Raw genomic sequence first — 144179 nt, forward strand, 5'->3', positions numbered from 1 at the left:
ATAATCTCTCTTATAGGTTTATCTTCTGTTATACTTCCTATATCTACAATTATATGATATCCTGTGTTTACTAGTATGTCTAAAAGCTCTAATAAAGACCCTGCAATTAACCACAGTTTAAGTCTCATCCCTGACCTGCACAAGATCATGACAACACTATAACCCTATATTCACACAAACATACTCCATACAAAAACACTGCTCAGTGCTACATACAACCCTGCAAGCATGGGCAAATGGTAGAGATCCAGCTGCCAAAGCATTGCTGGAGTTGCACGACAGATAGGGATCTACCTTTTACCCACCCTTGCAATAGTGGGGCCCAAAACCATTATTGCACCAGGGCCCTTTCTACTTTAGTTCTGCCACTGCGAGGGGGTGAAGGGCATGATTGCATGCCAGGGAGTAGGGGGAGGCCCAAGCAAATGCTTGCCCAGGGTCCAATCACTATTAAAGACGGCCCTTCTTATAAGAGCTGCATTATGGCTGCCAAAAACTTGATCAGTTCCTCTAATCACATCTCATTAACGTGACTGCTGCTGGAGGCGCAATCTTTGAACATTTGCTGTACAGGGTTTATAGGATAATTCCAGAACCCTCAGACTAGAATTAGTAACTACTGATGGGAAAGTTGTTGCTTGTTTGGCATATTTTGTCATAACAATTTTTTTTTAAAAAGGGAAGTGACCTCCAGCATACAGCGTCCTTTAATTCTATCTTTCTGTCTATTTGATGTCCGTAACTTTAAAACATTTTTTTAGTATTGTATGTTTAAAAGTTCGACACAAGATGTTGGCACTGGGGTGCACCTGCAGCTGGAGCCCAAGATGTATTTACAAATCTGCAGTACTGACTGTTCAGTGCTACGTGGCTTCTAGGCACCACATACATAAATAGCAAATATACTGAAAACATTTACAATGGTGTTGTGCCCCCCCCAATTCAAATGTGGTACTGACCTCTCTGAGTAGAGGTGCTAAGCCACACCCTCATTTTAAGCCCCACCCTCATTGCGCCTGGTAACCTGACTGAGCTGGAAGGTGAGCAGACACAGGTGAGGGGGCTACATAAAGGCACAGGAGAGGGGCTAAAGAGGCATAGGAAGGAAGGAGAGCTACATAATGGCATGGGAGGGGGTGGGGCTACATACAGGTACAGGAGGGAAGAGGGCACAGGTGGGGAGGGGTGGGCTAAAGAGTGCATAGGAGGGGGAGCACAAAGACACAGGTGCTGGGGAAAAGGGCTCACAGAGGGTCTGGGGGGCATAGAGCGACACAGGAGCTAAGGGGAGACAAAGTCACACAGAGTGTCTGGGGGCACGTAGACATACAGAGGGGCTGGTGGGACAAGGAGGAACCTAGAAGTACTAGGGTGGGGGGTGTGGCAAAGACGCACAGTGGGGCTGGGGAAGCAAAAAAAGACACACAGAGGGTCTGGGGGCAGGTAGACACCCATAGGGGCTGGTGGGACAAGGAGGAACCTAGAAGTACTGGGGGGGGGGGGGCAAAGACGCACAGTGGGGCTGGGATAGCAAAAAAAGACACACAAAGGAGTTGGGGGAAGAAACAGACACCTGCTGGCGGAAGAGAGAGGCCAGCCGGCTTGCCACAGCAGCCAGACTGCCTGCCAACCACAGCAGCCAGCCCGGATCGGCCCTGGCGAGACACATGGTCTGCAGCTCTGCACCTGGCAGAGTTACGGACTGAATATCATGGCCATTGGTATTTTAGGTATTTTAGTCTGGGAAGGTTGCTCACTTAAATAGCCTATCATTCCACACAGTATCACCCCCTACACACACATTGTCACATTGTTTTTTTTTAGCTGTATAAGTTAGTTTTGGAAGTTATTAGTGCCCCTCCTTTCTCCCCCCGGCCCGCACGTTTTTACTGTTTTATCTTATGTGCCCCCCTTTTATATTATTCCTAGCAGGGGTGGACTGACCACTCACAGGGCCCCCCTCTTGGTCCTGGTACAAGATTTTCTAGTCCCCTGCTACTCGTCTCCCCCTTCTTGCTGCTTTTACACATATATTATGTGTAGGCTGCCCAGCACACAGAATGGCTGTGTGAGAGCCACACAGCCCTGACTCCCACACTAAAAGAGCCCACAAAAATGGCCAGATGTACTTTTAAGGAGTTAATCCAACCAAAAACAGTGTATTAATAAACACTGTTCTTAGATGGAGTAACCCTTGCTGGCGTGCCTTCCCAGCAATTAAAGGATCACTATAGTGTCAGGAAAACAAATCGGTTTTCCTGACACTATAGTGCCCTGACGGTGCCCCCACCCTCAAGGTCCCCCTCCCGTGGCGCTGAAGGGGTTAAAAACGCCTTCAGCCACTTTCCTTAATCCAGCGCTGGGCTCCCTCGGCGCTGGTGACCTCTCCTACCCGTCTGACGTCACCTCATCCCCCCCTGCTCCTACCTGAACCCCCCAGTACCCACCTCAGCCCCCCTGTACCCACCATGGCCCCCCCAGTACCCACCTCAGTCCCCCAGCTCCTACCTCAGCCCCCCAGTACCCACCTCAGCCCCCCAGTACCCACCTCAGCCCCCCCTGTACCCACCACGGCCCCCCCAGTACCCACCTCAGCCCCCCTGTACCCACCTCAGCCCCCCAGTACCCACCTCTGCTCCCACCTCAGACCCACTGTTCGTACCTTAACCCCCCTGAGAGACAGGAATTAGGGTATTGGGTATTGTAAGTTAGGAGGTCTGCTCTATCTTTTTTGGTGATGGTATTTATAGTGGTGTTGAGGCGGGTTGGTGAGTAATTTTTCTCAATACATTTTTCTTTTAGATAATTTGATTGTTTGTTAAAATCTTCTATTTGGGAGCAATTCCTTCTGAGACGACCAAGGTTTGTAATGGCAGCTAGATCTTTCGATAGCTGTGTTGACGCAGACCTTTTTAAAGAATGTTTTGGTGTGGATGGTGTTGTCTGTAATGAAGATGTTGAGGTCTAAAAAATTTATAGATTCCTTACTTGTTTCGTGGGTTAGGGTAATGCCTCTATTGTTGATGTTGAGGTGGTGGATAAAAGAGTTAAAAAGAGCTTCTGTGCCATCCCAGATAAAAAACAAATCGTCTATATATCTAAAATATGTTACAAGGTTCATACACCAAGCTTGCCTTCCCCATATGGCTGTGGATTCCCAGTCGGCCATAAAGAGGTTGGCGTAGCTTGGCGCGAACCTTGTACCCATCGCAGTGCCTTGTTTTTTTTTTTAGAATCTTTATTTTTGTTGTGCATGGTATGACAGTAGGCTTATTCAGCCACAATAGTATTCGTAAGCGGAAACAGGCATAACATTCAAAGCATGGCATACGAATATACTGCACAATTTTTTTAAGTTTTGTTGAGAAAAAGCGTTTTTACAAGTATGACATTTGAGTATTGGCACATTTTTAAGATGAACCACAAAGTTTCCACAATAGTCATAGCAGCTTGCATCGACATATATCAGCATATAATGGAGTTTAAACAGTGGCATGCATAGTCACACAAGTTTCTCTCTATATTTATGCAGGGTACAACAGTTATCGGTTATTGTCTAGCTAAACAAAACATCCAACTTAACCTTTACGATAAGGCACTGTAATATTGTAACACGCTTGGTTTTATATTTGAGGAACCAACAGAGTAGTATGTGTGGCTTGGAAATATAATTTGAGATTAATGCTAGACAGCGCTGCTCGGTTGTCTCGAGTGTGTTAGGGAGGGGGATGAACAAGGGACGTATATTTCCTACGCTTCATGGAGGGAGAGGGGGGACAGGTTGTCATTAGCTGGAGAACATAAGGCAAACAAGCATCAAACTTAACCATGTCCCTAGTCAATAAGGCAATCGGGTCCGGCATATCGGGTACTTCTGGCGTGACCTGTGCAGCAGAAGGTACATTCGCGATCAGCCGACACCCATCAACGGGAAGTGCAGAGACCTTGGTAGGTGAGTTGCAAAGTCCCACAACGCCGTCCGAGAGATCTGCCATCGGTGTGGAGGCTTGCACATGTAAGCACTAGTCAGCTGTATTGTCCCTGATCCGGGCTGTAACGCAGGTTTGGTGTTAGCTGGGTGTGTGCCGGTTGGCCGTTCGCCCCTGCTCGTCAGTCTTGCCTTAGTGGAGCCGGCGGTGCGGTGAGCGGGAGATGACTTTGGGCTTCCGTTTTGATTGTGGTGCCATGTTGGTTGTGGGCATCTGTGGCCCTGAAGGGTGGTGGACGGTCCGCCGGAGCTTCCCGTGGGTGGCTGTGGTGCCTTTGCATGGCTTCCAACAGGCCGCTTCGTGCGGGTAATGCCCTTTTGTCGCTTCATCTGCTGAGTTCCAGCGCCCTGCACGCTCCTCCGCATCGGCAGCGCTGTGCATGGGTGTCCCGGCTGCTTTTTAGGGGGTGCGCTATGATTCTTTGCCGGTGAAGAAGGCATCGGTCTGGGATGTGAGCGCCTTGCCTCCATTCGTTCCCAGAAGCGCAGGTAGACAGCATCAAATTTAGCCTTGAAGGCCGTCGCCCATTCCTCAGCGGTTTGCTGCTGCAGGTCAGTAACCCCACCGTCGGCCATCTTGGCTGGGCCTCGTGGGCCAGACTGTGTGGTGTGGCGCTGAGTTGCGTCCCAAAGGTGGGTGCTCGCCATATGCTGGTGGACCGGGATAACCCCCACCTGTCCAGAGGGGGGGGAACTGGGACCCTTCCATACCGAGGTCCTCACCCGTGGTGGGGGGAGAGCGGCCGCCTCTCCCGCTCGTCCGGTATCTTTTGCTCATTTCGCCGCTTGATGGGTATCATTGCCCTCCGCTTGATGTTCCCTGTCTATTGCTGGGTCTTTTGACCCGATTAGTCTCCGTTTTGGACGGGAAAGGTGGCTTTATTTTCGGATTTGTGCCGGAGCTCCTGAGGTTGTCAACCACTCGGCTCTGCGGTCAGGCCCCGCCCTCGCAGTGCCTTGTTTTTGTAGGTAAAAGGAGTCAAAAAACCAAAAATAGTTGTTGGTTAAAATTATATTACTACCCCAATAACATCAACACTCATTTGAAAGAAAAATCCAAATTTTACCCTTCCTACTGCAAATCTGCACCCCTCATGTTCGAAAAACTTGTGTTAAAAGACTTTGAAAAAATTAAATATAACAAATATGACTCACACAACCTCACCCATGCCGAGCGCAACACACTGAAACAACTACAAGAAGACAAAGATATTGTCATAAAGCCGGCAGATAAAGGAGGTGGGATCGTTATCCTATCTAGCAAGATGTACATAGATGAGGCACATAGACAACTACACGATAAGGAAACATATAACCAACTACCCTCTGACCCCACCCCTACCATCCAAATTACCCTATCCACTTTTTTACAAAAAGGCTTGGATTCTGTCATCCTAACCAAAAACAAATACAACTATCTTAATATCAAATACCCTAAACTCCCTGTCATAGATTTTTTTACCAAAGATACATAAAAATATTAATAACCCCCCTGGCAGACCCATTGCGTAAGGGATAAATTCCCTATTCTGCAATCTGTCAGAATACATTGACATACTCCTCCAACCATCCGTTAAATTAATGCGCTCTTACCTAAAAGACTATGTCACTACTACGTTTTTTAGACAAATTCAAATGGCAAACTAATTAAATTTAACTACTTGTGATGTCCAATCCCTATACACGATTATACCCCACCATATAGGATGCCAGGCAATCAGAGACATTTTAACTAAAGAAAACAGAATCCCCCCAGCCCAAATAGATTTTATTTTAGAGAGTATTAATATCATTTTAACCAACAACTATTTTTGGTTTTTTGACTCCTTTTACCTACAAAAACAAGGCAATGCGATGGGTACAAGGTTTGCGCCAAGCTACGCCAACCTCTTTATGGCCGACTGGGAATCCACGGCCATATGGGGAAGGCATGCTTGGTGTACGAACCTTGTAACATATTTTAGATATATAGACGATTCGTTTTTTATCTGGGATGGCACAGAAGCTCTTTTTACTCTTTTATCCACCACCTCAACATCAACAATAGAGGCATTACCCTAACCCACGAAACAAGTAAGGAATCTATTAATTTTTTAGACCTCAACATCTTCATTACAGACAACACCATCCACACCAAAACATTCTTTAAAAAGGTCTGCGTCAACACAGCTATCGAAAGATCTAGCTGCCATTACAAACCTTGGTCGTCTCAGAAGGAATTGCTCCCAAATAGAAGATTTTAACAAACAATCAAATTATCTAAAAGAAAAATGTATTGAGAAAAATTACTCACCAACCCGCCTCAACACCACTATAAATACCATCACCAAAAAAGATAGAGCAAACCTCCTAACTTACAATACCCAACCCACCACCAACCCCATGCCCCTTTCTGTTGTTTTCAATTTGAATAACAAAAGTGGCCATGTCAAAAAAATTATCAAAAAACATTGGCACCTCTTAAAAGAAGACAAAGTACTTAAAAATATTATACCTGACAAACCTAATGTTGTCTTTAGAGGTGCCCCAAACTTCAAATCCATTTTAACCACCAATTTACAAAAGAAACCAAACCTACTTTTAATTCTTTTATGCCCAATGCCAGTGGCTTTTATAAATGTAAAAGATGCATCGGATGCAAAAACACAGACCCCTCCGTCCCTTCCAAAACCACCAGTTTTAAATCTAATATCACTAACAAAACCTATAAAATTAAAGATTTTATCAGTTGCGATACCAAAAATGGCATCTACTTGTTGGAGTCCCCTTGTGGTCTCCAGTATGTAGGCATGACCACAAGAAGTCTTAAAGTGAGACTGAGTGAACACTGTAGAAATATCAAATAAGGCTACCTGAATCACTCAGTCTCCAAACACTTTTATACACATAATAACGACATAAGACACCTTAAATGCATCGGCATAAAAAAAATGTATAATACCATGGAGAGGTGGTAACATTAAGAACATATTAGGTAAAGCTGAGATGGAATGGGTTTTTAATCTAAAAACTCTTACCCTATCTGGTTTAAATGTTGATTTTGACCTGTTCAATTTTATTTAAATTCCTATATACAACCCTTATCTACATGCTTTTATTCTTTATGTTTGGACCTAACCAACCCTCATAATAATAATTTTTAATTTTTCATCTATGCCTTTCCATTTATGTATCTTGTATTCTGTGTTATTTTTTATTTAATTTTATTTTTCTTTTATCTATTATTTTCATTTAACATCTGTAATATATTATTACTCTGGGGTATAATTTAACCCCTATTTAAATCATTATGTTTGTGATTATATTACCCCCTTTTCATGCATACTCCATTTACATATATCTCTGTATCTCTGTACCTTTAAACCATCTACTTATGTGTTATTTATTTTTTCGATATGTGACGTATGTTTTTTTTATTTATATTTGTTTTTTATGAACTTTATAAAACAATTTATTTTTTTACTTTTAAAAAACAACTTTCTCACCCTCGTTTTTACATTTAAATAATTTAAATGGACTCATCACCTTTATAACATCACTCCCATACTTTTGAATCCTAATTTTTAAAAGTGTTTTTAAAAATTGTCTCTGATTGGCCAATTACAATTTTGGCACAATTTTCTAATTAACATAGCCCTATTTAAACAACCCCTGCCAGGTTACTACTTTTATCCCATTCTGAAGAAGCCACTTATGGTGAAACGCGTTTATGGGTATTAATTCTGTATTTTATTGTGTATTTTAGATCAATAAAAGTTTTTTGGCTACTTTATTGTACCAATCCTCTTTTTATTGCACTCTCTATGCACTTTAAACTTTTTTTTACCTATTCCTGGCATTTTAACCTCTCCTGGTTACTTTTACTTCCACTGGCAATTTTAAAGTTCCAGTACTCCAAGAAATCCTAGGTGGGGATCATACCACCAGCGCCTATCCATAGAGCAGTACCTCTGCTCTATCTTTGTATTATTTTATTTCCTCTACTACTCTCTTAACCTATCACAATTGAGAGCACTATTGCTGCTTTTTATTCTTCTATATTGGAGCCTTGGATCAACAGACGGTGCTGACGGACGTTTCGCCGCTACATATCCTATAAGTGGGAATTATACCGCTGTACGCTATCCACACCAGAGCTGGCCATAGCTCCCTCAAATGTGAGTTTTTTACCTCTACTTATCTGCACACTGAACCACATCAAAATTGAGAGCACTATTGTCGCTTTCTGTCTTTCTTTTCCGAGTTCTGGACTACCAGAAGTTCTGGACTACCCCCTCCCTACATATCCCATAAGTGGGGATTATACCGCTGTACGCAAACCACACCAGAGCTGGCCATAGCTCTCTTGAATGTGAGTTCTCTACATTTTGTTACCTATCACACCCTGAACTTTCCTACTATACCATTAGTCGCCTCTACCTCTCTTGTATTTACATATACCGAACGGTCTACACTAGACGCATCCACAGAGGAACTCTATCAAGTATCCTAGACCATCTATTGGCACCCTAGCAATACTTTACTTGACTATCTACCCTTATTTGGCGCAGCCCTTCCATATCTTTTTATAATAGACAATCACAGTCTGCTTAAACTAATAACACACAAAGAATTACATGTTGCCATGTTTTTATTGAACACACCATGTAAACATTCACAGTGCAGGTGGAAAAAGTATGTGAACCCCTAGAGTAATGACATCTCCAAGAGCTAATTGGAGTGAGATGTCAGCCAACTGGAGTCCAATCAATGAGATGAGATTGAAGGTGTTGGTTACAGCTGCCCTGCCCTATAAAAAACACACACCAGTTCTGGGTTTGCTTTTCACAAGAAGCATTGCCTGATGTGAATGATGCCTCGCACAAAAGACCTACGATTAAGAATTGTTGCATAAAGCTGGAAAGGGTTATAAAAGTATCTCCAAAAGCCTTGCTGTTCATCAGTCCACGGTAAGACAAATTGTCCATAAATGGAGAAAGTTCAGCACTGATGCTACTTTCCATAGGAGTGGCTGTCCTGTAAAGATGACTGCAAGAGCACAGTGCAGACTGCTCAATGAGGTGAAGAAGAATCCTAGAGTGTCAGCTAAAGACTTACAAAAGTCACTGGCAAATGCTAACATCCCTGTTAGCAAATCTACAATACGTAAAACACTAAACAAGAATGGATTTCATGGGAGGATACCACAGAGGAAGCCACTGCAAACAAAACATTGCTGCATGTTTACAGTTTGCACAAGAGCACCTGGATGTTCCACAGCAGTACTGGCAAAATATTCTGTGGACAGATGAAACCAAAGTTGAGTTGTTTGGAAGAAACACACAACACTATGTGTGGCGAAAAAGAGGCAGAGCACAACAACATCAAAACCTCATCCCAACTGTGAAGTATGGTGGTGGGGGCATCATGGTTTGGGGCTGCTTTGCTGCGTCAGGGCCTGGACGGATTGCTATCATCGAAGGAAAAATGAATTCCCAAGTTTATCAAGACATTTTGCAGAAGAACTTAAGGCCATCTTTCTACCAGCTGAAGCTCAACAGAAGATGGGTGTTGCAACAAGACAATGACCCAAAGCATAGAAGTAAATCAACAACAGAATGGCTTAAACAGAAGATAATACGCCTTCTGAAGTGGCCCAGTCAGAGTCCTGACCTCAACCCGATTGAGATGCTGTGGCAGGACCTCAAGAAACCAATTCACACCAGACATCCCAAGAATATTGCTGAACTGAAACAGTTCTGTAAAGAAGAATGGTCAATAATTACTCCTGACCGTTGTGCATGTCTGATCTGCAACTACAGGAAACGTTTGGTTGAAGTTATTGCTGCCAAAGGAGGTTCAACCAGTTATTAAATCCAAGGGTTCACATACTTTTTCCACCTGCTCTGTGAATGTTTACATGGTGTGTTCAATAAAAACATGGCAACATGTCATTCTTTGTGTGTTATTAGTTTAAGCAGACTGCGATTGTCTATTGTTGTGACTTAGATGATGATCAGATCACATTTTATGACCAATTTGTGCAGAAATCCATATCATTCCAAAGGGTTCACATACTTTTTCTTGCAACTGTAGTCATTTTTTAATAGTCCTTAAGAAATTTCCTGTATAGAAATGAAATGTTGATCTTTTTATTGACTTATTTACATGAAATAAAGGAATACAAAGATGGCCTATCCTATTAAAATATATATTTTTCAGAGGAAAATGCTATTATTTTAATATCTTACTAAGTAAAACTCCCTTAAAATCGAAAAATAGATCCAATTTATTCCTTACTAGGGAAATATTCAGTGAGTATAAATGTCAAACTTTGTTCATTAATAAATAAAAAATAAAAATAGCGTCTGTACCATTTGATCAGGACAGTAGATAGAACGATACCTATTGCGCACTAAAACTGTAACAACGTAACCAGAACCTTTTCTATAACACTCGCCATCTTCTCCCATTACAGCCATCATCTCCACAGACTTATCAACCCTAGAACCAGCAGCCACCAAATCCATCTCATTCTGTATTTCTAATGTATGCCAATACCCATCACTCTAAGCTTCTCAGACAGGTTATTCACTAAATTGAGAATTGTCAGAATTAAAGTCAATTAAAATGTTCACTTTAAAGTAGCTGAACTCAAAACAAAGCCGAAATGCAAAGTTTTTCCAGTTGAGTTATTTTTTTTTGTCAATCTTTGTTTTTATTGAGGCGTATGATGGTTCAGTACAGAAAGTAAAGTAATGGGTTAATGCATGTAAAACATAGTTTGCATAAGTGATGTACACAATAGTTGCATGTATTCCCAAGAATAGCGGCCTCTCTTTTTTTTTTTCTTTTTTATATTTTAACAGTAGAGTTGTCATTACAGGTTAAACAAACTAAGCAATTAAAACAATGAAGGTGTGCTGAACGAAGTTGAATGTGACCTAGTTGGTAGAACAGTAGCACTATTACTAGCAGCAACACTACCAGAAGTATCATTATTACAGGCTAAGCAAGCTAGACAATGACGGTTCGGTTAACTGAGTGGAATGTGACCTCGCTAGTAGGACAGTAATATTATTGCTAGTGGTGTCGTCACCATTAGTATCATTATTACAGACTAAAGCAAGCTAATCAAGCTAAACAATAAGGGTCCGTTTAATTAAGTTGAATGCGATCTCGTTTGTATAACATTAGTATTATTACTAACAGCATCATTACCAGACTTTGAGCTATGCGGAGGCTAAAGATTAAGTGGCTAGGAGGCAGAGAAGGAAAAACAGGGGGAGCATGCAGACATTATATACTGTGTATGATTTCTGGGCACATGCTTAGATGTGAGGTGGTTAACATCACCCCTTAGGCCCTTATAGCTGCACCTAGAGGACAGTAGTAGGGCTGAAGCGTTAAGACAGGAACATTTTATATTGTACAGGCTAACCCTTGCTGAATCCTGCCTATCACAAGGGGTCATGAGAGGGACAACAGAATCAGCAAAATTAAGGTTTCGCCGTTTAGTGTGGGCTGAAGTATATTCACACTGAACTAATCACAATTAGAAAATTTATGCAGGAGTCCCAATATACACAGTAATTGCTTAGGTTAATTATGCCCCGCTTGGTGCTGCATGTTGCCCAGTGTAACATGCCCGCTACGTCCCGGTGAGCATAGGTCCTGCTAGCTGCACCCCGTGGTGTGTGTGGTTAGTCAACCATGCTGATCAAAGTAGCTTACATAGATGTTTCGACCGGCTGTTTCAAAGATTTTGGCCCAAGTCCAGGTTAAGCACTTGTAAGTCCGCGTGGTAGTAGCTAGCGTGTCCGTTACTTATCCCCTGCCCGTCTGTACACTCAACCGGGCCTGCTGTTGCGTCTCGAGGTGGATATTGCTAGTCTTCAAGTTTCCCCAGTGTTGTGGTGGCGCTGTGTCCTTTGTAGGTGCTCGTGCCCTTGATCCCTTCAGCAGGATCGAGGGCCCTGGGTTCCGATCCCATTCTTCCCCCAGGGTGTATGGCAGGCTTCAGAGGGGTTCCTCTGTGTGAGCACCCAGCCCAGAAGAAGGGCGAGCGGTCTCGTGGGCGGTGTCGTCCTCGTGAGTAGTTCAGCGTGCAGGGTCTTCGGTGCTTTGTGCCTGGAGTGTCTCCGGGCTTGAGTCCTTCGTTACAGTGTGGGCCGTCATATGTGTGCTGCTTTGTGTTCCATGCCAGGTGGAATCTGTAAACAGCCTTAGACTCTGCAGGTCGGACCCAGCACCCGTGGCCTCCGCCATCTTGGCTCTGGGTTTGCATGGTGGTCCAGTAATGCCTCCGAGTGTAGGCTTGGAACTAGGACCGGGATAACCCCCCCGGTCCGGAGGGGGGGGGGGAACAGGACCGGGTCCGCCGTTGTGCCTTGTGCATGACGGGCTCCGTGGGGCAGGATAGTGAAGCGGCAGCCGTCCGCTCCACTCACCGCCAGGCCGGATCCCGCTGGTTGCTGCAGGTAATCCTCCTCCGGGGGACTTGAGCTCCGGGAGCAAGCCTCTCCCCGGCTCCGGTAGCCCCTCTTCATTGCAGGTCGCAGTGCTTGGTCGTCTGGGTCCGAGAAAGCCACAGTTTATAGCGTGGATGGGGCATGTTAAGCAGGAGCTGCTCTCCCCTGCGACCGCTCGGCTCGGCGGCCCGGCCCCGCCCCCTTGAGTTATTTTTTGTTATACTTTTAATTCACTATAACTGAATTATAAATAAAAGTGTAGAATCTGCATTTGGCCACAGCAATAGGCAACATGCACAACATCAGCTAGAGCACCAGATTGCACCCACATCATCATATTGCACCCACAGGACTTTTCACATCACAGCACCAGGTTGCACTCACAACCTCCCACAGCACTTTATAAATGCCAGAAATAATAATAATGTGCCCCAGAGAGGGGTCTCACTAACAGAGGCCATCTCAGTATTAGAGCAGAGCTTTCCAAACTTTTCACATTGGTGACACACTTTTTCAGACATGTATCCATTTCCGACACGGTGATGGTCGAGACAGCGTTTTATTTCTTCTCTTCTATTTGCCCTTCTTCAGATCCCCTCTCCTGAGCCCTTGTTCTGTCCCCCACCCCTCCTATGCCCTTTTTTAGTCCTCCCTTGCCCCTTGTGCCCTTGTCTTTCCCCTTCCCTATGCGTGCTCAAACTCACCTCACTCCATGTAGAGTGGCCGAGCAGGTGGACCACTCGTAGATGAGCTTCTGTTTCTCCTACCCAGTCTGATAGGAAGCAGTTCTGTGCTCTCAGTGAGCACTTCCTGCTAGACCGGGTAGGGGGAAACAGAAGCTCGGCCACACTACATGAAGCGATAGCAGGAGGGTAACGCTGTGCAATGTGCTCCCCTTTCTGTCGGACACCTCTGTGCGACACATTCAAACAGTGTGGCCGACACATGTGTTGCACCACAAAATTCAGAAAGCTGTGCATTAGAGTCTTTTATAAAAAAAATCCATCTTCACCTGTGTGTCTCTTAACTCCACTTTTGTGTTTCTTATCCTATTTTTCTAATGTCTTAACTTGTATCTTACCACCCATTTAGTGTATGTTATCCTCCATTTCTTTCCCCATTCTGCCCACAAACATTCACCTTTTTCTATATTCTTCCCACTTTGTGTCCCCTAACTTCTCTATTATAATCAGACATACAACAGTATACAGCCAGCATTTTAATCGTATTTGCGGTCGTTTCATTAGACACACACCTACCACTTTCTTCATATCCCACCAACTTCTGCCCCTTTTCCCATATCCCCTTAACACACACCTTTAACTTGCTCAATATTTTGCACCACACCGTAAATTGCTCCATATGCCCCCTCACCTTTTGTCCCTTTTCTAATACTTCCTATGGAGGATCCACGAAGGACAGCAGGAGTATGGGGAAGGAGGAGCCAAGCATGACAGCAGGAGGATCCGGAAGGAGGAGCCAGGCAGGACAGCAGAAGGATGGGGTAGAAGGAGACAGGCAGGACAGCAGGACAATGGGAAAGGAGGAGCCAGGCAAGACCGCATGAGGATGGGGAAAAAGGAACCAGGCAGGACAGCAGGAGGATGGGGAAAGTGGATTCAGGCAAGACAGCAGGAGCATGGGGAAAAAGAAGCCAGGCAGGACAGCAGGAGGATGGGAAAGGAGGAGCCAGGCAGAACAGCAGAATGATGGGGAAAAAGGATTCAGGCAAGACCGCAGGAGCATGGGGGGAAAAGGAGCCAGGCAGGACAGCAGGAGGATTGGGAAAGAGGAGCCTGGCAGGACAGAAGGAGGATGGGGAAAGAGGAGCCAGGCAGGACAGCAGGAGGATGGGAAATGAGGAGCCAGGCAGGAAATCAGGAGGATGGGGAAGGAGGAGCCAGGCAGAAAAGCAAGAGGATGGGGAAGGAGAAGCCAGACAGGACAGCAGAAGGATGGTAAAGGAGATACCTGTCATGACAGTAGGAGGATGGAGAAAAAGGAGTCAGGCAGGAAAGCAGGAGGATGGGGGAAAAGGAGCCAGGCAGGATATCAGGAGGATGGAATGGAGGAGTCAGGCAGGACAGCAGGAGGATGGGAAGGAGGAGCAAGGCAGGACAGCAGGAGGATAGGGAAGGAGGAGCCAGGCAGGACAGCAGGAGGATGGTAAAGGAGATGCCTGTCAGGACAGCAGGAGGACGGAGAAAAATGAGTCAGGCAGGAAAGCAGGAGGATGGGGAAAATGAGTCAGGCAGGATATCAGGAGGATGGGAAGGAGGAGCAAGGCAGGACAGTAGGAGGATGGGGAAGGAGAAGCCAGGCAGGTAAGCAGGAGGATGGGGAAGGAGGAGCAAGGCAGTGCAGCAGGTGGATGGGGAAGGAGGGGCCAGGCAGGGCAGCAGGAGGACAGGGAAGGAGGAGCCAGACAAGATATATCAGGAGGACAGGGAAGGAGGAGCCAGACAGGATATATCAATAGGACAGGGAAGGAGGAGCCAGGCAGGTTATAAGGAGGATGTGAAGTAGAAGCCAGTGAGGAAAGCAGGAGGGTGGGAAGGAGAAGCCAGTCAGGACAGCAGGACGGTGAGAAGGAGAAGTCAGGCAAGACATCAGGTGGATGTGAAGGAGGAGCCAGTGAGGACAGCAGGTGGATGTGAAGGAGGAGCCAGTGAGGACAGCAGGAGGAATGAAAGTAGGAGCCAAACAGAAGAGCAGGAGGATCCTATGTGAATACGTTTTCCCCTCAGGATGTACTACAAATCAGCGATAAAGTATTACATGCATTTACAGAAAAATAACACCAGTACCCAGTATGCATACCTGGATGGTCAGGTTGCACTTCTCTTGCTGCTCCCCCACTGGATCCACATCACCTGAGAACAGAGCACAGCACAGAAAAAAAAATAGCGGCCTTTGCATTGCTGGCATTTCTGCAATATCGGCACCGGCCATACAACCTTAAATACCGGCTGTGCTAGTAAAGTACCAGTTAGGTGGCAACCCTACATGTGAGAGATTTATCAAAGTGTCTGTTCTAAAGAGTGGTACAAAAATGGAAAAAGGGAGGAGTCACCATTAGAATATGCCTGCTGGTTCCAGTGGTTTCATGATGATTGCCCCAATTCTAGTTCTTTTGACCACTCTTTATAACAGAACACTATGATATATGTTTTCTCCACCAATGCAGTGTGTGTCCTGTCTGCACCTGAACTGGATTGTGACGATATTTGATAAATCCTAAATATAATGGATTGGCTAGTGATGCTTCCTTGGTCCCCTATGATAGGATGCTTTAGTGTCTTAGCTCTCGATTACTTGAAGATACAAGTTCCTAAAAATCCACTTATCCATCTTTCTATATAGCTAGCTAAATATGCTTTACAGCTTGGGCCATATAAAATTATGTATATCTGTTGCTACAGTCGAAATAAAATATAGTTAAAATACTATATAAAGGCTCTGCACTCACTACTAAATCCAGAATAGAACCTATGTGATCAAAAGAGACACAGTGGTGGTAATGGGGAGAAAACAGGGTGTAACCCCTAATTAATTTAAAGGACCACTATAGGCACCCAGACCACTTCAGCTTAATGAAGTGGTCTGGGTGCCAGGTCCATCTAGGATTAACCCTTTCTGCTGTAAACATAGCAGTTTCAGAGAAACTGCTATGTTTACAAATGGGTTAATCCAGCCTCTAGTGGCTGTCTCATTGACAGCCGCTAGAGGCGCTTCCGCGCTTCTCACAGTGATTTTCATATAAACTCAAAAAAACAAAAGCACATGTGGTATACTAAAACATATCATTTTAAAAAGGCCAATTTCAATAAATTAAGAGCAGCATTACAATATATTGACTGGCATAAACTAGTGAAAAAACAACACTGAGGATCAATGGATCATCTTCCAACAAATATTAGAAATGTACATTTCTCAGTATGTACCATTGGGAAATAAATATAAAAGAAACAAATTAAAACAAATGTGGAACAGTACAAAAAAATCAAGTAAAAAAAATGGCGCTATACAATTAATGAAAGTAATTAAAATATCACAACAAAGGCTAGCAAGCACTAATAGAAGTGAAAATAACTCTAAAACCACTCAAATAGTATGTGCAGAAAAAAGTGCGCTGTGCCTTTAAGTGCTAATTTAACAATTTTAAATCAGTCTGTACATAAATTTAATAAAAGGATAATGAATAAAGTGCAAATACAATAGGTTATATACTTAAAGTGCAAATATATTAATTCCAACGTTATATATTGAGTGAATTTGTGCTTTAGTGAAATATAACCAAAGGAACAACTTACTCCTCACAATATTGAAACAGCTGCAGATGAAGGAGTAATTTTTAAAACGCTCCACATATAAATAAAGGGAATAAAAAGACAATATAGTGTAAATCCATATGATGAATATAAATCAAAATAACAAATAGATTGGCAACTCACAATGGCAGAGCAGAAGAAAGTCTGCTCTAGCTTATGATGCTTTGAAATCCTTTCTGTAGGATTCTGTAGAAGTCGGATGGTGTGCTTTAAAACAAGCAGGACGGCACCAGAATCAAAAAAAGCCCTTTATTGGTTCAAAACAATATAAAATTAATCACCCCTCTCCCTGGAAAGCTTCGATAGATCTCCACACACTTTGGACTCGCGGCATGCACTTGCGGTCTTTACAGTGTTAGAATGCTTCCGGGAATGGGAGGTGCTAGTAGCACGTACTGACGTCGTGCGTCCAAAAAACGTGATGACGCGTTTCGCCTTGGCGGCTTCCTCAGATCACGTTCAGGTGGTTGCCGTCACTCACATAATATACCCATCACTGTGGGCGTGGTTTCTTTTTAAATGCACATAATTAGTCCCAATAATAAAAACAAGTCCGTGAACTCAAGGGCATATCGCCTAAATGTCTCTTTATGGAAATGTCTCTTAATGCAAAAACGTCCACTATATGAAATGTAAACTGATAATATCATTGGATCAAAAGAAAATAATGGGTTCAAATATGCATATACAGATAAAAATATCCTACTTCAAGAGGGATAAAAAAAGAGAGAGATAGATGTTACTTAATAGAGAATTACAAAACAAACACATAATAATATAGACCAAAAATGAAAAAATGTATATTTAAAATCTATTTAAAAAACAGAAGAAACATTAGAATAGTACCAGACAGAAAGGACTCATCATAAGAAATTATATAAATCAAATTCTATGTTAAGTCCATTGGGCTCTAAGGTACCTAATTTATGCACCCATTTCATTTCTTCCTTCCCAATGTCTGCAATATAATCGCCTCTCCAAGATTTTTTAACTATCTGAATCCCTAGAAATGTTAAGCCACTAGGACCTTGTTTATGGTATCTTTTAAAATGAGCTGAAACGCTGTGTTGTTCAAAACCCCTTTTTATATTGTATATATGTTCATACACTCTTTTGTGTAAAGGGCGAATAGTCCGGCCCACATATTGCAATCCGCACGGACAAATTAAAAGATATATAAGATTTTTACTAAAACAAGTTATGAAATCATTTATTTGGAAATCCTCTTCTTTTTGCTTTGTTTTAAATTTGCTAATGCCTTTAATAGTTCTATTTTTACTGCATTTGCATCCCGCACATTTCCCACATGAATAGAAGCCATTTTTATTATTTTTTAAAAAAAGTAGTAGTTACTTCAACTTTAGGGTGGTTAAAAGTTAGCATACATTTAAAACTTGGTGCTCCTCTAAAAGTAATAAAAGGTTTGTCAGGGATCACTTTCAATAGCTCTTTATCTTTTTTAAGAAGGTGCCAGTGTCTGTTTATAATAGATTTCACTTTTTTATTATCATTATTAAAATCTAGGACCAAAGGCATTAAAGTTGAATTATCAGATCTTTTATTTGTATTACATTTGGAAATTAATTCATGCTGATTTAATGTATTGGTCTCTTCAAATGCTTTTTTAAGTAATGTGTCAGGGTATTTCTTTTGTGCAAATTTGTCTAAAACTATCTTAGCTTGTTCTTTAAAAATATTATCATCAGTGCAATTTCTACGGATCCTTTGTAGTTGTCCTTTTGGTATATTGTCTAACCAAGGCGTATAGTGTCCGCTGTTATATAAAACATAGCTATTAGCGTCCACTTTTTTAAAGAATTTTTTTTGTTTTAAGGGTATCCCCTTCTGTATATATCTCCAAATCTAAGAAATTAATACTCTTAGTACTAAATTGGCTATTTAGTTCAATACCCCAGTTGTTATTATTAATACTAATTAAAAAAAATTTCAGATCACTTAAAGTTCCCTTCCATATAAAAAAAAGGTCATCTATATACCTATGGTATGTGACCAGGTTCGCTCCCCATGCCGTACTATTAAAAACAAATGTGGCTTAGTAGAGAAGTAAAACAAGAGATTAAAAATAAGAAAAGGGCATTTAAAGCATTTAAATCGGACAAATCAGATGCATCTTATAAAAGATATAAGGAAGCAAATAATGCGTGCAAAAGGGCAATTAGATTTGCTAAACTTCAAAATGAAAAAATGATCGCTAAAGAGAGCAAAACCAACCCCAGAGCATTTTTTTTTAACCCCTTAAGGACACATGACATGTGTGACATGTCATGATTCCCTTTTATTCCAGAAGTTTGGTCCTTAAGGGGTTAAGTACATAAATTCTAAAAAAAAAAACAAGAATGAAAGTGTAGGTACACTAAAAACTGAAACGGGGATGTTAGTTAATTAAGACAAGGAAAAGGCAGGAATTTTAAATAACCTTTTCTCCTCCGTATATATTAAGGAAGAACCCATGGCTATAGATGTGTAAATGATTGCTACTAAAAACTTGGAGAATAATTGTAATTGGTTAACTCAAGACAAGGTGCTGCAGCAACTAAAGAAAGTTAATATAAACAAAGCTCCAGGGCCTGACGGTATCCATCCACGGGTACTTAAGGAACTAAGTGTAGAAATAAGTGAACCTCTGTTTTTAATCTTTCAAGATTCTTTTCTTTCAGGAAGTGTTCCGGAGGATTGGAGGAAGGCAGATGTGGTTCCTATATTCAAAAAGTGTTCAAAATCCTTGCCTGGAAATTATAGACATGTGAGCTTAACTTCTGTGGCTGGGAAAATATTTGAAAGGTTATTAAGGGATAATATTCAAGAATTCCTTGAGAAGAACATGTTTATCATCAAAAATCAGCACGGTTTTATGAAGCACAGGTCATGTCAAACTAACTTGATTGCGTTCTACTCAGAAGTAAGTAGAAGTATAGATCAGGGTGTTGCAGTGGATATGATCTATTTGGATTTTGCCAAGGCATTTGATACAGTTCCACATAATAGATTAGTGTTCAAACTCAAGGAAATCGGTCTAGATGAAAATGCTTGTTCTTGGGTAGAACATTGGCTTAAAAACACAGTACAAAGAGTTGTCATTAATGGTAAATTTTCAAGCTGGACAGAGGTGGCAAGTGGTGTCCTTCAGGGGTCTGTTCTGGGACCCCTTCTATTTAACATGTTTATAAATGATCTTCAAGACAGCGTTGAAAGTCATGTTTCGGTGTTTGCAGATGACACAAAACTCTGTAAAATAATACAATGTGAGCAAGATATTACTTTGCTGCAGAGGGATTTAGATAGACTGGGGGACTGGGCACTCAAATGGCAGATGAAATTTAATGTTGAAAAATGCAAAGTTATGCACTTCGGCGTAAAGAATACACAAGCAACGTATACCCTTAATGGAAGCGAATTAGGGAGAACACGAAAAGGACTTGTGAATTGTTATAGACGACAAACTATGCAACAATGTGCAATGTTAATCAGCAGTGGCCAAGGCCAGTAAGGTATTGTCATGCATGAAAAAGGGCATTCATTCTCGGGGCAAGAATATAATTTTGCCTCTTTATAAATCACTGGTAAGACCACATATTGAATATGCTGTGCAATTTTGGGCACCTGTTCTAAAGAAGGATATTATGGCACTAGAAAAAGTGCAGAGGCGGGCTACAAAATTAATAAAAGGAATGGAACATATCAGCTATGAAGAAAGGTTAACAAATTTAAACCTATTTCGTTTAGAAAAACGTCGCCTGAGAGGGGATATGATAACAATATACAAATATATTTGGGGCCAATACAAACCATTGTGTGGAAATCTATTCACAAACCGGACTTTACATAGGACACGAGGTCATGCGTTTAGACTGGAAAAAATACTATTTCGTCTAAGGCAAAGGAAAGATTTTTTCACTGTAAGAACAATAAGGATGTGGAATTATCTGCCTAAAGAAGTGGTTTTATCAGAGTCCATACAGATATTCAAACAACTACTAGATGCATACTTGCAAAAACAGAATATTCAATGATATCATCTTTAAATGTAGGGTAATAACTGCTTGATCCAAGGATAAATCTGATTGCCATTCTGGGGTCAAGAATTTTTTTCCTAACTTGTTGCAAAATTGTGCTTCAAACTGGTTTTTTTTTTACTTCTTTTGGATCAACAGCAAAAAACAAATGTGAGGAAGGCTGAACTTGATGGACACAAGTCTCTTTTCAGCTATGTAACTATATAAGAAGACGCCAGCGTCCATAGGAAAGCATTAAGAATGCGCATTCAGCCGATGACGGGGAAAGGAGGAGTAGAGTTCCCCGCGCCGAGGGACCCTGGCGCTGGGAAAAAAAGGTAAGATTTAACCCCTTGCTCTCCATCCAACGTGGCAGGGGCATCCTCAGAGCACTATAGTGCCAGGAAAACGAGTATGTTTTCCTGGCACTATAGTGGCCCTTTAATTGGTAGGTAGTAAAAATAAACAATGCTAAAGAAAAAGTGAAAAAAACCAAGACAAAAACTACCAGCAGGTGTCTCCCAGGAGATGCAATTAGTAAGTAATATCGAGGTGAAGCCATTTCACTGTAACATATAGTGATTATAAAACTTAACTTATAAGGTTTATAGTTAAAGGGATTCTCCAGTGCCAGGAAAACATATCTGTTTTCCTGGCACTGGAGGACCCTCTAGTGCCCCTCTACCTCCCACCTTGTCTTGAGTTAACCAATTACAATGATTCTGCAAGTTTTTAGTAGCAATCATTTGCACATCTATTGCCATGGGTTCTCCCTTAATATATACGGAGGAGAAATAGTTATTTAAAATTGCTGCCTTCACAAAACTCTTCACCAAAATATTAGCCACCCGACTTAACAACCTGATGCCTACACTAGTGCACCCCGATCAAACAGGGTTCATACCGGAGCGAGAGGCTCGAGACAGCACCCTGAGAGTCCTCGCTATACAACATTTAGCGAGACAAAACAGATCCCCACTCCTTCTATCCACGGACGCCGAAAAGGCATTCGACCGAGTAGACTGGACATTCTTGAAAACGGTGATACGTCTCTTGGGGTTTAACGTCAACATACAGAAATGGATCGGAGCGATCTACAGCACCCCGACGGCGGCGGTACGCGTCAACGGAGCCCTGACGGAGTCCTTCCCAATTCGAAACGGTACGAGGCAGGGCTGCCCCCTATCCCCGCTATTGTTGGCACTAACATTGGAACCCCTGTTGGAGGCAATCCGACGAAATATTAATATCTCAGGCTACACTGGGAAAACCGCCACCCACAAGGTTGCAGCGTACGCTGACGACATGTTATTCTTCATTACACGCCCAAGACTCACCTTACCTTGCCTAATGGACGAACTTGAAAAATACGGGCACCTCTCGGGCCTCAAACTTAACCTAAGCAAATGCGAACTGCTCAACATCACGGACCCGACGGGGGAACACAGAGATATAGCCTTGACCTTCCCGTTCCGGTGGTGCCAAACCCAAATGAGATACCTGGGGATATGGGTGATGGCGCACCCCAACACCACCTACCAGAAAAACTTCCTTCCACTCCTCACGCGTATCCAACATGATCTCCGAACATGGAATTACCCACACATATCGTGGTTCGGCCGCATAGCGGTCATCAAAATGAATATACCAGACCTATATTTGTTCCATACCATCCCAGTGGCATTGCCGATGACCTTCTTCGCAACACTAAAAACCGCATTCCTGACCTACGTCTGGAGAGGATGCAGACCACGACTAAGATATGAAATACTATGCAAGACCAGGAGACAAGGCGGGCTGGCACTCCCAGACTTACGCAAGTACCACCAAGCGACAGCCCTACAACGGATACTGGAGTGGCACACTAACCCAAGATACAAACAGTGGGTTACCTTGGACAAGGAATCATGCGGCCGATCCATTTTCGCATCCCTATGGAATCAGAAAACGCCACGAAACAACTATCCCAGCGCACCCTCCCCGGCGAGCCAAACCCTCCGAACATGATGGTCAACAATGAGGAATACGGCGACCATCTCCCCAACACCCAGCCCGATGACCACGCTAACGCACAACCAAACACTAGGAGGAGGACTACCGATCAAGGCCTGGGACTTTCTACAAGGGGCGGACTTCATCCCACTCGCTAACCACCACTGGACTGACCCCCCTGGAACAACTGATGGAAGGCCCACCAACGCCCATGCGCAGATTCAGATACTCCCAGCTGACACATTTCTATCACACACTACTGAACAAACAAGAGGTGCACAGAACCCTCACGTGGTTTGAGGACATCTGCGACAAAAAAACACCAATCCAGAAACCAACGGCGACGCTCTACCAATACCTAATCACGGATGGTCAGCAGGCAACACGAAGAAAATAAAGAAAAATGGGAAAACATCACCGACCAAGTCTTCACCGACGCACAATGGAAAAAAATCTCATCCTTCATCACAAATCTACGATTAGTTCAAAATACCAAGAAATGAACTATAAGCTATTGACATTCTGGTACAGAACCCCACATCGCACATACAAACAACTCAGCTGACTGAATTACACAAAGCTAGGACATAAGACACATGAAGGAGAGGAGGGAGAACAACATAACTGGGATGGACCTGGGAGCCCATCACACACTGAAAACAAACGCCACTCGCTCCAACCACCCACGACTACAAGACAACCTTGTCACGAGAGCTACACCTACATATCAATTACTGTTTACCCAAAAATACACTGCGCAGAATGCAGTTTACAAAGGAGCACAAATTAAGGGATCGGAACCTCGGAGCCCTTAGGAACCACCGACATATGTGCCCATATGGATATTTCATACACATCACTAATACCTTTATATGCAAACCCAACATAGGACCTACGTAACCCGCACGATCCATACTGCGAAAGCATATTACAACGAGATAATCCTAAACAAAAAACACAACAGTGTACCCCACCTGAGAAGACCTAATCTCCTCATGAGAAGATAAACCTCTATTAGGACCTGCGAGTCCACTATATTTCAGATATATGCTCTCATATGTGACCTGTGTGTCACCACACTGTATTAAGATACTCAATAATCCTCCTAATTGAACGAAATCGCAACACTCATATGGGACCTGCGAGTCCACACTGCTTTTCGAAGTAATGATGAAAAATATACAATAAAAATATATTTACGAAAACACTTGGGAAAGCCACAAACACCAAAAAAAACAAGTTGCTCACTGCAGGGTACCACAAGCAATTAGAACTGAAAGAGACAAAGCAACAATACCTAAATCGGACTCCAGATGCTTAAGAAGTATAAATATACACAGTCCTGTAAAAATACCCTGTGGTATTACACTTTGTATAAGTGAATAATAGGTTTCAACTCTAATCTCTGATTATTAAACGGTTAATTGAAATTGCTGCCTTTTCCTGGTCTTCATTAACTAACACCCCCGTTTCAGTTTTTAGGCCGCCATTCGACAAACGAACATGTGGCGGCGACCATTTTAATTCAGCTGAAGTTTTACCTTCTCCAGACTTCAATGCATTCGACAATTTGAATGCCGTTCGACAATTCTAACACCATTCAACAGTTCATTCGACAATTCGAATGGTTGGCGTTCGTCTGTTTGTACTGACTTTAACATGGAAAATAGACCGGTGTTCTATCATTTCACTATAGCTTGTCAGAATTCTATACCGGAAGTGACGTTTCCCAGCTGGAGGAGGAGGAGGAGGCGTAGAAGGTCAGGTAGGTGAAATTTTCAGCCACAGTACGGGGAGAAGAGGCCGCCCATTGCGCATGTGAAAAACCAAGCAGTCGTCCACCGGGACACACTGTGCCTGGACCAACAAGAGGGGGTGTGCGGTAGGGGATGTAACGGGCCAGTGTGCACGCCGGCTAAGTACTCCCGTCATGCACACAGAGCGGGATACACCGCACGTGCGCACCAGCGTCCAGGGAGAGACGAGCATTCATCCAATCTCCCTGCCCCACACTGCAGACGCGCCTACCCAGCAAGGACAGCCTCGCGCACAGACACCGCACGTGCGCAGTATGGGGGTAGGGAGGTCTGATGGTCCCTTTCACTGTCAAATCTCTATACCCCATACTGCGCACGCGCGCACAAAATCAGCTGTGGCTTGCCTGCGGACACCGCGCGTGCGCACTTAGGGGTATAGATATCTGATGGCCATTTGTGCTTCTGAGAAATCTCCTACCCCTTAGTGCGCATGCGCTGTGTCCGATCCTCAAGTGCATCCTGACATCTATCAGGTCAGTCTCGCTCCCAACACTCAGCCATCCGGGGGAGGGGGGTCTGTGCAGTATGGGGGGGGGGGGGGGGGGTTGTGCAGTGTGAGGTGGTCTGTGTAGTATGGGGGGGTCTGTGCAGTATGGGGGGGTCTATGCAGTATTGGGGTGGTCTGTGTAGTATGGGGAGGGTTTGTGCTGTATGGGGGGGGTCTGTGCAGTATGGGGTGGTCTGTGCAGTATGGGGGGGGGTTGTGCAGTATTGGGGGGGTCTGTGTAGTATGGAGGGGTTGTGCGGTATGGCAGGGTTTGTGCAGTGTGGGGTGGTCTGTGCAGTGTGAGGTGGTCTTCTAATTCTAAAATTATGGGGGGGTGTGCAGTATGGGGGTGGTCTGTGCTGTATATTGGGTGGTCTGTGCTGTATATTGGGGGGTCTGTGCTGTATATTGGGGGTGTCTGTGCTGTATATTGGGGGTGTCTGTGCTGTATATTTGGGGGGTCTGTGCAGTATATTGGGGGGGTCTGTGCAGTACATGGTGGGCTTTGTATTAGGGGGCTGTGCGTTAGATGTAGGAGGCAGTCTATTAGGGTGCTGTGCGTTAGTTGTGGGGATGGGTGGTTGTGTGTTAGATGTGGGGGGGGGGAGGGCAGTGTACTAAATAGGGGGCTGTGCAGTATGTGGGGCCTGTGTGTTAGATGTGTACAGCCCTAATTTGACTACAAAACATTTATTTCAGAGATCTCAGACGCCATGGCCTGCTTTTTGCTACAAAAGCCCAGCCATCTAGTCACTCAGCAGGGGTGGATGAGAAACTGCACCCCAGCCAGAGGGACTGTCCCACATCTGCAACCAAATCCGTCTGTCACTGAATTCTGTAATCTCCGTGTCTTTGTGCATTATGTATGTATAGTACTCCCAATTCTTATATTTAATACGGTGTGTCTCTCACAATCTTTGTGTCTGTCTGCTGTAAATATGTGGCACGCAAGTCTGCATGCACTGTGTCTGTTATGCCATTTTACTCTAACCATTATATTTGTGTGTATGTCACAACTTTGACAAGCATGTTCTCCTATGGGGCACGAAGTACATAAAGAGGAATGAAGAAGCCCATGTTTGAGGCTCGCGTCCAGGGTGGATTATTGAAGTGGCACCTGTCATGTGATAAGTTTCTCCTGTTTGCATGGCGATATCAACATTGTGTACTGTGATCAGAGGTAGGTAACCTTAGGCAGTCCAGATGCTGTAAATTACATCTTTGCCAGCATTATGGGAGGTGTATTCCAAAACATCTGGAATACCGAATGCGTATGAGGTATGAGGTTCGTTGCCTCACTGCGTGCCTCGTCGTTCTCCTACTACCCAGCCTTGTTAAAAACACAATATGACAAATAACATTTTCTATTTCGGGTAGTATGAGAGAGAATTGTTCAGACGTTGAAAGCCTATGATCTTCCCATCTGGCCCACTTGGGTAGGTAACCTTGTGTGCCACAGGTAGCCAAATCTGACCTACTGCGTTGTCAAATGGCCAAGCAACAGTGTTCCTGGACAACGTAAAGTTTTTGTCATGATGATTATTATTATTGTTAGAGGTACATAATAGAGAGAAGAAAAAGGTATGGGTCCCTTGATAATGGACCATCCAACTAAAAGGGCCTAAGCCTAATTATAATTACAGAAAGTTGTTCCCAAAGGATGTTGGATAGCCTTGTTTAATTAAAGAGCTTACGTTTAATATAAGTTTACAAAAAAAAACAAATAACAATTAAAAATGTAGGAACAACATATTGAAACAAGAACTTAAAGACAATGCCCTCTCATATTTCCAGTGCTAAATCATATAGGGAAAATCATTTATTAGTTGCTAGGGTATTAGTAGAGTGGCATGTCCACTAAAAGTCTTAAAGTAGGAGCAAATTTGTCTCTACACAGGAGGTAGTTAATATAAGTCTACCTGTATCCACAAAGAACCACAAAATGTTGCAACTAGTGTTAACCTCTTGTGCCTCAGTGGCAACACTATATCGATAGTAGTGTTATAGAGGAGAGCTCAATATTATACAGTGAATGGAAGTATGAAAAGTGTAATTCAATCTGGATTGTGCACACAGCATGCACGTTTACCCCCAAGTTACCCAGACACCCTGAAGGATATGACTCCCGACTACACTCTAATGGAACTATGACATGCTGAAAAATATATAGCCGATGTGTAGTTATAAGGTACAAAATCCTACAGGTAGTAACCCAAAATCTGGAGGAGAAAACCACAAACCAAAGGGCACACAGAGGGTTTGGAGGGGGTTAGAGGTGCACAGAGGGCTGGGAAAGGGGAAAAAGACACACAAAGTGTGTGGGGACGCGTCTCCGAAAAGGGGTTTCAGACGCTCGACAACCATGTACCACTGCCTGCGTTAGGGAGACAAAATGGCCATTCACTAGAGCACGTGTGTTCAGTTAAACAAATCGCAGCCACCAAGGGAAAGCACTTGAGCTAATTAGTTATTTGAAGTTAACAAGCCAGGGGATGGTCGGGGGGTAAAAAAGAGAGACTCTCGTCATTATTCAGGAAACAGGGGGTGGGGGGAGATGGATAACCGAATGGAGAGGGGAACAAGTCAATTCAAGAACGGACGGTTCACTTGCTGCCCAATAATTTCCACCCCTTGACAAGGTGCCATTTTAATGATATAATCAATGTTATTCACTTCACCAGTCAGTGGTTTAATTGTTGTGGCTGATTAGTGTATAGTGAAATTGATCCAATTTTTGATTACTGTTCGCAATGTATGAGACTCATACAAACACCCTTTCCAGGAAGGCATGTTCCCTTTTAACATTTGCTGACTTTTTTCTATTTTCTTTCTTACTTTTCCTCTATCTTTATTTCTATTAATCAATTGATCTTCATGCCATCTATTATGCACATTATCCACAATTAGATACTGAATCAATTGGAAATAATAATACTTTTATTGGAATAAATAACAATGCTAATATGATGATTCCAGCGAAGTCCATCCATGTCTATCTCCAGCTTTAAATCCTATCGGAAACCCAGTCAAAATCTTTGAATAGCTCCAGCTCTACATCAGATAGTGACTCAGACTCGCCTGGCGGTGTCAGAATGGGGGCGCATGATGTGTACATTCTATTAAAGTAGCGGACGTCGTCTGGTCCCTCGATGGATGGTACGCATGGCGGCCTGACACTCTTAAACAATAATGCGAACCAGTCTATTTGCTGTTAAAAATTCAAAAAGTTTAAGGGAAAAGGATGAGGAAGATAAGTAGTGTGTACTCTTATACAATCAGTAAACTAAGAATATAGAATAATAGATATGAAAATAGGGGTGGCTTTTCCATAGGGACAAGGAGATGCTGGGTATAATTTTCCTATGATCCCTGAATGATTAAATATAAAATACCGTATTTATCGGCGTATAACACGCACCTTATTTTCAGAAGGAAATTCCAGGAAATTTCCCCCCCTTCATCCCATAGTGCTCCCCCCCTCCCATAGTATTCTCCCCCCCCTCCCATAGTATCCCCCCCCCCCTCCCATAGTGTTCCCCCCTCATCCCATAGTGTTCCCCCCCCTTTCCATAGTATTCTCCCCCCCTCCCATAGTATTCTCCACCCCCTCCCATAGTGTTCCCCCCCTCATCCCATAGTGTTCCCTCCCCTTTCCATAGTATTCTTCCCCCCCTCATCCCATAGTGTCCCCCCCCTTTCCATATTATTCTCCCCCCCCCATAGTATTCTCCCCCCCCCCCCCTCGCATAGTATCCCCTAGTGCACTTTCCCTCTTGTCCCATATTTACTTACCTGTCTTGAAGCGTGGGCCGGCTTCACAGCGTACACCGCGGTACTGGAACTTCAATTTCAGGTACCGGTTTCCGGCGGGACTGAAAGGAAGTGTGCACACAATGTGCACACTTCCTTTCAGTCCCGCCGGAATCCGGAACCTGAAATTGAAGTTCCAGTACCGCAGTGCGCGCTGAACACCGGCCCACGCTTCAAGACAGGTAAGTAATTATGGGATATCGGCGTATAACACGCACCCACGATTTTCCCCCTATTTTCAGGGAGAAAAAGTGCGTGTTATACGCCGTTAAATACGGTACATGAACTCCAGAAATATTGTATATTTGGTTAAAAATCTCAACTAAAACCTAATATTTATTTAGCTGCTAGAATGTGTCTTTCTATTTGACATACTTTAAAAAAAGGGTGGCTCTTCAGATCCCAGGCATCATTCTCGCTGGCTCCTAGACGGACTTTGGGATCTTTATGCAAAAGCTGTAAAAGAAAATTTAGAAAAATGGAAAATGTTATTTTAACTGAAAAAAACTGAGAATTAAAGGCATTTTCTTGCAGGTTCTGTAAAATCTTATTTTATGAGCTCAGGCTGTATACGTTAGTACAGAGCTCAATGAACAGAAGGCACCATATCGCCATGGCATCGTGTTCTGGTGCCCGGACATAGCTCTGCCCTGATCGATGGTATTAGTCATGCTTATTATTTCATTCACCACATGGAATTCTAACCGGTTTTATTCTGTAACTAGATCCATGTGTTTGTGACTGCTTGTTGTTCTCTGTTACAATCTAACACACCGAATATTCACACAGGACCAGCTGTGTTTCCAGAGCCTTACAAATCAAACTGCCCGAGCCCACATTCACACACAATGGAATCATTATAGCATGATAAGCCATAAGAGTAGTACTGCTTAGAAGCAGGAACTTTAATCCTGGAGGGTCCAAGAACGAGCTAACTCAATCTATCTAAATTAGAAAGCACTATGTGTTGGCAACTTACACTTCTTAATATTGATCGTGCTTCTGCAGTCAGGAACCTCGGATAGTGCGGCGTTGAATAGACAATATTATACCTCACCTCTCTTCTGTTACCTGAGAAGGGATACTAATAGAAAAACTACAGTTAGAAAAAGTGCAGGGTTGGCATGGGATCTACGGTGGGTAATGTCTAATGTAAATGGTTTGCCAAAGCAGAACCAATAAATATAATATAAATAAACTGAGAGAGTATTATAGGGTTAAAATTAAACAAAGTGGACAGCACACTTGTGTGATATGAATCTAGAAAAAAAACATTCACCACAATAGTTAACATTCTAGTGGTGTGTGCGGATAAATAAATAAGGACATGGGCATGTCGGGGGACACAGAGAGGGGAGGAAGGTCAACAAAGCACTGGAGCCAGTGTTCGTACAAGCCCTGTCAGGGAGAGCGGGGAAGCAGGGCAAGAGCACAAGCAAGAGTGTTTGCTGAGAAAGTCACCCAACGATCGTCCAGACACCAGGTGAACCTGCAAGACAGTTGACTCCAGGGATATTTCCATCCCACATATGTTGAATTACCTGAGCCAGTTGCACATAGGCTCATTAAGTGTAATGCAACAATAACATTATTTTTTATATTTATTTTATGTTCAAACTGTATTACACTATTTGGAGTATTTCCCCTTACAGAGACATTTGGGATATCATATACATGGTATATTCCTTATTTTTTTACCCTTACACACCACTAGTGCTCACTATTGTGCTAAATGTTTATTTCATAGATTGATATCACACAAGTGCGTTGTCCACTTAGTTTAGTTTTTATGTCTGAATATATTTGTAAAATTTACTGATTGTTTTCACTGTGGAGATTAGCAGCACTTATCGTTACATCTACACAGCGCCTGTTTGTACCATACATCTGTTTTTTGTTTTTTTTTTCTATAGGGTTAAAATAAGTTTGGATAAAGTGAAGAGGGAGTTATTGGGTTCTGATATTTAGATACACAGTATAATGAGCTGTAGTAGTTATGGTGCTCAGGTTTCCCTTTAACCCCTACCAGTCTACAGTTTGAAATGCTATCACTATTATCAATGGACTGTTTGACATCACACAAGGTATTTTTGGTTTATAAACGAGGAATCCTACAAATTGGTAAAAATGAGCTATTCTTACCATTCCACACAGCATTATATAAATAACTGCACCGAGACTCCACCAGTCAATAGATGTTGTGTATGGTTTACCGCAAACCATTTCCGGTGCCATGTAATGCAGGGTGCCACAATATGTTCTGTCTTGTTCTCCATATCCCATCCCTCAGAAAAAGAGAAAAGATAAATGTGCATCGGTAAATATACTGATAGATGTTGACACTTCCTTTCAGTCCCGCCGGAAACCGGAACCTGAAATTCAAGTTCCAGTACCGCGGTGAGCCCTGTGCTGCCGGCCAACGCTACAAGACAGATCTGAGACTTTAACTTATAACAAAAGACTAAGACAACATCAGATGGTACAACATCAGATTCCCAGTAGACAGGAATAAGCCCTATGAAGTATTGGTAATTTTAAATATTTTAGAGTGCTCTCACCATTTTATATTTCACTTTGTTTCACTTGTATATGTGTTGAGTGGTGCACGTAGGTGATAGCAGCACCAGATTTTCACTTTTCCCAACACTCTGTTTCTATTGTATGATACAGATAGATGTTGCTGATATACAGTATATGTTATAAGTGATATTAGAATATTGCTGCAAGGAGTTGGTGCATTGCAGCTGCAGATTCTCTCTGTAATTTTGTATAAAGTTTTACATGGTGTTTACGAATCTGTGGCTGACAAGCCAACCAATCAGAGTGCTCTAATGAGAATTCAATGTGTGGGAAAGCCTTTATAAAGGCAATTCCCACTTTAAAGCTTCATATTGCACTAGCCCTCGCAGGACAAAGAAAGATTTATTTAAGTTGTGTCAGGTTTATAATTTTGTGGGCAGGTTTTTGCAATTGGGATTTGTAAGTGTTACATTGCAGGATGATGGATACTAAAGTAGCCTTTTTGGGGCTGAAGATAAGATTTACAAGAAAAAAAGACTTCAGAAGAGAAGTATAATTTATTTTCTTTCAAAGATATTAGTTTTAATGCCTCCCTCCCAATTTTATTATAATGAAAGGGGTTGGTAGGTGTAATTCATTGTAAAAGAGGGGATTGGGGACCCAATAGTGACAATCAATTTTGGGGGAGGGTTGGACAATGGCATGTTCAACCCCCATTGTTTAAAGGGACACTATAGTCACCAGAACAACTACAGCTTATTGAATTTGTTCTGGTGAATAGAATCAATACCTTAAGGCTTTTTGCTGTAAATACTGTCTTTTCAGAGAAAATGCAGTGTTTGCATTACAGACTAATGATAACTTCACTGACCTCTCCTCCGATAGCTGTTAGAGATCATTTCTAGGTCATGGCTGCCTAAAATGCATCCAAACATTCAGTGTCTTCTCCCTCTACATGCAGACACTAAGCTTTCCTCATAGAAATGCATGGGTTCAATTAATCTCAATGAGGAGATGCTGATTGGCCAGGGCTGTGTTTGAATTGTGCTGGCTCTGCCCCAGATCTGCCTCCTTGACAGTCTCAACCAATCCTATTGTGAAGCATTGTGATTGGCTCTGGCAACAACTTCTGATGATGCCAGCAGGCAGCTTGCTAGTCTGAGACAAACAGCATATGCACAGCTACAGCTTCAGGCTTGAATACAAGTAAGATTGTGCTATATTTAGGGAGGCATGAGGGGCCCAGGGGGGCTAGATGGTGGTTTTAACACTATAGGGTCAGGAATACATGTTTGTGTTCCTGATCCTTTAGCGCTCCTTTAAATATTTAGAGCCCCTACCCAGCACTAATGAATGTGGTGGGGACATTAGGTTCTCCCAGTATAAAATGAGTAGCCTTCCACCAACTGTCGACCTGCATTATTGATTTTTAGCCCCCCACCAAATGCCTACAGGTGGGGATACAAGGGACTATGTGCTCCCAATTATTTACTATGGACATTGGCTGCCCAGTCACTAGTTTTAAACAGTCCCTATGGCAGTTAAGGGAAGGGGGAGGTTTTAAACTTCCTTATAGTCATATGGGGATCTTAATGGTCCCCACAGGGTTTTTATTTATATATTTTGACCAACTGCAACATAATTAACCCTTGCAGTTGCCAAGGCTTTAACTATTTTCATTCTGGTTTCTATAAATGCCTAGGGGAAAGAATTTTGGAAAATTTCGCTGCATTTCTGACAAATTTCAGTCAGATGGGTTTGCCCCATTAAGTACGAAGCCAATCGGACTTTAGTGAGTAACGGTTTGTGTTTCATACATACTTTTAATTCGGTTTGCAGTTGGATGTTATCTGAAGGTAAAGTAAAATTCTGCAACTTTGTGAGAAATGACTTTTGTTTAATATAAACTAATTTTTACCTTGTTTACTAAGACCAAAGTCTGTAATTTTGGCAAATCCATCTATGTCAATTACAATGTTTTCCAATTTGAGATCTCTGGATTTAAAATACAGAAAAATAGTTTTTATTTTTTTCAATATCACTAGAGGCACTTGAATTACATGGTTTTTTTTTTAGCCTTTTTAAAGATTAGATTTAAAGACTTAACTATTATAAGACAAACAGTTAACATAATAACATAACTAATCAATCAAACCACAGACACAGCATTTTGATCACAATACATTAAAATAACACAGATAATATTTATGGGGACACTATGTATGTATACATTTGTTATACACCTACCCTTAGAAGGGTGACTTGATGCTGTCTTTACAAAATTGTGTCCAATTCAGGTACATATACACATAAATACAGAAGATATAAAATCTTTTACCTGAATTGGACGTACTACACGCAATTTTGTTAAGACAGCATCAAGTCACCCTTCTAAGGGTAGGTGTATAACAAATTTATTGAATGATCCACTCCTAAGGTGAACTGCTGTTAGCGTTTTTCCCTTTCTATTTTACTATACAAATTTGTGGTGGGTGAAAGGGACTCCCACCAGAGTGTTGTAGCGTTTTGCAATTTACCATAATCACTACCTAAGCGCCTGCAACACACAGCTCTTTGTTCACTATGTATGTTCAACTTTATTTTTTCCTGTACACTTACCTGTGAACAATATCGTTTTGATGCAAGAAATCCAGGCCGAGCACACAACACGCCGCATAAAACCTGTAGAAAAGAGAATAAGTTAGTTTCATTTTAGGGAAGGAAATGAAGTTTTTGTACCATTGAAAATTTTGATTCCACCAATCATGTGTCAATCTGTGCTCAGATATATTTCCTGCAATGTCTTGTATCTTCTGTATTAACAGTCAGCTTAATCTGTTTTTGATTTTGTTTTCAAATTTCTAGTCCACCTTAAAGGAACACTATAGGGTCAGGAACACAACCCTGTATTCCTGACCCTATAGTGTTAAATCCACCATCTAGCCCCATGGTCTCTCTAAATAGAGTAACATCATACTTGTATTCAAGTCTGCAGCTGCCTCTGACCCTGATCTGCCTGCTTGGCTGACATAGTTTTCCCATAGGATTGGCTGAGACTGTCAAAGAGGCAGATCAGGGCCAGCACAAGCCAATCACAGCCCTGGTCAATCAGCATCTCTTCATAGAGATGCATTGAATCAATGCATCTCTATGAGGAAAGTTCATTGTCTCCATGCAGAGGCACTGTACACTGTACAGCACTTTCCCATGAAGCACTTCCAGCTGCCATCTTAGGAGTGGCCAGTGAAGTTATCACTAGGCTGTAATGTAAACACTGCATTTTCCATGAAAAGACCGTGTTTACTGCAAAAAGCCTGAAGGGAATGATTCTACTCACCAGAACAGATACAATAATCTGCAGTTGTTCTGGTGACTATAGTGTCCCTTTATTACATTTGGTTAGGATGTCTAGCTTGGTGTCACGAGTCCATGAATATTGGCTGGTTTTCTGATCTCTGCAGTTTGGTGCAGTACCTCATACTGCCAACACCTTTCTGTGGTGCTGTTGCAGGCTGCTGTCCTCAGACTGAAGAGATCTGACTGTCCCCAGCAGGCCTTTCCTTAGGATGATGTTCTCCCTCTTTAGTGTAGCCCAGCCCTTTCTGTGTCAATTCATTGGATTTGTTCTGGAGTTGCTCCCTGTGTCCTGCTCCTGGAGATCATGTGTCCAGAAGGTCAGAGACCCAGAGGCCTCCAGTTTCCTCATATTAAATTTCCCTTTTCTCTTGTTTTGCATTTGTGTTACCCACTTGTTTTCGTGTAGCTAACATACTTGTTATCTTTCCTCATTGCTTTGTATTTATATGGGTATTAATTTCCTACTTACGGTGATTGCTGCTGCAGTCAGCACCCTTTACCAACCAAACTGCGACAATCCGTTTCCATAATCCCAAAACTATTGTTACTTACACAGCTCTGGTTGTGGAAAATGGCTGAAAGTTGTTGTTCCTAATATCGGTCATTAAGTCCCCACCAGCGGCATACTCCATTAAAAAACAAAAATGACCCTGAGTCTGGAAACTTGCCAACATGTTAACAAGGAAAGGATGCTGTACTTCGCTCACAGTATGTAGGATTTCCTTTTCACATATAAGCCTTGGAAATAAAAATGGAATAATTCAACTAATCACTTTTTTTTTTTGCTGTGCAAATAATAACATTCATACTTGTAGTGCCACGACAACATTTACAAGCCTAGCAATAAGAAATTGTATAAAGCTTCAGCATGGCATGTAGAGTAAACGCACATTTTTAGAATATAGTAATAACAAGCTAGAGTCATGTCTGGGTATATATTAAGATAGAGGCTTGCTAACGAGTAGCTTGTCCAGACACGGTGACAACTGATGAAGTAACATAGGGTAAGAATGCTAAATCACATGCTAAGCCATTACCCAGAGGAGTACTACTGCATCTAAAAGCTCTACCAGAGTGTCTCATCCACGCAACATAAATTATACGAAAAAAAAATACAAAAAAAAATGTAAGACTAAAGTAAAGTCAATGATAACATTTTTTGACTGAACAGCTGAAGGCAGAATGGGAGTTGGAGTCCTTCAGGAATCCCAGCAAAGCTCATACAGGAGGTGTAATGGCTATATGCTGTAGTGAGTCCCATGTTTAGCCAATTCCCAGTCTCTGGATATGAAGAATAGCTGTAATAGAACGGTGAGGCAAGGCAACTCCATAGCCCCAGGCCTTTGTGTAGGCCTGGATCCCTGATCCACGGGCTTGAGAAATGACAAAGTTGAAGTCCTTCCCATCTAAGGGACAGCAGAAGAGTGGTATGGTTTATCGCTGATTGCTGGTGTGGTTGATGCAAGGTGAGTAAGCCCTTATTGACCTTCAGCCCAGGAGTATCGTGGAAACGAGGAGCAGTTGCTTGCGGTTGAGTAATGCCCACAGGGTCCTGTCACCATCTCGCGTCTGTCGCCTCTGATCTCGAGATCGGGAATTCAGCCGGGACAGTTTTTCTCGGGCTGTTAGCTTAGGCCAGAAGTCGTTAAAGATAGCTTCCAATATTATCATAGAGTGCTCAACGGGGTCACTCCAGGGCTACTCTGTCATATTTACAGCATGCCCCTGATGGGAGAGTACCTCCACCATCCTGCATTCAGAGTTGCGTTCCAATACACTGCTGTACGATTCCAGACAGGTGACAGGTAGCGCAGTGGGGACCGGGATAACCCCCACCAGCCCAGGGGGGACACAGTAGGTCTTTGCAAGAGAGTTGTGCTTCACAGGTCAGAAGACTGGCCGCCTCTCCTGCCTGGTGCCTTCACTAAGCCTCATCGGCTCCGCCGGAGATAAAGGCATCGGCACCTCTAAAAACCGGACCGTACCATTCAGTGTTAGCAGCTGGTAGGGCACCGAATGTGTTGATTGTGAATGCAGATTGCCTCAAGAATAGGCTTAAAATAGGAGTATTGTGAGGAGCACTGTCAAGATGCAAATAGAAACATGGAATGTGACCAATAAGAACCATTCGGCCCATCTAGTCAGCCCAATTTTCTAAATACTTGTATTAGTCCCTGGCCTTATCGTATGGCTAGGATAGGATTATGCCTATCCCATGTATGCTTAAACTCCTTTACTGTGTTAACCTTTACCACCGCAGTTGGAAGGCTATTCCATGCATCCACTACTCTCTCAACAAAATAATACTTTCTGATTTTATTTTTAAACTTTTGTCGCTCTACTTTAAGACTAAGTCCTCTTGTTGTGGTAGTTTTTCTTATTTTAAATGGCAACCAGCTACCATGAGGCATAGGCCTTGCCCCCAATTAATCACTTTTTTAAAGGCAACTCTTGCACACAAATAAAAACTGACAAATAGTATCACCATCCAAAAATTAATCAAAAAATTAGGATGATAAGTACCCTCCATTTACTGACCTTGGGACTCTTTTAGTTCCAGTTATGTCTTGTTTTTTTTGGGCTTTTAAAGCAAATTTGCTCTTTGTACGCTTGTACTCAACAAGCAGAACCTGAAATGCAAAATACATATATATATATATATATATATTGTTACCTAGCATTTATCTTGACACCTTTTATATTGAAAGTGGAATTCACACCATAACCCACCTTTCCAAATGCTCCTCTTCCCAGCACACAGAGACAATCAAAATCCTGAATGCTCAGCCGAGCTCCTTGCTGAATACTGCAAAGAAAAGAACACGTTTTAAATATATTTAAAATTACATACAGTCCCCTCCCCCATGAAAAAACAAAGACCCAAAACAAAATTCTACTATAACACACAGTATACGTTAACAGCATTGATGAGAAAGATGAATATCTCAATACCCAGCTGATGATGATGGATTTTCCACATCTGCTTCTGCCAATGGAACAGCGTCACGAACTAAACCCTTTGGTGGTCCAGTGGTTTCTTCTGCAATGTTATCAATATCAATAACTGCATCTTTCTCTGTTGATGTTTGGATGTTTTTTTCCATATCAGTAGCAGCACCAGGTGGTGATGATTCCACTTTCTTATTGTCCACTGCTGACACTTGAGGCGTGTCAATTACTACAGCCTGCTCTGGAGCTGGTTGGATTATCTTTTCTGTATCTTCATCGTCAGCTGGCAGCAATGGCTTCATGCTCTCAGAGTCCTCTACTGGTAGTGATTGAGGATTAATAGCTGCATCCTCCTCTGGAGGTGGTTGGATTGTCTTTTCTGTATCTTCATCGTCAGCTGGCAGCAATGGCTTCATGCTCTCAGAGTCCTCTACTGGTAGTGATTGAGGATTAATAGCTGCATCCTCCTCTGGAGCTGGTTGAATTGTCTTTTCTGTAATTTCATCAACAGCTGGCACCGATGGCTCCACGCTGTCCGTGTCCTTTACTGGCAATGGAGTAGGGTCAGTAACTAAATCAACTTCTAGAGCTGGTTGGATTGTCATTTCTAGCAAGCTTACAATAGCTGGTGGTAATGGTTCCATGCTCACAGAGTCCTCTACTGCTACTGGCAGTGGAGCATTGTCAAAAATTCTAGCTTCCACTGGAGGTGGTTGGATAGTTTCTGTACTAATGGTGTTGATAGCTGGTAGTGTTGAATCCACATTCTCAGTGTCCACTACTGGTACATTGTCAATAGTTGTAGCTTCCACTGGAGGTGGTTGGAAGGTCTCTTCTGTAATGGTATCAGCATCAGGTGTTAATGGGCGCATGCTCTCAGTGGCTACTGGCAATATAGGATTGTCAGTAACAACATCTTCTTCTGGAGCTGGCTGGATGGTCTTTTCCGTTTCAGTATCCACAGCCGGCGCCGATGAATCCACGCTCTTAGTATCCGATTCTGGCAGCGAATGAGCATCAATAGCTGCATCCTCCAGTGGAGCTGGTTCGGTGGTCTCCTCTATAAAAGTAGCACAGAACATAACTTGAGTATTGTATATGATACACAGAGATCAATAATGTATTAATTGCTTACATCATAATCCAAAAACTCTAAAGTAAAAGCATAGGAAAAAAAAGAAGGAACACAATCTCCAAGCCTAGAACTTTATTTGAATGTATTAATTGTGAGTTATGGTTTATAATATTACAATAACCAATAATACCAATGTCGTTAATGGGAATGGCATCCAGTGAAAATGATGATCTTCAGGTAGGTATAAGTAATTTAATCTGTGTATACTGTATATGTTATAAGATGTACATCCTGCAGTATGGTTGTTAGAATGGATGTATATGTATCAGTTTCTCTACCTGTAAGATAATGAAATGTGAAACCCCACACTGGTTACTGAGTGCATTCACACTGCTTGACAAGCTTGATGTGTTCTATCACACTGGGGGCTAGTACTGGGGTACAAGGGTTCGCCGCTTGTCAGTAACCAATCAATAATAATTTCTGCCTGATAGATGCCTTTAAAGGCCCATGGGCAGTTTGCTATTTAATACGAGGCATGTTAAACATACACTTACCTTGTTTTGAGGAGATTAATTTCTTAATTGTTTGAAGCTTTGGCCTTTTCTGGGTGAAAGGACTGGAAAACGTCACCTATTCCAAAACAAGGTGAAAGAGTTAACTGCAGGAAGTAAATGATAATATCTTATTTTGCCAAACCAACATAAAAACAGACACACAAATGGAAAAGTAAACAGCTTCAAATCTGTTCTTCTACAGCTAATCACAATAAGTGAAGCCCTTTATTTAGACAGTCTATAACTTAATATAGTGTCCTTTATCTAAAAAAGTCAAAGATTGCTAAAGATGCTATAAGTGGTAATGTAGGTAATATGACGTATATACAAAGGTTTATTCAATAAATGGCAAATTGCATGAATTGAAAACAGAGTCCCTTTAAGCTAAAAATCCAAGTTACTACTATTGCTGACTTAAGGAATGCTTTCAAATCACCTATTGTTACCTAAGTTGTGCATTTCAGTTTACACTTCAGTACAGTTTGATTTATATTTATACACTTATTCACTAAGTGTGAAAATCCACTATCTTTTAATTGTAAAGTTGTGTAACGTAATCATTCTTTTGTTTTCTGTATTATTACATTAAAATATAACTATAAATTTATCGTGGCCAGAGATTGGTTCTCACCTTGATGAAAAGGGTGCCCTGTGGTTCCAGTTGTAGACACAGTTCCTGTTTGGGGTTCAACAGGAATTCTTCCAACTTCAGAGTCTTTGTGGCACACAGTGATCTCTGATCATGCCAATATAAGGATATTTCTAGCTCCCGAGACTATGTAAAAATTAAATGAACAATAGTTATTTAAACAAAAAAAGTTTTGGGCCAATCATGTTTTCGTAAGGAACCATTTCCACACATTTAAACCACATTTTACCATTTTCACATTAAAAAAAAACAAAATTATTTTTCATCAATATATTGAGGTTAGTAAATGAATAGATATAAATTTGTTTAAAGTGTTATATTCTTTGCCCTATTACTAGCCACACTACTAGTCTTCCATGTGTGTGCTTGACACAGCAGGACTTGCTAACTTTGAGAGATTAATCGCAGTTCATTCCAGGTCAGGTGTACAGAGCATTAAGCAGACCCAGAAGTGGTGGGTATGTAAACATAAAATCAGTTTGCACCTATAAATTTTCTATCCACATGGCAAGCTTGTTTATTGGGGAAAATAAGCAATTAAACAATGTGGTTAGTTAATGCTTGACAGAATGCCTTTAACTAAAAAGTTATAAAAAGTCAAGGTGGCAAATGTTTTCTAAAATATGCAATATATCACAGATTGTTTAAAAAATCCTTTAACAATATCTAGAGAAAGATAAACTAACCCAATGTTAAACAACTCTACATTTTAACTGTCTGACACATTAAGGTCCTAAAAGGTTTAGAAAAAGGAGTTCAATTAGACAACTCTTTACAGGATTTGAAGATTTATAACGTATTAATTCTACCTGGGGCCAAAAATGAATTCAAGCTAAAAAAAAAATAATACACGCATGCCATATGTACCTTATCTAAATCCAGTTTAAATGTCTTATTCCAGGATGGGTTAGAAACAGTTTTCCAACTTGTTGAACCCACTGGAATATGATCGATCTTCAGCTGAGTACGGACTTCACCTGTAAGGAAATTTCAGGAACTCAACTTAAAAGGTTAAGAGTATTTTAATTTAAAGAACATTTCTACGTAGCTTTGGTCAATACACAGACAATATAAAGGTTCATCTATTAGCTTTACACAAAGCTCTAGAGGTTTGCTTTCATCAAAGGAGTCTAATCTCCTGTATTCTGTAAAAAAAACAAAAGAAAATAAAAAAACTAGACAACTTTATAGTCAGCCAGGTAATACAGTCTGAATATAAGCAAAGAGATATATGTGAAATAACACTAGAACCAATTCACTAAAAACATGTTGAAAATGATGTTCCTGCTGTCGGTCTTTTTTGTCTAACAAATAATGTAAAGAATGGAGTTTGTACGATGAGTGAGTCCAAGTTTATATGTGGGTAGAGTAGTTTGGTGTTGACCTGCTACAAATTTTGAACAGGATATAGATCGATATTGTGGTTTTGATTTTCATTTGGATAGCGATGTTTATTGTAAATACATATTGGCCACAGATTTGGAAGAATTGTTTTACAGAGGTGTCTTCAATAAATAATTTGTGTAACCAATCCAATAGAATCAGGTAAGTGAGTTTACGATAAATAAGGCCATTGTAGGGCATAAGGCCCGTCTACCAACTTAAAATGTAGTTTGTGAGCTGCTGTATAGAGTAATGTTAAAAATGTCTTATTATGGAACAATGGCCATCAAACGATCTGAACAGGTGTTGCAATGTATAAAGCTTATTTTTCTTTTTAAAACTACTTTGCTATACATTGCAACACCTGTACAGATTGTTGGCTGACTAAAACGGTCTACTTGGTTTTTTACTTTGGAGCAGCGCCATTTTTTTTGTAAATCTCAAGACTGAGATATCTAATGGATTTCCCTGATTCTGAATAGTCTCACTACGCTAACACGTGGAAACCTACAGCATGACAACAATGTGGGACTAGGAGGTTTCCCACTGCAGCCTCGGTTTGGCACAATGGAAGAGGTCCCATGCTGCAGTCTTGGTTTGGCACACTGGATTAAGGAGGTACCATGCTGCAGCCTTGTTTTGGCACACTGGATTAAGGAGGTACCATGCTGCAGCCTTGTTTTGGCACACTAGATTAAGGAGGTACCATGCTGCAGCCTTGTTTTGGCACACTGGATTAAGGAGGTACCATCCTGCAGCCTTGTTTTGGCACACTATATTAAGGAGGTACCATCATGCAGCCTTGTTTTGGCACACTGGATTAAGGAGGTACCATGCTGCAGCCTTGTTTTGGCACACTGGATTAAGGAGGTATCATCCTGCAGCCTTGTTTTGGCACACTGGATTAAGGAGGTACCATCATGCAGCCTTGTTTTGGCACACTGGATTAAGGAGGTACCATGCTGCAGCCTTGTTTTGGCACACTGGATTAAGGAGGTACCATCCTGCAGCCTTGTTTTGGCACACTGGATTAAGGAGGAACCATCCTGCAGCCTTGTTTTGGCACACTGGATTAAGGAGGTACCATCATGCAGCCTTGTTTTGGCACACTGGATTAAGGAGGTACCATGCTGCAGCCTTGTTTTGGCACACTGGATTAAGGAGGTACCATGCTGCAGCCTTGTTTTGGCACACTAGATTAAGGAGGTACCATGCTGCAGCCTTGTTTTGGCACACTGGATTAAGGAGGTACCATCCTGCAGCCTTGTTTTGGCACACTATATTAAGGAGGTACCATCATGCAGCCTTGTTTTGGCACACTAGATTAAGGAGGTACCATGCTGCAGCCTTGTTTTGGCACACTGGATTAAGGAGGTACCATCCTGCAGCCTTGTTTTGGCACACTATATTAAGGAGGTACCATCATGCAGCCTTGTTTTGGCACACTGGATTAAGGAGGTACCATGCTGCAGCCTTGTTTTGGCACACTGGATTAAGGAGGTACCATCCTGCAGCCTTGTTTTGGCACACTGGATTAAGGAGGTACCATGCTGCAGCCTTGTTTTGGCACACTGGATTAAGGAGGTACCATCCTGCAGCCTTGTTTTGGCACACTGGATTAAGGAGGTACCATCATGCAGCCTTGTTTTGCCACACTGGATTAAGGAGGTCCCATGCTGCAGCCTTGTTTTGGCACACTGGATTAAGGAGGTACCATCCTGCAGCCTTGTTTTGGCACACTAGATTAAGGAGGTACCATGCTGCAGCCTTGTTTTGGTACACTGGATTAAGGAGGTACCATCCTGCAGCCTTGTTTTGGCCCACTGGATTAAGGAGGAACCATCCTGCAGCCTTGTTTTGGCACACTGGATTAAGGAGGTACCATCATGCAGCCTTGTTTTGGCACACTGGATTAAGGAGGTCCCATGCTGCAGCCTTGTTTTGGCACACTGGATTAAGGAGGTAACACCCTGCAGCCTTGTTTTGGCACACTAGATTAAGGAGGTACCATCCTGCAGCCTTGTTTTGGCACACTAGATTAAGGAAGTATCATCCTGCAGCCTTGTTTTGGCACACTGAATTAAGGAAGTATCATCCTGCAGCCTTGTTTTGGCACACTGGATTAAGGAGGTACCATCCTGCAGCCTTGTTTTGGCACACTAGATTAAGGAGGTACCATCCTTCAGCCTTGTTTTGGCACACTAGATTAAGGAAGTATCATCCTGCAGCCTTGTTTTGGCACACTGGATTAAGGAAGTATCATCCTGCAGCCTTGTTTTGGCACACTGGATTAAGGAGGTCCCATCCTGCAGCCTTGTTTTGGCACACTGGATTAAGGAGGTACCATCCTGCAGCCTTGTTTTGGCACACTAGATTAAGGAGGTCCCATCCTGCAGCCTTGTTTTGGCACACTGGATTAAGGAGGTATCATCCTGCAGCCTTGTTTTGGCACACTGGATTAAGGAGGTATCATCCTGCAGCCTTGTTTTGGCACACTAGATTAAGGAGGTACCATCCTGCAGCCTTGTTTTGGCACACTGGATTAAGGAGGTCCCATCCTGCAGCCTTGTTTTGGCACACTGGATTAAGGAGGTACCATCCTGCAGCCTTGTTTTGGCACACTAGATTAAGGAGGTCCCATCCTGCAGCCTTGTTTTGGCACACTGGATTAAGGAGGTACCATGCTGCAGCCTTGTTTTGGCACACTAGATTAAGGAGGTACCATCCTGCAGCCTTGTTTTGGCACACTGGATTAAGGAGGTCCCATCCTGCAGCCTTGTTTTGGCACACTAGATTAAGGAGGTATCATCCTGCAGCCTTGTTTTGGCACACTGGATTAAGGAGGTACCATCCTGCAGCCTTGTTTTGGCACACTAGATTAAGGAGGTACCATCCTGCAGCCTTGTTTTGGCACACTGGATTAAGGAGGTCCCATCCTGCAGCCTTGTTTTGGCACACTGGATTAAGGAGGTATCATCCTGCAGCCTTGTTTTGGCACACTGGATTAAGGAGGTACCATCCTGCAGCCTTGTTTTGGCACACTGGATTAAGGAGGTACCATCCTGCAGCCTTGTTTTGGCCCACTAGATTAAGGAGGTACCATGCTGCAGCCTTGTTTTGGCACACTGGATTAAGGAGGTAACACCCTGCAGCCTTGTTTTGGCACACTGAATTAAGGAGGCTTTCTTGCAGTTTATACTCCACATATATTGAAGTGCTACAGTTTCCTATGAGGTTTGCTACATAGACCCTCCTGTGTTATACACCCCTGGGTATGACATTATGTCAAGGATTTTACTGGTGATCTGAGAGGTGGGCCTATCTTATTTATATATTTTTTGTCACACTATTCCATGTTTTCTACTATACAGTAACGTTTGTGTAATATTGTATTTGTTTAATACTATTAGCATTTATTATGAATGTACAGGATTACATAATAATGTACTGTTATATATCACAATGCCATTGTTAGATACATGTAATAATAATATTTAATGGCAATTAAATGGATGATAAAAAATTAACCCAAAACATTGCATTAACAAATAATCAGGAAAGTCCAGAGCATAAAATTGAAAGTCAGGCTGGCTGTGAGCTGTGTTCAAGTCTCAGAATGGTAAAGCCGCAATCCCAAAGAAACAATGAAATCATCAATGAGTAAAGTAGTCGAGATCTCGTCTACTGATTAGATAAGACGATAATGTAAGGGGTGTTGTGAGCCAGTATTCTCCCCATGGACCAGGAGGATGTTTCAAAGGCAACTTGTAACTTGTTTAGAGGAGGATATAAAGTTGACAGATAGGATTCCCAGCTTGAAGAATCTTTGGTAAATGTTTCCTTCACTTTTAAAGTTTAGAGTCACTTCATTCAGAATTTGTAAAATAATTTGGTGGAAAAAGGCAATTGTGGAGGGATATCTGGAAATATGTTTTGTAAAACTGATCTCCTTGACAACACTTTCAGTATTGTGATTGATTGGCAGGGTCTTTGTGAAGGACGGAGAATCCTATTAGATAATAATATTTGTATTTCGCCTCCATTCTCCCCAAACAGGAACATTGCAGAGTTAAAGGATCCAAGATTCCTATACAGACCTTGTCTAACCATGACCAGTCAAATGTTACTGGACTATGATTATAAATTCTGTCAGTAAATGGTGGGATATGTAGTTTAACAATTGTAGCAGGGAAAGGTTCGATACCCCAGATATTGAGCACTGTTATTGAGCGTCACTGTACACATAACGGGATTAATAAGATAAAAATCACTGTACTAGAAAAGTCAAAAGTCTCTTGGATGTTCTGATTGCTGCCACGGTTGTTTCTTCTGATCCGGTTCATTAATAAGAATCTTCCTCGACGTGGACTCCTGCCAGGGAGAACATCTGACGGGTCCTTTAGTCTGCCAGGTACATTCTCCAGAATACCGTGACAGCCCTTTACTCGCACTTTCAGAGTACCTGTCAAACAATCAGAATAAATATTGTAACAATGGCTATTACACTTTCACATTGATGTTAAAGAAAACTTTGTGTTTGGTCTAAGTAGCACACACAGAATATGAAATGATTAGGCAGCTTTTACATCTTTATCAGAATATAAATCAACCAAAACTGAACTTACAAACAGATAAAAACTCAGTAACTTCAGTTAGTCCCTGCTTGGTAGTCAGACAAGGTTTATCTCACTGGTGCCATTAGAGAGGAAACGTATACTATTTGCATTATTAGATATTTCTAAACACTCACAGGAGTAATTCAGAACCAAAATGCAACAAGTCCACGCTATACAAGTTGGAACCCCTCTATGCAAAGTGAACAAGGAGTCCACGTCTGGATTAACCTTTACACTTAGTGGGACTCTAAGATAATAAAAAAAAAAAAAGTAAAACTGAATTCATGAGAACACCAAAAAAGTGCAAATTCTCAGTAACATGTCATTTTCACATATTCAGATGATTATAAACTGTGTCTTAGACAGAGTAAGTAAAGTCATTTATCTAATTTCCCATTAGTAAAATATTCCTCAAAGTGTAATGCTTAACTTGTTTACTTAGTTTATGCTATTAATTCACTCAATAAAAAGTTATGCAGAAAGCTAGCTCAGTACATTTGGAAGAATGATGCTAAGAGTTACATATTGTTATCATTTAAAATGTCACCGGTCACATTTAAACTTGCATACACGTCACATAGAATAAATCCTGCTGGAATATCAGTAGGCTAACTGTGAGTTTCCTCCAGTCAGACTTCACACAGATGGAAACATGCTCGGATATTTCAATGTTAAATATTCTTGTTTCGTTTATTCCCAGATCTTTCAGAGACAAAACAACTTACCGGTTAGTGCTATGGACTTGGATTTGACTGAACCAAGGGACAGTTCCTCGGTGGTTATACTCTTCCTATGGTGGCCATCAGGAAGTTCTTTCACTCGTTCCTGCAAGGAATATTTAAGGAGGTCCAGCTTTTCATTTGACGCCTGTAGTATTGATTGTGCCTGTTAAAAAGTGAAAAAAAAAGATAAAGGATCAACAGAACGACAGACATTATCTGCTGGCAAAAATATCTGGAAGCTGCTGTCTAACATGAGCTGATGTTCAAGGTTAGACACACAAGTCCTACAAGTGTGGCTCATACTTTCACTGTATTTATAAAGGGTGTTATAATTCCACATCATGTTCAATGTATAAAACTCAGGATTAATCACTAAAGTCTGAAATCTGAACTGCAAATATTTAAACTAAAAATAGTGATCTGGAGAAATTCCATCTCGGCTTTAGTCAGAGCTTATCTAGGTTTGTTTCAGTTTGGTAATTCAGATTTTTATTTCCTACAAATCAGTTTATTGAAAAAAACCCGTATTTAACTTAAATGCTGAATGGAAAAGAAAAAACTAGTTAGCATAGATTTCCATAGATTGATATTATGCTATTGGCTTTTAATAAAACTAATGGGAATTAAACAATTGGGAGAATTTTAAATAAAGCACCATAGAGACAGAATAAAATACAGAACAAATGGACCAATAAAGACTTCAAACAATTAAGGTCTCAGAAGAGAGAATATAAATTATTCATAAAGCAGATTCTGTTGGCGCTTTATAAGTCATAATACTATACCATGGCTACTTGGCTAATGCCAATAAACTGCAACTTCCAACCCCTTGACAGACATTGGAGGCCCATTATTCATTCTGGGGATGAAATGGTTAAGAGAATACACTTTGTAACTGACCTCAACAAGCGGCTTTCCATCCAATTTCTGGATGGCATGTTTGGCTCCTTCAGCCACGGCACGCTCGATCGCAAATCGGTGGCTCAACTCCTCAATGCGTTTCTCCAATGGACTTATTGTAGGTGTTTCTAGGACACAAATTATTAAATTTTATTATATTAATGGTAAAAAGGAAATCGACATGGTAGTTTCAGGTGTCACAGTATTAAACGGGTAATTTCTATAAGGTTTCTCTACATATTTCTATATGTCTCAGTGCACTGTTTCAAACACAAAACATATTAACCGCTTTCCGACCACAGACAGAAATTTCCCATCAAGCTTGTCATTGCCTAAAGGAACCTTGATGGAAAAGTTCTGTCATTTATTAAAGTTAACCCTGGATCACCGCAATCGCGGGGTTAACGCTCCTCTGGTCTGTCTCGGTATTCAACGCAGACTGGGAGCCCCCGATCGCACTGTCCCTGCAGCTGTGATCGCTCTGACAGCCTCTGACTCTTCCGCGGCCAGTGTGAAGTGCATGGAGACGGATCAGTGATGATCTGCTTCTCCCTGTAAATAAAAGTTTTTAAGTTAAATCCCACCCCCTTTCACCTGCTTTAATATAATTAACCCCTTTCATGCCAATTGATCACTGACTACAGTTGTCAATTGGCAGGGACTACATTTTACAGTCATCAGCTTTTTATTTTTTTAAACCCTGAGGGTTAATTTTTATCTTTTTGAATCCTCAGGGGTTATATTTATTCTATTAATTCATTAAAATATTTTAAAATTATATATTTAGCTAGCTGGGGTGGGCGGAAAATAGTGGGGAATTGGTGAATTCGGTGTTAGGCTAGCTTGCCTGCTAAAGAGCTCCAAAGTGGGACACGGACACATCAAAACACCATGAAAATTCACACTTAAAAACCTGAACTTGTCACGTCTCGTTTACAGCACTGTAACATCACAAAATAGTGTCTAGGTCATACATTGGGCATATTGGTTTACTCAGAAGATGTAACTGAGCATACTTTTGGGGATATTATGACAGTGACACATATCAAGTGTAAGAAATTTTTTTTTTCCTTTCACCACAAACATTGGCATAAATTCGTAAAAAAATGGTGACAAGTTAGGGCACAATATACGCCATATAAAATACCCTGGGGTATCTGCTTTATCAAATGAAAGCCCTTTGTGGGGTTATTTAAACAGTCAAACTGCTATAATACTCCAAAATGAGACATAGGCCCGTCAAATCATTATATGAAAATTCTAATTATAGAAACTGAAATAGCCTTGTCTCTTATATGGCATTGTAGATTCACAGAATAGTGCCAAAGGCATACAATGGGGGTATCGTTATACTCAGCAGATGTAGCTGAACACAATAGCACACACTAGCTTTACGAAATACACATTACAAAACCGTTGTTATTGGTGTATATGCCAAAATAGAGAAAAAAAACACTTTTACTCCAATATTTAGCAGAGATTGGCGATGAAATCGCTACGTTAAAAGTGTCAAAATAATCTTGGGTAAATAGCCTGTTATAATAAAACACAGTAAAAAAGGAGGAATATTGGTAAAAGGTGCTCAAATCACCAAGTGTGAGTCACTCCAAATCACACAGAAAGTGTATAAAGCAATATCGTAAATAGTATGGTGAGAGCAAGTAATTATACACCAAATATAAAATAGATAAAATATATTAAACAGGCAATATTACCATATGTCTTGGATGTCCTAAAAATATAAAATAAAGGACATAGTATAGCCTGTATAAAATGAATGAAATGAAATAAATATAAAATTGACCACTCACGTGGTGCTGAGCCTTAAATAGCGGCTCAGACTATAAGCGCCTTTTTATAATTTCCTGGAGACCGCAATGCTGGAAAGGCAGGTTAAGTTTATCTCTGTCAGAATCCCCTTGTGTCAATTGATGAAAACCAAGTCAGGAAGTACAGGAACAAACTTTATTTGCATAGCATAGCATATAATGGAATCTCCCAAGAATATTGCACTAACGCGTTTCGACCGTTATAGTCTTTATCAAAGTGCTGTAGTGTGAAACAAATTTAGCGTTTAAATACATTAAAAAAGGCGCGCATTGTGATTTCTTCGCCGGTTTACTTCCGGTTTCCGGCTGTTACTCCTCGTCATTTAATTTCCGGCTTCCGGTCACGTTGCGTGTCACAGGGCATTTCCGGGTCAGCGGTCATGTTCCCTTTGCGTTCCAGCGAAACTCCGGTTCCGGTCAGCATCAATGAGTTTTTCTCAAATATCTTTTGTACCATGTCCATAATGTAAATAAACAGTGTAAAGAACATCCATTTTATACATATTTATCCATGCTTTGTACTGCTATTCGGAACTTTGGTGGGGAAGCTTATTGGAATAAAATATTTTACTAATTTTAACACAGTAAAAATTATTGAAAAGGATTACATATATATAAGAATATGTCATATCACGGAATATATAAAAACAGGCGAAGAAATCACAATGCGCGCTTTTTTTAATGTATTTAAACGCTAAATTTGTTTCACACTACAGCACTTTGATAAAGACCATAACGGTCGAAACGCGTTAGTGCAATATTCTTGGGAGATTCCATTATTTGCAAATAATACAAGAAATAACATTTGAATCATAGCTGAATTCCCTTTGTCTGACACTTCCAAGAGCTGTATGTTTCCCCATAAACCTAGCTTTCTATAAGAGAGCAGAACACAAACCACATTCACAATACACAGAACATATGACATCACTGAACCTTTATGTTGGAGAATCAACATGCGCAAAATTTCTATTTTTCTTTTGCTGTCATGGAGTATTTTCTGAGCATCACTGAGATGTTTCTGATCCTGTAAGCAGAAAAATCAAATGGATAATTAAAGGGACTCTATAGTCACCATATAAAAGCAAGAAAGACAGGTTCCCCAGCCTTCCTTCTTGCTTTTATATGAACTTTCATTGATTAAAAAAAAAAATTTCGGTGTTTTTATATTAAAAACTTACCTCCGTTCCAGCGCCGAGCTCCCCGCTAGGCCGCGCCCCCTTTTTCGTCAAAATGACGAAATCGCGGGGCCCAATGGGACGGCTTCGCGCTGGACCAATCGCGTTCTTCATAGAGCGGCATTGAATGCCGCCCTATGAAGAACCTGAGCGCTTTACCGCGCATGTGCGCGGAATGCGCGTTCGCGAGCTGAGCTGTCTGACTGACAGCTCAGCTCGCTTTCTAAAATTATCAATAAGGGGGGGGACCTACTGTCCCCCCCCGGCCCCCACCCCTGTGCGGCGGGTGGGGGCCCTAAAATTATCAATAAGGGGGGGACCTATTGTCCCCCCCCGGCCCCCACCCCTGAGCGGCGGGTGGGGGCCCTACAATTATCAATAAGGGGGGGACCTACTGTCCCCCCCCGGCCCCCACCCCTGTGCGTCGGGTGGGGGCCCTAAAATTATCAATGAGGGGGGGACCTACTGTCCCCCCCCGGCCCCCACCCCTGAGCGGCGGGTGGGGGCCCTAAAATTATCAATGAGGGGGGTCCTACTGTCCCCCCCCCGGCCCCCACCCCTGTGCGGCGGGGGGGGGCCCTAAAATTATCAATAAGGGGGGGACCTATTGTCCCCCCCCGGCCCCCACCCCTGAGCGGCGGGTGGGGGCCCTACAATTATCAATAAGGGGGGAACCTACTGTCCCCCCCCGGCCCCCACCCCTGTGCGGCGGGTGGGGGCCCTAAAATTATCAATGAGGGGGGGACCTACTGTCCCCCCCCGGCCCCCACCCCTGAGCGGCGGGTGGGGGCCCTAAAATTATCAATGAGGGGGGGACCTACTGTCCCCCCCCCGGCCCCCACCCCTGAGCGGTGGGTGGGGGCCCTAAAATTATCGATAAGGGGGGGACCTACTGTCCCCCCCGGCCCCCACCCCTGTGCGGCGGGTGGGGGCCCTAAAATTATCAATAAGGGGGGGACCTACTGTCCCCCCCCGGCCCCCACCCCTGTGCGGCGGGTGGGGGCCCTAATATGATCAATAAGGGGGGGACCTATTGTCCCCCCCGGCCCCCACCCCTGAGCGGTGGGTGGGGCCCTAAATACAAAGGGGGGGGGGGGACCCTAGTTAACCCTCCCCCCCCCCCAAAAAAAAAATATCTCCCTACCTACCCCCCTCACCCTAAAAATAATGAGGGGGGACCATTAACTAAAAACCTGTAAAAAAAAAAAAAAGAGATAAAATCAACTTACCATTCGATGTTTTCTTTCTTCTAAAATCTTCTTTCTTCAGCCCCAAAAAAGGCCAAATAAAAATCCATAATAACCGACGCAATTAAAAAAAAAAAAAAAAAAAAAACGAGCGCAAAAAAAAATAATCCATCTTCACCCATGGAGGGCTCCGCGCAGACTGAGCTCCGCAGGGCGGGGGAAGGCTTATAAAGCCTTGCCCCGCCCTGCAATTAGGCTAAGAACACTCTGATTGGTGGGTTTGAGCCAATCAGAGTGCTCTTTGTCATTTTACAAGCGTGGGAAAGTTCTTTGGAATTTTCCCACGCTTGTAAAATGACACAGAGCACTGTGATTGGATGGGTTTCAAGCCATCCAATCACAGTGCTCTGTGTCATTTTACAAGCGTGGGAAAGTTGAACTTTCCCACGCTTGTAAAATGACACAGAGCACTGTGATTGGATGGCTTGAAATCCATCCAATCACAGTGCTCTGTGTCATTTTACAAGCGTGGGAAAATTCCAAAGAACTTTCCCACGCTTGTAAAATGACACAGAGCACTGTGATTGGATGGCTTGAAATCCATCCAATCACAGTGCTCTGTGTCATTTTACAAGCGTGGGAAAATTCCAAAGAACTTTCCCACGCTTGTAAAATGACAAAGAGCACTCTGATTGGTTTAAACCCACCAATCAGAGTGTTCTTAGCCTAATTGCAGGGCGGGGCAAGGCTTTATAAGCCTTCCCCACCCTGCGGAGCTCAGTCTGCGCGGAGCCCTCCATGGGTGAAGATGGATTATTTTTTTTGCGCTCGGTTTTTTTTTTTTTTTTTTTTTTTTAATTGCGTCGGTTATTATGGATTTTTATTTGGCCTTTTTTGGGCTGAAGAAAGAAGATTTTAGAAGAAAGAAAACATCGAATGGTAAGTTTTTTTTATCTCTTTTTTTTTTTTTTTACAGGTTTTTAGTTAATGTTCCCCCCTCATTATTTTTAGGGTGAGGGGGGTAGGTAGGGAGATAATTTTTTTTTTGTGGGGGGGGGGGAGGGTTAACTAGGGTCCCCCCCCCCCCTTTGTATTTAGGGCCCCCACCCACCGCTCAGGGGTGGGGGCCGGGGGGGACAGTAGGTCCCCCCTTATTGATCATTTTAGGGCCCCCACCCGCCGCACAGGGGTGGGGGCCGGGGGGGGACAGTAGGTCCCCCCCTTATTGATAATTTTAGGGCCCCCACCCGCCGCACAGGGGTGGGGGCCGGGGGGGGACAGTAGGTCCCCCCCCTTATCGATAATTTTAGGGCCCCCACCCACCGCTCAGGGGTGGGGGCCGGGGGGGGGACAATAGGTCCCCCCCTTATTGATAATTTTAGGGCCCCCACCCGCCGCACAGGGGTGGGGGCCGGGGGGGGACAGTAGGCCCCCCCCCTTATCGATAATTTTAGGGCCCCCACCCACCGCTCAGGGGTGGGGGCCGGGGGGGGACAATAGGTCCCCCCCCTTATTGATAATTTTAGGGCCCCCACCCGCCGCACAGGGGTGGGGGCCGGGGGGGACAGTAGGTCCCCCCCCTTATCGATAATTTTAGGGCCCCCACCCACCGCACAGGGGTGGGGGCCGGGGGGGACAGTAGGTCCCCCCCCTTATCGATAATTTTAGGGCCCCCACCCACCGCTCAGGGGTGGGGGCCGGGGGGGGACAATAGGTCCCCCCCTTATTGATAATTTTAGGGCCCCCACCCGCCGCACAGGGGTGGGGGCCGGGGGGGGGGGACAGTAGGTCCCCCCCCTTATAGATAATTTTAGGGCCCCCACCCACCGCTCAGGGGTGGGGGCCGGGGAAGGAGAGTAGGTCCCTGTGGGTTCGGGCTTCAGCTGTCAGCTGAAGCTGAAGCTGTCAGCTGAAGCCACGCCCACAGCAGTGCTGACAGGCTATCAGCACACAAAGCGCGTTCACAGTGCTTTGTGTGCTGATAGCCCGTCTGATGCATTCACCCAGAATGCATCGGACGAGAGGCCTTTTTAGGGCCTCTGAACTCGGAAGTCCCTCTGGTGGCCGTCTGATTGACTGCAACAAGAGGTGTTCCAAGCTTCCAATGTAAACACTGCATTTTCTCAGAAAATACAGTGCTTACAAGAAAAAGGCTCCAGGTAGCTGTAGCACTCTCCTGAACAACCTCATTAAGCTGAAGTTGTTCAGGTGACTATAGTGTCCCTTTAAGATAAACAAAGACTGGACGTTTAGGTTTATTACCCCACACCGCCATGTATACATGAGCTAAGTTTAATTTTCACTGTCCCTTAAAACCCTTTTGAAGAGACAATGAAGTCACCAAGGCGCTTAATCTCAGTGAAATGGCCTGGGTGCAGAGTTCCTTTCCCTTTTAATCCTGCAATGTAAAACATTGCAGGTTTTTTTAGAAGTTATTGCTAGGTTAAGTTCACCTTTAAAGGCTGTCATACTGACAATGATTAGAGGTGCTTCCACAGCAACAAGTAAAAATCGGTCATGTGTCGCGGAAGCTCATAGAAAAGCATCAGATCTCCAATGCAACCCAGGAGGAACATTGGATTGGACCATCAAGAATAATGCCACGTTTCCTCACTGATGTTGCGGGATGTAGAGAGGTGGAAAAGGTAAGCAAAACTTTACTATTATTTTGTATTGCACATGAGGGGAGGGGGACGATGACATGTATTTGACTAAGATCCAGCGCACTCATCCATTCACCAAATAGCAATCTCAAGGCTCATATAATGTAGTCGCTTTATTTAAAAACACCTAACCTGGGCAAAAATAATGGGAATTTAGTTACAGTATATGATCATACATTGCATAAGCCTGCCACAACGTCAATGTACCCCATTCTTGGCTGGTCCTAATCTAGCAACCTAATGTATGCTCTTATGAGATTAATCCACCTCAACTAGGCAAAAACATTGGAGTTGTGGCAGGCTTATGCAACGTATGATCATATAATGTAACTAATCCCCCATTATTTTTGACTAGGTAAGGTGATTTTAAATAAAACGGCTACATGTTAATACTTAAATTATTGTTTAGTGAGTGCGCTGGATCTTGTATGTTGTATGAATTGGCCCCAGCAGCACCCTTATAAGTATGCATGTTTAGGTGAGTGCCTCCCTCTTGGTTTCTTGTATTTGACTAGGGACAGGGGCACCTCAGCATTAGGGATACAGGTTTGTATTTCTAACACTGTAATGTTCCTTGCATTTCTCCTCTCCTCTATTGTTGGTCTTCACCTAGAGATTTAATACATTTCCCTCTTTACCACCAAATTACTTCACATTTTCAGAACGGACACACTATTTACAACAACGGCAAAAGGAAAGCTAACAAAAAGGATTTTGCAAATGTGGAAACTATACATCAACATATTGTACCCCTCCGCTATTAACAAACTATTTTAAGACAACATCATGGTAGATGGAGAGGATGTTAGGGAATACTCGTTTACCAATCTTTACCTTGATCCCTACCTTATCTGAAATGCCAGCCCCTTCTAATTAGACAGAATGTGCTCTCTGGGACGTTTCAATTTATCCTGTATTTTACTTTCATTCACTCTTATGGTATTTACTTATGGCTGCCTATTCCTTGTACATCCTTTATATCCTTTGCTATCATGTCTTTCCATGTTTTTTTTCTCACCCATGGTTTTTGTTTCTTATTTCTCTTTTACCATCCATTCACCCCCCAATATGTCCTGTAAATACATTGAATCAAACTAATTAAAAAAAACGAGAGAGTTGTGTATATCTTTGCACTTAAAAAAGTGGAAGGAAGAGCCTTGTACTTTTCAGCTGAGAGAGAGCCATAGGAGAACTCCACAAAATTATGTCTTTTAATTTCAGTTCGATCCAGGAGCAGAAAGAGTCCATCAGCTCCCGGATCCCCAGCCTGCTATCAACTAAAATTAGCTAGGAACCCATCATGAGTGGGAAAAAGTCACACATTGCAGAAAGTGGAAGGAGTTTTCTAAAATATAAATTAATAAAGATATAGTTGATCTTTAAGATGAAATAAAATATGTCCAACATACTTTGGAACGGCCGGTAGAATACGCCTTTATCAGCTTTTCTGCTTCGCTCTTAACTTTGAACTCATCTTCGAGTTGTTTCTCAAAAGTGGCTAACTTGTCCTCATCTGGTGAGGAGCATGAATCACTATCAGAAGCAACTGGAATCTGGGGACCATCTGCAAATTAATAAGATAAAATCAAAATTACAAATGGCAGCAGACAGTATCACTCAATCGAGGTTAATGAAAGACAGACATCGAAAAGTAAAACCACGATAGCTGAAGCCAGTCATGATAGCAGCATCTAGTCTACAGTAAGTCACAAAGTGGATATAAAAATGGTGTAAGCAGGTTAATGATGGGTAATTTGGTTACTTTAATGGGATATGTGATATGTATCCAATATATATTTATATAACACACACACAAACACACAAGGTGTTTTAATGTACCTGGGTGTGCCCCTGCTCCTTGCTCGATAACATCGATTACTTGTGTTCCGCTGACCTGAAAAGGCAGAAATTAAAAGAATCAAAAAAAGTCTCTTTGCCAGACGAACAGGATCACAAGTTATTTGTGGCTCTCAGTGTGGTTACTATGTGCTGGATTGTCTGCGAGGACTCTCTGGTCCTGTCTGGTGTGGTAGACTCTGCTTCTATTGATCTGGTGCAGATTGCCTGTTCCTGTGCTGTTAGTATTAGTGTCTCAATGCTGTCTTTCAGTCCGGATATATTTTTTATATACATATACAGGATATATGTGTGTATAAGCATCCTAATAACAATACTATATAGTACTTTCACTTGACATACCACTAACTGAAATGAATAAGGGTCAAGGAATTCATACCACAAAAACCGATACAGTAACCATATGCTGTCACTGTGCTTTGGACATTAAAACTGGAGCCATGAAAGGGTTAAATATTGAAGAAAGAATAAAATGATAGACCTGAGTGTAACCTCCCCAGTGTTCCCCATTACTAATCAGATAACATGTTCAATCTGTATTCTCTTTATCCCCCATCCTGGACTACACTGGGGATTTGGTTAACATAATAAAACTCTCAGTTAATTATATGTAGAACTGGAATCTTATACAGAAAATCAAGTCTTTTACTTACATCACAGCATACACATGGAAAACAGGAAAAAATGGTTCTACTATTTGCCATCTTTAGCCACGTGATCACCACAGCAGCTAAGCAGTGACTACTGTCTAAGCAGTGTGTAGTGACTGAACTGTGCTCAGCAAGGATGATGTCACAGTGATGTCACAGCGAACAATCAGATGATCTGTAGATATCTCTGCCTTTCTATACTCCGTATAGGAGGAAATGCCCTAAATACTTAAAAATATAAATAAACTGCATTCCCCAGTGGAAAGTAAAGTAAAGTTTAAACACACACACACATATATATACAGTGAAGGAAAAAATAATTTAATCCCCTGCTGATTTTGAAAGTTTGTCCACTGACAAATAAATAATCCGTCTATAATTCTAATGGTATGTGTATTTTAACAGTGAGAGGCAGAACAAAAAAAAAAAAAAAAGTCCTGAAAAACGCATGTCAAAAAAGTTTTACTTTGATTTGCATGTCAATGAGTGAAATAAATATTTGATCCCCTATCAATCAGCAAGATTTCTGGCTCCAAGGTGTCTTTTATAAAGGTAACAAGATGAGATTAGGAGCACTCTCTTAAAGGGAATGCTCCTAATCTCAGCTTGTTACCTGTATTAAAGACACCTGTCCACAGAAGCAATCAATCAGATTCCAAACTCTCCACCATGGTGAAGACCAAAGAGCCGTCCAAAGATGTCAGGGACAAGATTGTAGACCTACACAAGGCTGGAATGGGCTACAAGACCATCGCCAAGCAGCTTGGTGAGAAGGTAACAACAGTTGGTGCGATTATTCGCGAATGGAAGAAACACAAGATAACTGTCAGTCTTCCTCGGTCTGGTGCTCCATGCAAGACCCAAAACACACAGACAAGGCAACAAAGGAGTGGCTCAAAAAGAAGCACATTAAGGTCCTGGAGTGGCCTAACCAGTCTCCAGACCGTAGTCCCATAGAAAATCTGGTTTTACTTTGAATCCTCAGAATTGTGGCTAATGCATAAGTCATAGTTATAAAAAATGGCAGAGTAAACCCTTTCACTGGATGGCGCCAATTGCAAAATATGGACAATGTAGGGGCAGAAAAAAAATATATATATATATTCAGCTACGAGTAGTCATTATAAATTTGAGATGATTAACCTGTGCCATGTCAGGTGTGAAAAGTTCTTGCCCAAAGACACTGAACTGAGCTGCTCCGGGCGAGAATAGAACCTTCCATTTCCTGTTCACTCTCGGTCAGAAGAGGCGTGGGAATGTCTGTACTCGCGAGGCACCTTTACGTACACTCGCGGGTATGTCTGTACTCGCAAGTGTACTTAAAGTGAGTGTATGCAAAGTGGGGTTTGCCTTATTAAAATATATATTTTTTCAGAGGAAAGTTGCTATTATTTTAAAATCTAGGTAAAACTCGCTTAAAATCGAAAAATAGATACAATTTATTTCTTACTAAGGAAATATTCAGTGAGTATAAATGTCAAACTTTGTTCATTAATAAATAAAAATAGCGCTTGTTCCATTTGATCAGGACAGTAGATAGAACGATACTTATTGCGCACTAAAACTGTAACAGCGTAACCAGAACCTTTTCTACAACACTCGCCATCTTCTCCCATTACAGCCATGATCTCCACAGACATATCAACCCTAGAACCAGCAGCCACCAAATCCATCTCATTCTGTATTTCTAATGTATGTCCACACCCATCACTCTAAGCTTCTCAGACAGGGTTATTCACTAAATTAAGAATTGTCAGAATTAAAGTCAATTAAAATGTTCAAGTTAAAGAAGCTGAACTCAAAACAAAGCCGAAATGCAGAGTTTTTCCAGTTGAGCTATTTTTTTGGGATACTTTTAATTCACTATAACTGAATTATAAATAAAAGTGTAGAATCTGCATTTGGTCACAGCAATAGGCAACATGCACAACATCAACTAGAGCACCAGATTGCACCCACATCATCATATTGCACCCACAGCACTTTCCACATCACAGCACCAGGTTGCACTCACAAAACCTCCCACAGCACTTTATAAATGCCAGCAATAATAATAATAATAGAGAGACCCCTCTCCAGGGCACATTAACAGAGGCCACCTCAGTATTAGAGCAGAGCGTTCCAAACTTTTTACGTTGGTGGCACACTTTTCAGACATGCATCCTTTTCCGACACGCAGTTCTGTGCTCTCAGTGAGCGATTCCTGTCAGACCAGGTAGGGGAAACAGAAGCTCGACAATGCTACACGAAGTGATAGCAGGAGGGTAACGTTGTGCAATGTGCTCCCCTTCCTGTCGGACACCTCTATGCGACACACTCAAATTGTGTGGCCGACACACTAATGTGTTGCACCACAAAGTTTGGTAAACTGTGCATTAGATAGTCTCTTTTAGAAAAAAAAAAAATCTATCTATCTTCACCTGTGTGTCTCTTAACACCACTTTTGTGTTTCTTATCCCATCTTTAGTCTTAACTTGTTTTGTGTATCGTACCACCCGTTTATTGTGTTATCCTCCATTTTTCCCCCATTCTGCCCAAAACCTCCTCCATATTCACCCCACACCTTTTGTCCCTTTTCTCATAATCTGCCCTCAAACTTTCACCTTTTTCAATATTCTCCCCACTTTGTGTCCCCTTTCTCAGTCCCCCTACTTCTCTTATATAATCAGACATACAACAGTATACAGCCAGCATTTTAATCGTATTAGCGGACATTAGACATTAGACACACGCCTTCCACTTTCTTCATATCCTACCAACTTTTGCCCCTTTTCCCATATTCCCTCCACACAAACCTTTAATTTGCCACATTTTTTGCCCCACACCATAAATTTCTCCATATGCCCCTCTCACCTTTTGGCCCTTTTCTAATTTCTCTTCTAGAGGATTCAAGAAGGACAGCAGGAGGACTTAAAGGAGGAGCTAGACATGATAGCAGGAGTATGGGGAAGGAGGAGACAGGCAGGACAGCAGGATAATTGGGAAGGAGGAGACAGGCAAGACATCAGGATAATGGGGAAGGAGGAGACAGGCAGGACAGCAGGATAATGGGGAAGGAGGAGACAGGCAGGACAGCAGGATAATGGGGAAGGAGGAGACAGGCAGGACAGCAGGATAATGGGGAAGGAGGAAACAGGCAGGACAGCAGGATAATGGGGAAGGAGGAGACAGGCAGGACAGCAGGATAATGGGGAAGGAGGAGACAGGCAGGACAGCAGGATAATGGGGAAGGAGGAGACAGGCAGGACAGCAGGATAATGGGGAAGGAGGAGACAGGCAGGACAGCAGGATAATGGGGAAGGAGGAGACAGGCAGGACAGCAGGATAATGGGGAAGGAGGAGACAGGCAAAAAAGCAGGATAATGGGGAAGGAGGAGACAGGCAGGACAGCAGGATAATGGGGAAGGAGGAGACAGGCAGGACATCAGGATAATGGGGAAGGAGGAGACAGGCAAAAAAGCAGGAAAATGGGGAAGGAGGAGCCAGACAAGACAGCAGGAGGATGGGGAAGCAGGAGCCAGACAAGACAGCAGGAGGATGGGGAAGCAGGAGCCAGACAAGACAGCAGGAGGATGGGGAACCCCTCCACACAAACCTTTAACTTGCCACATTTTTTGCCCCACACCATAAATTTCTCCATATGCCCCTCTCACCTTTTGGCCCTTTTCTAATTTCTCTTCTAGAGGATTCAAGAAGGACAGCAGGAGGACTTAAAGGAGGAGCTAGACATGATAGCAGGAGTATGGGGAAGGAGGAGACAGGCAGGACAGCAGGATAATTGGGAAGGAGGAGACAGGCAAGACATCAGGATAATGGGGAAGGAGGAGACAGGCAGGACAGCAGGATAATGGGGAAGGAGGAGACAGGCAGGACAGCAGGATAATGGGGAAGGAGGAGACAGGCAGGACAGCAGGATAATGGGGAAGGAGGAAACAGGCAGGACAGCAGGATAATGGGGAAGGAGGAGACAGGCAGGACAGCAGGATAATGGGGAAGGAGGAGACAGGCAGGACAGCAGGATAATGGGGAAGGAGGAGACAGGCAGGACAGCAGGATAATGGGGAAGGAGGAGACAGGCAGGACAGCAGGATAATGGGGAAGGAGGAGACAGGCAGGACAGCAGGATAATGGGGAAGGAGGAGACAGGCAAAAAAGCAGGATAATGGGGAAGGAGGAGACAGGCAGGACAGCAGGATAATGGGGAAGGAGGAGACAGGCAGGACATCAGGATAATGGGGAAGGAGGAGACAGGCAAAAAAGCAGGAAAATGGGGAAGGAGGAGCCAGACAAGACAGCAGGAGGATGGGGAAGCAGGAGCCAAAAAAGACAGCAGGAGGATGGGGAAGCAGGAGCCAGACAAGACAGCAGGAGGATGGGGAACCCCTCCACACAAACCTTTAACTTGCCACATTTTTTGCCCCACACCATAAATTTCTCCATATGCCCCTCTCACCTTTTGTCCCTTTTCTAATTTCTCTTCTAGAGGATTCAAGAAGGACAGCAGGAGGACTGAAAGGAGGAACTAGACATGATAGCAGGAGTATGGGGAAGGAGGAGACAGGCAGGACAGAAGGATAATTGGGAAGCAGGAGACAGGCAGGACAGCAGGATAATTGGGAAGGGGGAGACAGGCAAGACATCAGGATAATGGGGAAGGAGGAGACAGGCAAAAAAAGCAGGATAATGGGGAAGGAGGAGACAGGCAGGACAGCAGGATAATGGGGAAGGAGGAGACAGGCAAAAAAGCAGGATAATGGGGAAGGAGGAGCCAGACAAGACAGCAGGAGGATGGGGAAGCAGGAGCCAGACAAGACAGCAGGAGGATGGGGAAGCAGGAGCCAGACAAGACAGCAGGAGGATGGGGAAGCAGGAGCCAGGCAGGACAGCAGCGGGATCCAAAAGGAGGGGCAAGGCAGGACAGTAGGATAATGGGAAAGGAGGAGCCAGGCAAAAGAACAGGAGGATGGGGAAAAAGGAGACAGCAGGAGGATGGGGAAAAATGAGCCAGGCAAAACAGCAGGAGGGTGGGGAAAAAGGAGCTAGGCAGGACAGCAGGAGGGTGGGGAAAAAGGAGCTAGGCAGGACAGCAGGAGGATGGGAAAGGAGGAGCCAGGCAGGAAAGCAAGAGGATGGGGAAGGAGGAGCCAGGCAGGAAAGCAGAAGGATGGGGAAAGAGGAGCCCGGAAGAAAAAGGAATATGGAGAAAAAGGAGAACAGGCACGTGTAACGGTAATACCCAATACGCAAAGTGAAAACCACTGGAACAGAGACAGGTAGAAAGTCCTTAAACCGTTCCTTAGAATGGCCAGATAAAATAGAAACTACAAGAAATGCCAGAAACAAGCCAAGGTCAAGGGAAGAGAGAAATACACAATAGCGAGGAACGTAGCCGAGTCAGAGAAACCAAGAATCAGAATAGTCAAGAGCAAGCCGGGTCAAACAACAAAGGAACGATCAAAAGAATACAGGAACGCTCTGAAAGGACACAAGATACACTAGGAACCACAACAGGGCACTGATTTTGGGGCAGACTGGACTTTTATATGATGGGGGGCCTGATTATCATAACCACGCTCCCAAAAGGTATGTGTGCTTTGAGCACTCTTGTTTAGAGCTCTTCCAACCTAAGGGCATTGGTACGCATGCGCCGCCTCTTTAAAAGGGGCGGGCGCATAGTGGCCGGCGTCCCTGATGCTTAATGCCTCATTTCCCGGCATGGGAGCGGCGGTCCGACCGTTCCTAATGTCGGCAGATCAGCGGACCAATAAGGTAAGTGGCTGAAAGCTTACAGAAGGAGGATGCTGAAAAAAGAGCCAGGTAGGATATCAGGAGGATGGAAAGGAGGTGTCAGGCAGGATATCAGGGGGATGGGAAGGAGGAGCATGGCAGGACAGCAGATGGATGTGAAGGAGGAGCCAGTCAGAATACCAGGAGGATCCAGAAGGAGGAGCCAGTCAGAATACCAGGAGGATCCAGAAGGAGGAACCAGGCAGTACAGCAGGAGGATGGAAAAGGTGGAGCAAGGCAGGGCAGCAGGTGGATGGGAAGTAGGAGTCAAGTAGAAGAGCAGGAGGATCCTATGTGAATAAGTTTCTCCTCAGGATGTAATGTGTAGCGCATTAAGGCTGTCTTTAAAATCTGTGTGTTTAATATGCTTTCGTGCAGTGGCAGCTCTAGACTTTGTGAGGCCTTAGGCGAAACTCAAACATGAGGCCCCCACTAACAGTTAAAGTTAAAAATAGGGGTTGCATTGTGTGTATAAGGTGCTATGGCAGAGGGTGGTAGGGTGCCTGTGGCAGAGCGTGGCTGTGGCAGAGGTGGTAGTGTTATAGTATAATTTAGAAATAAACAAAGATGTTTAAATGTCTATCTGTTCCTGTCCAAATTAGAGGAAATTAGATTGCGTATACGCAGAAGTAATTCAGACTGACACACGGAGTTCAGGTTAAAATAACTTCGAGGAAATTTATTGGCAAGTGAAGCAAGAGCGGGCTCGCAGGCCCTTTTAAGAGGGATTTTGCATCATCATTGATTATCGAGATATCAGTAAATAAACATCATTAATTGGATTAATTGTTAAGTGTCTGTGTTAGTGTCCACCCATCAATATGATTAATTGGCTCAAAAACTAAGTGGTTAGCTAAGTGTCCACCCACCGAGAGGTGCTATTGTTCTGGACACGGGTGTGGACGGATGGCTCAAGCGCCATCTTTCCTAGCATGAGGTTTACTCGGTGGAAAGGGGGGCTTGGGCGTCATTTTACGTGGTTAGTGATGTCAGTCTTGTGATCAGGTGCAAGGTTCTCTTATGAATAGAACATTTCATTAGTACAGTGTTCTCATGGCCTTCATATTATACTATGTTGCAAACTACAGGAGATTCAGCAATTCCTGGGTTAGTCAAGTCTTTATAGAAAATACAGTCTCTGTTCATTGTATTAAATGTTGCTGGGAAATTCTATCATGTAATGTAGTTTAAAATGGAGAATCTGTCAGGTAATGAGGACAAAATGGAGGGTCTGTCACAGTGTGAGGTTAAAATGGAGTTAGTACAATAATTCAATACAAGTTCAATAAAGATTTTTAATAATTCTACATCAGTAGGGTGGTAGGACAGTGACAGGGTAGTGGCAAGGTAGGAGGGCAGAGGGTGGCTGGGGCAGAGGATGGTAGGGTGGCTTTGGCAGAGGGTGGCTGGGGCAGAGGGTGGTAGGAGGACAGTGACAGTGTAGTGGGGTGGTAAGAGGGCAGAGGGTGGCTGTGGCAGAGGGTAGTAGGGTGGCTGGGGCCAGGGTGGTAGGGTGGCTGTGGCAGAGGGTGGCTGGGGCAGTAGGGTGGATGGGGCAGGGGTGGTAGGGTGGCTGGGGCAGTAGGGTGGCTGTGGCAGAGGGTGGTAGGGTGGCTGGGGCAGGGGTGGTAGGGTGGCTGGGGCAGAGGGTGGCTGTGGCAGAGGGTGGTGGGGTGGCTGGGGCAGTAGGGTGGCCGGGGCAGTAGGGTGGTGGGGTGGCGGGGCAGGAGGGTGGTAGGGTGGCTGAGGCAGAGGGTGGTAGGGTGGCAGAGGGTGGTAGGGTGGCTGAGGCAGAGGGTGGTGGGGTGGCTGGGGCAGGGGTGGTGGGGTGGCTGGGGCAGGGGTGGTGGGGTGGCTGGGGCAGGGGTGGTGGGGTGGCTGGGACAGTAGGGTGGTAGGGTGGCTGGGGCAGAGGGTGGCTGGGGCAGAAGGTGGTAGGGTGGCGGTGGCAGAGGGTGGCAGGGGCAGTAGGGTGGCTGTGTCAGAGGGTGGCTGGGGCAGGAGGGTGGTGGGGTGGCTGGGGCAGGAGGGTGGTGGGGTGGCTGGGGCAGTAGGGTGACTGTGGCAGAGGGTGGCTGGGGCAGTGGTGGTCAGGGCCGCCATTAGGGGGTGACAACCATAACGGTTGTCACGGGCCCGGCGGCCCTGGGGGGCCCGGCCGCCCGGGCCCCACGTGTAGCGCATGCTGATGGGGCCCATCGGGTGGCCCACTCACTTAGGGCCACCCCATGGGCCCTGTATCTTCAGGGGCCCGGTCAGCGCTGCGGGCGTGCAATAGCGCGACCGGGCCCCTTAAAAAAAAATCCCAACCGCAAAGTACTGCTGGGAGGAAGTGGCCGTCACTTCCTCCCAGCTCCCTCCCCTCCCCCTCAGCACCGCGCGGGAGGCAAGAAGGACAGGCCTGCAGCCCGCAGGAGCCACGCCGACTCCCATCAGCCACAGCCTTCCACCTGCAAAAAAAGGTAAGAAAAATTAGCTGTATTTGTGTATGTATGTCTGTGTGTATGTCAGAATGTCTGTATGTATGTTAGAATGTCTGTGTGTATGTTAGGATGTCTGTGTGTATGTTAGGATGTCTGTGTGTATGTTAGGATGTCTGTGTGTATGTTAGGATGTCTGTGTGTATGTTAGAATGTCTGTGTGTATGTTAGGATGTCTGTGTGTATGTTAGAATGTCTGTATGTATGTTAGAATGTCTGTATGTATGTTAGAATGTCTGTGTGTATGTTAGAATGTCTGTATGTATGTTAGAATGTCTGTGTGTATGTTAGAATGTCTGTGTGTATGTTAGAATGTCTGTATGTATGTTAGAATGTCTGTGTGTATGTTAGAATGTCTGTATGTATGTTAGAATGTCTGTGTGTATGTTAGAATGTCTGTATGTATGTTAGAATGTCTGTGTGTATGTTAGAATGTCTGTACGTATGTCAGAATGTCTGTGTGTATGTTAGAATGCCTGTACGTATGTCAGTATGTCTGTGTGTATGTTAGAATGTCTGTATGTATGTTAGGATGTCTGTGTGTATGTTAGAATGTCTGTATGTATGTTAGAATGTCTGTATGTATGTTAGAATGTCTGTATGTATGTTAGAATGTCTGTATGTATGTTAGAATGTCTGTGTGTATGTTAGAATGTCTGTGTGTATGTCAGTATGTCTGTGTGTATGTCAGTATGTCTGTGTGTATGTCAGTATGTCTGTGTGTATGTCAGTATGTCTGTGTGTGTTAGAATGTCTGTATGTATGTTAGAATGTCTGTATGTATGTTAGAATGTCTGTGTGTATGTTAGAATGTCTGTACGTATGTCAGTATGTCTGTGTGTATGTTAGAATGTCTGTATGTATGTTAGAATGTCTGTATGTATGTTAGAATGTCTGTATGTATGTTAGAATGTCTGTATGTATGTTAGAATGTCTGTGTGTATGTTAGGATGTCTGTGTGTATGTTAGGATGTCTGTGTGTATGTTAGGATGTCTGTGTGTATGTTAGGATGTCTGTGTGTATGTTAGAATGTCTGTATGTATGTTAGAATGTCTGTACGTATGTCAGTATGTCTGTGTGTATGTTAGTATGTCTGTGTGTATGTTAGTATGACTGTGTGTATGTCAGAATGTCTGTATGTATGTTAGAATGTCTGTGTGTATGTTAGAATGTCTGTGTGTATGTTAGAATGTCTGTATGTATGTTAGAATGTCTGTGTGTATGTTAGAATGTCTGTATGTATGTTAGAATGTCTGTGTGTATGTTAGAATGTCTGTATGTATGTTAGAATGTCTGTGTGTATGTTAGAATGTCTGTATGTATGTTAGAATGTCTGTATGTATGTTAGAATGTCTGTACGTATGTCAGAATGTCTGTGTGTATGCCAGAATGTCTGTATGTATGTCAGTAAGTCTGTGTGTATGTCAGAATGTCTGTGTGTATGTCAGTATGTCTGTGTGTATGTCAGTATGTCTGTACGTATGTCAGTATGTCTGTACGTATGTCAGTATGTCTGTGTGTATGTCAGAATGTCTGTACGTATGTCTGTGTGTATGTCTGTATGTATGTCAGAATGTCTGTGTGTATGTCAGAATGTCTGTGACTGTCTGTGTGTGTATGTCAGTATGTCTATATGTATGTATGCCAGTATGAATTAATGTATGTCTGTGTGTATGTATGTGATGTCGGTGTATGTGTGTGTAAGTCCTCATGCATGTGTGTCTGTATGTATGTATGTTAGTATGTGTCTATCTGTCACTATGTATGCCTGTGTGTCTGTATATGTGTGTATGTCTCAGTATGTGTGTGTCAGTACGTATGCCTATATGCGTGTATTTCTGTTTCAGTATGTGTGTCTGTTAGTATGTATTTTTGTGTGTGTGTGTGTGTGTCTGTGTCCTTTTGTATCAGTGTGTGTTTTTGTGTCTGTGTGTATTCCTGTGGGCGGGATTTGGAGGCGGACCCTGTGGGCGGGATTGGAGGCGGGCCCCAGACCCTGAGCTGAGTTAGGGGCCCCAAAATTTCTGGTGGCGGCCCTGGTGGTGGTAGGGTGGCTGTGGCAGAGGGTGGTGGGGTGGCTGAGGCAGTAGGGTGGTGGGGTGGCTGTGGCAGAGGGTGGTATGGTGATGGGGTGGCTGGGGAAGTAGGGTGGCTGGGGCAGAGGGTGATAGGAGGGCCGGGTGGGGAGCAGAGGCATAAATACCTTAGGATTAACTTTTTCCCTGGTGGTCCAGTGGGCGGCCAGGCTGTATCCCTGGTGGTCCGGTGGGCTCCCCTTATGGTCTGCAGCTCCGCTGGGTGCAGAGCTGCAGACCACGTGGTAAGTTTAGTCTCGATCTCGCGGGAACGCTCTGATTGGGTGCGATCGTGAGACCCACTCAGTCTGCAGCACTCGGCGGAGGCTGGCTCTCTCCCGGGCAGGCATTGGAGGGGCCTCGCACCCGGCGGCATTAAGGGCAAGCCACCGGGCCCCCTCCTGTGTCGGGTCCTCGGTCTCTGACCGAGGACCCGACCTGTCACACTGCTTTAAGGTGATTTAGGCGGCCGCAAGGCCCCCATCAACGCGAGGTCTTAGGCGGCCGCCTAAATCGCCTAATTAGAGAGCCGCCTCTGCTTTCGTGTATTGCTTATGTTATGTATTCACATTGTATGCAGCATTCGTCCGATTGTTCGGTAAAATCACTCAGTTTATTATACGAGTGAAACTACCGAACAATCAGACCACCCCCAAGGATATACCACCCCCATTACCATTCGCAACAATGTTACAAACCCATAATTAGCAATCCGTACTTTGTTCTATGGGTGGCCGCCGTTCGGGATACGAACACGTGGCGGCGGCCATCTTAAACTCCCGAAGAGCTGTGTTTGGTCGTCGAGTGTCTGGAACCCAAATCAGACACTTGACTAAGCAAACACCACTGAGACCTCCAGACTTCCATATCTTCGTGCTGAAACAACCGAACGAGCCGACGTTCGGTAGAAAGACTCATACGAACAAGGGGATTCACATGAAGGCAAGCAACAGCTATTTCATTCGGTATTTTCATCCGTTTATACCCACGAACAGAGACCGACCGCAAGGCCAAAACGTATGGAACTGTTTTCGGCTACTGTTGCCTGTGCGGTCAGTCAAAACTTTACTCCTCCATAACTCCCGAACCCCTGGTCCGATCTGGGTGAGTATGTTTTGAGTATGTTGCTCACCCAGATCAGGGCTATCAGGGGGGTATCATATTTAGGGGTGTACCCTATGTATTTGGGGTACATCCAGGAACTGGAGAGATAATGTACACTGATTAAGTGGATTATGTGTCATGCTGAGGGGAGGAGATGTGTGGGAGGTAACATGTATTTTATTGGTTACTGTAATAATTACTGTGGGTGTCTCCCTTGCATGGGATGATTGCTTAAAAGCAGGGAATGTGAAATTAAACCTCAGTTCTGTTCCTGATGCTGTGTGTCGTCCAGTCATTGGGAAATGTATGGGATACCTTTGGATTACTTTACTAACCGTGGATATTATTCTCTTGGGTTTTATTACTTGTTCCTGAGCCTTATTTGGATTACCAGCAGAGATAGTCTGTGAAAGACCAGCACTCCGCTACATACTGCAAATCAGCAATAAAGTATTACATGCATTTACAGTTAAATAAACACAGGTACCTAGTATGGATACCTGGATGGTCAGGGTGCACTTCTCTTGCTGCTCCCCCACTGGATTCACATCAACTGAGAACAGAGCACAGCACAGAAAAAAAAATAGCGGCCTTTGCATTGCTGGCATTTCTGCAATATTGGCACCGGCCATACAACCTTAAATACCGGCTGTGCTAGTAAAATACCAGTTAGGTTGCAACCCAACATGTGAGAGATTTATCAAAGTGTCTGTTCTAAAGAGTGGTACAAAAATGGAAAAAGGGAGGAGTCACCATTAGAATATGCCTGCTGATTCCAGTGGTTTCATGATGATTGCCCCAATTCTAGTTCTTTCGACCACTCTTTATAACAGAACACTATAATATATGTTTTCTCCTCCACCAATGCAATGTGTGTCCTGTCTGCACCTGAACTGGATTGTGACGGTATTTGATAAATACTGGATTGGCTAGTGATGCTTCTTTGGTCCACTATGATAGGATGCTTTAGTATCTTAGTTCTCCAGTACTTGAAGATACAAGTTCCTAAAAATCCACTTATCCATCTTTTTATATAGCTAGCTAAATATGCTTTACAGCTTGGGCCATATAAAATTATATATATCTGTTGCTACAGTCAAAATAAAATATAGTTAAAATACTATATAACTCATTATAGAAAGGCTCTGCACTTACATAACATTAAAAACAAGCGCCCTTTAAAAATAAAATAGTCAGAGCCCTATGTCAGTTTAGTAGATATCCCCTTTTTATAAAAATGGCCATTGATTCCCAATCAATCACAGATGGGGTCCCTCCTGTACTATATACGTGCGTAGCGCTCAGTAGTAGTCACCCAGCAGTTTTCTTAGGGGTATGTAAGATATTTGGGTGTTCTTTACTCCGAATGCAGTGTGTTCCTCAAAAGAAGCAAAGAGAAAACAGGGAAAACTCGCCCTGGTGTTGAAATCCTTATGATAATTATATACAAATAAAGGTGAAGGTTGCTTCTCACCTGGATCAGAGCCTGTAACCTGGCTCTGAGTATGTTAGCCCGTGAGTCCTTTTAAGGGGATGACTCCTTCCCTCTTTAGCAGGATAGAAGATGTACCAGGTGTATGTTTAGCAATAAAACTTTTATTCTACAGATTATTAAAATCATGAAATACATACATAACACTGGTATCAGTCCAAAACGCGTTTCGCCGATTCCTCCCGGCTTTATCAATTGGTAACTTCTTCCTGCTTCTCTCTTGGTTAAATTGCCCACCTTCTGTCCGGATTGGAGGAAACTGACTCTATTCCAACCAATCACGGACATTTCTGTGGGGGAGTGTGAGGACCTCCGGCTGAAATGATTTATCCCTTATCAGTGACGTCAGCGGGCATGTGCATGCGTTCATGCGCGTGACGTCACTTCCGGGAATCTGAAAGTTCCGTATTCACCTCACTATTCAGTGGTATCTTTATTCCAGGTCACATGGGATTTGAACCACAGGAATTACAATTTATTTGCGATTTTAACTATAATAGCAGACGCCTCAAAAAGATTGTAACGGACCGTTTCACTTACAACAGGATAAAACCCAGTTTAGGCGATATCCCCCTTTCCAGATGCACAGGCAGCTACTGCAAACACCATTCTCCCGACTGGAACCACACGAACACTGGAACAGCTGAACAAGAAAAGCAGACATCGGCTTACACTCTTGGCAGTCAGCTTACAATCCCATTCCCCCAAAGACCGAGACGACACATCGCTTTGAGGGTTAAGCAAGAACTCTGGACTGGGACACCCAGTCTGGCTTTTATTACAAACAAGTACATACAGGACACTCCCAGGGGGAGGATGAATTTAACCAATCACATGGATGTACCTCCCCTACATTTCCTCCCCTTAGATTAGCACTTAACATAATTATACCGTACACCCTTTTCCCCAATTCCTGGATGTACCCCAAATACATATGCTACACCTCCAATCAGGTATCCCCTGATAGCCCTTATTCAGGGGGACAACATATCCAAGAATCAGGTCATTCGGATGAATGGTTCGGGAGATATGAGGTTCCAAAGATTTGACCGACCGCATGGGTAAAGTATCCGAAAACAGTTCCATGCATTTTGGCCCTGCGGTCGGTCACAAACAAGGGAATGAAACAGACGAATTACTTGGGTTATAGAGACTAAGGGGGATTCGCATGAATCCCCTAGTTCGTATGTTTCTTTCTACCGAACGGCGGGTCATTCGGTAGTTTCTATACGAATTTCTGGGAGTATGGAGGTCTCAGCGGTGTTTGCCTAGTCAAGTGTCCGATTTCAGTTCCAGACACTCGACGGCAAAACACCGCTGTTCGGTAGTTTAAGATGGCCGCCGCCACGTGTTTGTTTCCCGAATGGCGGCCACCCAGAGGACAAAGAATACATTACATGGATTGCCAATTACCTGTTTGCAACATTGTTGCAAACTGTAATTGGAGGCACACTTATTCCTGGGTGGTCTGGTTGTTCGGTAGTTTCACTCAATATAATGAACGGAGTGATTCTACCGAACAATCAGATGAATGCTGCATACATATCACCCAGGTTAAACTTAACACATGAATACATATACAATATACAGGCAGTACAATAGAATATGCTTCACAGTCTTAAAGGGACAGTAGTCCCAAAATGTCCATCGCTGATTTTAAAGGGCCAGTAGCAGCAATATAAATTATTACATGCCCAAATATAGTTTTTAAAGTGCAACATGTCCAGGGGCCATAGTCAGCGGGCAGGAGGCTAGCAACCAGGCCTCTCCAGTTCACAGTGGCGAAGCTGGTTTCGCCACAAAGATCATATATAAATATTGGCCAATATTAAAGAATGATCCAGTTCTGAATCCAATACTCCCTGAGACACCAGATATAGTATATAGAGGTGTCCTGAATCTTAAAAGCACTTTAGTTAAAAACCATATATTATCAAGAAAACTGACAAATCAGTTTTTTAAAGAAAAATTTGGTTTTTATGGATGTGGCATGTGCGGAGCCTGTAAAAATTCTAAAAATGGCAGAAGAGTAGTGAGAAATTTTTGCCATCCACAAGAAAAGAACACTAAATTTAAAATTAAACAGGTCATCACTTGTCACTCAACCAAGGTAATTTCTATGATTACATGCCCCTGTGGGCTAGCATATATATATAGGAAGGACGACTAGAACCCTTAACACCAGAATTCAGGAACATGTTAGGAACATCAGAAATGGGTTTTTACAACATAGTGTATCTTTACATTTTAAAAACTATCATAACAGTAATCCACATCTAATGGAATTTATGGGAATTCAAAAAGAAATTGGGAATTGGAGAGGTGGTGATCCCATTAAATTAATTGGACAAACAGAGATGAAATGGATTTTTAATTTGAACACTGTGGTCTTAATGATGATTTTGAAATATGCCACTTTTTATAAGAATTTTTTCGAGACACTTTAAAAAAAATATTTTTTAAAGAAAGAATTTTTGAAAAGTTTGAAAAATATTTTTAAAGGAATTTTTTACACAGATATATATTCTCTATTTTATCTATTTATTTATTTTTTAATAAGAATTGATATACTTTCATATTCTTATTGTTTTATATATTTCCAATATTGATGCCATTTCCAGTATTATAGACATAGCACACCTAGTGGTGATAAATCCTCATGATGAGAACCATTTAATACATGTTCTGTTGGTTTTTTAGTGGGGCTAATATAAATGATCTTTTTAATATATATTTATCAGCTACTAACAGTTTGCATTCTTTTTGTTTAAAATGCTCAAATATGAGCATATTATGTTAATAATAGAAAAAGAACATGGACAATAACATGGACATAAACATTGCCCTTCAGCAAAATGGCGGTTTGACGTTTTATGGATTAAGAAAATCGGACAAAGACTCCATGCCACAGGAAATGACATCAAATCCCATGTGACCTGGAAGAAAGATACCACTGAATAGTGAGGTGAATACGGAACTTTCAGATTCCCGGAAGTGACGTCACGTGCATGAACGCACGCACATGCGCGCTGACGTCACTGATAAGGGATAAATCATTTCAGCCGGAGGTCCTCACACTCCCCCACAGAAACGTCCGTGATTGGTTGGAATAGAGTCAGTTTCCTCCAATCCGGACAGAAGGTGGGCAATTTAACCAAGATTTGTGTATTCTTATAATTTTTATATACCTTTATATATATATATATATATATATATATATATATATATATTTTACTATTTCTTTACACCATGGTTTTTATATTTGACTGTATATCAGTATTTGGATTTCTGTTGTTTTAATTAAATTGTTTTATTTCATTTATTCTAATTGATTAATTGTGACCACTTTAGGAGAGGGTATTTATACCCATTTTGGTGAAACCTCCTCCATATTCACCCCACACCTTTTGTCCCTTTTCTCATAATCTGCCCTCAAACCTTCACCTTTTTCTATATTCTCCAAACTTTGTGTCTCCTTTCTCAGTCCCCCGTCCCCCAACTTCTCTTATATAATCAGACATTCAACAGTATTTTAATCGTATTAGCTGACTTTTCATTAGACACACGCCTTCCACTTTCTTCATATCCCACCAACCTCTGCCCCTTTTCTCATATCCCCTCCACACAGACACACCTTTAACTTGCTCCATATTTTGACCCACACCATAAATTTCTCCATATGAACTTCACCTTTTGTCCCTTTTCTAATTCCTCCTCTAGAGGATTCAAGGAGGACAGCAGGAGGACTGAAAGGAGGAGCTACCAGTGGCGTTGCTAGGGTGGGGCATCCCTACATCATGCTGTGCCCCCCCAAAAGGGCAACTTGCTGGCCATGTGTTTAAATTCTATTCCCTCGGACTGTAACAGTCTATTACAGTCCGAGGGAATGCAGTGCTGGGTATTGTCTGTGGAAAGATGCTGGGGCACTGACAAGCTCCGCCCTCAAACCAAGCCCCGCCTCCTGCACATAAGCCCCACCCCCGCAGTTAAGCAACACCCCTTGCTGCTGTGTGTGTGTGTGTGTGTGTGTCTGTCTGCTAGTGAGAAAGGTTGTGTGTTTGTGTGTGTGGACTCAGCAGTCTGTGTCTGTGTGTGTCTGTGGATGGACTCCGCAGTCTGTGTGTGTGTGTGTGTGTGTCTGTGGATGGACTCCGCAGTCTGTGTGTATGTACTCAGCAGTATGTGTGTGTGTGTGTGTGTGTGTGTGTGTATGTACTCAGCAGTATGTGTGTGTGTGTGTGTGTGTGTATGTATGGACTCAGCAATATGTGTTTGTGTGTGTGTGTGTGTGTGTGTATGTATGTATGGACTCAGCAGTCTGTGTGTGTGTGTGTGTGTATGGACTCAGCAGTCTGTTTGTGTGTGTGTGTGGACTCAGCAGTCTGTGTGTGTGTGTGTGTGTGTATGGACTCAGCAGTGTGTGTGTGTGTGTGTGTATGGACTCAGCAGTGTGTGTGTGTGTGTGTATGGACTCAGCAGTCTGTTTGTGTGTGTGTGTGTGTGTGTGTATGGACTCAGCAGTCTGTGTTTGTGTGTGTGTATGTGTGTGTGTATGTATGGACTCAGCAGTCTGTGTTTGTGTGTGTGTATGTGTGTGTGTGTGTATGGACTCAGCAGTCTGTCTGTGTATGGACTCAGCAGTCTGTCTGTGTATGGACTCAGCAGTCTGTGTGTCTGTGTGTGGACTCAGCAGTCTGTGTGTCTGTGTGTGGACTCAGCAGTCTGTGTGTCTGTGTGTGGACTCAGCAGTCTGTGTGTCTGTGTATGGACTCAGCAGTCTGTGTGTCTGTGTATGGACTCAGCAGTCTGTGTGTCTGTGTATGGACTCAGCAGTCTGTGTGTCTGTGTATGGACTCAGCAGTCTGTGTGTCTGTGTATGGACTCAGCAGTCTGTGTGTCTGTGTATGGACTCAGCAGTCTGTGTGTCTGTGTATGGACTCAGCAGTCTGTGTGTCTGTGTATGGACTCAGCAGTCTGTGTGTCTGTGTATGGACTCAGCAGTCTGTGTGTCTGTGTATGGACCCAGCAGTCTGTGTGTCTGTGTATGGACCCAGCAGTCTGTGTGTCTGTGTATGGACCCAGCAGTCTGTGTGTCTGTGTATGGACTCAGCAGTCTGTGTGTCTGTGTATGGACCCAGCAGTCTGTGTGTCTGTGTATGGACCCAGCAGTCTGTGTGTCTGTGTATGGACTCAGCAGTCTGTGTGTCTGTGTATGGACTCAGCAGTCTGTGTGTCTGTGTATGGACTCAGCAGTCTGTGTGTCTGTGTATGGACTCAGCAGTCTGTGTGTCTGTGTATGGACTCAGCAGTCTGTGTATGGACTCAGCAGTCTGTGTGTGTGTGTCTGCCTGCTAGTGAGGAAGCTTTTGTGTGTGTATGGACTCCGCAGTCTGTGTGTGTATATGGATACAGTGCCAACTATGGCACTGTATCAAGGGAAATGTGTTTGTTTTTTTAATAATCCCTGGTGGAAAATAATAAATCCTCCACCAGGGATTATTAAAAAAACAACAACACATTGTGTCGGGGGTGGGGCTTAACATGCGGCAGGGGCGGGGTTACACTGCGGCGAGGGCGGGGTTAAATGTGCCCCCCTACTTTTGTCCCTGGACCACCATGTGCCCCCCATAAAAATGAATCCTAGAGACTCCACTGGGAGCTAGACATGATAGCAGGAGTATGGGGAAGGATGAGACATGCAGGACAACAGGATAATGGGGAAGGAGGAGACAGGCAGGACAGCAGGATAATGGGGAAAGGAGGAGCCAGGCAGGACAGCAGGAGAATGAGAAAGGAGGAGCCAGACAGGACAGCAGGAGGATGGGGAAGCAGGAGCCAGACAAGACAGCAGGAGGATCTAGAAGGAGGAGCCAGGCATGACAGCAGGAGGATCCAAAAGAAGGAGCCAGGCAGGACAATGGGAAAGGAGGAGCCAGGCAAGACAGCAGGAGAATGGGAAAGGAGGAGCCAGGCAAGACAGTAGGAGAATGGGAAAGGAGGAGCCAGGCAAGACAGCAGGAGGATGGGGAAAAATGATTCAGGCAAGACAGCAGGAGGATGGGGAAAAAGGAGCCAGGCAGGACAGCAGGAGGATGGGGAAAAAGGATTCAGGCAAGACAGCAGGAGGATGGGGAAAAATGAGACAGCAGGAGGATGAGGAAAAAGGAGCCAGGCAGGACAGCAGGAAGATGGAAAAGGAGGAGACAGGCAGGACAGCAGGAAGATGGGAAAGGAGGAGCCAGGCAGGAAAGCAAGAGAATGGGTAAGGAGGAGCCAGGCAGGAAAGCAGAAGGATGGGGAAGGAGGAGCCAGGTAGCACAACAGGGAGATGGAGAAAAAGTTGAAAGGCAGGACAGCAGGAGGATCCTATGTGAATACGTTTTCCCCTCAGGATGTACTGCAAATCGGCAATAAAGTATTACATGCATTTACAGTAAAATAAACACTGGTACCTAGTATGGATACCTGGATGGACAGGGTGCACTTCTCTTGCTGCTACCCCACTGGATCCACATCACCTGAGAACAGAGCACAGCACAGAAAAAAAATAGCGGCCTTTGCATTGCTGGCATTTTTGCAAATCGGCACCGGCCATACTGTGGCGAAAGTAACCTTGCCACTGGTTTTTGGAGGGGCCGGTTTGCCAGCCTCCTGCCCTGCGACTATGGCCCTGGGATGTATTGCCCTTTACAAACTATATTTGGGCATAATGGATTTTTGTATGCTGTTCCTGGCCCTTTAAATACTTTGGAGTAGTGTTACAACTTTTAAACTGGCACTTCGAATGCAGTCGAAGTGCCGAAGTCGTCGACAAGGCCGCCATTCGACAAACGAACACGTGGCGGCGGCCATTTTAACTTATTCGAACGCGGTCAGGTGACCCATACCTACTTCGACACCGCGGCTGGAGACCAAGTCCCGTTCGAAGATGCGAACGCTCGTTCGAATGGGACTTAGTCATTTTCTCGTTGTAAAATAGACCGACCACACAGCCCAAATCCATGGAACTGTTTTGGGCATGAAAATGTGCCTGCGGTCGGTCACAAAGGACTTGCGACTAACTTTTGAAATAATGGAAGGATTTGCATGATTTTTGAGTATGTTCATATTTCAAGTATGCTGATTATTAATATGGGAAGATGAATGTATAGTTTTAAAGTTATAAAATGTATAAAAATGTATAAGTTTTAGCTTGGAGATAATTGAGTAGATACAGTAAGAAACTCGGAGAAGAGGAAGGAGACGTCTGTCACTCAACAAGGTAGGTATATCTATACAAATCAAGGTAGGAGAGTAGTCGAAAAATAATAATACTTTATTAATAACACAAAAACATAGTGTAAAAACTAGAGCACAAACAGAAGAATAATCACTCCACCCTATCCATAACTACTAGTCTAGTCCAATATGATAGACCGAAGTGGTTGGAAGGGAGGAAAGGGTATCAGGGGAAGGGGAGGGGGAGTGGGTAAGAGGAGACTAGGCTAAATAAAGTGTAGGGTGCCTAGAAAAAAGTAAAGCTAATTCCAATTCCTACAGTGTAATAATAGCAATATCGTAGATGACCAGTCAGGATCACTAATAAGTGAAAATAAGATCTGTTGACTGGATCATTAGGCGTAATGTGACACTATAGTTGTTGGCCACTAGGAGTCACTAGAGAAATAAATCCTAGACCTATTGGTTTACTTCATTCACAAAATAATATCAAGTGTCAATGTGTAAACAGATAGAAACATTACAGTATCGGAAGATTGAACAAAGTGTAACATATCTGTCAGTATTGCAATTTGCTGGTACTGACAGAGCACTACAACTGAATAAAACCGTTGCGTGCTTGGTTACTCCTGTGCTGGAGTTTGGTTTACTTCATTCGCAAAATTGTATCAAGTGTCAATGTGTAATCAGATAGAAACATTACAGTATCGGAAGGTTAAACAAAGTGTAACATATCTGTCAGTATTGCAATTAGCTAGTACTGACAGGGCACTACAACTGGTTAAAACTGTTGCGTGCTTGGTTACTCCTGTGCTGGAAGGGTGTTAAGTGCATATACGATCGTGCGGTATTAACACCTGGCAAGGACAGTTATTTATTAGGTCTACTGCGTGGTCTCTTACTCACCGTGCTTGATAAGATTATATGTATCAGATTGTACAATATAATCACAGTATCTAGTTTGCAATGGTAGTATACTCGATACGTGATGTTATCTGTTACTCCTGTGTGACATACAATTTAAGCGTACGATCTATCAGTGCGCTAACAGTGCTTAAATTAGCAAGTATAGCTCATATGACACAATAAATAGATTTAGAAAGACATAGAATAGGAATAGTGCCTTCATGGGCACTGGTTATAGTAAAGAGAGTATGCCAATAGAGCGGCACAATAGTAAATAGGTAAAAGATATTGCATATACTGTGGAATAGTTTAGATGAATCAGTACCCAGATCGGTATGATAATTACTTTCCAATTCATATACTGTGGAATAGTTTAGATGAATCAGTACCCAGATCGGTATGATAGCTACTTTCCAATTTAACTTGGTCGATATGTTAGATTCCCAAACGTTAAGTTCTGAAAGGATTATTAAGTATGATCGGTAGGTAGTATCCTCAGCTAACACACTCGGTCTATTATCTGCCTATAGGGCTGTTAAACAGCCAAGATAAACTTTAGTAAGGCAAGTGCTGAGACCAGATCGTCAGATACTTGGAGGAATAGAGTCTAAGTGGGGAATGACGGAAAGTAGACGACAATGTCAAGATGATGTCGGTGTAAACCCGACGCGAGTTTCGCCTGGATTAGAGGCTCGTCAGGGGGAACTTGCTCCCCAGGCAAGTAAAGTTTAAAAAGCCCGCCCTTAGTCCTCATTGGTTGTCTCGGAGCACAGGGGGGAGGGGGCTTGATGAGCTGGTACGGTGGCCAGGAGTGCTCAAAACGGATATATCAAACTTCTATAGATCCCTTAGTGGAGGAAAAGTTCCATAATTAAGGGTTTCTAGCAGTACCCAAATAGGGCATATGTAACACTATGTATTGAATGCTAGTAGTACACTAGCCAGTCTGCAGACTAGATGTATAAGGTCTAGCAAGATAATGAGCCCATAGATATAAAATGTATAGATAGGCATGCTAGGCTCATGCTATAGTAAAGACTGCATACTAGAAAAAAATAGTATACTGGTGCCAATCTTGAGGATGATGTAATACATATTCTGATAACTGAAAACATGGACATTAAGGCAATAACTAAAAAATTATCGTCATCATTAATGATAGTGGACTTAAGCCCGATGTTGAAAGCTACTTAATTTATGAATGGTGTAAAATTGATTTCCTCATTTAGACCGAGAGGAGCCAAGGTCTTAAATAAAAAAATCCATTGCAATTCTTTTTGCAGTAGAACTTTATTAAAGTTGCCCTTCCTAGGATTGGGAAAGAGTTTTTCAATTGCTTGAAATTTCAGAAATTCGGATTTGCCAGCATGGAAGTTCTGGATGTGTCTTGCCACTGGGGTTGGTGTAATGGTATTCTTGATGGACGCCACGTGTTGTAAAATTCTGGGTCTGAACTGCTGAAACGTTTTTCCAATGTATTGGATTCCACAGTTGCATGTGATTAGATAAATAACCCTAGTGGTGCTGTAGTTCACCAAAGCATTTGTTGTTATGGTGATATGGGTTTGTGTAGACGTAGTTGATTTTGAAGGTAATATGAATTGGCAGGCCTTGCAATGGCCGCATTTGTAGGTTCCCTTCGTGTCTGTTAGCCAATTCGTGGCTGGTGAGGGAGATGATAAATGGCTGCGAACCAATTGATCTTGTAAATTGTGAGGTCTGCGTGCTGTTACAGAAGGGTAGTCAGGTAGCACGTTGGATAATTCAGGGTTATGTAATAATATGGGCCAGTTCTTTCTAAGAATCTTGGACATAGGTGCCCAGCCCTGATCGAAAGTCGCGATACAGCGTGGGGCCTTTTGTTCCACTTTGGGCTTGGTGGAATGAAGACTTAGTTCCTATCCACATCACATACCCGCTGGAATGCCCTTTTTAAAACTCGGTTCGGGTAACCAAGTTCCTTAAAGCGCGATCTTAATATTTTGCATTCATCGTAAAAGGTTTGGTCAACCGAGCAGTTGCGCCATGCTCGTAGATACTGTCCATAAGGAATGGAAGCTTTTAATTTATATGGATGGTGACTATCCCAGTGTAACAGACTATTAGTCGAGGTGGCTTTCCTAAATAGTTCTGTTTGGATAGTCCCGTCTTGTTGTAGCAAAATCTTAAGATCTAAAAAAACTAATTCATGCTCATCAATAACATGAGTTAGTTTCAGATTGATGTTGTTGTCATTGAGAGCCTTCACAAATTCTTCAAAAGCAGGAACAGAACCTGACCACATGAGTAACAGATCATCTATATATCTGTGCCAGCTTATAATGTATTGATGAAAGTGGTTAAAACGGGATGTCAAAACAATGCACTGTTCCCACCACCCCAAAAATAAGTTGGCGTAAGTATGGCGGTCCCGGAGATCTGTAGATAATACTGGCTATTGAAAACAAAATAATTATGTTTGAGAATAAACTCCAGGGTGGTTAGAATTAATGTGATTTGGGGCTCGCTATATGCAGTGTTATTCAAAAAGAATCTGCATGCTCGTAGGCCTGCCTCATGTGGAATGTTTGTGTACAATGCGACCACGTCCAGACTTGCCAGCTGGGTATAAGGTGGAACTGTCATGTCCTGTAGTTTTCGAAGTGTGGATTTGGTGTCTTGTAAGTAGGATGGTAGTTTAAGCACCATAGGATGAAGAATTTTCTCAATAAATTTACTGAGGGCTTCGGTAAGGCAGTTATTCCCAGATACAATGGGTCTGCCAGGAGGGGGACGAATGCCATTGTGTAACTTTGGCAGACAATAAAATGTCGCGATGGTAGGATTTTTGTGCGTTAACAAGTACCGGAATTTGTCTTGATTAATAACCTGTTTGACCAAAGCGTAATTTAGGAGTGTCTCTAGTTCACCTATAAACAGACTCGTGGGGTCAGAGGGAAGGGTTTTATAGTGAGTAGAGTCACTCAGATGTGCCATGCACATGGTGACATATTCAGACCTGTTCATAAGAACTATATTGCCCCCCTTGTCGGCTGCTTTGATAATGACCTCTGTTAGTTGTTGTAAGTTTATTAAGGCCTTGCGTTCCATATAGCTTAAATTGCTTCCAGTTGAGACTTGGTCAGTAACTATCATACCGATCTGGGTACTGATTCATCTAAACTATTCCACAGTATATGCAATATCTTTTACCTATTTACTATTGTGCCGCTCTATTGGCATACTCTCTTTACTATAACCAGTGCCCATGAAGGCACTATTCCTATTCTATGTATTTCTAAATCTATTTATTGTGTCATATGAGCTATACTTGCTAATTTAAGCACTGTTAGCGCACTGATAGATCGTACGCTTAAATTGTATGTCACACAGGAGTAACAGATAACATCACGTATCGAGTATACTACCGTTGCAAACTAGATACTGTGATTATATTGTACAATCTGATACATATAATCTTATCAAGCACGGTGAGTAAGAGACCACGCAGTAGACCTAATAAATAACTGTCCTTGCCAGGTGTTAATACCGCACGATCGTATATGCACTTAACACCCTTCCAGCACAGGAGTAACCAAGCACGCAACGGTTTTAACCAGTTGTAGTGCCCTGTCAGTACTAGCTAATTGCAATACTGACAGATATGTTACACTTTGTTCAATCTTCCGATACTGTAATGTTTCTATCTGTTTACACATTGACACTTGATATTATTTTGTGAATGAAGTAAACCAATAGGTCTAGGATTTATTTCTCTAGTGACCCCTAGTGGCCAACAACTATAGTGTCACATTACGCCTAATGATCCAGTCAACAGATCTTATTTTCAATTATTAGTGATCCTGACTGGTCATCTACGATATTGCTCTTATTACACTGTAGGAATTGGAATTAGCTTTACTTTTTTCTAGGCACCCTACACTTTATTTAGCCTAGTCTCCTCTTACCCACTCCCCCTCCCCTTCCCCTGATACCATTCTCCTCCCTTCCAACCACTACGGTCTGTCATATTGGACTAGACTAGTAGTTATGGATAGGGTGGAGTGATTATCCTTCTGTTTGTGCTCTAGTTTTTACACTATGTTTTTGTGTTATTAATAAAGTATTATTATTTTTCGACTACTCTCCTACCTTGATTTGTATAGATATACCTACCTTGTTGAGTGACAGACGTCTCCTTCCTCTTCTCCGCTAATTCAATTAGGGTTACCCCCTTGTCTGTCCTCTTGTAAATATTATTATCTGGCCACTTTTTTCTGTTTATACAGTAAGAAACTCAATTATCTCCCAAGCAGAGGGGAGGGAATATGTGGGATGCAACCGATATTTGATTGGTTAATGCCTAATTGCTGTGGGTGTCTCCCTTGCAGGGGAGCACTGCATAAAAGGAGAGCACCTGCCATTAAACATCAGAGTTCTTCTTCACCCTCAATCTAGAGTCCTGTCTCTTATTGGGGGAATTGCTATATCACTACAAGGGATTGCTATGCTCTGCATGCTCCCTTGGATAATCACTTCTAGGATCTTTTAAAGAGCCTGTTCCTGCTTCACTCTCTTGGGAGGAGAGGTTCACCCACTGGAACCTGGAGCCTTGTCGTAGGTCCAGGGTGGGTAGGAGACGGCAAGACCCCAACTAAGCTGTGGCGGTTCGTGGGGTCTGCGGTGGTTGCGGTGTCTGCGGAGCGCTTGGAGCCCTCTGTAAGCGCTAGGAGCATCCTTCAACGGAGGTACCCAGTCGGGGTGCCAGGTGATCCGTTACACATACAACCTAAATACCGGCTGTGCTAGTAAAATACCAGTCAAGTGGCAACCCTACATGTGAGAGAGTTATCAAAGTGTCTGTTCTAAACAGTGGTACAAAAATGTAAAAAGGGAGGAATAACCATTAGAATATGCCTGCTGGTTCCAGTGGTTTCATGATGATTGCCCCAATTCTAGTTCTTTCGACCACTCTTTATAACAGAACACTATGATATATGTTTTCTCCACCAATGCAATGTGTGTCCTGTCTGCACCTGAACTGGATTGTGACGGTATCTGATAAATCCTAAATATAATGGATCATCCACTATGATAGGATGCTTTAGTTTCTTAGTTCTCGAGTACTTGAAGATACAAGTTCCTAAAAATCCACTTATCCATCTTTCTATATAGCTAGCTAAATATGCTTTACAGCTTTGGCTATATAAAATTATATAGATATCTGTTGCTACAGTCAAAATAAAATATAGTTAAAATACTATATAACTCATTATAGAAAGGCTCTGCACTCACATAACATTAAAAACAAGTTGTGGGGATATTTATGGGATAATAATAGTAAACAGTGCCCACTATTTCAATTCTCAGATTCCAAAGATCGTTATCGTGTAAGTGAAATGTATTTCATGTAAAATAAAAATCACAATTTGTTATTAAAATAGATACAATTTATTGTGACATTTTAAATAATAATAATGAATAACATGCGTGACAATAATCAATTAAATTTTCAGTATAACATGAATATGCAATACAAATGGTAATATATTTTCCAACGGTTAACACAGCTTAGAATCTACAACATTAGTTGTCAAGAAGATTTATGATGGGCTTCACAGAGAAAAAGAAAAAGTTTCACACAGAAAACAGAATTCCTCAGAGTGCAGCGTAAGGTCGTAACAACTTTAGCTGATAGTTAGAATAACCCTTTCAATGCTGGCTAGACCTCCTAGGTAATTAAGATCTATTCTTATGTAATTTTAGATAAAATAACATTTAACACAGTTCATTAGTCACTTCCTGGAACCATCCAATAAAAGAAATCTATCAAATTCTACAAGCTGAATTTTAATTTGCCTAAACAGATACTCTATCTTCTTTTAAAATAAATCAATACGCCTGGATAAATATCACGACATGCTATCATGTGATAATAATCACATTAATATATATAATTATTATTAATCCCATCTGCAGATTGGGATGCTATAACCATATATATTCTTTAGTAACTAAGATGTCTGAATATCGAAATCTGATCGTGATTTATCTAGTCATATATCATGCTATTAGAAAATTTCAATTAATTTAAATTAATTAAATGAAGCCAGTATAATTACCAGTTAAGTAGAAATTCTCACCAGATGTTCTCAGGTAGTTAAGTGTCAAGGAATGTTTCTTTCTCGCTCTGACTCTGCTTGCTACTTACTGCTTGCTTCCGACTTTCTTGATTACCTCTCTCTTCCTTTTGTCTTAACTTTTAAAGGAACAGATTCTCTGTTCGTCACTAGGTGGTAGACCAATAGAAACATTGGAGGTGTGATTATCTTCTAAATAACAATTTTAGTATTTGGTCTATAGAGGGCAGTCTCGTCCCACTAAACATACCTATCCAGGAAAGAGTTAACTTTTCCTGGTGGCTATTTTGACGTCATTTTCCTTATCTTTATGGTTATTCATAATTTAAGTTTTCTGTCAGATCAAACCGTTTTCTTGAATTTTCTTCAGACTATGTGTCTGCAATTCCTACTGTAATTTCTAATATGACCGTTCGTAAACTATCTTTTTTTTTTTTTTTAATTCTTTATTTTTGTTGTGCATATATATATCACAGGCAAGTCGGAGGTGCCCCAAAAGCAGTCCTCCAGCTATTCCCACACTCAACATGCGGGGCACAAGATGAATAAGCACATTTTATAATAACAATAATAACTCGTAAAAACAGTCGCTTGTATAGACAGCTATATGTTAAATTTAGGCTAGTTCTATGCGTAGCTATGCCTCTAACTACTTAACAATGTTGGCTTACAGTATATATTGTGAAAATAATCTAAAGCAGTGTGATTAGGCATTAACAATACTGGTATACAACGTTAGGAGTAGGCAGTAATCATGCTTTGATTAGCAGTAGGTCAGAGTTAATTACATCGCTTTAGTGCTGGTAATGCGTCGGCTATACACCATATGTCTAAATAGTTGTCTCTTTAACTAATTCTTTGGTTCGTGGGTATAACTCCTCGCTATTCTTTAAATATGTGTTAGGTTAATAGTTAGCATAAGTTATGGTTACAAGTAACTTCAGAGTGGTGAGAGAGAAGTGAAAACATAACTGGTATAATTACTTTAGCAAGATTGTATAATAAGTACATGTTGAACTGAGTAGGGTATGGGTACTTCTTGTCTGGCGAGGCAATGCCTTTTGCAGTAGCATGAGTGTGTTAAGTGTCAAGGCTGCTGTCAGGGAGGCAAAACTTGAAAGTTCAACAGGACTTCGTGAGCGGTGTAGCAGTCCAGGCCGCTGCGCGAGTCAATGAGAATCAGCCGACTCCTATGGTCGGAACCGGCCGGTCACGTACCGGAATGTTCCGTGTCCCCACGAGTGTCCCGCTGTGAAACTGAAGTCCCGGGGTACCTTTTCCGGCGGGTTGTGAGTGGAGTCCTTGTCGGCTTATTCCTCCAGTTGGCCGCCTTGCTGCGTCCTGTGTGCTGTCGCTGGAGGTTTGGAGTGTTCCCCTGTTCAAGCTCATGCCCTGCCGGTTAGCTGCTGCTTGGGCCGTTGTGTGGTCGGCTGATCGGATCTTGCTTGGCGTGCTGCGCGGCCTGGGAGCATGAATGACGCCTTTTGGAAGGCGCGGTGCTGTTTCCCGCTCTGCTGGTTCTCGGCTCCGGCGAGGGGCTGCTCTGCGTCCGCATGAGAAAGTGCCCCGCAGGTATCGCCGGGTGGTCGGACGGATCCACGCCTCCACTTCCCTCATGGCTTGCCTGAAGAGCTGCTTCTGGGCATTCAGCTTCTTCCAGAGATGAGCGCTGAGCCGTCTGTAGAACTCCTGGATGTGTTTTGGTGGCCTGTACGCATATCGGGTCTTAATCCGATGCTGGGCCGCCATTTTAGCTGAGCGTCCAGTGTGGACCGGGATATCCCCCGCCGGTCCAAAGGGGGGGGGGTAGGTTGAGGAGAAGTCGCTTAGTGTTAGTGGCTTTTGTGCCGAGGAGAGCGGCCGCCTCTCCCCGGCTTCGGCCTCAGTAGGCCGCGGCCGTGTCTCCGTGTTTCCGGCCTCCACGGGCCCCGGGGTGGCATTGTTGGGTTCAGGAGGGCACCCCCAACGTGGGTGGTGCACCCCCGAGTGGCTTTGGGTGAAGTGGTCTCTGTTTTTGCCCCGGGTCGTGCCCGCTCGGCAGGAGCCCATGTCAGATGCGTCTGCACGGCTCGGTGGTCAGGCTCCGCCCCTCGTAAACTATTTCTGACCCCTTCAATACAATGGGATCTTGTTAGATATAGAAAGTAAAATTTAATTATTTAATCTTCTCTGTCACAAATGTCTGGGTTTTAGAATTATTCTATTCCATTAGCATTTTAGACAGTCTCTTATCACTTGGTTTGTTTATACTATACATTCCTTTAGCTCTGGCAAGTGGTTAGTTACAGAAGGGATAGAAATTTCGTGTCTCTTTGTTAACTTGAAAATAACAAGATGGAGTCTGGTCTGTTCAGAGTGACTTCAGAATATACACTTTTAATTTCTATCATAGCACAAAATGTCTGCCGATATAAATACCCTGACAAAGTGCCCTTTAAAAACAAAAAAATAAAATAGTCAGAGCACTATATCAGTTTAGTAGATATCCTCTTTTTATAAAAATGGCCATTGATTTCCAATCAATCCCAGACGGGGTCCCTCCTGTACTATATACGTGTTTGGTAGTGTTTGGTAAATGGCTTGAAGGTTTAGTAATACATCTACAAATTCGACATTCCTGGATGGGAGGCGGTGTCGCACATGAGAGCTACCCACATTGTAAATAGTTTCTTTCCCCAACATCATATGTTATAGGTTTCAATACAGACAAGCAGGTACTGTTTAGCCACACAGTCACCACCAACCTTCACACACACACACCAGCACAATTCTACAGATCCACAGCACAACATACCCCATTTGTTACATAAGATGTAATAGCATAATAAAGAGTACATGGGGTGGGAGAAGCCAACTCCTGAGACGTGGGAATAAATCTATTTAACATATGTGTATGTAATGTATGCCTACATAATATATGAATATGTGTACAATTACCCAAATTGAACAATAGAAACCAAAGTTGTTGTAACCTGTGTATCAATAACAATTGTAAAAGGCGAGTTCTAATATGTACCAGAGCCTGTTTCATATTTTATATTGCCCTAAAGGCACATTATACTATGGGTTACCATTTTGTTTATTGTACTGCGCTCTATATTATGTGTTTAACTCATTCACATACTACAAAACGAATGACGATGTTATGAATGTACCGAAAACCGGTCAATTATGTCGACAAAGTAATACCTGCTTTATAAATTCAATTTTCCCATTTCTTTTCTGTACCCCATACACTTTTACAAAAAACAATAAAAAATTGTTTCTGACTGTCCTGGGACAGCAGGGAGCGGTGGCCATCTTTGATGTGGCGAATCATGGCAGTACCCCAGTTTTGTTCTCGCAGAACCCTAGGGTTCCGCGGAACACCAATTGGAAAACGCTGCATTAGAATGAAATAAATGTAATGTTAAATGAAAACCACATTCATTTATCACATTTACTTTTTGCCCCCCCACAATATTATTTTAAAGGCGCCAACAATTTCAGCTGCATTGTACAACAGATTCACAAGATATATAAATAAATTAAAGGGACACTCCCCTGCCCAAATACAAAATAAATAAAAATCGCTGTTTTGTAGATATAGCCCATATGCAAAAATGCATATGTTTAATTAAGCATTTTTGCTTGCGGTATATAAAAAATCAGCTGTAGATCCTTTGTCGTTCTCTATGTTGTTCTCACGCCAAAAAAAATCAATAAAATACAAGTTGAAAAAAAAAATGAGAACAGTTTGCTAAACCTGCAGACCTCTTGTCAGCATCCTTTGCAAGCTCCATCCCCCCCCCCCCCCCTTCTAACCCCGCCAGACTTTCTGTGTCTGTCCAATCACAGACTTCCCAATGCAGCTCGATGAGAAGTCTTTGCAAGGCAGGTGTTCTAGGCAATTGCTGCTTGGCTTGGCTGACAGAGGGTGATAGGACTGGAAGAGAGTGATGGAGGTGGCTGGACTGGCAGAGAGTGATGGAGGTGGCTGGACTGGCAGAGGGTGATAGGGATATAATAATGAAAAGAGGAGCACAACCAATAAAAATGCAAAAAACTTTATTGTACAGGCACACATTTAACAAGTATCAACAAGGACATCATAGAGTGTCAATATACTTAAACATATCTACCCAATATGTAAGCAATGACTAGGACCAAAGAAAAAAAGATCAAAAAGAAGAAAATTCTGATCTAAATAAATCAACAATACGTGGTGTAACCACTGATGCAACAGAGCAAGGTTATGATACCTGTATAAGATAGTGAACCAAAAAATACATAACAAACACAGACCCTATCAAGGAACATGAGAAGAGGGTGAAATAGCCCGCAATGTTTCGGCACTATCAGCCTTTATCAAGGGAGCATGCTTCGCCCTCTTCTCATTAAGCTTTTTGAATTTTTATTGGTTGTGCTCCTCCTTTCATTATTAAATGATTATATTAGTAGCTCTTTGGAAATGGAGCTTTTGGAGTGAGCACCCTTTTTGTGTATTCGTTTTCTTAGTCCACCGTTAATGGCTATTAATTGGGTGTGCCTATCTTTCTTTTGTTAATACAGATGGTGATAGGGATGGCAGAAAGTGGATGGCAGAGGGTGATGGGGTGGCAGAGGGTGGATAGCAGAGGGTGATAGGACTGGCAGAGGGTGATAGGACTGGCAGAGGGTGATGGGGTGGCTGGGCTGGCAGAGGGTGGAACAGACGGTTACTCACCAGACTCTCCGGCCGCCTCTCACAGAGAGGCAGTGAGTGAGAGTATGTATGTCAGAGAGTGTGTGTCTCAGTCAGTCAGTGAGCGAGTGTGTGTCTCAGTCAGTCAGTGAGCGAGTGTGTGTCTCAGTCAGTCAGTGAGCGAGTGTGTGTCTCAGTCAGTCAGTGAGCGAGTGTGTGTGTGTGTCTGTCAGCCAGCGAGTGTGTGTGTGTGTGTCTGTCAGCCAGCGAGTGTGTGTGTGTGTGTCTGTCAGCCAGCGAGTGTGTGTGTGTCTGTCAGCCAGCGAGTGTGTGTGTGTCTGTCAGCCAGCGAGTGTGTGTGTGTCTGTCAGCCAGCGAGTGTGTGTGTGTCTGTCAGCCAGCGAGTGTGTGTGTGTGTCAACGAGTAAGTGACATGAGAGGGCGGCAAAATGGATCTTTGTCTAGGATGTCAGAAATCATTGCACCGGCCCTGCATGTAGGCTCTAAAACTTACCTTTAATCCAATGCCTGGTCAGTCTCTTGGGACCAGACACTCCGCCCTAGAAAAGATGACTGTTGTCCAATCCAGTGGTTCCCATAGAAGAGTAGTGGGGAGAGGGGCACAAGGGAAAACTGGAAAAAATCTCCAACTATTCAGCTCTTTTTGATATTCTAGTTAACATTTGCAATGTTCTTATCATTTCTCTAATATTCCTGTATAGCGAATTAACCCATGAATATTTACAATATATAAGGCAAACTTACTAATACAATGTCCTTTCCATTTCCGCTGGGAGTTCAGATTACTGAGTTACTTACGGCAAATCGTCCTTGATCAGCTTATGAAAGGATTGTTGAGGCAGTGGAGTTCCTTCCAAGATAACTTTCCTAGTGTAAAGAGCAAGACATGTCAATGAAGGTTTTTAATGATTTAAAAAGGTTTTACTAAATAAATAGTTTCATTAATCACCACAAAAACGGTTGCACCCGTGTATCACTTTCATACTGAAGTCTTCACATTCTATTTATTATAATCAGCAGCTTACACACAAAGGAGGAAATCTTGGCACAAGGATTTACACTGCTGGAGTCTGCAAGTCCATACTGAATTATAAAAACAACCAAGACGTAACAACACATTGGTTGGGACTATAATAACTCTTAAAGCTGCACTGTCATGCCATTCCCCAATCGCTCATCTTCTCTTCCTCGCTCAGGATCTGTTCTTTTTTCCCAAACTGATCTAGTTTTCTTTAAAGGAACACTATAGTCACCTAAATTACTTTAGCTAAATAAAGCAGTTTTAGTGTATAGATCATTCCCCTGCAATTTCACTGCTCAATTCACTGTCATTTAGGAGTTAAATCACTTTGTTTCTGTTTATGCAGCCCTAGCCACACCTCCCCTGGCTATGATTGACAGAGCCTGCATGAAAAGAAAACTGGTTTCACTTTCAAACAGATGTAATTTACCTTAAATAATTGTATCTCAATCTCTAAAGTGAACTTTAAATCACATACAGGAGGATCTTGCAGGGTCTAGCAAGCTATTAACATAGCAGGGGATAAGAAAATCTTAATTAAACAGAACTTGCAATAAAGAAAGCCTAAATAGGGCTCTCTTTACAGGAAGTGTTTATGGAAGGCTGTGCAAGTCACATGCAGGGAGGTGTGACTAGGGTTCATAAACAAAGGGATTTAACTCCTAAATGGCAGAGGATTGAGCAGTGAGGCTGCAGGGGCATGTTCTATACACCAAAACTGCTTCATTAAGCTACAGTTGTTCAGGTGACTATAGTGTCCCTTTAAAACATAATTAAACATAGTTATAAGAGCTTCCAAATCACACACAGAAGAGAAAATAGCAGAGCCAGTAAAAAAATGTAATTTAAAAAAAAAAAGGGACAAAACTTTTTTTAGATACATACATGATAAAAGGAAAGTAAAACAATGTTTAGTTAGATTCAAAACAAAAGAAGGAAGGTATGTAGAAGAGGATAAAGGTCTAGCTGACTGCCTCAATGAATATTTTTGTTCAGTATTTACAGATGAAAATGAAGGAAATGGGCCTCATTTAGGGAAAGGACAAATGAGTCATATGTTACATGTGAGTTTACAGAGGAAGAGGTTCTATTTCAACTGCCAAAAGTAAAGACAAATAAGTCAATGGGACCTGATGGAATACACCCAAAGTTATTAAAAAAGCTTAGTGGTGTACTAGCAAAACCATTAACAGATTTATTTAACCAATCATTGTTAACAGAAGTAGTCCTAGAAGATTGGAAGTTTGCGAATGTTGTGCCCATTCACAAGAAAGGTAGTAGGGAGGAGTCGGGCAACTATAGGCCAGTAAGCCTTACTTCAGTAGTGGGGAAAGTTATGGAAACCATGTTAAAGGATCAGATTGTTGAACATCTAAAAACACATGGATTTCAAGATCAGAGACAACATGGGTTTACTTCAAGGAGACCATGCCAAACTAATCTTATTGATTTATTTGATTGGGAAACTAAAATAATAGATCAGGGTCTTGCAGTAGACATTGCTTACCTAGATTTCAGTAAGGCTTTTGACACTTGCACATAGAAGGCTTATCAATAAACTGGAATCTTTGGATTCCAATATTGTTGAATGGGTAAGGCAGTGGCTGAGTGACAGGCAACAGAGGGTTGTAGTCAATAGAGTATATTCAAAGCATGGGCTTGTCATCAGTGGATCGCCGGCGGGGGATACCCACCGAACAGGCAAGTCCCTTGTATGGTGGGGACGTACTACGCCGCCCGTCGGCGATTAGAGCCGGGTCCCCAAGGACAGCATAGTACGCCCACCGTCCTTAAGGGGTTAAATGAATGTGCTTACTTTCCTGAAATCTGTCTAAAGACACAAACAGGATATGAATTCATTTTCCATTTCCCATTAACCTTTTTAAATATAACCAATACCTGCATAACTTGATTTTAACCATCAGTCACGTTCAGCCATGCCTTTAACGTGGAATATTTCAAACTGTGTGCAAATCAGAAACATTACAAAAAACAAAAACAAAAACTAGCAAAGAGAAATACAGACCTAGGAGAATTGTTTTATTATTGAAAATTATATCAAGCCATATCATCTTCACCTCTATTTCAATAAAAAAAAAAGGAGGACAACACATAACAGTATAAAGTAATCTGCACACAGGGGATACGTTTCCTACGTTCGCTGTTTAGAAGTGACTGGAGAAAGAAGGGATTGGGGGCAGGGCCGGACTGGGGGCACGAAGCAGCCCTGGAAAAAAAAAAAATCTATGGCAGCCCCATAAGTCATTGTGCACACACATATCTATATACACACACACACACCGGTATATATATATATATTATTGGAATATTTATTTTTCAATTCAAAATATTAGTCCTTTTAGGGTAATTACAGTTGCAAGAAAAAGTATGTGAACCCTTTGGAATGATGTGGATTTCTGCACAAATTGGTCATAAAATGTGATCTGATCATCATCTAAGTCACAACAATAGACAATCACAGTCTGCTTAAACTAATAACACACAAAGAATGAAATGTTGCCATGTTTTTATTGAACACACCATGTAAACATTCACAGTGCAGGTGGAAAAAGTATGTGATCCCCTAGACAAATTACATCTCCAAGAGCTAATTGGAGTGAGATGTCAGCCAACTGGAGTCCAATCAATGAGATGGGATTGGTCACAGCTGCCCTGCCCTATAAAAAACACACACCAGTTCTGTGTTTGCTTTTCACTAGAAGCATTGCCTGATGTGAATGATGCCCTGCGCAAAAGAGCTCTCAGAAGACCTACGATTAAGAACTGTTGACTTGAAAAAGCTGGAAAGGGTTATAAAAGTATCTCCAAAAGCCTTGCTGTTCATCAGTCCACGGTAAGACAAATTGTCTATAAATGGAGAAAGTTCAGCACTGCTGCTACTCTCCCTAGGAGTGGCCGTCCTGTAAAGATGACTGCAAGAGCACAGCGCAGACTGCTCAATGAGGTGAAGTAGAATCCTAGAGTGTCAGCTAAAGACTTACAAAAGTCACTGGCAAATGCCAACATCCCTGTTAGCGAATCTACAATACGTAAAACACTAAACAAGAATGGATTTCATGGGAGGATACCACAGAGGAAGCCACTGATGTCCAAACAAAACATTGCTGCACGTTTACAGTTTGCACAAGAGCACCTGGATGTTCCACAGCAGTACTGGCAAAATATTCTGTGGACAGTGAAACCAAAATTGAGTGGTTTGGAAGAAACACACAACACTATGTGTGGCGAAAAAGACACCAACATCAAAACCTCATCCCAACTGTGAAGTATGGTGGTGGGGGTATCATGGTTTGGGGCTCCTTTGCTGCGTCAGGGCCTGGACGGATTGCTATCATCGAAGGAAAATTTAATTCCCAAGTTTATCAAGACATTTTGCAGGAGAACTTAAGGCCATCTGTCTACCAGCTGAAGCTCAACAGAAGATGGGTGTTGCAACACTACAATGACCCAAATCATAGAAGTAAATCAACAACCGAATGGCTTAAACAGAAGAAAATACGCCTTCTGAAGTGGTCCAGTCAGAGTCCTGACCTCAACCCGATTGTGATGCTGTGGCATGACCTCAAGAAAGCGATTCACACCAGACATCCCAAGAGTATTGCTGAACTGAAACAGTTCTGTAAAGAGGAATGGTCAAGAATTACTCCTGACCGTTGTGCACGTCTGATCTGCAACTACAGAAAACGTTTGGTTTAAGTTATTGCTGCCAAAGGAGGTTCAACCAGTTATAAAATCCAAGGGTTCACATACTTTTTCCACCTGCACTGTGAATGTTTACATGGTGTGTTCAATAAAAACATGGCAACATTTCATTCCTTGTGTGTTATTAGTTTAAGCAGACTGTGATTGTCTCTTGTTGTGACTTAGATGATGATCAGATCACATTTTATGACCAATTTGTGCAGAAATCCATATCATTCCAAAGGGTTCACATACTTTTTCTTGCAACTGTAAATTATACAGTAAGGCATACTCACATGCAGACACAGCCAATCTTACTGATGCACACAAATAAGCTCATTGACAGACAATCTAAATGACACACACAGACAAGGTTACTGGTACACACACAAGCTTACTACAGACAAGCTCACTGCATACACATGCTCACCACAGATAGGAGCAGACATACCCATGCTCCCTACAGACAAGCTCACTAACACACACACAATCCCAACAGACAAGCTCACTGACACACATACAAGCTCACTCACTAGCCGGCACACACACAAACTCACTAGCAGGTGCATACACACAGAAGCTCACTCCCTAGCAGATGCGCACACACATACACAGAAGCTCACTCACTCACTAGCAGATGCGCACACACATACACAGAAGCTCACTCACTCACTAGCAGATGCGCACAGACACAAAGACACCCACACACACACAGGGACAATCAGACAGCCACACACACCCCAAAAGCCTCACACACACAGGCAGACATTCATACATACACACAGAGGCAGACAGTCACACACAGTCATACATACACATAGAGGCAGACAGTCACATACACAGGCAGACAGTCATACATACACACACAGACAGTCACTTACAGACACACTGACCTGCTTCTTACCTCCACATCCCTTGGAGCTCCTGGAGACTGGTTGTTGGAGAAGCAGGGACTCCTTCCTGCTTCCCATGCTGCATTAACCAGCCCCCCCCCCCCCCCCCCCGCCGCACGCTAAGCCCCGCCCCAATTATTATTATTATTCCGTCCGGCCATGTGTGAGCTGTGCCGGCCGCCTGGCTCCCCCTGCTTTCATGGGGTCCTGTCCGCACAGCTCACACATAGCCGGCCGGGATTACAGGAGCCTGTTCAGTTTTGAATGGGGCTGTCAGCCCAGCCCCAGGTGCCGAGGCCCACCGGGAAATTTCCCGGTATCCCGGTAGGCCAGTCCGGCCCTGATTGGGGGTATTCTTCACGTGACAGCTTACAGATTGGTGAATGCAGGCAGACACTTAGCAAGAACACCAATCCTTTTACTTTTAATCTTCCACCCTGTGACACAAAAAAGTTAAATAAGGTTTGACAATGTTAGAGTTTATGAGTTTCTCTTTACCGTACCAGGTGTTGTAAACCTTGCCATGCATTCCCCGGATATCACAGCCAAACGTCATGTGTCCCCTGAAAGTAAATATCACTGCAAGGAACTTTAAATATAGCTCTACCCACCTTAATTCAGGTCCTGGCCCATTTTGTATTATAACTTGATCTACACAGTTATGTGAATGGAGCTAAATCTTATCCATAGATGGGTGTTAACAAGAATAAACAAACACGGTGAGGTCTGATTTTTGTAAACAAACACGGTGAGGTCTGATTTTTGTTACCCAAAGGGAGAGATTTGGTTGGTTGCATAGAATGAAGGATGTGTATACATTTCTACAAACAGGACAGATGGACAGACATACCTCTGATGGAAAACTAAGACCCAACATTTTTTAAAGAGATTTCTATTACTATCTGTACTTTGGGTTTGAAGTAAGAGAACATATCAGATGCTTGACCTGATCCGACCTGGATGACATCTACGCATTCTGAATGTGGCCAACTTGTATGGTTACAAGTACATGTCTGTTCACCCACCCACTGTAAAGCGCTGCAGAATTTGTTGGCGCTATATAAATAATAACATAATAATAATCTGTTAGACACAGAGATCAACAATTAAAAAACACTTAATGTTCTCCACAACAGCAGAAGGCCCCTGGATGCCCCTAAACTAATGAATATATGATCAGTTCTAAGCAGAGCAATATACACTTTTCCCTACTTGGTCCATGATATAGCAGTGTTTCAGCTTACCAGTCTTTCAGATCCTGGCAGTGACGGGTATGCAAGGAGTATTGGAATTTCAATATATCCAAGTCAATAACAACGCTCGGTAAAATCTTGCTCCAGGAAGCCAATGCACTGGTAATCCTCTGTACAAAATACAACACTGTGTACACGGGACAGGTTCTTATTACAGAAAATACTCAACTCTCTGCGAATCTGGGATTCAGGCACAAAAATGCACATGGCAGAGAGTTGTGAAGGGTGTTACATGTTTTAAGACAAAAAAAATTAAACCTCGAAAAACAATCCAGCAAATACTTTTAAAAATGGCTAATAATAAAATGAAAGCTTTGAGAACAAACTGATGATGCAGAAAGAACATATCGTGTGAATATAAAACGTAAAGATAAACAAATTACAAAATATAAACAAAATAAAAAAAAAAATACCAAAATGCAGCAATATAAAGTAGTTATTTTCACTAGATGACAGAAAAAGCAAATGTACATCACTTAAAGCGGCACTGTCATGCCGAATTCCGTTTTTTTTTTTAACCCCCTCCCGCCTCCACTACATCCAATTGACCCCCTAGTTACCCCCAAATGCCCCTAAGCCCCCCACATTACCTATTTTTTATTCTTTATTTTCTGCCCCGATCTATATTCAGGGCGCCGCCATCTTTGTGTGGGTAGGTGAAGTCCCTGTGGGACACGTCATCTGCCCACACTACACAGACTGTGAGATTCCCGCACATGCCCAGTGAAACACCTGGACATGCGAACGGGAATTTCATCTATTCATTCATTCATCAGACAGACGAATGAATGAATAGAAAAAAATCAGATGAACAAACTAACACTGAGTATCAGTGTTCGTTTGTTCGTTCAGTTTATTACAAGGAGGGAGCTACCGGCGTGCAGCTCCCTCCTTGTAATATGTAAAGACAGAAGCGGCAGGGAGCTGTGCTCCCCACCACTTCATTAGCCCCCCAGGTCCCCCCTCACTCTATGGGGGTCAATATGACCCCCATAATAGCATAAGGGAGATTCAAATCTCCCCAATGCCCCTACTCGCTATACCGCGAGTAGGGGCATGTCCACTAAACAGTGAGCAGCCTGTGGCTGCTCACTGTAAAAAAAAAAAAAAAGGGTAATAAGGGGGGTGGGGGGGACCTTCTGTCCTCCCCCGCCGGCCCCCACCCCTGGACGGCGGGTGGGGGCCATAAGGGGAATGGGGGGTGGGACCTACTGTCCTCCCCCCAGGCACCCACCCCTGGGCGGCGGGTGGGGGCCATAATGGGAATGAGGGGGGGAGGAGGGGGGGACCTACTGTCCTCCACCCCCCGGCCCCCACCCCTGGGCGGCGGGTGGGGGCCATAATAGTAATAGGGGGGGGGACCTACTGTCCTCCCCCCCGGCCCCCACCCCTGGGCGGCGGGTGGGGGCCATAATAGTAATAAGGGGGGGGGGGAACCTACTGTCCTCCCCCCCGGCCCCCACCCCTGGGCGGCGGGTGGGGGCCATAATAGTAATAAGGGGGGGAGGACCTACTGTCCTCCACCCCGGCCCCCACCCCTGGGCGGTGGGTGGGGGCTATAACGATAATGGGGGGGGACCTACTGTCCTCCACCCCCCGGCGGCGGGTGGGGGCCATAATAGTAATAGGGGGGGGGACCTACTGTCCTCCCCCCCGGCCCCCACCCCTGGGCGGCGGGTGGGGGCCATAATAGTAATAAGGGGGGGGGGGGACCTACTGTCCTCCACCCCCCGGCCCCCACCCCTGGGCGGCGGGTGGGGGCCATAGCGATAATGGGGGGGGGACCTACTGTCCTCCCACCGCCCCCACCCCTGGGCGGCGGCACTAAGTAAATCCCCCCCCACCCCCCCATCAAGGTGACTAGGGGTGCCCAAGCCCCTAGTCACCCACCCCCCACCCAAATAAAAATGCCCCTACCTACCCCCCTCACCCTAAAAAATAGTGAGGGTGGAATAAAATTGCTAACCTGTAAAGTAAAATTAAACTTAACATTCGACGTCTTCTTTTTTCTAAAATCTTCATTTTCAGCCCCCAAAAAGGCCAAATAAAAAACCATCATAGCTGTCGAACTAAAAATAAAATAAAAAACCCGAGCGCAAAAAAAAAAACCCGACGAAAAAGAAAAAACCCGAGCGCAAAAAAAATAATCCATCTTCACCCATGGAGGGCTCCGCGCAGACTGAGCTCCGCAGGGCGGGGGAAGGCTTATAAAGCCTTGCCCCGCCCTACAATTAGGCTAAGAACACTCTGATTGGTGGGTTTAAGCCAATCAGAGTGCTCTTTGTCATTTTACAAGCGTGGGAAAGTTCTTTGGAATTTTCCCACGCTTGTAAAATGACACAGAGCACTGTGATTGGATGGCTTGAAATCCATCCAATCACAGTGCTCTGTGTCATTTTACAAGCGTGGGGAAGTTTCCAAAGAACTTTCCCACGCTTGTAAAATGACACAGAGCACTGTGATTGGATGGCTTGAAATCCATCCAATCACAGTGCTCTGTGTCATTTTACAAGCGTGGGAAAATTCCAAAGAACTTTCCCACGCTTGTAAAATGACACAGAGCACTGTGATTGGATGGATTTCAAGCCATCCAATCACAGTGCTCTGTGTCATTTTACAAGCGTGGGAAAATTCCAAAGAACTTTCCCACGCTTGTAAAATGACAAAGAGCACTCTGATTGGCTTAAACCCACCAATCAGAGTGTTCTTAGCCTAATTGCAGGGCGGGGCAAGGCTTTATAAGCTTTCCCCAGCCCTGCGGAGCTCAGTCTGCGCGGAGCCCTCCATGGGTGAAGATGGATTATTTTTTTGTGCGCTTGGGTTTTTTCTTTTTCGTCAGGTTTTTTTTTTTGCGCACGGGTTTTTATATTTTATTTTTAGTTCGACGGCTATGATGGTTTTTTATTTGGCCTTTTTTGGGCTGAAAAATGAAGATTTTAGAAAAAAGAAGACGTCGAATGGTAAGTTTAATTTTACTTTACAGGTTAGCAATTGTATTCCCCCCTCACTATTTTTTAGGGTGAGGGGGGTAGGTAGGGGCATTTTTTATTTGGGTGGGGGTGGGTGACTAGGGGCTTGGGGACCCCTAGTCACCTTGATGGGGGGGGGGGGATTTACTTAGTGCCCCCATCCGCCGCCCAGGGGTGGGGGCGGGGGGAGGACAGTAGGTTCCCCACCCCCCTTATTACTATTATGGCCCCCACCCGCCGCCCAGGGGTGGGGGCCGGGGGGGAGGACGGTAGGTCCCCCCCCTTATTACCATGACGGCCCCCACCCGCCGGCCAGGGGTGGGGGCCAGTAGGTCCCCCCCCTTATTACTATTATGGACCCCACCCGCCGCCCAGGGGTGGGGGCCGGGAGGGGGAGGACGGTAGGTCCCCCCCTTATTACTATTATGGCCCCCACCCGCCGCCAAGGGGTGGGGGCCGGGGGGAGGACGTAGGTCCCCCCCCTTATTACCATGATGGCCCCCACCCGCCGCCCAGGGGTGGGGGCCGGGGGGGGGAGGACAGTAGGTCCCCCCCCCCTTTATTACCATTATGGCCCCCACCCGCCGCCCAGAGGTGGGGGCCGGGGGGGGGGGGGAGGACAGTAGGTCCCCCCCTTTATTACCATTATGGCCCCCACCCAACGCTCAGTGGTGGGGGCCGGGGTGGGGGGCGATAGGTCTCCCTCCCTTATTTAACTTTACGGCCCCACCCGTCGTTTAGGGGTGGGGGGCAATATTTTTTATTTTTTTTTACAGTGAGCAGCCACAGGCTGCTCACTGCTTACTAGACATGCCCCTACTCGCGGTATAGCGAGTAGGGGCATATTATTTACTAATACTAAGTAATCTTTACTTAGTATTAGTAAAGTTGGCTGAAAGACCAGTTTAGGTCTTTCAGCCTTTTAGTAGATAGCTCCCTGATACCGTGGGAATTAGGGAGTTATCTACTAAGCGGCTGCAAGATGCAGCCACAGCAATGAATAGAATCGGAGTTTCATTCATTAGAATGAAATTCCGATACGATCAAAGTACCGAATTGCATCCTAACACCAATGGAGAAACTCTTCTCATTCTGTTAAGATGCAATTCGGCAGTTTTGCCGGCGTTCTGTCTAAGTGACAGGACGTTCGGCAATACTGACAGGAAGCATTGTGGGAACAGGGAGGAAAGCTAGGGATCATGGGAAAATTGCTCTGACCAGCGGAAATGAAGCACACTTTGCTCCTCCACTGGTCAGAGCTGGTCAAGCGGAGGAATCCTCCATAAGGCAAAGAGTCCCTACTTTGTCTTATGATTTTAAAGAAAACTAAAGAAGACAGGAAGAAAAGAATAACAGATCCCGAGAGAGGGGGAGAAGAGGAAGAGATTGAGGAAAGGTAAGTTCGGCATGACAGTGCCGCTTTAAATACATTGACTTTCCTTGAAAATTGTCACATTTTTTAAAATCTTATAATGGCAGCACAATTAGAGGCTGGTTATAAAATGGAGCAAACAAAACTATTTTAGAGGGATTTCACCTTTATTAATATGAATAATGGTTAATAATAGTCCTTACCTGCAGTCAGTTGTGTCCTATCCAGTGTGATGTTTGCTGCAAACAGATGTGAACATAGTTGTTATAACAGAGACAGATAAACAGTGACAAACGGGTACAACAACACATAAAACATTATGTATGTGTAAAATTTGTGGGAGTTAGCAGAATTTGGCAAATTGCTGTTGACACTAATTAGGCTACTATCTCTCAATTCAGAGACACTAACAGAGTTATTTACTAAAGAGGGAAATAAAGTCAATTTCAAATCTAAGGCCAGAGAAGCTGAACTGGAAGCATACATTTCTTTCCAGCTGAATTTTCCAGTGTGGGTATTTTGATCTTAAAGGGGCACTATAGTCACCAAAACATCTTTAGCTTAGAGGAATCCAGAGGAATTACCAAATCTTATGGAAAAATTTTGTGAATACAGTAAAGTCTCTAACTACAAAATTAATATAGAAAAATATATGATTCTTCCTACAAATATAAAAAAAAGATCAACACAATCTGCTCAAAAGTCTCTATAATTTTGATTGGATTAAACATAGCTTTTCATATTTAGGTGTTAAAATCACCCCCAAAAATCTAAATAGACTACGGTACGGTAATTGAAATAAACTTTCTAGAGATGCTAAAATCAACAAACCCTTCACTTAAAGAATGGAGGAAGGTGGAACTATCATAGTCGGGTCGCATCAACCTTGTTATCAGTATCATTCTCCCTAGATGGTTATATATCTTCCAAATTATTGGCTTATGTTACAATCTAGCCTAACAAATTTCATATGGAAAGCAAAGCAACATAGGATTAGCACAAAGATTCTATCAATGAATAAGAACAAAAGAGCTATAGAATTTCCAAATATGAAAAAGATATATCAAGCCAGTATAATGACCCATATATACCAACTACAAATCCAAAAACATAAATAAAAGAACAAATTATGTTGGATCATAATCATTTATCTTCAATTATATGGAATGCAAAAAGAAAAAAATGTTAATTTCTTATCTAAAACAACAAAGTATGGTATTAAGTGAAATATTAGAATCCTGGATAACTATCAAAAAGATAACTTAAGAATTTCCTAGAAATTAAAGGAGTACTATAGTGCCAAGAAAACAAACTTGTTTACCTGGCACAATATGGTCATTAGGCACCCTCACGGCCCCCCTCCCGCTGGGCTGAAGAGGTTCAAACCCTATGGGGTTTTGGGTGACACTGGATGTCTCCATGCATAGAGTGAGCATGTCCAGTGTCAGGCGACCAAAAGTTGAGTTAATCAGATGAGAAATGAATTAGAAAACTGGAGGATCAGACAAATGAGTGGGTTGTAGGTATACAGGTCATTAACTTATGGTAACAGAAGAGGAACGACTTATTTGGAATTTTGGTAAACAATACAGTAGCACTGGGGATAAGGCCAGAAGAATGATTGTCTGTATGCACTTACCTGGTCCTGGGAGCTTCTCTCTCTTTTCTCCTGCGCTGCTGTCTTCAAAGAGCGCGGGGAGGAAGTGACATCATCGCGTGTGACCTCACTTCCTCGAAGCGCTGGGAGGGGAGCGAGAGAGGGAGGGAGGGACATCTCCACCGAGAGGCAGCAAATGGGGGCCTACGGCGTTGGCATAGTGGGGAAGCCAACAGGCCCCCTCTTTACTAACACGGGTCCCAGCTCATTCTGGGACATTACATTGTCCCAGAATGAAAGTGCCCGGGACACCGGACAGACCCACAAAATGTGGGACTGTCCCGGACGATCCGGGACACAGGGGCACCCTACCCACATCTGTCTCAGTATATTAACCCCTATCTGTCTCTCTGTCTCAGTATATTAACCCCTGTCTCTCTGTCTCAGTATATTAACCCCTGTCTCTCTGTCTCAGTATATTAACCCCTATCTGTCTCAGTATATTAACCCCTATCTGTCTCTCTGTCTCAGTATATTAACCCCTATCTGTCTCAGTATAATAACCCCTATCTGTCTCTCTGTCTCAGTATATTAACCCCTGTCTCTCTGTCTCAGTATATTAACCCGTCTCTCTGTCTCAGTATATTAACCCCTATCTGTCTCTCTGTCTCAGTATATTAACCCCCATCTGTCTCTCTGTCTCAGTATATTAACCCCTATCTGTCTCTCTGTCTCAGTATATTAACCCCTATCTGTCTCTCTGTCTCAGTATATTAACCCCTATCTGTCTCTCTGTCTCAGTATATTAACCCCTATGTGTCTCTCTGTCTCAGTATATTAACCCCTATCTGTCTCTCTGTCTCAGTATATTAACCCCTATCCGTCTCTCTGTCTCAGTATATTAACCCCTATCTGTCTCTCTGTCTCAGTATATTAACCCCTATCTGTCTCTCTGTCTCAGTATATTAACCCCTATCTGTCTCTCTGTCTCAGTATATTAACCCCTATCTGTCTCTCTGTCTCAGTATATTAACCCCTATCTGTCTCTCTGTCTCAGTATATTAACCCCTATCTGTCTCTCTGTCTCAGTATATTAACCCCTATCTGTCTCTCTGTCTCAGTATATTAACCCCTATCTGTCTCTCTGTCTCAGTATATTAACCCCTATCTGTCTCTCTGTCTCAGTATATTAACCCCTATCTGTCTCTCTGTCTCAGTATATTAACCCCTATCTGTCTCTCTGTCTCAGTATATTAACCCCTATCTGTCTCTCTGTCTCAGTATATTAACCCCTATCTGTCTCTCTGTCTCAGTATATTAACCCCTATCTGTCTCTCTGTCTCAGTATATTAACCCCTATCTGTCTCTCTGTCTCAGTATATTAACCCCTATCTGTCTCTCTGTCTCAGTATATTAACCCCTATCTGTCTCTCTGTCTCAGTATATTAACCCCTATCTGTCTCTCTGTCTCAGTATATTAACCCCTATCTGTCTCTCTGTCTCAGTATATTAACCCCTATCTGTCTCTCTGTCTCAGTATATTAACCCCTATCTGTCTCTCTGTCTCAGTATATTAACCCCTATCTGTCTCTCTGTCTCAGTATATTAACCCCTATCTGTCTCTCTGTCTCAGTATATTAACCCCTATCTGTCTCTCTGTCTCAGTATATTAACCCCTATCTGTCTCTCTGTCTCAGAATATTAACCCCTATCTGTCTCTCTGTCTCAGTATATTAACCTCTATCTGTCTCTCTGTCTCAGTATATTAACCCCTATCTGTCTCTCTGTCTCAGTATATTAACCCCTATCTGTCTCTCTGTCTCAGTATATTAACCCCTATCTGTCTCTCTGTCTCAGTATATTAACCCCTATCTGTCTCTCTGTCTCAGTATATTAACCCCTATCTGTCTCTCTGTCTCAGTATATTAACCCCTATCTGTCTCTCTGTCTCAGTATATTAACCCCTATCTGTCTCTCTGTCTCAGTATATTAACCCCTATATGTCTCTCTGTCTCAGTATATTAACCCCTATATGTCTCTCTGTCTCAGTATATTAACCCCTATATGTCTCTCTGTCTCAGTATATTAACCCCTATCTGTCTCTCTGTCTCAGTATATTAACCCCCATCTGTCTCTCTGTCTCAGTATATTAACCCCTATATGTCTCTCTGTCTCAGTATATTAACCCCTATATGTCTCTCTGTCTCAGTATATTAACCCCTATCTGTCTCTCTGTCTCAGTATATTAACCCCTATCTGTCTCTCTGTCTCAGTATATTAACCCCATCCGTCTCTCTGTCTCAGTATATTAACCCCTATCTGTCTCTCTGTCTCAGTATATTAACCCCTATCTGTCTCAGTATATTAACCCCTATCTGTCTCAGTATATTAACCCCTATCTGTCTCTGTCTCAGTATATTAACCCCTATCTGTCTCTGTCTCAGTATATTAACCCCTATCTATGTCTCTCCTTGCTCTCCTACTTGTGTCCCCTCCATCCCTCACTTACCTGATCTGTTGGCTGATTAAAGGCTGGAGCTGAACTTGCTGCCTGATAGAGTTCAAAGCTGCTCCCCCGCGGAATCAGAGAGTAGAGAGAGGGGGAGGTGATGTCACTTCCTATCTCTGCCTCTTTCCACACAGCGCCACCTCCTGGCCGGCGCCGGTATTGCAGTGGAATTTCAATCAGCAGCGTCTGGGAAACCATGGCAACCGTGCTAGGCATCCCGTCACCATAGCAACCAGGGAGGATGTGAAATGCTGATGTCAACATACGTCAATCAGAGTACTAGCCGAGCAGGAATACTTCAGAGGTCCCTTTGGAGGTGACTACAAGAAGGTATTTATTTGAGGAGGTTTTTGGATAGTAATGTCACTTTTATTATAATTTTCATAGAGCAGATCTATTATATGCATTGTGAGTATATACACCAGAGCACTATCACTTTAATTATTTAGTCTAGACACTGAATTGAATTGTGTTTATCACATTGATATTGCATTATATATTCACAATGCTCTTACAGCAGATTATTAAAATACACTTTAGCTTATTTAGCACTAGCACTATTTAATCTGTCTCCACGTTGGAATTAGTGTAGGACCCACCAATATTGGGGTAGTGTGAAGTATTGGAGGGTTTAACACAATATGGCAATACGGTGGAACTGAATCTTCATATTTGTTCGCTAAGATGATTTTAAGTAGCCTTATAAAATGCAAAACATTATTTTTATGTGTGCGCTGTCCTTAATCTGTAATATAATAATAATAAGAGCTGGAATACTAGCTGGTCAAGATTACTAGCAAAGCTGGAGTACTAGCCTAGAGCTGGAATACTAGCCGAGAGCCACAGTACTAACCAAGCTGGAATACTACCCGAGAGCTGGAATGCTAGCTGAGCAGGGGTATGAGTACTAGCCAAGAGCCGAATTATTAACCGAGTCGAAATACTAGCCAAAACCGAAGTACTAGCCAAGAACCAGAGTACTACTCGAGATGGAGTGCGAGCCAACAGCCAAAGTACTCGCCAAGAACCAAAGTACTACTTGATCTGGAGTACTAGCCAAGCAGGAGTACTAACCAAAAGTTGAAGTACTACTTGAGCTGGAGTAGTAGCCAAGAGCGAAAGTACTAGCCAAGCAAAAGTACTAGCCTAGCAAAAGTACTAGCCGAGAGCCAGAGTACTAGCCAAGAGCCGAGGTAGTAGCCAAGCTAAGGTACTAGCCAAGAGTAAAAGTAGTAGCCAAGCAAAAGTGCAAACCATGAGCCGAAGTACTAACCAAGAATCAGAGTACTAGCCAACAACCAAAGTACTAGCCAAAATTAAAAGTACTAGGCAAGGAAGAATACTACTCAAGAGCATAAGTGCTAGCCAAGCAAAGTACTTTCCTAGCAAAAGTACTAGCCATGAGCCAGGAGTACAACCAAAGAGCAAAAGTACTAGCCAAGCAAAAGTGCTAGGCGAGCAAAAGTACTTGCCATGAGCCAAAGTACAAGCCAAGGGCCAGAGTACTAGCACAGAGCTAAAGTACTACCCATCAGCCAAAGTCCTAGCCAAGACCAGGGGCGGACTGAGAACCCTCAGGGCCCCCGGACAAAATAAATCAAGGGCCCCCTTACAGACCCCACCCATGCTCCGCAGCAAGCCCCACCCTTGCCTCTATGCCACGCCTCCAGCCACACCCTACACAATCTTTAGACACAAGGAACAAAAGCGCAATACGTTTTAAACAAATGCAATATAATTAGCAAATGCAAAAAATGGTGCAAAATAAATAACAATAATCCCCTCGAGGCCCCAGTAGAGACTACAATTGAGGGCTAATGGGCTATGGAGGGGGGTCTTTCTAGCAGAGGCCATCTCAGTGTCCTTTAAAGAATGTGTTAGAAAGAATCCCCTCCAGGCCCCATTAGAGACTACAATGGAGTCTAATAGGCCTGGAAGGGGGTCTTTCTAACAGAGGCTATCTCAGTGTCCTTTAGAGAGTGTGTTAGAAAGAATCCCCTCCAGGCCCCATTAGAGACTACAATGGAGTCTAATAGGCTTAGAAGGGGGTCTTTCTAGCAGAGGCTATCTCAGTGTCCTTTAAAGAATGTGTTAGAAAGAATCCCCTCCAGGCCCCATTAGAGACTACAAAGGAGTCTAATAGGCTTGGAAGGGGGTCTTTCTAACAGAGGCTATCTCAGTGTCCTTTAGAGAGTGTGTTAGAAAGAATCCCCTCCAGGCCCCATTAGAGACTACAATGGAGTCTAATGGAGCTTGGAGGGGGGTCTCTCCAATACTCTCCTTCCTATTCACAATATAGCAACACAACATAGCTCGCTGATACCTAGGCCAAGTTGGCTCCTCTTTCCTCAATTACGGTTGCTGGTTGGCAGTCTGTGGGTTTGGTGGCTGCGGCTGGCAGGCTGTGGGCTTGCTGGCTGCGGCTGGCAGGCTGTGGGCTTGCTGGCTTTGACTGGCAGGCTGTGGGCTTGCTGGCTTTGACTGGCAGGATGTGGGCTTGCTGGCTGTAGGCCTGTGGCTTGCTGTAGGCCTGTGGGTGGCTGTGGGCGACTGTGGGTGGCTGTGGGCGACTGTGGGTAGCTGTGGGCCGGCCGGCTGCTGGCCTGTGGGCCGGCCGGCTGCTGGCCTGTGGGCCGGCCGGCTGCTGGCCTGTGGGCCGGCCGGCTGCTGGCCTGTGGGCCGGCCAGCTGCTGGCCTGTGGCTGGTCGGCTGCTGGCCTGTGGCTGATCGGCTGCTGGCCTGTGGGCAGCTGCTAGCCTAAGGGTGGCTGTGGCCAGCTGCTGGCCTGTGGCTTGCTGCTGGCCTGTGGGCTGGCTGGCCTATGGGCTGGCGGCCTGGCCTGTGGGCTGGCTGGGGGCCTGCTGGCTGGCCTGCTGGCCTGTGGTGGCTTGCTGCTGGCGGCCTGGCCGGTGGGCTGGCTGGGGGAAGGCTGGCGGGCCTGCTGGCCTGTGGTGGCTTGCTGCTGGTCTGTGGGCAGCTGCAAGCCTGTGGCTTGCTGCTGGCCTGTGGCTGACCTGTGGCCGGCTGCTGGCCTGGCCTGTGGGCGGGCTGGCTGGCCTGTGGGTGGCTGGCTGGGCTGCTGGCCAGTGGTGGCCGGCTGCTGGGCTGTGGCTGGCTGCTGGCCTGTGGGCAGCTGCTAGCCTGTGGGCAGCTGTAGCCAGCTGCTGGCCTGAGGCCGGCTGCTGGCCTGTGGGCTGGCTGTGGCCGGCTGCTGGCCTGTGGGCTGGCTGGCCTATAACTTGGCGGCCTGGCCTGTGGGCTGGCTGATCGGCCTGTGGGCTGGTGGCCTGACTGGCTGGGGGCCTGGGGCTGGCTGTCCTGTGGGCCGGCTGGGGGTCTGGGGCTGGCTGGCCTGTGGGCTTGCTGGTGGCCTGGCGCCTGTGGGCTGGCTGGCCTGTGGGCTGGGCAGCTGCAGGCCTGTGGGCGGCTGTGGCCGGCTGCTGGCCTGTGGCTGACCTGTGGCCGACTGCTGGCCTGTGACCGGCTGCTGGCCTGTGGGCTGGCTGGGGGCCTGACTGGCTGGCCTGCGGGCTGGCTTGCCTTTAGGCTGGCTGGCTGTCCTGTGGGCCGTCTGGGGCTGGCAGGCCTGTGGGCTTGCTGGTGGCCTGGCACCTGGGGCTGGCTGGCCTGTGGGTGGCTGTAGGCAACTGTGGGCGGCTGCTGGCCTGTGCCTGGCTGCTGGCCTGTGGGCAGCTGTGGCTGGCTGCTGGCCTGTGGCTGACCTGTGGGCGGCTGCTGGCCTGTGGTTGGCTGACCGGCTGCTGGCCTGTGGTTGGCTGACCGGCTGCTGGTCTGTGGCTGACTGCCCGGCTGCTGGCCTGTGGCTGACTGGCCTGTGGCTGGTTGGCTGCTGGCCTGTGGCTGGCTGGCTGCTGGCCTGTGGGCCTGACTGGCTGGCCTGTGGGCCTGACTGGCTGGCCTGTGGGCCTGACTGGCCGGCTGCTGGTCTGTGGCTGACTGCCCGGCTGCTGGCCTGTGGCTGACTGGCCTGTGGCTGGTTGGCTGCTGGCCTGTGGCTGGCTGGCTGCTGGCCTGTGGGCCTGACTGGCTGGCCTGTGGGCCTGACTGGCTGGCCTGTGGGCCTGACTGGCTGGCTGCCCTGTGGGCCGGCTGGGGGTCTGGCGCCTGGGGCTGGCTGGCCTGGCCGGGGGCCTGTGGGCTGCCTGGCTGGGGGCCTTGGGCTGGCTGGGGCTGGCTGGCCTGTGGGCTTGCTGGTGGCCTGGCACCTGTGGGCTGGCTGGCCTGTGGCTGGGGCCTCTGGCTGGCCTGTGGGCTTGCTGGTGGCCTAGATGGCCTAGTGCTGGCTGACTGGCCTGTGGCTGACTGGCCTGTGGCTGGCTGACTGGCCTGTGGCTGGCTGACTGGCTTGTGGCTGGCTGGCTTTTGGCTGGCTGGCCTGTGGCTGCCTGGCTGGCCTGTGGCTGGGGCCTGGGGCTGGCTGGGGGCCTGTGGCTGGCTCGGGGCCTGTGGCTGGCTGACCTGTGGCTAGGGCCTGTGGCTGGCTGTGGCCTGTGGCTGGCTGGCCTGTGGCTGGGGCCTGTGGCTGGCTGGGGCCAAGAGCCAAGAGCCAAAGTACGAGCCAAGAGCCAAAGTACGTGTCAAGAGCCAAAGTACTAGCCAAAAGCAAAGGTACAAGCCATGAGCCAAAGTACTAGCCAAGGGCCAGAGTACTAGCCAAGATCAAAAGTACTACCCATGAGCCGAAGTACTAGCCGTGAGCCGAAGTACTAGCCAAGTTAAGGTACTAGTCAAGAACCAAAGTACAAGCCAAGAGCAAAAGTACTAGCTAAGAGCAAAAGTACAAGCCGAGAGCCGAAGTACTAGCCGAACTGAGGTACTAGCCAAGAGCCCAAGTACTAGCCAAGAGCTGAAGTACTAGCCAAGAGCTGAAGTACTAGCCAAGAGCCTAAAGTACATGCCAAGAGCCTGAGTGCTAGCCAAGGGCCAGAGTATTAGCAAAGAGCCAAAGTACTAGCAAAAAGCAAAAGTACAAGCCATGAGCCAAAGTTCTAGCCAAGGGCCAGAGTCTTAGCCAAGTGCAAAAGTACTACCCATGAGCCAAAGTACTAGCCGTGAGCCGAGGTACTAGCCAAGCTAAGGTACTAGTCAAGAACTAAAGTACTATCCAAGAGCAAAAGTACTATCCAAGAGCAAAAGTACAAGCCAAGAGCAAAAGTACTAGCCGAGCTGGAGTACTAGCCAAGAGCAAAAGTACTACCCATGAGCCAAAGTACTAGCCGTCAGCCGAGGTACTAGCCAAGCTAAGGTACTAGTCAAGAACCAGAGCTGGAGTACTAGCCAAGACCAAAAGTACTAGCCAAGAGCAAAAGTACTTACCAAAGAAAGTACTACTCAAATTGGAGTACTAACCAAGCTAAGGTACTAGTCAAGAACCAAAGTACTAGCCCAGAGCAAAACTACAAGCTAAGAGCCTTAGTACTAGTCGAGTTGGAGTACTAGCCAAGCGACAAAGCACTAGCCAAGAGCCGAAGTACTAGATGAGCTGGAGTACTAGCCAAGAGCAAAAGTACTACTCAAATTGGAGTACTAGCTAAGAACCAGAGTACTAGCTAAGAACCAGAGTACTAGCCAAGAGCCAAAGTGCTAGCGAAGAGCAAAAGTGCTAGCCAAGCAAAAGTACTAGCTGAGCAAAAGTATTAGCCATGAGTTAAAGTAATAGCCAAGGGCCAGAGTACTAGCCAAGAGCAAATGTACTAGCCATGAGCAAAAGTACTAGCTGAGCTAAAGTACTAGCCAAAAGCCAGAGATCTAGCCAAAATTAAAAGTACTGGGCAAGTAAGAGTACTAGCCAATAGCCAAAGTACGTGCCATGAGCCAAAGTACTAGCCAAGGGCCAGAGTACTAGCCAAGAGCAAAATACTACCCATGAGCCAAAGTACTAGCCGTGAGCCTAGGTACTAGCGAAGCTAAGGTACTAGCAAAGAGCAAAACTACTAGCCAAGAGCAAAAGTACTACCCATGAGCCTGAAGTACATGCCAAGAGCCTGAGTGCTAGCCAAGGGCCAGAGTACTAGCCAAGAGCCAAAGTACTAGCCAAAAGCAAAAGTACAAGCCATGAGCCAAAGTACTAGCCAAGGGCCAGAGTACTAGCCAAGAGCAAAGGTACTACCCATGAGCCAAAGTACTAGCCGTGAGCCGAGGTACTAGCCAAGCTATGGTACTAGACAATAACTAAATTACTAGCCAAGAGCAAAAGTACAAGCCAAGAGCAAAAGTACTAGCCAAGAGCCAACGTACAAGCCAAAAGCAAAAGTGCAAGCCAAAAACCGAAGTACTAGCCGAGCTGGAGAACTAGCTAAGAGCCAAAGTACTAGCCAAGAGCAAAATTACTAACCAAAGAAAGTACTACTCAAATTGGAGTACTAGCCAAGCTAAGGTAGTAGTCAAGAACCAAAGTACTAGCCAAGAGTAAAAGTACAAGCCAAGAGCCAAAGTACTAGCCAAGCTGGAGTAATAGCAGAGAGCCAACGTAAAAGCCAAGAGCAAAAGTACAAGCCAAGAGCCGAAGTACTAGCCAAGAGCCAAAGTGCTAGCCAAAGAAAGTACTATTTAAATTGGAGTACTAGCCAAGCTAAGGTACTAGTCAAGAACCAAAGTAGTAGCCAAGAGAAAAAGTACAAGCCAAGAGCCGAAGTACTTGCCGAGCTGGAGTACTGGTACAAGCCAAGAGCCGAAGTACTAGCCGAACTGGAGTACTAGCCAAGAGCCAAAGTTCTAGCCAAGAGCAAAAGTACTACTCAGGTTGGAGTACTAGCCAAGAACCAGAATACTAGTCAACAGCCAAAGTGCTAGTCAAGAGCAAAAGTACTAGCCGAGCAAAAGTACTACCAATGAGCCTGAAGTACAAGCCAAGAGCCAGAGTACTAGCCAAAAGCAAAAGTACAAGCCATGCGCCAAAGTACTAGCCAAGGGCCAGAGTACTAGCCAAGAGCCAAACTACTAGCCATGAGCAAAAGTTCTAGCCAATCAAAGTACTATTCAAGCAAAAGTACTAGCCATGAGCCAGATTACTAGCCAAGAACCAGAGTACTAGCCAAGAGCTAAAGTACTTGCCAAAAGCAAAAGTACTAGGCAAGCAAAGTACTATTCAAGCAAAAGTACTAGCCATGAGCCAAAGTACTAGCCAAAAGCCAGAATACTAGCCAAGAGCCAAAGTACGCGCCAAGAGCAAAAGTATTAGCCATGAGCCAGAGTACTAGCCATGAGTTGAGGTACTAGCCAAGCTAAGGTACTAGCCAAGAACCAAAGTACTAGCCAAGAGTAAAAGTACTAGCCAAGCAAGAGTTCTAGCTAAAAGCTGAAGGACTACTTGCGCTGGAGTAGTAGCCTAAAGCCAGAGTCAACAAGTGCTACTCGAGCTGAAGAACTAGTCAAGAGCAAAAGTACTACCCATAAGCCTGAAGTACATGCCAAGAGCCTGAGTGCTAGCCAAGGGCCAGCGTACTAGCCAAGAGCCAAAGTGCTAGCCAAAGGCAAAAGTACAAGCCATGAGCCAAAGTACTAGCCGATCTGGAGTACTACCAAGAGCCAAAGTACTAGCCAAGAACAAAAGTACAAGCCATGAGCCAAAGTACTAGCCCAGCTGGAGTACTAGCCAAGAGCCAGAGTACTAACCAAAGAAAGTACTACTCAAATTGGAGTACTAGCCAAGCTAAGGTACTAGTCAAGAACCAAAGTACTAGCCAAGAGCAAAAGTACTACCCATGAGCCTGAAGTACAAGCCAAGAGCCAGAGTACTAGCAAAGGGCCAGACTACTAGCAAAAAGCAAAAGTGCAAGCCATGAGCCACAGTACTAGCCAAGGGCCAGAGTACTAGCCAAGAGCAAAAGTACTAGCCAAGAGCAAAAGTACAAGCCAAGAGCAAAAGTACTAGCCCAGCTGGAGTACTAGCCAAGAGCAAAATTACTAACCAAAGATAGTACTACTCAAATTGGAGTATTAGCCAAACTAAGGTACTAGTCAAGAACCAGAGTACTAGCCAAGAGCAAACGTACTAGCCAAGAGCAAAATTACTACCCATGAGCCTGAAGTACTAGCCAAGGGCCAGAGTACTAGCCAAGAGCAAAAGTACAAGCCAAGAGCAAAAATACTAGATGAGCTGGAGTACTAGCCAAGAGCCAAAGTACTAGCCAAGAGCAAAAGTACAACTCAAATTGGAGTACTAGCAAAGAACCAGAGTACTATCCAACAGCCAAAGTGCTAGCCAAGAGCAAAAGTACTAGCCAAGCAAAAGTACTACCCATGAGCCTAAAGTACAAGCCAATCTCCTGTGTACTAGCCATGGACCAGAGTCCTAGCCAACAGCAAAAGTACAAGTCATGAGTCAAAGTACAAGCCATGAGCCAAAGTACTAGCCAAGAGCAAGAGTACTACTCATGAGCCGAAGTACTAGCTGTGAGCCGAGGTACTAGCAAACTTAAGGTACTAGTCAAGAACCAAAGTACGAGCCAAGAGCAAACGTACATGCCAAGAGCCGAAGTACTAGCCGAGCTGGAGTACTTGCGAAGCGTCAAAGTACTGGCCAAGAGCAAAAGTACTACCCATGAGCCTGAAGTACATGCCAAGAGCCTGAGTGCTAGCCAAGGGCCATAGTACTAGCCAAGAACCAAAGTACTAGCCAATAGCAAAAGTACAAGCCATGAGCCAAAGTACTAGCCAAGAACAAAAGTACTACCAATGAGTTGAAGTACTAGCCGTGAGCCGAGGTACTAGCCAAGCTAAGGTACTAGTCAATAACTAAACTACTAGCCAAGAGCAAACGTACTAGCCGAGCTGGAGTACTAACCAAGAGCAAAAGTAGAAGCCAAGAGCCGAAGTACTAGCCAAGCTGGAGTACTAGCAGAGAGCCAACGTAAAAGCCAAGAGCAAAAGTACAAGCCAAGAGCCGAAGTACTAGCCAAGAGCCAAAGTGCTAGCCAAGAGCAAAAGTACTAGCCAAAGAAAGTACTACTCAAATTGGAGTACTAGCCAAGCTAAGGTACTAGTCAAGAACCAAAGTACTAGCCAAGAGCAAAAGTACAAGCCAAGAGCCAAGTACTAGCCGAACTGGAGTACTAGCCAAGAGCCAAAGTACTAGCCGAGCAAAAGTACTACCAATGAGCCTGAAGTACAAGCCAAGAGCCAGAGTGCTAGCCAAAAGCAAAAGTACAAGCCATGAGCCAAAGTACTAGCCAAGGGCCAGAGTACTAGCCAAGAGCCAAACTACTAGCCATGAGCAAAAGTTCTAGCCAATCAAAGTACTATTCAAGCAAAAGTACTAGCCATGAGCCAGAGTACTAGCCAAGAACCAGAGTACTAGCCAAGAGCTAAAGTACTTGCCAAAAGCAAAAGTACTAGGCAAGCAAAGTACTATCCAAGCAAAAGTACTAGCCATGAGCCAAAGTACTAGCCAAAAGCCAGAATACTAGCCAAGAGCCAAAGTACACGCCAAGAGCAAAAGTATTAGCCATGAGCAGGAGTACTAGCCATGCTAAGGTACTAGCCAAGAACCAAAGTACTAACCAAGAGTAAAAGTACTAGCCAAGCAAGAGTTCTAGCTAAAAGCTGAAGGACTACTCGAGCTGGAGTAGTAGCCTAAAGCCAGAGTCAACAAGTACTACTCGAGCTGAAGAACTAGTCAAGAGCAAAAGTACTACCCATGAGCCTGAAGTACATGCCAAGAGCCTGAGTGCTAGCCAAGGGCCAGCGTACTAGCAAAGAGCCAAAGTACTAGCCAAAAGCAAAAGTACAAGCCATCAGCCAAAGTACTAGCCGATCTGGAGTACTACCAAGAGCCAAAGTACTAGCCAAGAACAAAAGTACAAGCCATGAGCCAAAGTACAAGCCCAGCTGGAGTACTAGCCAAGAGCCTAAGAGCTAGCTAAGAGCAAAAGTACTAACCAAAGATAGTACTACTCAAATTGGAGTACTAGCCAAGCTAAGGTACTAGTCAAGAACCAGAGTACTAGCCAAGAGCAAAAGTACTAGCCAAGAGCAAAATTACTACCCATGAGCCTGAAGTACTAGCCAAGGGCCAGAGTACTAGCCAAGAGCAAAAGTACAAGCCAAGAGCAAAAGTACTACCCATGAGCCTGAAGTACAAGCCAAGAGCCAGAGCACTAGCAAAGGGCTAGAGTTCAAGCCAAGAGCCAAAGTACTAGCCGAGCTGCAGGACTAGCCAAGAGCCAAAGTACTAGCCAAGAACAAAAGTACTAGCCAAGAGCCGAAGTACTAATCGAGCTGGAGTACTAGCAGAGAGCCAACGTAAAAGCTAAGAGCAAAAGTACAAGCCAAGAGCCGAAATACTAGCCGAGCTGGAGTACTAGCTGAGATCAAAAGTACTAACCAAAGAAAGTACTACTCAAATTGGAGTACTAGCCAAGCTAAGGTACTAGTCAAGAACCAGAGTACTAGCCAAGAGCGAAAGTACTAGCCAAGAGCCAAAGTACAAGCCAAGAGCAAAAGTTCAAGCCAAGAGCCAAAGTACTAGCCGAGCTGGAGTACTAGCCGAGAGCAAAAGTACTAGCCAAGTGCAAAAGTTCAAGCCAAGAGCCAAAGTACTAGATGAGCTGGAGTACTAGCCAAGAGCAAAAGTACTAGCCAAGAGCAAAAGTACTAGCCAAGCAAAAGTACTACCCATGAGCCTAAAGTACAAGCCAATCGCCTGAGTACTAGCCATGGGCCAGAGTCCTAGCCAACAGCCAAAGTACAAGCCATGAGTCAAAGTACAAGCCATGAGCCAAAGTACTAGCCAAGAGCAAGAGTACTACTCATGAGCCGAAGTACTAGCTGTGAGCCGAGGTACTAGTCAAGAACCAAAGTACGAACCAAGAGCAAAAGTACATGCCAAGAGCCGAAGTACTAGCCGAGCTGGAGTACTTGCGAAGCGCCACAGTACTAGCCAAGAGCAAAAGTACTACCCATGAGCCTGAAGTACATGCCAAGAGCCTGAATGCTAGCCAAGGGCCATAGTATTAGCCAAGAACCAAAGTACTAGCCAAAAGCAAAAGTACAAGCCATGAGCCAGAGTACTAGCCAAGAACAAAAGTACTACCAATGAGTCGAAGTACTAGCCGTGAGCCGAGGTACTAGCCAAGCTAAGGTACTAGTCAATAACTAAACTACTAGCCAAGAGCAAACGTACTAGCCATGAGCCAAAGTACTAGCCAAGGGCCAGAGTACTAGCCAAGAGCAAAAGTACTACCCATGAGCCGAAGTACTAGCCGTGAGACGAGGTACTAGCCAAACTAAGTTACTAGTCAAGGACCAAAGTACGAGCCAAGAGCAAAAGTACAAGCCAAGAGCAAAAGTACTACCCATGAGCCTGAAGTACAAGCCAAGAGCCAGAGTACTAGCAAAGGGCTAGAGTTCAAGCCAAGAGCCAAAGTACTAGCCGAGCTGGAGTACTAGCCAAGAGCCAACGTAAAAGCCAAGAGCAAAAGTACAAGCCAAGAGCTGAATTACTAGCCGAGCTGGAGTACTAGCCAAGAGCAAGAGTACTACCCATGAGCCGAAGTACTAGCCGTGAGCCGAGGTACTAGCCAAGCTAAGGTACTAGTCAAGAACCAAAGTACGAGCCAAGAGCAAACGTACATGCCAAGAGCCGAAGTACTAGCCGAGCTGGAGTACTTGCGAAGCGTCAAAGTACTGGCCAAGAGCAAAAGTACTACCCATGAGCCTGAAGTACATGCCAAGAGCCTGAGTGCTAGCCAAGGGCCATAGTACTAGCCAAGAACCAAAGTACTAGCCAAAAGCAAAAGTACAATCCATGAGCCAAAGTACTAGCCAAGGGCCAGAGTACTAGCCAAGAACAAAAGTACTACCAATGAGCCGAAGTACTAGTCAATAACTAAACTACTAGCAAAGAGCAAAAGTACTAGCCGAGCTGGAGTACTAATCAAGAGCCAACGTACTAGCCAAGAGCAAAAGTACAAGCCAAGAAACAAAGTACTAGCCGAGCTGGAGTACTAGCCAAGAGCCAAAGTGCTAGCCGAGATCAAAAGTACTAACCAAAGAAAGTACTACTCAAATTGGAGTGCTAGCCAAGCTAAGGTGCTAGTCAAGAACCAAAGTACTAGCCAACAGCAAAAGTGCAAGCCAAGAGCAAAAGTTCAAGCCAAGAGCCAAAGTATTAGCCGAGCTGGAGTACTAGCCAAGAACAAAAGTACTAGCCAAGTGCAAAAGTACAAGCCAAGAGCCAAAGTACTAGATGAGCTGGAGTACTAGCCACGCACCAAAGTACTGGCCAAGAGCAAAAGTACTACCCATGAGCCTGAAGTACATGAAAAGAGCCTGAGTGCTAGCCAAGGGCCATAGTACTAGCCAAGAACCAAAGTACTAGCCAAAAGCAAAAGTACAAGCCATGAGCCAAAGTACTAGCCAAGGGCCAGAGTACTAGCCAAGAACAAAAGTACTACCAATGAGCCGAAGTACTAGTCAATAACTAAACTACTAGCAAAGAGCAAAAGTACTAGCAAAGAGCAAAAGTACTAATCAAGAGCCAACGTACTAGCCAAGAGCAAAAGTACAAGCCAAGAAACAAAGTACTAGCCGAGCTGGAGTACTAGCCAAGAGCCAAAGTGCTAGCCGAGATCAAAAGTACTAACCAAAGAAAGTACTACTCAAATTGGAGTGCTAGCCAAGCTAAGGTGCTAGTCAAGAACCAAAGTACTAGCCAACAGCAAAAGTGCAAGCCAAGAGCAAAAGTTCAAGCCAAGAGCCAAAGTATTAGCCGAGCTGGAGTACTAGCCAAGAACAAAAGTACTAGCCAAGTGCAAAAGTACAAGCCAAGAGCCAAAGTACTAGATGAGCTGGAGTACTAGCCACGCACCAAAGTACTAGCCAAGAGCAAAAGTACTACTCAAATTGGAGTACTAGCCAAGAACCAGAGCACTATCCAACAGCCAAAGTGCTAGCCAAGAGCAAAAGTACTAGCCAAGCAAAAGTGCTACCCATGAGCCTGAAGTACAAGCCAAGCCCCTGAGTACTAGCCATGGGCCAGAGTCCTAGCCAACAGCCAAAGTACAAGCCATGAGCCAAAGTACAAGCCATGAGTCAAAGTACTAGCCAAGAGCAAGAGTACTACCCATGAGCCGAAGTACTAGCCGTGAGCCGAGGTACTAGCCAAGCTAAGGTACTAGTCAAGCACCAAAGTATGAGCCAAGAGCAAAAGTACATGCCAAGAACTGAAGTACTAGCCGAGTTGGAGTACTAGCCAAGAGCCAAAGTGCTAGCCGAGATCAAAAGTACTAACCAAAGAAAGTACTACTCAAATTGGAGTACTAGCCAAGCTAAGGTACTAGCCAAGAGCAAAAGTACTAGCCAAGAGCAAAAGTACAAGCCAAGAGCAAAAGTACAAGCCAAGAGCCAAAGTACTTGCCAAGCTGGAGTACTAGCCAAGAGCAAAAGTAATAGCCAAGTGCAAAAGTACAAGCCAAGAGCCAAAGTACTAGATGAGCTGGAGTACTAGCCAAGAGCCAAACTACTAGCCAAGAGCAAAAGTACTACTCAAATTGGAGTACTAGCCAAGAACCAGAGTACTAGCCAACAGCCAAAGTCCTAGCCAAGCAAAAGTACTACCCATGAGCCTGAGTACTAGCCATGGGCCAGAGTCCTAGCCAACAGCCAAAGTACAAGCCATGAGCCAAAGTACAAGCCATGAGCCAAAGCACTACCCATGAGCCGAGGTACTAGCCAAGCTAAGGTACTAGTCAATAACCAAAGTACTAGCCAAGAGCAAAAGTACAAGCCAAGAGCCGAAGTACTAGCCGACCTGGAGTATGAGCCAAGACAAAGAATTAGTCAAGTGCAAAAATAGAAGCCAAGAGCCAAAGTACTAGATGAGCTGGAGTACTAGCCAAGAGCCAAAGGACTACTCAAATTGGAGTACTAGCTAAGAACCAGAGTACTAGCCAACAGCCAAAGTGCTAGCCAAGAGCAAAAGTACTAGCCAAGCAAAAGTACTACCCATGAGCCTGAAGTACTAGCAGAGCTGGAGTACTAGCCAAGAGCCAACGTAAAAGCCAAGAGCAAAAGTACAAGCCAAGAGCCGAAGTACTAGCCGAGCTGGAGTACCAGCCAAGAGCCAAAGTGCTAGCCGAGATCAAAAGTACTAACCAAAGAAATTACTACTCAAATTGGAGTACTAGTCAAGCTAAGGTACTAGTCAAGAACCAAAGTACTAGCCAAGAGCAAAAGCTCAAGCCAAGAGCCAAAGTACTAGCCGAGCTGGAGTACTAGCCAAGAGCAAACGTACTAGCCGAGCTGGAGTACTAACCAAGAGCCAACGTACTGGTTAAGAGCAAAAGTACAAGCCAAGAACCGAAGTACTAGCCGAGTTGGAGTACTAGCCAAGAGCCAAAGTGCTAGCCGAGATCAAAAGTACTAACCAAAGAAATTACTACTCAAATTGGAGTACTAGTCAAGCTAAGGTACTAGTCAAGAACCAAAGTACTAGCCAAGAGCAAAAGTTCAAGCCAAGAGCCAAAGTACTAGCCGAGCTGGAGTACTAGCCAAGAGCAAAAGTACTAGCCAAGTGCAAAAGTACAAGCCAAGAGCCAAAGTACTACATGAGCTGAAGAACAAGCCAAGAGCCAGAGTAATAGCAAAGAGCCAGACTACTAGCCAAAAGCAAAAGTACAAGCCATGAGCCAAAGTACTAGCCAAGGGCCAGAGTACTAGCCAAGAGCAAAAGTACTACCCATGAGCCGAAGTACTAGCCGTGAGACGAGGTACTAGCCAAACTAAGTTACTAGTCAAGGACCAAAGTACGAGCCAAGAGCAAAAGTACAAGCCAAGAGCAAAAGTACTACCCATGAGCCTGAAGTACAAGCCAAGAGCCAGAGTACTAGCAAAGGGCTAGAGTTCAAGCCAAGAGCCAAAGTACTAGCCGAGCTGGAGTACTAGCCAAGAGCCAACGTAAAAGCCAAGAGCAAAAGTACAAGCCAAGAGCTGAATTACTAGCCGAGCTGGAGTACTAGCCAAGAGCAAGAGTACTACCCATGAGCCGAAGTACTAGCCGTGAGCCGAGGTACTAGCCAAGCTAAGGTACTAGTCAAGAACCAAAGTACGAGCCAAGAGCAAACGTACATGCCAAGAGCCGAAGTACTAGCCGAGCTGGAGTACTTGCGAAGCGTCAAAGTACTGGCCAAGAGCAAAAGTACTACCCATGAGCCTGAAGTACATGCCAAGAGCCTGAGTGCTAGCCAAGGGCCATAGTACTAGCCAAGAACCAAAGTACTAGCCAAAAGCAAAAGTACAAGCCATGAGCCAAAGTACTAGCCAAGGGCCAGAGTACTAGCCAAGAACAAAAGTACTACCAATGAGCCGAAGTACTAGTCAATAACTAAACTACTAGCAAAGAGCAAAAGTACTAGCCGAGCTGGAGTACTAACCAAGAGTCAACTTACTAGCCAAGAGCAAAAGTACAAGCCAAGAACCAAAGTACTAGCCGAGCTGGAGTACTAGCCAAGAGCCAAAGTGCTAGTCGAGATCAAAAGTACTAACCAAAGAAACTACTACTCAAATTGGAGTACTAGCCAAGCTAAGGTACTAGTCAAGAACCAAAGTACTAGCCAACAGCAAAAGTACAAGCCAAGAGCAAAAGTTCAAGCCAAGAGCCAAAGTATTAGCCGAGCTGGAGTACTAGCCAAGAGCAAAAGTGCTAGCCAAGTTCAAAAGTACAAGCCAAGAGCCAAAGTACTAGATCAGCTAGAGTACTAGCCAAGAGCCAAACTACTAGCCAAGAGCAAAAGTACTACTCAAATTGGAGTACTAGCCAAGAACCAGAGTACTAGCCAACAGCCAAAGTTCTAGCCAAGAGCAAAAGTACTATCCAAGCAAAAGTACTACCCATGAGCCTGAAGTACAAGCCAAGAGCCTGATTACTAGCCATGGGCCAGAGTCCTAGCCAACAGCCAAAGTACAAGCCATGAGCCAAAGTACAAGCCATGAGCCAAAGTACTACCCATGAGCCGAAGTACTAGCCGTGAACCGAGGTACTAGCCAAGCTAAGGTACTAGTCAAGCACCAAAGTATGAGCCAAGAGCAAAAGTACATGCCAAGAACCGAAGTACTAGCCGAGCTGGAGTACTAGCCAAGAGCCAAAGTGCTAGCCGAGATCAAAAGTACTAACCAAAGAAAGTACTACTCAAATTGGAGTACTAGCCAAGCTACGGTACTAGTCAAGAACCAAAGTACTAGCCAAGAGCAAAAGTACAAGCCAAGAGCAAAAGTACTAGATGAGCTGGAGTACTAGTCAAGAGCAAAAGTAATAGCCAAGCTGGAGTACTAGTCAAGAGCAAAAGTACTAGCCAAGCTGGAGTACTAGTCAAGAGCAAAAGTAATAGCCAAGTGCAAAAGTACAAGCCAAGAGCCAAAGTACTAGATGAGCTGGAGTACTAGCCAAGAGCCAAACTACTAGCCAAGAGCAAAAGTACTACTCAAATTGGAGTACTAGCCAAGAACCAGAGTACTAGCCAACAGCCAAAGTCCTAGCCAAGCAAAAGTACTACCCATGAGCCTGAATACTTGCCATGGGCCAGAGTCCTAGCCAACAGCCAAAGTACAAGCCATGAGCCAAAGTACAAGCCATGAGCCAAAGTACAAGCCATGAGCCAAAGTACTAGCCAAGAGCAAGAGTACTACCCATGAGCCGAAGTACTACCCATGAGCTGAGGTACTAGCCAAGCTAAGGTACTACTCAAAAACCAAAGTACTAGCCAAGAGCAAAAGTACAAGCCAAGAGCCGAAGTACTAGCCGACCTGGAGTACGAGCCAAGACAAAGAATTAGTCAAGTGCAAAAATAGAAGCCAAGAGCCGAAGTACTAGATGAGCTGGAGTACTAGCCAAGAGCTAACGGACTACTCAGATTGGAGTACTAGCTAAGAACCAGAGTACTAGCCAACAGCCAAAGTGCTAGCCAAGAGCAAAAGTACTACCCATGAGCCTGAAGTACTAGCCGAGCTGGAGTACTAGCCAAGAGCCAACGTAAAAGCCAAGAGCAAAAGTACAAGCCAAGAACCCTAGTACTAGCAGAGCTGGAGTACTAGCCAAGAGCCAAAGTGCTAGCTGAGCTGGAGTTCTAGCCAAGAGCAAAAGTACTACCCATGAGCCTGAAGTAGAAGCCAAGAGCCAGAGCACTAGCAAAGGACCAGAGTACCAGCCAAAAGTAAAAGTACAAGCCATGAGCCAAAGTACTAGCCAAGGGCCAGAGTACTAGCCAAGAGCAAAAGTACTACCCATGAGCCGAAGTACTAGCCGTGAGACGAGGTACTAGCCAAACTAAGTTACTAGTCAAGGACCAAAGTACGAGCCAAGAGCAAAAGTACAAGCCAAGAGCAAAAGTACTACCCATGAGCCTGAAGTACAAGCCAAGAGCCTGAATGCTAGCCAAGGGCCATAGTATTAGCCAAGAACCAAAGTACTAGCCAAAAGCAAAAGTACAAGCCATGAGCCAAAGTACTAGCCAAGGGCCAGAGTACTAGCCAAGAACAAAAGTACTACCAATGAGTCGAAGTACTAGCCGTGAGCCGAGGTACTAGCCAAGCTAAGGTACTAGTCAATAACTAAACTACTAGCCAAGAGCAAACGTACTAGCCGAGCTGGAGTACTAACCAAGAGCCAACGTACTGGTTAAGAGCAAAAGTACAAGCCAAGAACCGAAGTACTAGCCGAGCTGGAGTACTAGCCAAGAGCCAAAGTGCTAGCCGAGATCAAAAGTACTAACCAAAGAAAGTACTACTCAAATTGGAGTACTAGCCAAGCTACGGTACTAGTCAAGAACCAAAGTACTAGCCAAGAGCAAAAGTACAAGCCAAGAGCAAAAGTACTAGATGAGCTGGAGTACTAGTCAAGAGCAAAAGTAATAGCCAAGCTGGAGTACTAGTCAAGAGCAAAAGTACTGGCCAAGCTGGAGTACTAGTCAAGAGCAAAAGTAATAGCCAAGTGCAAAAGTACAAGCCAAGAGCCAAAGTACTAGATGAGCTGGAGTACTAGCCAAGAGCCAAACTACTAGCCAAGAGCAAAAGTACTACTCAAATTGGAGTACTAGCCAAGAACCAGAGTACTAGCCAACAGCCAAAGTCCTAGCCAAGCAAAAGTACTACCCATGAGCCTGAATACTTGCCATGGGCCAGAGTCCTAGCCAACAGCCAAAGTACAAGCCATGAGCCAAAGTACAAGCCATGAGCCAAAGTACTAGCCAAGAGCAAGAGTACTACCCATGAGCCAAAGTACTACCCATGAGCTGAGGTACTAGCCAAGCTAAGGTACTACTCAAAAACCAAAGTACTAGCCAAGAGCAAAAGTACAAGCCAAGAGCCGAAATACTAGCCGACCTGGAGTACGAGCCAAGACAAAGAATTAGTCAAGTGCAAAAATAGAAGCCAAGAGCCGAAGTACTAGATGAGCTGGAGTACTAGCCAAGAGCTAACGGACTACTCAGATTGGAGTACTAGCTAAGAACCAGAGTACTAGCCAACAGCCAAAGTGCTAGCCAAGAGCAAAAGTACTACCCATGAGCCTGAAGTACTAGCCGAGCTGGAGTACTAGCCAAGAGCCAACGTAAAAGCCAAGAGCAAAAGTACAAGCCAAGAACCCTAGTACTAGCAGAGCTGGAGTACTAGCCAAGAGCCAAAGTGCTAGCTGAGCTGGAGTTCTAGCCAAGAGCAAAAGTACTACCCATGAGCCTGAAGTAGAAGCCAAGAGCCAGAGCACTAGCAAAGGACCAGATTACCAGCCAAAAGTAAAAGTACAAGCCATGAGCCAAAGTACTAGCCAAGGGCCAGAGTACTAGCCAAGAAGAAAAGTACTAGCCATGAGCCGAAGTACTAGCCAAGCTAATGTACTAGTCAAGTACCAAAGTACTAGCCAAGAGAAAAAGTACTAGCCAAGAGCAAAAGTACAAGCCAAGAGCCGAAGTACTAGCCGAGCTGGAGTAATAGCCAAGAGCCAAAGTACTAGCCAAGAGCAAAAGTACTTACCAAATAAAGTACTACTCAAATTGGAGTACTAGCCAAGCTAAGGTACTAGTCAAGAACCAAAGTACTAGCCAAGAGCAAAAGTACAAGGCAAGAGCCGAAGTACTAGCCGAACTGGAGTACGAGCCAAGACACAAAGAATTAGTCAAGTGCAAAAATAGAAGCCAAGAGCCGAAGTACTAGATGAGCTGAAGTACTAGCCAAGAGCCAAAGGACTACTCAAATTGGAGTACTAGCTAAGAACCAGAGTACTAGCCAACAGCCAAAGTGCTAGCCAAGAGCAAAAGTACTAACCAAGCAAAAGTACTACCCATGAGCCTAAAGTACTAGCCGAGCTGGAGTACTAGCCAAGAGCCAACGTAAAAGCCAAGAGCAAAAGTACAAGCAAGAGCCAAAGCACTTGCTGAGCTGGAGTACTAGCCAAGAGCCAAAGTACTAGCCAAGAGCAAAAGTTCAAGCCAAGAGCAAAAGTACTAGCTGAGCTGGAGTACTAGCCAAGACCAATAGTACTAGCCAAGTGCAAAAGTACTACTCAAATTGTGTACTAGCCAAGCTAAGGTACTAGCCAAGAGCCAAAGTACTAGCCAAGTGCAAAAGTACAAGCCAAGAACCGAAGTACTAGATGAGCTGGAGTACTAGCCAAGAGCCAAAGTACTAGCCAAGAGCAAAAGTACTACTCAAATTGGAGTACTAGCCAAGAACCAGAGTACTAGCCAACAGCCAAAGTCCTAGCCAAGCAAAAGTACTACCCATGAGCCTGAATACTTGCCATGGGCCAGAGTCCTAGCCAACAGCCAAAGTACAAGCCATGAGCCAAAGTACAAGCCATGAGCCAAAGTACTAGCCAAGAGCAAGAGTACTACCCATGAGCCAAAGTACTACCCATGAGCTGAGGTACTAGCCAAGCTAAGGTACTACTCAAAAACCAAAGTACTAGCCAAGAGCAAAAGTACAAGCCAAGAGCCGAAATACTAGCCGACCTGGAGTACGAGCCAAGACAAAGAATTAGTCAAGTGCAAAAATAGAAGCCAAGAGCCGAAGTACTAGATGAGCTGGAGTACTAGCCAAGAGCTAACGGACTACTCAGATTGGAGTACTAGCTAAGAACCAGAGTACTAGCCAACAGCCAAAGTGCTAGCCAAGAGCAAAAGTACTACCCATGAGCCTGAAGTACTAGCCGAGCTGGAGTACTAGCCAAGAGCCAACGTAAAAGCCAAGAGCAAAAGTACAAGCCAAGAACCCTAGTACTAGCAGAGCTGGAGTACTAGCCAAGAGCCAAAGTGCTAGCTGAGCTGGAGTTCTAGCCAAGAGCAAAAGTACTACCCATGAGCCTGAAGTAGAAGCCAAGAGCCAGAGCACTAGCAAAGGACCAGATTACCAGCCAAAAGTAAAAGTACAAGCCATGAGCCAAAGTACTAGCCAAGGGCCAGAGTACTAGCCAAGAAGAAAAGTACTAGCCATGAGCCGAAGTACTAGCCAAGCTAATGTACTAGTCAAGTACCAAAGTACTAGCCAAGAGAAAAAGTACTAGCCAAGAGCAAAAGTACAAGCCAAGAGCCGAAGTACTAGCCGAGCTGGAGTAATAGCCAAGAGCCAAAGTACTAGCCAAGAGCAAAAGTACTTACCAAATAAAGTACTACTCAAATTGGAGTACTAGCCAAGCTAAGGTACTAGTCAAGAACCAAAGTACTAGCCAAGAGCAAAAGTACAAGGCAAGAGCCGAAGTACTAGCCGAACTGGAGTACGAGCCAAGACACAAAGAATTAGTCAAGTGCAAAAATAGAAGCCAAGAGCCGAAGTACTAGATGAGCTGAAGTACTAGCCAAGAGCCAAAGGACTACTCAAATTGGAGTACTAGCTAAGAACCAGAGTACTAGCCAACAGCCAAAGTGCTAGCCAAGAGCAAAAGTACTAACCAAGCAAAAGTACTACCCATGAGCCTAAAGTACTAGCCGAGCTGGAGTACTAGCCAAGAGCCAACGTAAAAGCCAAGAGCAAAAGTACAAGCAAGAGCCAAAGCACTTGCTGAGCTGGAGTACTAGCCAAGAGCCAAAGTACTAGCCAAGAGCAAAAGTTCAAGCCAAGAGCAAAAGTACTAGCTGAGCTGGAGTACTAGCCAAGACCAATAGTACTAGCCAAGTGCAAAAGTACTACTCAAATTGTGTACTAGCCAAGCTAAGGTACTAGCCAAGAGCCAAAGTACTAGCCAAGTGCAAAAGTACAAGCCAAGAACCGAAGTACTAGATGAGCTGGAGTACTAGCCAAGAGCCAAAGTACTAGCCAAGAGCAAAAGTACTACTCAAATTGGAGTACTAGCCAAGAACCAGAGTACTAGCCAACAGCCAAAGTGCTAGCCAAGAGCAAAATTACTAGCCAAGCAAAAGTACTACCCATGAGCCTGAAGTACTAGCCAAGAGCCAAAGTACTAGCCAAGGGCCAGAGTACTGGCCAAGAACAAAAGTACTACCAATGAGCCGAAGTACTAGCCGTGAGCCGAGGTACTAGCCAAGCTAAGGTACTAGTCAAGAGCTAAACTACTAGCCAAGAGCATATGTACTAGCCGAGCTGGAGTACTAACCAAGAGCAAACATACTAGCCAAGAGCAAAAGTACAAGCCAAGAACCAAAGTACTAGCCGAGCTGGAGTACTAGCTAAGAGCCAAAGTACTAGCCAAGAGCAAAATTACTACCCGAATTAAATACTACTCAAATTGGAGAAAAAGCCAAGCTAAGGTATTAGTCAAGAACCAAAGTACTAACCAAGAGCAAAAGTACAAGCCAAGAGCCGAAGTACTAGCCAAGAATAAAAGTACAAGCCAAGTGCCGAAGTACTAGCCGAGCTGGAGTACTAGCCAAGAGCCAAAGTACTAGCCAAGAATTAAAGTACAAGCCATGAGCCAAAGTACTAGCCAAGGGCCAGAGTACTAGCCAAGAAGAAAAGTACTACCCATGAGCCGAAGTACTAGCCGTGAGCCGAGGTACTAGCCAAGCTAAAGTACTAGTCAAGAACTAAACTACTAGCCATGCGCAAAAGTACAAGCAAAGAGCAAAAGTACTAGCCGAGCTGGAGTACTAACCAAGAGCCAATGTTCTAGCCAAGAGCAAAAGTACAAGCCAAGAGTCGAAGTACTAGCCAAGCTGGAGTACTAGCCAAGCGCCGGAGTACTAGCTGAGCATGAGCAGTAGCCAAGAGCTGAAGTACTAGCCGAGCTGGAGTACTAGCCAAGAACCGAAATACTAGCCGAGCTGAAGTACTAGACAAGAGCATGAGTACTAGGTGAGCAGGAGTACTAGCTAAGAGCTGAAGTACTGCCTAAGAGCTGGAGTAATAGTCAAGAGCTAAAATACTAGCCGAGCTGGAGTACCAACCGAGCTTGAGTACTAGCTAAGAGGAGGAGTAGCTCCCAAGAGGTGGAGTACCATCCAAGAGCTGGAATACTAGACAAGCTGGAATACTAGCCTAGCAGGAGTACCATCCAAGAGAAAAAGTACTAGCCAAGAGCTGAAGTACCAGCCGAGCTGGAGTACTATCCAGGAGATGGAGTACTAGCCGAGCTGGAGTATTAGCCAAGAGCTGAAGTACCAGCCTAAAGCTGAAGTACCAGCCGAGCTGGAGAACTACCAAAGAACTAGCCAAGAGCCGGGTACTGTCACGATTCCGGGAACCAAACACGCTAACAGGTCACAGAGAGGAAGGGTGCTATACCGGTCCTTAGAGTGGCCGGGCTAAGCACACAAGAATGGTCAGGAGACAAGCCAAGTAAAGGGAGCCAGAAAACAGGAGAACGAGAAACAAGCCAAGGTCAAAGGAGAGGAGAAGACAGGATAATCGGATTAACGAGCAAAACAATCGGTAACCAGAGAACAACACGAGAAGACTGCACTACAGGTATCACAAGACCACAATAGGGCACTGAGAGACAGGAAAGGTAAGTATAAATACCCTAGGTTTAATTCTGATTGGATAACTGCCAATCAGAATTAACAATCACACGTGGGAAATATCTACGCCTCCCACTGTGATTGTGGTACTGTTGCTTTAACGCCGGGTCACTCACGTGACCCCGGCGTTTGCATAAATTAACGACCTTCCAGCGTGCAGCGTTATACATGCTGCCGCTGGTAGGCGTGGAGGATGCGAGCGGCGAGCGGCGGAGAGGAGACGCCGCTTGCCGACAGGTAGGAGGAGGAGAGACCGAGGGCAACAATGGACTGAGGGTGAGTGCTGCAAGTTGCGTGCAGCCTCCCCTCATAGCCGCCCGCGGACCATGACATAATCCCCCCCTCGAGGACCGCCCAAGGACACTCAAAAGCCTGCCACCCATGGATTCTGTCAGTGTTTTAATCTGTTCACCATCAACATTGCGTGCAGCAGCAACCACAGCCTCCCAGACACTGTTCAGAGAGGTGTACTGTTTTCCCTCCGTGTAAATCTCACATTTGATTATGGACCACAGGTTCTCAATGGGGTTCAGATCAGGTGAACAAGGAGGCCATGTCATTAGATTTTCTTCTTTTATACCCTTTCTTGCCAGCCACGCTGTGGAGTACTTGGACGCGTGTGATGGAGCATTGTCCTGCATGAAAATCATGTTTTTCTTGAAGGATGCAGACTTCTTCCTGTACCACTGCTTGAACAAGGTGTCTTCCAGAAACTGGGAGTTGAGCTTGACTCCATCCTCAACCCGAAAAGGCCCCACAAGCTCATCTTTGATGATACCAGCCCAAACCAGTACTCCACCTCCACCTTGCTGGCGTCTGAGTCGGACTGGAGCTCTCTGCCCTTTACCAATCTATCCATCTGGCCCATCAAGACTCACTCTCATTTCATCAGTCCATAAAACCTTAGGAAAATCAGTCTTGAGATATTTCTTGGCCCAGTCTTGACGTTTCAGCTTGTGTGTCTTGTTCAGTGGTGGTCGTCTTTCAGCCTTTCTTACCTTGGCCATGTCTCTGAGTATTGCACACCTTGTGCTTTCGGGCACTCCAGTGATGTTGCAGCTCTGAAATATGGCCAAACTGGTGGCAAGTGGCATCTTGGCAGCTGCACGCTTGACTTTTCTCAGTTCATGGGCAGTTATTTTGCGCCTTGGTTTCTCCACACGCTTCTTGCGACCCTGTTGACTATTTTGAATGAAACGCTTGATTGTTCGATGATCACGCTTCAGAAGCTTTGCAATTTTAAGAGTGCTGCATCCCTCTGCAAGATATCTCACTATTTTTGACTTTTCTGAGCCTGTCAAGTCCTTCTTTTGACCCATTTTGCCAAAGGAAAGGAAGTTGCCTAATAATTATGCACACCTGATATAGGGTGTTGATGTCATTAGACCACACCCCTTCTCATTACAGAGATGCACATCACCTAATATGCTTAATTGGTAGTAGGCTTTCGAGCCTATACAGCTTGGAGTAAGACAACATGCATAAAGAGGATGATGTGGTCAAAATACTCATTTGCCTAATAATTCTGCACACAGTGTACGCATGGAAGGAGGCAAGGCCAGGGAGTAGGACACAGGATTGACCCTACGCAAGGAACCTGGGCGCGAATTTCATCGAGGGGACCCTGAGGCGGAGATTCTTAGAGGACAACCAAACCTTATCACCCGGGACATAAGAAGGAGCAGCACTTCTACGACGATCAGCAAACCTCTTCTGAGTAACAGCCACACGAGAAAGGGTAGCATGGACCTGATCCCACATATTCCGTAAGGAGGCGAGGTGCTCGTCCAAAGCGGGTATTCCCTTGTCGGAGAATACGCCGGGAATGACAGAGGGTTGGAACCCATAAGCGACCAAAAAAGGACTTAAGCCAGTGGACGAATGAGTCACAGTGTTCCTGGCGAATTCAGCCCAGGGAAGGAGGTGAGACCAGTTGTCCTGGTGTGCGTTCGTGAAGCAGCGTAGATATAACTCCACAGATTGATTCGCCCGTTCGGCAGCTCCATTAGATTGTGCGTGATAGGAGGAAGTAAATGACAAGGAAATCCCCATCTCAGCACAAAAGCCCCTCCAAAACCGAGAGACAAATTGAGGACCCCTGTCGGATACGATATCCTGTGGTATACCATGCAAGCGGAAAACCTCTTTGGCAAATACCTGAGCCAACTGAACCGCAGAAGGTAGTTTTTTAAGTGGAATAAAGTGTGCCATCTTAGAGAACCTATCAGTCACAGTCAAAATCGCTGTCATTCCATCGGATGAAGGAAGATCCACAATAAAGTCCATGGATAAGTGGGTCCATGGTTTCCTGGGTACGGATAGAGGCATTAGGAGTCCCGGGGGTTTAACAGTAGGGGACTTACACTGTGCACACACACGACAAGCCTGCACATAATCCACTACGTCTTGCTTAAGTGAAGGCCACCAAAACTGTTGAAGGAGACCCTTGTATGTTTTGGTAACCCCTGGGGGACCAGCCGTTTTGGCGGTGTGAAATAGAGCTAACAATTTCTTTCTATCTTTTTCTTTCACGTATAACCTATCAAAAGGTGTCTCAGAGGGTGCTTGGGTTTGGTATGCCTTGATACCATCAAGGAAAAGGGACGAAATAACCAAACGGGTAGCGGCTATTATCTTAGACGTGGGTACAATGGGTTCAGGAGCGGGGGCAATAGACTCCAAAGGTTTGTATTGTCGGGAGATAGCATCAGCCTTGACATTACGGTACCCAGGCCTATACGTGATAATGAACTGAAAGCGTGAAAGAAATAAGGACCATCTGGCTTGACGAGAGGACAACCTTTTAGCATCAGCTATATAGGAGAGATTCTTATGATCAGTTATAACCAGGATTTTGTGTCTGGCTCCCTCTAATAAGTACCTCCACTCTTTAAAAGCCATCACAATAGCTTATAGTTCCCTGTTGCTGACGTCGTAATTATTTTCCGAATCAGATAGTTTTTTAGAAAAGTAACAACAGGGATGGAGGGGTTCGTTATAGGATAGTCTTTGTGATAATACAGCTCCTACACCTGATTCTGAAGCGTCTACTTCCATTACAAAGGGAAGGGAAGGATCGGGATGGTGTAGCACAGGGGCAGTGGCAAATGCCTTTTTGAGAGTCTCAAAGGCTTTAATGGCTTCAGGAGTCCAAACCCTGGGGTGCAAACCCTTTTTAGTCAGTTTAGTGATAGGAGAAATGACTGATGAAAAGTTTTTAATAAACCTGCGATAATAATTGGCAAAGCCTATAAATCGCTGTATTGCCTTAAGGCCTTGAGGAAGAGGCCAAGACAACATGGCTTCTAATTTTGAAGGATCCATGCTGAACCCCTGTTCAGAAATGATGTACCCTAGGAATTGTACTGATTTTTGATCAAATAAACATTTCTCCAATTTACAATAAAGACTGTTTTGTAGCAATCTCTTAAGTACCTTCCTCACATGGGCATGATGAGACTCCAAATCAGGAGAAAATACAAGTATATCATCGAGATAGACCACGGCACAGACGTGTAGTAAATCTCTAAGGACATAATTTATGAGGTCCTGAAAGACAGCAGGAGCATTACACAGTCCAAAAGGCATAACTAGATACTCGTAATGCCCACTGCGTGTATTGAACGCTGTCTTCCATTCATCATTTTCTTTTATACGAACCAAGTTATAAGCCCCCCTGAGGTCTAGTTTGGTAAAATATCTAGAACTTTTGACACGGTCAAACAACTCAGTAATGAGAGGGATAGGATAAGCATTTTTAACTGTTATATTATTCAGGCCCCTATAGTCTATACATGGCCTTAAATCACCCTCTTTCTTGGCAACAAAAAAGAAACCAGCACCAGCCGGAGAGGAGGACCTTCTGATAAAACCTTTACCTAAGGATTCCTGTATGTACTCCTCCATGACCTGGTTTTCTTTCTCAGAAAGCGGGTAGACCTTGCCCCTAGGAGGCATCGTTCCAGGTAACAGGTTTATGGTACAATCATAATCCCGGTGTGGGGGTAGTTTATCAGCTTGCCTTTTTTCAAAGACCAATGCAAGGTCTGCATACACAGGAGGGACAGAAACAGAAAGTGGTTTAGCTGTAGGCACATTAAGTAAACAAACGGGACGTAAATGGGCCATACAGTCTTGTTGACAGGATTTCCCCCCAGGAGAGTATATCTAAACAACCCCAATCAAGTACCGGGTTATGCTTAACTAACCAGGGGAAGCCCAGTATGATGGAAGCTGTACGGGAGTCAATTATTTGGAAGGTTATCCTTTCTTTGTGTAAGGCACCCACGGCCATAACCATTTCTTGGGTCTCATGGGTCACCAAAGGTTTCTCAAGTGGTCTACCATCTATGGCCTCAACGGCCAAGGGTGTGACCTTTTGGATCAAATTCAAGGCTGCGGTTTTAGCAAAGTTCTCATCGATAAAGTTGTCTGCAGCACCTGAATCGATCAAGGCTTTAGTTGTTACAGTGGTTTGATTGACCAAAAGAGTAACCGTAATGAATGGTCTGGAGATGGACACATGAGGGGAAAAAACCATAACACCCGAGGCCGACCCCTCTCTAGGCCTTAGGTGCTGAAGTTTCCCTGCAAACTAGGACAGTTTCTCCGGAGATACCCCCTCTTTCCACAATAAAGGCATAAGCCCCCCCTTCTGCGGTACATTCTTTCAGCTTCAGATAAGCCTACAGCACCTAATTGCATGGGTTCGGGAGGTGGTTGATTAGGGGGAGGTAATGCTAATAGTGCAGTACTGGGTAAAGCAGGTAACCCCTGTGTATTCATCCTTCTTTGACTACGCCTCTCTCTTATACGGTTGTCAATCAAAATGATATAATCTATTACATCATCCAGAAGAACAGGCAATTCCCTGGATGCTATTTCGTCTAATATGTAAGCGGCCAAACCCTCCTGAAAAGCTGTTACGAGGGCATCGTTATTCCAAAGCACTTCAGCTGCCAGAGTGCGGAATTCAATGGTATAATCCGCTACTGATCTATTGCCCTGTCGGATCCTAAGCAGAGCTTTGCCAGCAGGAGCAACCCGGCCGGGCTGATCAAATGTACGTTTAAATGCTGTTAGAAAGTCTGCAAAGGACATTGGGGACGTTTTCTCCCACATGGGGTTGGCCCATGCTAGAGCTCTCCCGCACAAATGGTTGATCAGAAAAGCAATTCTGGTTCTGTCAGTGCGGTAGGAACGCGGATTCATCACCAAATGAATATCAATTTGGTTGAGGAAACCACGGCACGATGCTGGATCACCGCAATAGCGCTGAGGTGGCGTCATGTGAACCACGTGAGCAGGAGCGGGTACTGGATCAGGACTGGTTTCTGGCCCAGCAGCAACAACTTCTTGAACGGCAGGTTGCAAGTGGGCAATATGAGCCAGTATGGTTTGTAAAGCCTGGGCAAACTGATCCATACGATGGTCTAAACCATCCATTCTAGCCTCCTGATTAACTAGGAGCTGTGGAATGTCAGCAGGTTCCATTATGGCCCTGTTGTAATGTCACGATTCCGGGAACCAAACACGCTAACAGGTCACAGAGAGGAAGGGTGCTATACCGGTCCTTAGAGTGGCCGGGCTAAGCACACAAGAATGGTCAGGAGACAAGCCAAGTAAAGGGAGCCAGAAAACAGGAGAACGAGAAACAAGCCAAGGTCAAAGGAGAGGAGAAGACAGGATAATCGGAATAATGAGCAAAACAATCGGTAACCAGAGAACAACACGAGAAGGCTGCACTACAGGTATCACAAGACCACAACAGGGCACTGAGAGACAGGAAAGGTAAGTATAAATACCCTAGGTTTAATTCTGATTGGATAACTGCCAATCAGAATGAACAATCACACGTGGGAGATATCTACGCCTCCCACTGTAATTGTGGTACTGTTGCTTTAACGCCGGGTCACTCACGTTACCCCGGCGTTTGCCTAAATTAACGACCTTCCAGCGTGCAGTGTTATACATGCTGCCGCTGGGAGGCGTGGAGGATGCGAGCGGCGAGCGTCAGGGAGGAGACGCCGCTTGCCGACAGGTAGGAGGAGGAGAGACCGCGGGCAGCAATGGACTGAGGGTGACAGGTACCCCTGACAGGTACTACCCGAGAGCTGAATGCTAAGTATTACCCGAACTGGAGTATTAGCTAAGAGCAGAAGTATTAACATAGTTGGAGTAATGGCCAATATCACATTGCTGCCAGAAAGGAAAGCTGCAGAGGAATAGGCAGAGGGGATGGTACCTGCCTGGAAGAAGGGCTACAGAGGAATATGCAGAGGGGACGACATCTGCCTGGAAGAAGGGCTGCGGTGGATTAGGCAAAAGGGAAGATACCTGCCTGGTAGGAGACCTGCAACCTAGTCAGGTGGAAAAGCTCCAGAGAGACCCCAGTCAAGCCTCAGTGACTAGGGTTGAACCGCTCCAGGAAGCGAGTTGGGTGGAGGTACTCAGTCAGAGTACAGGAGCTCCGCCACAGACTGATTTCTGCAAGAGGTACTGCGGTGGCACACATTCAGAGGACAATCATGTTTCTACTTCAACTTACAGTAAGTGATTTTACCAGTGTATTTTGACGTGTGCGTTGGTGTCAGTGTATGGATCTCTGCATGTCTGTCAGTGTGTGTGTGACAGTGTATGGATCTCTGCATTTCTGTCAGTGTGTGTGCGTGTGTGTGTGTCAGTGTATGGATCTCTGCATGTCTGTCAGTGCGTGTGTGTGTCAGTGTATGGATCTCTGCATGTCTGTCAGTGTGTGTGTGTGTGTGTGTGTGTGTGTGTCAGTGTATGGATCTCTGCATCTCTCATGAGATTTCTGTGTGTATATATGTCTGAGGGCATCTTGTGGAAGCCACATAATGCACTGTGTTTAATTTGTGTATTTTTTCTCGTTATCTGTTCTTTCCATTGGATTTCTTATGGCTTCCAACATTGATCACGTGGATTGAAGAGATAAAGGAACAGGTACTCTAACACCTTCCATAATACTACTACTAATGACATGTATTAAATCAGCACTGTTACCGTCTGTGTACTTCATCAAATTTGCAAAGACCACTGATGTTGAATCGCTGCTGGTGGGATGATGGATGGGGTCCCTTCTTTGTCTCTTACTGGCTGGGGTCCCTACTGTACTTCTCTTAACTGGGTTGTAATTTCGGTGTAATACTTTATACTTATTTTTAAAAAAATCTATTTCCAATTTTAGGTACAATGCACTCGGAATCCACATTGGATCCTGGAACTTCTCAGGTTTTGAATGCTGTTGAAAAGGTACTTTTTCTATTCTTTCTATTAAATTCTAGTTTAGCTAATTCTACAGCTGAACTGTCAACCACCCCTGAATAATGATTATTTCACAAAGATAGAATCAATATAAAATACTCATTTTGACTGTGTTGGAGTTTCACAATAATCTCAGGAGATATACTGAGACAAAGCTGTCCCTACGTTGTCTCTGTATATCTCTTGACTGGGTTGGAATATAGTATAATTCCAACACAGTCAAAAAGTGTATTTCATAAAGATTCTATCTCTATGAAATAATCATATTTCAAGGGATGGGGTGATAGTGAAAATTAGTCCCTACTTTGTCTCTGTATATCTCTTGACTGGTTTTTAAATTGCTATGTCTATGAAGGATGTCGTTGCTGTTCTCTCACACATGAATGATATTACAGTCAATTGTAATCAGGACCAGCCTTTGGCTTTTAGGCCTTTCACTCAGTCATCCCCCTTCATCTATATATAGTGTGTGCATAGGGGAATTATTAAATGAATAATGATTTAAAAACAAATATTCATTCTTCCTTCCCTGTTGTTACCTTGTTGGGAGAGAGGCATGCTGATCTCTGGTGTTCCACTGTACTGGGAATCTGGTCTGCCCCTCCACTGGGTGCAGACCATGAGTAACTGTCTCGCGAGCTCACACTTGCAGTGTCAGAGCTTTCCTGTGGTAATCCGCAGCAACGCTCTAAATGGCCTGAGCTAGGAAGACAGCTACTAATGGTCTTCAGCCAACAGAACTGCAGGCCAGAGGTGCCATACTGCCACTTCAGCATTACAGAGGGGCAGACTAAATATGTCACATAATACTGCGAGTTGTTATGCTTTGGAGCTCTGGATTTTCCTTATTTACCTTGACCTCTTTGGAATAAAAAACATTTATCACTGAACTCCACAGCAACAAAAAAACCCTCACAGTACTAGGTGGTGTGTACCTGTATATCACAGAACTCCCCAACAATAAAACTCCCAGTAATATGCCTATTAGTGTATCACAGAGCTCCCCCACTATAAAACACAGAGCAATGTACGTTTTGGATGCCAGAGCTCCACGATAATACATATCACTATAATATGATGTAAAGTGTGTGTTGTTTGTGTGTGATATTTGTAATGGGTTTATTGGCTGTGTACTGTGTGTGATGAGTATTTCATTCAGATAAAAATGTGCATGTATGCCCATGTGTATATTTTTGCAGAGTCACATGCACACAGTCCCACAGTCAGATGCACAGATTTATACATATACATTGTCATATACAGCAACATGGACACAGTCCCAGGCACATAGTCAAACTCACAGTTGCAGGTATATAGTCAAACATACAGGTACAGGCAGTCACACACAGGCACAGGTAGTGGAAGGCAGTCACACACATACAGCAACACACACACACAGTTACAGACAGGCAGTCACACATACAGTTACAGGCAGATAGACACACAAACACAATTACAGGCAGACAGTTTCACACTCTCACACAATTAGACAGTCACACACACAGTTACAGGTAGACAGTAATACACACATGCAGTTACACGCAGACAGTCTCACACACAGTTACAGGTAGACAGTAATACACACATGCGCTTGTATGCAGACAGTCACACACACACACACAGTTACAGGCAGACATACACACAGAGATTCACACACAGTTATAGGCAGACAGTCACACACACAGTTACCTCGTTCCAGGGATGAGTAGAGTCAGTGCAGTTCCTGTACTCTGATAGTTGTTGGTAAAGTAGGGATTCCTACCTGTGCAGCAGTTATCAGGCATCGGCTTCTGGGCGTTATTTGCCCCGCCCCTGCTACCTTATTGTTTTCTTTGATAGTCCCGTGTGAAGAATTATACAAATCTTGCACCCGGGTAGCCGGACTTGCTTTTGAACCCACTTCACAGGCATGTGTGAGCTATGTTAGCCGTATGGCGCCCCCTGCTGCCATGGCGCCCTGTGTGGCTGCACAGCTCGCACACCCCTAAGGCCGGCCCTGGCTGTGTTCGATATTGTAATCGACTTTTAAGGCTATAGTGCCAGGAGTTGAAGAGGAGCTGACCGAGAAAGATGTTGGGATCCATGAGGAATTGGTTCAGGTAAGTAAACTCACCTCTACCCCCTCCCTCCCTTTGTGTTTTAAAAATATACTAAGACAACATAAGTAATATTTTGCGTTTGTATTTTCCATGCTTTATACAACAGTGTCATAACCTGTATTTCTTCGGCATCTTGTTTTTAAAAAACTGACCCAAGTTTATCTATGTAGGTAAATGAGGAAGACAGCATCCTGAGGCTTTACAACTTGGATTCACGGTTACCTACGACGAAGGAATCACAGGCCCATTCCGTCATGTGCTGTTAATGCTATTGGTACACATTTCCCAGACAATGCATATGTCAGTGTTATTAAACTTCACGATCATAATGCCATTGATATGGCTTATAATCTTTATCTATGCATTTTATTACCAAGTATGCATTGTTAATATTCAGCCAGAATTTAAATTTTATGAAAAATAAAGTTCATTACCGACATTTCTCCTTTTCAACCTCATTATTGTATATTGTGAGTTCTTTGGGGTTTTTTTGTGGTTGTTATTATTATTATTATTATTTTTTAAGAATACAATACATTTTCTTCAAATTGTATTTGTGTATCTACAGTGACATCTGTGTCATGGTAAGTGTTTTAAAGTGTACAATGTATATTGTGAATGGCTAGGCAGGACTGTCAATTTCTGTGGACTTTGCCGAATTCACAAAATCCCCCAGACAGTGACATTGCTGATGCTCGTACGGTGGCCTTGGGGGGTAGGAAAGGTGAGAATTACATAACTGAACCTGTCCCATGTAGGCGCCGTCCTCTTGATCGTACTGCTTCCCTTCAGCTCCTAGCGTTTCATCGTCAGGAGCCAACATCACTGCTGTACTCTTGCGCATGCATGAAAGTACATCAGTGAGGTCTATGGAGGATCCCACAACATCGCCGGATCCTCCATAGACACACCCAATTCTCTGCAGCCATCACTGGTAACGACTGTCAGGATTGACTCTTAGACGTACACCTTGAGTGTAAGGAAGTCAGACTGAGGAGAAATACAGAGAGAAATTAGAAACTGCTTTGTCTCTGTATATCTCTTAACTAGGGTTGGAATTTCTCTCTCTGAAGTTCCAGCACAGTCAAAATGAGTATTTCAAAAAGATTCAACCTGTATGAAATATTAATTTTTCAGGGGTTGTTGACAGTGTCGCTATAGGCGTCAATTACAATGATGGCATTTACAGAATGCAATGATTTCTTTCTTGAGAAACCATGATCAAATTTGAATGAGGCCCACTTGTAGTCTCTAACACAATTGTGAATTATTGCATTTTGCAAACTTTGCTGATACATTTCCCCTTGTGGGTTTGATGCAAATGTTAGGATTTATTATTTTCAAACACAATAAAAGATACAAATTAAAGTAATAAGCGAACACTAAGCAAACCCAGAAAACATGTTTACATTTCTAATTTTAAACTTTATTAATAGCATAAAACTTAATTCTTATACATTTGCTGGTGGCTACACAGGGAAAGATGCATATTGCCGCTCCCCCCACTTTTAACACTTCTAACACTCTTCACCCCCCGATTGTATGGCTCCGTCATAGCTATCGTGAGCGCTGTAACAGAACCTTGTATAGAGGATAGCGGACCAGTCTCTTGTCTAGATGCAGTCTTAGTACAGCAATGTAAACATTGCCATTTCCCCAAAACAGCAATGCTGTACATTGTAGTACTAAGGGGACAGGGACATTGCAATGAGCTGAAGTGTTCTGGGTGCCTATAGTGTCCAATTTAATGTGTGTAACAGATCAGAAATAGTTGGTCCATGGTAAACATAGACTATAAAAAGATACATTTATTACAAGAGAAAACAAATATATAAATAATACAGGTACAGATAGAAATACTTGTTTTATGGGAATTAAAATATAAAACCATGTCCTGCTCATTAGGACTTATTGGGGTGATCTTTCCGTACCTCAGATTATCTGGTGATGAAGAAGATGCGCTAGCTGCTGTTACCTGCACTGACGATCAGGCTAAGAATGTATGTCACTCAGTCACACAATGTTATCTTTTTGTGAATGTTCATGAAAACGTGAAGGTGGAGGAGGCAGTAAGTTGACACCATAATGAAAAGATTTCTAGGGAGGCAGACCCCTTAGAGCTGTTCTAGAACACCCTTTGATTGTGTCATGTAGGAACAGGGAATAGTCACTTAGATGGCTACTAGAGGTGCTTTCAGGGTCAGTGCTGCACACTGTGCAGCACTGACATTCAGTGTCTCCATCCTCTGTATGGAGATGCTAAGCTTTCCCCATAGAAATGCATTAACTCAATTCATCTCTATGAGGAGATGCTTATTGGCCAGTACGGTGTTTGGTGCCATCCCCCACTTTGGCTAAGATCGTTAATTGTGATGATGTCAGCCAATGTGGCGTATTGGGGACAGGGCCAGTGCTGGCAGACCCACGCAGCACTTGAATAAAGGTGAGTTTTTACCATATTTAGTAATAGCAAGGGGGAGCCTGCCACATAAATATAGTGCTTAACACTAAAGGATAAAAATACACACCTTTATTCCTGACCCTACAATGTTCCTTTAACCCCTTAATGACACAACTTCTGGAATAAAAGGGAATCATGGCGGAATATATCCGTCATCTGTCCTTAAGGGGTTAATGTTTAATCACTGATTGTGTTGGCAGCACCAATAAATATAAGCTTAATTTTATTGATAATTTAAATTTTTATTCCTGTGAGTGGGTGTGTAGGCAGGGCACAGTGCACTGCTTTGCCTAGGGGCCTATAATGCTGGTAAAATGGCCCCGCCCATCCCTCCATGTCCTATCAGTGCCTCTATATCATTTTTCTTAGTAAAGCTTTGAAACAGTACAGCAGGGAGCTATCTAGAAGGGCCTGCTCTCCGCTGTGCTTAGGGTTGACACCTGGCCGGTATTTGATACCAACAAAGAAGTCACAGCATGTCCTGCCCTCTCCACTGATACAGTCCGCATGTGAGGAGTGGGAGAAGCAGGAGCTACAGGTCAAGAAAAAGAAAGCATGGCTGCAGGACATGAGTTCTGAGAGTCGGTAAGTGTGTGTGTGTGTGTGTGTGTATTCAGCAATATGTGTGGGTGTATTCAGCAGTCTGTGTGTTTCATCAGAAATATGTGTGTTTGTGTGTGTGTATTCAGCAGCGTGTGTGTGTGTGTGTATTTTGCAGTCTTTGTGTGTATTTAGCAGTCAGATGGGAGAATGGTGATAGAAATAGAACCAGAATATCCATCTCTGTTATAAAAGGTATGTACACGCATTGTTATATTCTATATATACACACAATAACATACACAGACATAGTAGACACACACTGACACACGCTCAGACAAGAGTATACACACAATGTTGTACACATTTAGACAGCGACACACTGCTATACACACACTCATACAAACAGTATATACAGTGAGAGAAATAAAGTATTTGATCCCCTGCTGATTTTGAACATTTGCCCACTGACATAGAAATGATCCGTCTATAATTTTAATGGTAGGTGTTTTTTAACAGTGAGAGACAGAATAACAAAAAATAATCCAGAAAAACACATGTAAAAAAAGTTATAAATTGGTTTGGATGTCCATGAGTGAAATACGTATTTGACCTCTTCGACTTAGTACTTGGTGGCAAAACCCTTGTTGACAATCACAGAAGTCAGACATTTCTTGTAGTTGGCCACCAGGTTTGCACACATCTCAGGAGGGATTTTATCCCACTCCTCTTTGCAGATCCTCTTCATGTCATTAAGGTTTCGAGGCTGATGTTTGGCAACTCAAACTTTCAGCTCTCTCCACAGATTTTATATGGAATTAAGGTCTAGAGACTGGCTAGGCCACTCCAGGACCTTAATGTGCTTCTTCTTGAGCCAATCTTTTGTTGCCTTGGCTGTGTGTTTTGGGTCATTGTCATGCTGGAATACCCATCCACGACCCATTTTCAATGCCCTGGCTGAGGAAAGGAGGTTCTCACCCAAGATTTGACGGTACATGGGCCCGTCCATCGTCCCTTTGATGCGGTATCCAAAGCATTATGTTTCCACCTCCATGTTTGATAGTGGGGATGGTGTTCTTGGGGTCATAGGTAGCATTCCTCCTCCTCCAAACACGGCAAATTGAGTTGCTGCCAAAGAGCTTGAATTTAGTCTCATCTGACCTCAACACTTTCACCCAGTTTTCCACTGAATCATTTAGCTGTTCATTGGCAAACCTTAGCCTGGCCTGTACATGTGCTTTCTTGAGCAGGGGGACCTTGTGGGCACTGAACGATTTCAGTCCTTCACGGAGTAGTGTGTTACCAATTGTTTTCTTGGATACTATGGTCCCAGCTGCCTTGAGATCATTAAAGGGACTCTCCAGTGCCAGGAAAACATATTAGTTTTCCTGGCACTGCAGGACTCACTGTAAAAAAAAAAAAACCTATTGCCCCCACCCCTGTGCGACGGGTGGGAGCCCTAAATAAGAATGTGGAGGGGGAGGGCTACTGTCCTCCCCCTGTCCTCCTGAGCGGCGGGTGGGGGCCCTAAATAACAATAAGGGGGGTGGACCTACTGTCCCCCCCCACCCCTGACCATAACACTCTGAATGGTTACTTAATCCACCAGAGTGCTCTGTGTCATTTTACACAGTGTGGGAAAATTCCAAAGAACTTTCCCACGCTGTGTAAAATGAGACAGAGCACTCTGGTGGATTTCAAGCCATCCAATCAGAGTGCTGTGACAGGTAAATGTAGAGATTTACCTGTCAGAGCACTCTGATTGGATGGCTTAAACCCACCAATCAGAGTGCTCTGAGCCTAATTGCAGGGCGGTGCAAGGCTTTATCAGCCTTCCACCGCCCTGCAGAGCTCAGTCTGCGCGGAGCCCTCCATGGGTGAAAATGTATTCTTTTTTTTGTGCTTGTTTTGTGCGTCGGTTATTATGGATTTTTATTTGGCCTTTTTTTGGGCTGAAAAAATAAGATTTTAGAAGAAAGAAGACATCAAATGGTAAGTCTATATATTTTTTTTACAGGTATTTAGATAAGGGTCCATCCTCATTATTTTTAGGATGAGGGGGTAGGTAGGGGTTATTTTTTGGGGGGGTTACATTTTTATTTAGGGCCCCCACCCGCCGCTCAGGGGTGGGGGCTTCTGGGGAGCCCTTATTGTTATTTAGGGCCCCCACCCGCTGCGCAGGGGTGGGGGCCGGGGGGGGGACAGTAGGCCCCCCCCAATTCTTATTTATGGCCCCCACCCACCGATCACGGGTGGAGGCCAGGGGGAGGACAGTAGGTCCCCCCTTCTTATTGTTATTTAGGGCCCCCACCCGCCGCGCAGGGGTGGGGGCCGGGGGGGACAATAGGTCCCCCCTATTGGTATTTAGGGCCCCCACCCGCCGCTCAGGGGTGGGGGCCGGGCAATAGGTCCACCCTTTAGTTTAAAAGCCCCTACTCACGCGTCACAGATGGGGGCTTAGGAGGGGGAATGGTTTTTTTTGTATTTCTTTTTTTACTGTGAGCAGCCACAGGCTGCCCACTGTTTAGTAGACATGCCCCTACTCGCGGTATAGCGAGTAGGGGCATAATTTAATAATACTAAGTAACCAGCTTATATAGAGGCTGGGTCACATGCTGCACTGGCCAATCAAGGCCATGCCATTAGTAGGCATGGCTGTGATGGCTTCTAAGGGCAAACGAGTCAAACGCTTGTTGATTGAATGCCCTGCAGCCTTTCAAAACGTCATTAAATCGCCGTACACCGAACTCCAACCCGAACATACAGTGATATGTCCATGTTCGGGGTCCAAAAAACGTAATGTTCGTTACGAACCCGAACGTTACAGTCCGGGTTCGCACAACTCTAGTCCTTAGTAAACCACAGAGTAAAAAGAATATATTTATTACAATAAATAAAATTAAAAAAAATAAATATACAAATAATTTAATAATTTAGAAAAACTTGTTTTATGTGACTTTCATGGTTAAACTATAATTTAACTTTTTCAAGTTCTACTATTTTGGCCATAAAGGGTTACTCCAACCACCATGACCAGTTCAGTGAATTAAAGTTGTCATGGTGATAGGAGTTTGGATGTTCAGCATTTCTACTTGAAACACTGTACATTCAGAGATATAATCACTTTTGTGCCAGGGGCTACATACACCCCCATCACACATTAGTATTACTATAAACCGGCAACAAGTTCCATAGCGCTGTACAATGGGTGGACTAACAGACACGTATTTGTAACCAGACAAGTTTGACGCACAGTAATAGAAGGGTTGAGGGCCCTGCTCAATGCGCTTACATGCTAGAGGAAGTGGGGTATAGTGACACAAAAGGTAAGGGTAGGGTAGAAAAGTACAGAAAAAAGAAAGGAAGGCAGCGCCACTAAAAACCACATAAATTAAAAGAGCATAGAATAGGCAGACTAAAATGCAATAAAGATAATAGATAATAAGCAAATAGAAGTCCAGAATAAATAGTCTGACTGGTAGATAAATCGAACAACGAGGTATATCTTTGTAGAGGTGAATACAGTCTTTAGTAGTGGGGGATTCTTCAGAGTGGTGTAGATGCATCTTTGTACGTCATATGAGAAAAAAGAAAAAAAAAATAGCAACTGATGGTTTCCCGAAAGGGGTAGAAGCAATAAAAGAGTATATGGTCCTACTCACGTTTTCAAGAGCTATGGACTTAGCTCTAGTGTGGATAACATACAATGGTATAATCCCCACTTATGGGATACGTGAGGTCTTAGTATTCTTTCTTGATTAGTGTAGCGGTACTTACCCTTCCAGGTGCCGGCCGGGGTCCTCTATTCGAGCCGCACGCGGCTCATCCGACAGCTGGAACTGGAAGGCGGGCAGTGACTGCGAGAAGCGGTCACATGTCCCGCCTGACTCTAAGAGCACGCCGCGAGTCTCAGGCGTGCTCTTAAAGGGACAGTGGGAGCCTAAATTAGAAAAGGTCTCCCATTGGTCCCTGTCATGCCACACTCCCCATACAATTACCTTTTGGGGGTGTGGATCTGACAGGGACCAATCAAAATAGATGTTTAGCTATTTATACTTACCTCTTTCCCTTAGTTCCTTGCCCTATCGTGGTTTCTGCTACAGTTCCCATTAGCGCTTGGGGTGTTCAGTTGTGTTCCTTCGTATTGACCTTGACTTTGTATTCTGACTTAGTTTTCTCTTTATCCTTATCTGTTCTGTTTGCCGGCTTGCTGTTTACTGTGTACCAGACCCCGGCTAGTCCTAGTTTACACTGTCTCTTTGTGCCCTTGACCTCGGATCGTTCCTGTCTCTGTACTTCTCCTATATACGTCGAGTCCGACCACTCTAAGGACCGGTAGATGTATCTTCCCTCTGTGTTGTCTTCTGTTTAGCTGCATCCTGCGTGTTGGGGTATAATCTCGTTACATTACGATAGGGCCATGGACCCTGCAGATTTAGCTCAACAGATGGCGTCCCATAAGGCTAGATTTGTAGAGCAGGATCACCGTATGGATCAGATAGCCCAGGCTCTCCAGACGCTCTTATCTAGAACCATTCCAGCAACCACGCCTAACCCTCCTACACCCCTTCTTCCTGAAGTATCTACTTTGTCTAATACTTCGGCCCATTTAACACCTCCTCCTAGGTATGGAGGGGAGTCTAAGACATGCAGAGGGTTCATTAATGTCAGGGTACCTGTGGTCTCTACCTCCGAAAGAGGTAGAGACTTAGCT

At 44.1% G+C, this 144179-nt stretch overlaps 1 protein-coding gene across 1 annotated transcript; it reads right to left on the reverse strand.

Moving 5' to 3' along the window:
- Positions 1-28082: 28082 nt before the first annotated feature.
- Positions 28083-85911, reverse strand: LOC134582605 (serine/threonine-protein kinase N2-like). The gene is made up of 19 exons (XM_063439272.1): positions 85381-85911; positions 56313-56367; positions 55883-56037; positions 50382-50472; positions 47617-47744; positions 46720-46879; positions 45965-45993; positions 45655-45883; positions 40863-40972; positions 39978-40121; positions 39347-39422; positions 37718-38774; positions 37440-37571; positions 35318-35503; positions 34028-34090; positions 33327-33403; positions 31031-31173; positions 29264-29344; positions 28083-28286 (listed from the first exon to the last, which is right to left on the reverse strand). The coding sequence occupies exons 1-19, from the start codon at positions 85909-85911 to the stop codon at positions 28083-28085; spliced, it is 3651 nt and encodes a 1216-aa protein (XP_063295342.1).
- Positions 85912-144179: the final 58268 nt, after the last annotated feature.

The sequence above is a fragment of the Pelobates fuscus genome, chromosome 13, assembly GCF_036172605.1.
Source record: "Pelobates fuscus isolate aPelFus1 chromosome 13, aPelFus1.pri, whole genome shotgun sequence".
Lineage (NCBI taxonomy): Eukaryota > Metazoa > Chordata > Amphibia > Anura > Pelobatidae > Pelobates > Pelobates fuscus.

What these genes read in the sequence shown, in the direction of transcription:
- LOC134582605 (XM_063439272.1), bottom strand. Translation starts at nt 85,911, where the DNA reads ATGGCGGCCCAGCATCGGATTAAGACCCGATATGCGTACAGGCCACCA. An exon ending in ATGGAAAGCCGCTTGTTGAG is followed by an intron (nt 46,880 to 47,616) that starts GTCAGTTACAAA and finishes ACTTTTTAACAG; the next exon opens with GCACAATCAATACTACAGGC. An exon ending in CAAGTCCATAGCACTAACCG is followed by an intron (nt 45,994 to 46,719) that starts GTAAGTTGTTTT and finishes TTGTAAGTTCAG; the next exon opens with TTTTGGTTGATTTATATTCT.